At 40.3% G+C, this 128,444-nt stretch overlaps 3 protein-coding genes across 4 annotated transcripts; all 3 read right to left on the bottom strand.

Moving 5' to 3' along the window:
• Positions 1 to 10,526: 10,526 nt before the first annotated feature.
• LOC127420815 (uncharacterized protein DDB_G0271670-like) lies at positions 10,527 to 12,129 on the bottom strand. Its single transcript, XM_051663370.1, has 2 exons — positions 11,098 to 12,129; positions 10,527 to 10,859 (listed from the first exon to the last, which is right to left on the bottom strand). Exons 1-2 carry the CDS (start codon positions 12,127 to 12,129, stop codon positions 10,527 to 10,529), a joined length of 1,365 nt encoding a protein of 454 aa, XP_051519330.1.
• An 8,289-nt stretch (positions 12,130 to 20,418) lies between these two features.
• LOC127421059 (sororin-like) lies at positions 20,419 to 28,825 on the bottom strand. The gene is made up of 5 exons (XM_051663795.1): positions 28,500 to 28,825; positions 28,253 to 28,332; positions 25,193 to 25,255; positions 24,516 to 25,022; positions 20,419 to 22,847 (listed from the first exon to the last, which is right to left on the bottom strand). Exons 1-5 carry the CDS (start codon positions 28,564 to 28,566, stop codon positions 22,767 to 22,769), a joined length of 798 nt encoding a protein of 265 aa, XP_051519755.1. The 5' UTR covers positions 28,567 to 28,825; the 3' UTR covers positions 20,419 to 22,766.
• Positions 28,826 to 38,956: 10,131 nt separating this feature from the next.
• On the bottom strand, positions 38,957 to 126,428 carry LOC127417114 (serine/threonine-protein kinase PAK 3-like). Of its 2 annotated transcripts, XM_051656824.1 has the most exons (16): positions 126,241 to 126,428; positions 82,054 to 82,244; positions 76,269 to 76,369; positions 75,813 to 75,966; positions 71,913 to 71,950; positions 68,112 to 68,174; positions 56,097 to 56,249; positions 55,700 to 55,874; positions 53,177 to 53,240; positions 44,240 to 44,288; positions 44,038 to 44,150; positions 42,614 to 42,731; positions 42,416 to 42,515; positions 41,755 to 41,951; positions 40,103 to 40,240; positions 38,957 to 39,847 (listed from the first exon to the last, which is right to left on the bottom strand). In XM_051656824.1, exons 2-16 carry the CDS (start codon positions 82,220 to 82,222, stop codon positions 39,758 to 39,760), a joined length of 1,722 nt encoding a protein of 573 aa, XP_051512784.1. In that variant the 5' UTR covers positions 82,223 to 82,244; positions 126,241 to 126,428; the 3' UTR covers positions 38,957 to 39,757. The 2 variants fall into 2 exon arrangements, with proteins under 2 accessions (XP_051512784.1, XP_051512789.1); XM_051656829.1 differs by lacking the exon at positions 68,112 to 68,174.
• Between the last annotated feature and the right edge of the window lie 2,016 nt (positions 126,429 to 128,444).

Here is a 128,444-nt window from a genome sequence, read left to right as displayed (position 1 = left end):
GTTTTACACACAAATCTGTTCTACCCATGGTTCATGAATAAGGCCCATTGCTCTGTTTGTTTGAGCATCCCAACCAGGGGTGCATTTCCCAAAATCATCATTAGAAAAACCATGGTGCAAGTTCCATCGTTAACAACATAGTTAAATGATTTGATGTTTCATGAAGAAGTTTCAACAAACATTTCCAAACAGCATCGCAAAGTTCAGTGGTTAGAACTGCAGCTCTCCTCTTGTGGTTCGAAGAATAATTTGCTGTGTGGACAACATTTGACTTCTCTTAGGCCCTTTCATTCCATATGTATCTTTCATTCTGTCAAGACTTTGACCATGTTTACATGCACTTAGGAAAACTGCTTATTCCAGGGTTTTGCAGAAAGCTGCATTCTGAAACGTAATGTAAACACGAATGCAGACGTGTAAGGGATTAAAGGCTGTTAAGAAAAAGCGCTTTAACACACACGGGTTCTGCCATGTTAATGCATAAGTGAAGTTCTTATGTGTTTTTGAACAGTGCGCATGTGCTTATGCGCCCAAATGCGTCGGGGGAATCCTGAAGTCTGATGTAAAGGAAACCCCACTATTGCAGCGCAATGTTCTGTATCTGTCACATACACAGTTAATACACATTAAACAGCTTTCTGATGTACGTGTAAATAAGCTATTATAATTTTATATCTGCACAAATTATTACTCCACCCCCCGCTTAATGCCATTAACGACAGCTCTGTATTGTTGAACCAGTGTGGTTCGAACGATGGATGTGCAACATAGTTACTACGGTTTTGGAAAACAGTCATGTCTGGCTAGTTAATTTCTTCATTGATGCATCATACTATGGTGGTTAAGCAGTGATTTACATCGTTGTATGGGAAATGCACCCCAGCCTGGCAGCAGCAATGGGAAGAGGTTGGGTCGGGACTGTCTGTTTGAACAACAAATGGCTGGTTAGTGTTCTGGAAACCTGTTTAAAAACAGGCATTATTTTTTGCAGTTCCGGTTGGTGACACTAATTGCACAGAAATTACACAATTTTCACAGAGAACAAACATATTAAACAAAAGTTCTGCAAGTCAGGACAATCTCTTACATTAATGGTCTCGAGACTTTGGATTGTTGTATTTGCTGCACATAGCTGTTCTGTGAGCTCTGAGACGCGCTGGTTCAGTCGCTCACGCTCTCCATCCATGCTTTGTGCCTAAATTAAAATATAAGACGTATGAGACATATGTAATGATACACTGTACTTCACATCTCAATGGTTTGTTTTCTTCAAAATATGCAGATTCTTATAACTCTTATTGATATTGATTATGATATTGTAAATTATGATATTGTAAAAATGGATAATGACCTGTAAAATAAATTGTCTTAATTCTTTAGGGTGGAAAAAACTAAGAATGTAGTGAAATTGTGAGAAATTGGACTTTACCACACAATGCATTTTTTTCTCCAGAAGGTGGTTGGTTTGTTGAGTGCTGGAGTAGTTGTCCTGAAGTCTGAAGAAAGATACATTGAAGTGAATGGCATAAAAACAAATTCTAAATTGCTCAGTCGAAACCGACGGTGTTGCACTAATTAAGATTAAATTAAGAGTTTAATAAAAGATTTGTTGTTTTTTATTTCTTTTATTTTTAATTATTTTTAATTCTGTAACATAATTATTTATATTATTATTTATATAACATAATTATGTTTTTATTTATAATAAAAAAAAATTGTGCTTGTCTTTGACCCCAAACAGATACAATATCACTATCATACCTACTTTGAGAAAAAAAGAGGATTTAAGCTTCAATAACATATGTCCCCTCAGTTCTGATTTTATATATATATATATATATATATATATATATATATATATATATATATATATTAGGGGTGTAACGGTACAAAGAAGTCACGGTTCGGTACGCACCACGGTTTTGTGGTCACGATTCGATGCGAGTTCAGTACAACAGGAAAAAGCAACAAATCCCAAATGCTAGGTTTCTTTTCATTTATTTTGAACAGACAGTAGCGCAAATTACAGTTTGTTCCACCTAGTGGCATTTAGTCCCCCCTGAGGTAGTTGGTAAAGTACAGCCTACTTTAGTGTATTAAGCACTAAGCAGTAAACAGAATGCACTCTTGCATAGGCCATATTTTTTTGTAGGGTTGATAAAAAAAACAAAAGGTATTTGGTCACAATCAGCTACATCTTGTATAAAAAGCATATCGTGTGTTATAAAAGTACAAAATAAATAGAATAATGAAAAATAAAACTTGTGCATTAGGTGAAGCCATTCTTGTTTTGGGTTGGTGCATAGATGGTCTCTTCTTCATCTGCTCTTTTTCCTATTGTGGCGGTTAGCAAACAGCATTGCATTACTGCGTGCGCCCCCTTCTGGATTGGAGTGGATCGCCTGTGACTGACTCATCTGACTGCATGCACCGAACTGCGACGTCAGTACCGTGATGGCTCGGGACGAATACATGTACCATTACACCCCTAATATAATGTTTATATATATCATGGTATCATCTTTCCATGTCTGTCTTGTGTTTTGTTTCGTGGGCTGTCTTTGTGTGAGCACACGGGTCCAGTTGTGATTTCCCGCCGTGCGCTCTTCAGTCTGTCTTGTTTCATGTCCGGAACATGGTGTCTGGATCCTGACTTCCTGTCTGGTTCGGTTTCGGTCTGTGTCGGGATCCGGACACCCTTGCTCCATGTTCTGTCTGTCTTTGTTACAGCACACGACTTGGGGTTTGTATTTCTCTGCTGTGCGCCCTTCGGTCGGTCTCGTGTCGGGAGCATGGTGTCTGGATCCTAACCCTTCTGTCTGGTTCGATTTTGGTTTTGGGATCCGGACACTCACGTTCCATGTCTTGTCTTGTATTGGCGTGAGTGCATTGCGCTTATCATCTTGGTGGCATGCACTTGCATCAATAATCTATGTCTGTCTCTCGTGACCGCGGACACGAGCTGTCTTCACGTTGTGCTGAGGTTCGGTCACTTCGGTCTGAGGTGTCGGGTGTGTGTGTGGCCGAACTTTCGCACAGATATCCTGTCTTGTTTTTGTTGCTTGTTGTGTGCATCGCATGGCGTTTGCCTCGCTATGTACGCTCAGGTTTTGTTTAGTGTGAGAATGCATGGCATCACTTTGTTTGCCATTGCTATGCATTCTCTCATCTGTTCTGTCGGTTGGCATGAGCGTATGTTGCCTTATTGTCTTGGCGATGTGCGCTCATGCCATTTGGGTGTTTTGTTTTCTTGTGAGAGCACGTGGCTTTGTTTTGTTTGTGTATCGCCGCATGTCTCTCTGTCTTGCGTCATACCCCGCCTCCTTGTTTGCCCATTATTAGTTTATTAGTCACACCTGCCCTGTCTTGTTAACCTGTTGATTCCTCTCCCTATTTTAGTCTCAAATCAAGACAGGCCCCATTTCCAGCAGCCATCACTCCAACACCTCATCCTTGAGTAATCATGCTAAATTGCTAATTTGGTACTAGAAAATCACTTGCCATTACATCAAACACAGCTGAAAGCTATTTGGTTCATTAAATTAAGCTTAATATTGTCTTTGTGTTTGTTTTTGAGTTGCCACAATATGCAATAGACTGGCTTATCTTAAGGTCAATATTAGGTCAAAAATGGCAAAAAAAGAAACAGCTTTCTCTAGAAACTCGTCAGTCAATCAATGTTTTGAGGAATGAAGGCTATACAATGCTTGAAATTGCCAAAAAACTGAAGATTTCATACAAAGGTGTACACTACAGTCTTCAAAGACAAAGGACAACTGGCACTAACAAGGACAGAAAGAGATGTGGAAGGCCCAGATACAACTAAACAAGAGGATAAGTACATCAGAGTCTCTAGTTTGAGAAATAGATGCCTCACATGTCCTCAGCTGACAGCTTCATTGAATTCTACCCGCTCAACACCAGTTTCATGTACAACAGTAAAGAGAAGACTCAGGGGTGCAGGCCTTATGGGAAGAATTGCAAAGAAAAAGCCACTTTTGAAACAGAAAAACAAAAAGAAAATGTTAGAGTGGGCAAAGAAACACAGACATTGGACAACAGATAATTGGAAAAGAGTGTTATGGATCTTAACCCCATTGAGATTTTATGGGATCAGCTAGATTGTAAGGTGCGTGAGAAGTGCCCGACAAGACAGCCACATCTATGTCAAGTGCTACAGGAAGCGTGGGGTGAAATGTCACCTGAGTATCTGGACAAACTGACAGCTAGAATACAAAGGATCTGCAAAGCTGTCATTGTTGCACGTGGAGGATGTTTTTGATGAGAACTCTTTGAAGTAGTTTTTTTTTTTTTCTGAATTGTAATAGTACATTTTCACGTTATTAATGTCCTGACTATACATTGTGATCAGTTGAATGCCACTTTGGTGAATAAAAGTACCAATATCTTTCCATAAGAGCAAAATCTGTACACTATTCCAAACTTTTGACTGCCAGTGTGTGTATATATATATATATATATATATATATATATATATATATATATACAGTGTTTCCTGCACCGCTTTTCAGTAGAATTCAATGTGATTATAGGACTGAGAAAGAGTGTATGCCACGAAATAACACAAAAACAACACGTCTTTCTATTGCATTGTGTAAGGCTGAACGATCAGTCAAAATGAAGATATGATTTTGTGCGATTATTAAACCGGCAAGGGCTGCAATTTAGTTAAACAGTCTGTTCTGAGCACAATATATTTAAGGCTTGCTTTACAGTGGTTTCAGAGCATATCTGTCAGAGATTCTTTTATATAAGGAGATACCAACATCCGCAGATATAGACCTTTTTCACAGCAGCGCCATCTTTGATGGGAATGACAACAAGGCTGTAACGGATATAAAACAGTCTCTTCAATGGTTTGTACAGTTGTTTAAAGTGTTCTTGAATCATTCTGCCAATGAAACATTAAAAAATATCTTTCCAAAAAATTTCAGTAAACAAGAAAATTAGATGTGATCTAGGAGCTTTTTGATAGCTTTTTACAGTGCATATCATTAAAAAGGCTGTAAGTCTATCCCTCATAGTCTCGTTTTCATTCCCGTCTAATATCAAAGATGGTGCTTCTGTGAATAAGGTCTATACCATAGCAGAGAGCGTAACGGTCAACTTGGATCACATTAATCTTCTAAGCCAATCATATAATGGCCCTGACGTCAATGAACTGCATACAGAGTGTTACAACAGTAAATCACAGTTTGCGGATAAAATACAAAAGAATGGGCAGAGCCTCAAACTGACACCAACCTGTTGCAAAATTGTCTGTGGCTTCTCCTTGAAATGGCAATTTTATCATAGTAAACTCCACACATAGTGTCCTTAAGGATTGTTTAGTGTAAAATAAACAGGCGACAATTCATTAAAGGAATAGTTCACCCAAAAATTAAAATTCTCTCATTATTTACTCACCCGTATGCCATCTAAGATGTGTATGACTTTCTTTCTTCTGCAGAACACAAACAAAGATTTTTAGAAAAATATTTCAGCTCTGTACATCATCACAATGCAAGTGAATGGTGATCAATGTCTTCTGAAGTGATCCAGTTGGTTTTGGGTGAGAACAGACCAAAATATAACTCTTTTTTTCACTGTACATCTTGACAGTAGTCTCCTTGGCGATCATGATTTCAAGCCCGATTACACTTCATATAGCACCATCTAGCACTCTGCACATGCATCAAGCGCTAGGAAGTGTAATCAAGCTTAAAATCATGATTGTGCCTAGAGACTGAAATGACAAGATGTACAGTGAAAAAGGAATTATTTTTTGGTCTGTTCTCACCTGAAACCAACTTGGATCATTTCAGAAGACAACCACTGGAGCCTTATTGATTACTTTTATGCTGCCTTTATCTCCTTTTTGGAGCTTCAAAGGCCTGATCACCAGGGTGAGTAAATGGTGAGAGAATTGTATTTATTGGGTGAACTATCCCTTTAAATGATGAGCTGTTTCCTCACAAAAGCTCATTTATTCAGCATACTGAAGCATCTCCTCCATTGACATCCAGTCAAAATGAATGGTCTCATGTCTACTTGCCAGTATATCACTGTGTTACACTTTGTTTTGCTAACCTTGAAGGCTACCTCTGGGGTAGGGGCTGCGGTTCTGTGCTCGCTCCATGAATTCCATCTTGTGCTCAGAATAACAGATTTGCTGCCTTCGATTCGGTTTTGTCCGAGCGCCGTGCGTGTTATATTTACAGTGCTCCAAATTCACTTTAATCGGCACTTACAAGTTACTATTAAAAAAAAATAAAAAAATAAAAAATAACCCTATGACGCCAGAGCATCTGCGTCTGAATATCCGTAATTTCCAGTATGCAGTATGCAATAACAGTATGCCAATGGATTAGTATGTCCGAATCCTCAGTATTCATAAAACAGTAAGCGTAAATACCCGGATGACCTAATATTTCCGGCAAGATTCTGACATGCGGATTGACTGGACACTGGACACTGGACACTAGCTCAGGAGACATCACGCTCAAAACGCTGGATTTAAAAGAACGGCGGTGAACCGCGAGTCGGATGTCTCTTTTCAACTGATATACACTGTGTATATATATACAGTATATATGTATGTATATATATATATATATATATATATATATATATATATATATATATATATATATATATACATACATACACAAATAAAGTTGTTCATTGTGCTTAAATGGTGCTTGTTTAACAAAACCAGAGAAGATTATTTTCATGTTTGTTGTTATTATGTCATATATTTGGGTCACAAATCAATACCCATGTGAAGTATGTCTGAAATCTCTTTATAGTACTGCCACCATAATACCTAAGGTACCTACTGTTTTACCTGTGGAGAAGTGCGTCCTTTATCAAATACAGTACATACTGTACTTTGACAGTATGCGATTTCAGACACAGGGCAGGTTTTTTGAGGAGAAAAGACATCAGAGCATTTCACCATATTTGGAATGAGGCACTCATTCAAAGCCTGTTGAGAGCAGAAATGTCTTGTAGTTTTCTGCTAAAATAAAGGTTTGAGGTTTTAACTGGACCCCATAGCAATGCCGCATACAAGTTAAGAAATTATTACAGAAATATTTCAATTAAATTCAAGAACTTGATTTTTTCATTGGATCCTTCAAGTGTGAAGGTTGTCAGTGCATACTCTACATTCAGATAAAGAAACAGGTATCAACTCATTCGAACAGAATGAAAGGGCTTGTGCATCAGGCTCAGCATAATGAGTTTAGGAGACGGATAGATGTTGGAATAAAGCTGGCTGCAACATTTGTATCTATGACTTGTGGGGAGAAAGTTGTACAGGCTGTGTAGGATGTTCTATGGACCCTTTTTACACTTCCGCATTCACAAAGCGGAAGTCGTCAAGTTGGGTAAACTATGGTGGCAATTGGGAAGAACAGTAATAACCAGTACCACTACAGTGTTCCTATTTGCACAAATTCTAAACGAAAACTTCTGGATTTGTGTTTCCACGAATTTCCAAAAGATGCTGAACTTTGTACGAGCTCGGTGGGTTCAGGCAATTAAATGTGAAGGAGATAACTTTGTTATTAAACGAGGAAGCACTTTCATCTGTGGACGGTATTTTCAAGATGAGGACTTACAGAAATCTCACTCTGAAACGCTCTGAAGTCTAAGCTGTACCGTCACGGTTTCAATGGAATGATTACACATCACAACCGACACAAGAGTGTGTGTTTGACAGGGTTAGAAGTCGGATGGAGCGGAACATGGGCCTCTCCACTCCTTCACATCCTGCGTCACCCCCCAATCAGTACAACTCACAGATTTGTTAACTGTGCCCTCTTTTTTGCTTTTTTGCAGTTTATGGCGACAGAAATGTAGATCGTTCCTTTAATACATAAATATGTGCCTGCTGATTTAATGCACAACCTCTCAATAATAATTTATTTTTATGGACTTACCTTTGTATTCGTGCAGACCCTCGAAAAACAACTTGTAACCTTTGTTGAGTTTAGATTTAACCGTTGATGGACAATGCGATCAACATCTCCAAATGTAAATGCAGGCAAAACTTTTAAGGACTTACTTAAAAACATACACCTCGGCAGCGGCCATAGTTGGGTTCACCCAACTATGACGACTTCTGCTTTGCGAATGCGGACGTGTGAAAAGGGTCCATTAGGGTTCCTTTAATAACTGTTCACTTACTGTAAATGATGCTGAGGGGGTTCCTGGTCCAGACCAATGATTTAGCTACTCTTCTGATCTCACTATTATGATAACTTGTACAATAATAATAATAATTGTTTTTATAATAGAATTGTAATATATTTCTGTAATTTTGTTGGTGTATTGATAATAACTATTATTATTATTATTATTATTATTATTATTATCATTATTTAGTATTACATTACAATTATATTGTAATATTCAGATTGACTGGGTTCCAAAAAATAATTATGAAAAGTGGGCATTGCCATCACAAAGTGTACAGTCTGATGAATCCTTGACTTAATGAACTCACTTAAGAAGTGTATGTGTGTGTGTGTGTGTGTGTGTGTGTGTGTGTGTGTATATATATATATATATACTGCATGTGTATACAAATAAAGAATCTTATTAATATCTTATAGTTAGACATCAGAAACTGAAGGAAGAGATGCTTTGTTGAATTGGAACAAAATTCTTATAAAATTCAACAATAAATTTCCTTTATTTTCCTACAAGGAACCCTTTCAAATTCCTCAATCCAATAAACGCTGCCATTTTGGAAATGTGAACTTCCTCGTCTGCAAGTTTAAAAAAAAAAAGTACTATCTAAAATTTAAATTGAGCAACAGATACTAGAGTACAGGTACAGTCTAGTTCAAGGTTATAACATAAAACATCAGACTTTATCTTGTGTTTTACCTTGTGAACCGGTCCATTAGGCTGTTAAGCTCTAAGCGAGTTCTTTGTAACTCAGATTCAAGGAGCTGGTGACCGGTTTTGAACTCTGCTCCCATGCATTCCATTCGCACAGTGGTCTGGAGCAGGCTGTGGTGTAGAACCTCATTCTGCTCCTGTAACATTCTAGACAGGATTAACATAGAGACAATTCATCAAACAGGACACCATGAAAACAGTTCCACATAGACTAAGCTACACCACATTTTTGTGTGCATACCCAAAGTGGTCAAGTAATATTAAGTGTGGCAGGAAAGGGTTAAGGTTAGTGTAAAATTCACATAATAGATTTTGGAAAGCCATTTCTACACCTAAAGTTAAGGCATGTACTCAAAAAGAACTCACATCAGTCTTTCCAATTCTGCATCCTTTTCCTAGAGAAAGATAAAAGAAGATACAAATATCAAATATTACAAAAGAAAAACCAAAAAATGTTGAATTAATGTGATTAATTTTAAAAGCATTTTTATTTATTACAAATCAAAACTGCTAAATCACTCAACAAGGGTGACTTCTGCTTACACCTTTTAATGTCATCATACTGTACCAGTTACAAAGAATATTAACCAAACAATGTGAAGAGGACAGTTTATGCATATAGCTGCAAGTTTATCTGCAAGGGTCACTGAGAAACAGATATGGTCAAAGTAATAATTAAATAAGAATGTAAGTTGGTGGGGCCTCATGCATATAACATTTTGTAATATGACAAGATGATCTAAAGAAACTTTGAATACAACCTACTTTTGGTAATGGAGATGTTCCTTGGTGGCTCACTGTGGATTGGTCATCCTGGATAGTGGAGCTAGCAGATGAATCAGATTTATTGGAATGTGAAGAAGTAGACCGCTGGCCAACTGGAGAATGGCGAAGTGGGCTTGGGTGTTCATCATTGTGATGATGCTCTTTGAAGTGGGAAGGACAGTGGATCGATTCTGAATGGGAATACTGACTATGGGGTTTAGGATCATCATTGTGATAATGGTGATCTTGGGAATTATAATGGTGGGAATCTGGTTGGGAATGGTGATGGGATTCTGAATGAGAATGATGGTGGGAGTCTTGAGGCTTGTGGAGTTGGTGTTGATCAGATTCAAATTCTGAGTGGAAATGGTGAGATTCTGGAGGCTTGTGATCATGGTGGGGTCGGGATTCAACATGGGAGTGGTGATGGTGGCAGTGCTCTTTGGAATGTGGTTGGTAATGATCTTGGGTACTTTGAGATTGTGAGTTATGATGATTTTCATAATGAAGAGATGATCTGGAGTGAGCAAGACCTTTTGGATAAGTGTCAGACATGTGATGGTGGCGTTGATGATGATGATGGTGTGGGTCAGATTGAGAGGAATGATGATGGTATTCCGAAGTAGGGGATGAGTCATGAGAGGGTTGGTGAGTTTCAAAGTGGGAATCATTGTGGAAATGATGGTGCTCCTCTTCTGAAGTGTGATGGTGGTAATCAGGGTGGGATGAGTGATTGTGATGTGAGTCTGGATGAGGAGGTTGATGGTGAGGTTTCTCATGTTGGAATTCATTGTGCTGGTGGGATTTGGGTTGAGAGGAATCATAGTCAGAATGATGGTGTGGCGATTTCATATGGGATTGATGGTGGTGACCTCCGTGTTGATGATGGGATGGTGAGGATGAGTGATGATGGTGTGATTCTTCATGAAAAGGATACTGGATCGATTCTGAATGGGAAGGATGATGGTGAGTCCCTGAATTGGCAGAATGATGCTTTGGAGATGGGCTGTGGTGAGCTCCACGGTGGTGATCTGATGGAGAGGGTGAATGATGATGATAATTAGAGTGGGGGGAATGATGGTGTGGAGATGGGTTACGACGAGTTCCGTGGTGGCGATGGGATGAAGGTGAACGATGGTGATGAGATTCTGGATGGGAATGATGATGAAAGTTTTCTGATTCTGGGGAATGAGGACATGGAGGTGAGCTGTGATAATCTTCATTGTAATTGCAGTGTGATGAAGAGTGTGTGTGATGCGAATGTCGATGAGCAGAAGAATGTAATTGTTGCTCATTGGGTGCAATTTTGTGTTTCTGCTGGCCTTTGTGGTCATGTTCTGTCCCAAATGAAAGACCTTTCAAAGAGGAACTATTGCTTGTATCACTTCTTTCACTATTGCAGCGATGCCTGGGAACAGCCTTGTGCTGTTGTAGGTATTCAAGGTCTTTTTCAGAATAAGGAAGCTTGTTTGAATGGGAGTTCTTGCTGGAATGGGAGTGTCGTCTGGAATGGGATTGCTTATTGGAGTGGGACTGCTTGCTCGTGTGAGAGTGCTTGCTGGTATGGGAGTGGGCAGCTGATGTAACAGAGCTGGCACTGCTTCCTGGCCTGCTTGGGGTATTTTTTGACTTCTTGTCTCTTTTGTGTTCAGGCTTGGGAGACTTCACTGAGGTCTGGCCATGGCTAGTGGGCTTTTGAACATCTGTTACCCCAAGGGATGTAAGTCTTGATGGGCTAAGCACCTGCCTTGTGATTTCATTCAAAAAGGCAGAGAACTTCATCTTCTCCTTCACAAAGTTCTTATGGTCCACATGTTTTCTTTTCTCCAGACCTTTCTCATCCAAATCTCCCACACCAGAATGATCTGTCCGCCTGGACAGAACCTCCATAGACTTGCTCTTTCTTATGTTTGCAGCCACTGACGCCCCTTTAGCCCAATTCTGTTCTTGCCTGATATTGCCATTTTCATACTGTTGTTGAGAATAGTTTGCTTTCCTGGCAGTACCTCCACATTTTTCTCTGGCAGCCACATTCTTTTCCTTGCTTGTAGACTTATTTAGATTACCAGCAGTTTCTAATAGAGGCATAGTGTCTTCCTCATTCTCATCATCCTCAAAGGCTCTCCTTCCTCTAGTGATATCCATACATGATTGTGAGTGCTGTGGACGGCGAATACCTTGCTTGGACTGAGAAGCAAATGGGACATTTTCCAGACTGGCTTTAGATGACCAGGAAGAGCATGAACCAGAGGAAGAAGATGAAGAAAAGCTAGAATTGGAAAAATATGATTTGGAGGAAGAAGAGGAAGAGGTATTGGAGGATGAAGAGGAATCGGAGGAAGAAGAATCCGAACTGGATGAGCTTGATGAAGCTGATGACGAAGAACTAGAGGAAGACCCAGAAGAGTTTGAGGAAGTTACTGAAGCTTTAGAGTGGGATTTCTTTTTCATTGTGTAACGTTTATCCTGACATTGTCGGTGTGGATAACGATGATGATGATGGCTATCAGCTTGCAAGTGATGATGGTTATAATTCTCATGAATGTGATGGTGAACACTGCTGCCCTCTGAGGCACTATATGTCAAAGTGGAGACAACAAATTAGTGGTGCTTGCTAATTACTATTGCAAATTACTTCTGCTTATTCAAAACCATGTGCTTCCATGCATAAATTGTGTCATGCTTCCTTACATTGAAAGATGGACCCGAGACATATCTAGGGACAAGAATATCATAGAAACTTGGTGATGGGCTCTTTTAACTTGGGCCAGTTGGACTACTTAGTAACGCTCTAGCATAACCTAGGACACCCTAGCAACCACCCAGGGAACCCTGGCAACCATCCAGAACTCCTTCGGAATGACCGGAAAACCCCTAGCAACACGCTAACAACCACTCATAATACCCTAGCAACTGCATGACAACACCCTGGCAACCACCCTGAACAGCCTAGTGTTGATGTTGGGAGTTTTGCACGGGCAAGCACAACACACATTTTCTTCAGAAAATGTATAAATCTGTTTTTTAGAAATCATATTGAACTACTTTTACAGTAATATATCATGCATAAATACAAAGACAAAACTCACCAAACCTTATTTCATCAAATCTAATTTATATTCAAACAGCAATAAGATCATGAGCTTTTATGTAAGTGATTATAATAACTATACATATTTCAAGTAAAAAACATGTATTCACTTTGAATAAAATGGAAGATTTTTCTATACGTAATAGCTATTTTATCATGTAATAGAGCGCAACAGTGCCCGCCCACTTTTTCAGCCGTCTGGGTTCCAGAAGTATTTTTCCCATTCATTTCTTCCATAGACTTTAAATAAAATCCATCATAAAAGAGTTGTAAGCCATGAACCAAACTAACCAGCTCATAGGAGAATCACATCACAAACCTTGTTTTGAGACAAAAAAGTATTTGAAAATCAGACGAAAAAACAAAGGTACACGGCTGTGTACTTACCGTCTACAATGAGGGCACAAACTATAAATGCATTGCGAACAGGGGCACAAAAATGGGGTATGCAACATATGTAATGCATGGGGCGTCACATGTTATCTCCTATAATACCTTAAAAATAACCAATAGCACAATTTTAAAAAATAATGAAAGGATGTATTTTATTTAACTTTTATTTGATAAAATGTAATTTAACTTAATTTTCACAGCATTTTAAATGGGTTAAAATAAGTTTTTTTTTGTTGTTTTTTTTTAATCAAGAGGTACCTTCATAGCTACTGCTCTAACTAAGTTGCTCTGACTGTCACATGACAAAAATGGTCAGAGCGGGAATGCGTTCTGGCCTGGGGCACGGAACAGAAAAGACTAGATGGAAAATGAAAAACAGTGCATTAAAATGAAGAAAACAATGCTGTTGCAGAGGGGGCGCGGTCGAGCACCCGTCCGGAGAGAGAGCGGTAAGGGCGCTTACTCCTGAACTAAATTATGTCTAACACCCGTCTCTAATTCCAGTGAGCTTGGGGAGAGCGGCATATAAACAGCCATGCCACCGCCAAAAGAGAGAGAAAGTCTGACACGAGAGAGTCTACAGTGATGGTGGAGGCTGATTTGTTTATGTTTATGAAGCTAATGAGTTGAGTGCCTACGTGCCTCTGAGACTGAGTTTGTGAAGCTGTAAAGCATTGAAGTGGCCGATTAAAAGCCTTACCTGAGTCTGGAAAAACCAGCTTTCCTGTGTCCTCCTTCCCTTCTGCTTGTGGAGTCATTACACTGGTCTTGGTGAAGCTCAAGCAGGGATTGCTGGTTGGACTGGTGCAGGCCGGCGAGGGACTGGAGGATCTCGGCCACCTGGGAGGACTCCATGGGGTGTACTTCGAACTCCCAGGTTTCGCCACCAGTTTAACGACTCCACAAGCAGAATGGAAGGAGGACACAGGAAAGCTGGTTTTTCCAGACTCAGGTAAGGCTTTTAATCAGCCACTTCAATGCTTTACAGCTTCACAAACTCAGTCTCAGAAGCATGTAGGCACTCAACTCATTAGCTTCACATAGGTAAACACATTAGCTTCATAAACATAAACAAATAAGCCTCCACGATCACTGTAGGCTCTCTCGTGTCAGACTCTCTCTCTCTCTCTTGGCGGTGGCGTGGCTGTGTATATGCCGTTCTCCCCAAGCTCACTGGAATTAGAGACATGTGTTAGACATAATTTAGCTCAGGTGTAAACGCCCTTACCGCTCTCTCTCTCCGGACGGGCGCTCGACCACGCCCCCACTGCCACAAATGCCCAAGAGGATAAAGAGAGATTGGCAGGCTTAACACTTTGTAGGGCTTTACTGGTTGTTTAGATCAGAGTTACTATCAGAAATAATTATTTCTGTAGTTATTAATTAACGACTTTATCAATGAAACTCTTGAAGAAAGGCTTGAAGGTAATGGACATTTAACATTGCCGAGAGGTACAGATGGCCAGCTAACATAAATATCATTTCATTTCCGAATATCTTTATGTCACGGTTATGCGAAAAGTCGCCATATGTTTGGGAATGGGCGTTCAGTCGCTTTACATTTAAAGAGAAGAGCTTGTTAAAAAAGTTGTTAACTGACCCTCCACCATGTCCAACTTATTCTTGGGCTCCTCTCACTAACCATAACTAATGTTGCTGTGCTTTCCTACCTTCGCTTGTTGTTGTCTCGCTGTCAAACACGACGTGAGAAACCACTGGATGTGGTGTGAGAAAATTACCTCAGGAATTATTAAACAACACCTGGATCAATTATTGACTAAATCCAAAAAATTGGGCAAAGAAATGTGTGATGGAGAGGCATCAGAATCGATCATAATTAAGCTTCTTCTTTATTTTCTTTATTTTTCTATTTGGATGGAAAATAATGATGCAGATAAAATTAAAGTAATAATTTGTTTTTTTATAACTAAACGGTTTCATTGCTATGTACATGACTGTTCGAACTTTTACATTTAGAATTTGTATACGAATTAAACAACTGGCATCACATAAAGTTGTAACATTTTTTAAATAAAATAAAAATATTTTAATTTGATTTATTTATTATTGTGTTCCGAATTGTAATTTTGTTACATTTTGAAGCAGTTATTAATGGTTCCATTCTAGCAGTCAAATATTTTGTCACCTTCACATGACTATTTAATATAAAGTTAAAAGAGCTCCAAAAGGAGGGGGGACATTGATGTTGCATACCCCTCAACAACTGTGTAGTTGTGCCCCTGATTGCGAATGATGTCATTGAATAAAATAACGATGGGAATATATAAAACTATTGATTTTAGGTTGTTGATTATAAGTATAGAAGCAATATATTTTACGTTTATTGCAAAATGTTCAGATATGTACAAATATATAAGTAGTTTAAGGTTGAAGGGATACCGACTCAATTATGTCATTCACAGTGCGTCATGGGAGTGGGCGGTCACTCCTCGGCACGTTTTCGCGGTTCTCTGATTGGTGGACCTTTCTCTGCTGTACCATAGGTTATGTAGTTGTACCATGAATTCTGCTATCAAACATGATTTTTAAACAATGAAGTTGAAATAACGGAGACGGATGGCTTCAACGGAAGCATATAACATCGATGAATAACCTCGTAGGTCATGGTAGGTCTGTCTTTAAAGGTTTATAAGTTATCGCTGAAAATAAATGAATGGGATTTTTACTTTCGGAACCAGACTGTTGCGCTCTACACATTTTACAATTTCGATACACTTAAGCTGTTTTTCCACTATCAGGCCGAACAGTTCTGAGCACAGTGTGTAATGGTTCAAACAGCATTTCCACTTGAACATAGCTTGGTACGGTATGATTACAAACTGGCCTGGATTTCTCAGCACGGTTAGCGAGTTATACTTAGAACAGGAGAACCATGTTGGTGGAACACCTTTGGTGACGTGGCAACTCATGATTGGTCACTTGCTCAGTCAGTCCATTCTAATCCTTTTGCAGCACCACAATGGAAAAAGAAACCGTAACCGTGTTCATGAGCCCTGATCAAAAACCGTTTGGCCCAATGGTGAAAAATTGCCTTTAGTTTTCAACAGTGCTCTAAGCACTAACTGATTGGCTGCTATAGAATGACGTTTTAAAATGTTATGAATCTAAAAAAAATAAAAAATAAAAAAATTATTACATTCATATGTAACCCATTTTGAGTAAAACAGACCTGTGATCATCATGATCCTCTGGAAGGTGTGCTCGATGATGGTGGTGATGAGATGAGTGACGACGCTGAGGATTATGATGGTGTTGACTGGGGTGATGGGTCTGATGATGGGCCATTGCTTCCTATCAGAAAGACGATTTGAGATACCTCTTGATTTGTAAAAACTGTAGCAAATTACTGTCAATTTCCAAACAATAAACCGTCCACTGCAACTGTGAAATGGTCCAGATGGGTAGTGCTGTGGGAATATAGAGTAGAGAAAAAGTGGTATGGTTCAAAATGTGGCATTTTCCACAGACAAAAGAAACTCAATTAACTTAAGAAACTCAGATACAAAGCACATTTCATATTCTGTGCACCTGGTAAAGCATAGCTCACTTTTAAAACTAAATGAATACTGACCTTTTTAGGCACTGACATTGCAAATATGTTTAGTGAATTTAGTGAAATATATCAAGGACATAAACTGAGATAAAGAGATACACATTTAAAAAATAATTAAAGACAACAAAAAGTGAATACTTTAGGGTAAAATTTAATAAAAAAGAAAATTATAATTCATATCTCTAGTTAAAAAAAAAAAAAAAAAAAATCTAAGTTAACTGTTACCAGCATCCCATTGTGACATACAGTTAAAATCTAACAAGCAATATCATGTTGCAGTATCTTACCGTAAAATTATGAAAAATGTCAACAGGAAAAGAAATTCAGATGTTTTCAAAGGATCAAACACATGGTAATAATATGAATAATATTAATTAACAAGTAGAATTTTAATTCAAAATTCCAGACAAATTCACTAATGCCTATAATACGCTACATCAAACAAACGCATGTTTGAATGGTTCAAGAGAAGTGGAGAGAGTTCTGGTATCATCACAACTTTTCTATCCATGACTGTCCAGCCCCTTTATCTGACATGGCTGATTTTCCTACAGACATCACCAAAGTGTGAGCACCAAATATCAATAATTCCCATCTCACTGGCTGAAATGCCCATGGCAAATTTGTGGTGCAATGGCAACAACATCAATTTACAGCTTAAAGAACTCTTAAAAAGAGAGATTATTTTCCATGGTGGGTGCTGGTGTTGGCTGATAATGTTTTTCATTGAGGCATCAAATGAAATACATTACATACCTCATGATATATATTACATTTTTTTAGGTCCTAAGAAATCATTTATAATTATTGTAAAAGTAAAAATGTTTCACTAAATGACAGTCATTTTTACTATCCCATCCATATTAATTGTGCTCTCCTTATGATTTGACAACTTTGTTGTTTGAAAACATAAAATTCTAACCTGACGTGCAGATATTGATGCATAGTTTCCTTTGCTTCAGGCCTGGGGTTGTATTAATGCCTCATGTGTTATGTTAATGCAACAGGGCTGATGATGACGGTGGTATCATTCAGAATCAATTTGAATTTACAATAGTGGTATAATCCACATTCACGAGCATATGTTTGCCATCACAGTCCATCTTCTTCACTGGTGCACTTTTGTCATAAACATCAAAAACATCAATGAAGCCTTATGAAACAGCAACTAAACCATATTTGGCTTGAGTGCAAAGCTTATAACTACATAAATGATTTCTGAAATTCAGTTAGACTGAATGCTTCATATTACTGACTGACTATAATTAAAAATAGAAATTTTATATTGAAAATTTGCTCACAAAAACAAGGTGCATGTAAATATCATCAAATTCCATTTTGCACAAAATTCCATTTTGATGTCCAGGGTTTGATGATGTATTTCCTATATCAGTTCATTCCATTCCAAGCTAAAAACAATCAATGATAGATTATGTAACACTGTTCATGCATCCAACCATAATCAATGTCAAATTGCACTGAATTTTAACCTCTAGAAAAGAAAAAATGGAAGCAGGCTCGATCACAGTTGAGCCGTTAGTAAAAAATCAACTTCCTACTATTATATAACACTGGAAATGCATGCAAGGACATTTGTTGAATTCATTGCCAACTTTTTTTTAGAAACTATTGATTTTTTATTTTAATTTTTTTATGCTGTACTGTAATCATATATGTAATGTTTTCAGACTCCTGTAGAGGTAATTATTTGTAATGTCCAAATACAATATTGTATTTATTGTATTAAAGTATTGTAGTTTTGTACAGAATTATATTAAAAATAAAAATACATAATTATTAATCACCTTTAGCTATCTAAACTGTATGTGGTATTCTATATAGAGAGATCATACTAAATAATATTAAAGGGATAGTTCACCCAAAAATTAAAATTCTCTTATCATTTACTCACCCTCATGCCATCCCAGATGTGTATGACTTTCTTCTGCAGAACACAAATAAAGATTTTTAGAAGATTATCTCAGCTCTGTAGGTCCTTACAATGCAAGTAAATGGGTACCAAAATTTTGAAGCTCCAAAAAGCATATAAATGCAGTGTAAAAGAAATCCATACAACTCCAGTGGTTAAATCTATATTTTCACAAGCAATATGATAGGTGTGGGTGAGAAACAGATGAATATTTAAGTCCTTTTTCACTAGAAATTCATCTCCCTGCCCAGTAGGTGGTGATATGCACGAAGAATGCAAATTGCAAAAACAAAAGTAGAAGAATGTGAAAGAAGGGATTGATCGTAAAAAAATAACTTAAATATTGATCTGTTTTTCACCCACACCTATCATATCTCTTCTGAAGACAAGGAATAAACCACAGGAGTCGTATGGATTACTTTTATGCTGCCTTTATGTGCTTTTTGGATCTTCAGAATTTTGGGCACCATTCACTTACATTGTATGGACCTACAGAGCTGAAATATTCTTCTAAAAATCTTCATTTGTATTCTGCAGAAGAAAGAAAGCCATACACATCGGGGATTGCATGAGGGTGAATAAATAATGAATTTTCATTTTTGGGTGAACTATCCCTTTAACAAAAGTAGCCTACACCTTTTTTGATTTTGAATCTAATATATTGAATTGTTTGACTGCGCAATAAATATCACTGACGTTGTGTGGTTTGACAACTACAACAGCAGATAAGATCAGAATTGCTTTTATGAAACCAAGGAGCTACCAATGAAATTTTGAGAAAGGAGAAGTGGAAAATGTTATTAAAAGATTCTTAACTTTTATTGGACACCATAATGTCCTCTGTAAAATATGTATATCTACTGGAAAACTGTGGCACAATTTGCACTTACAAATTGCAGAGAAGTTAGCAAGAGGCTGGCTAACATTGCAGTTTCAAAGCTCTGGAATGGGATAAACTGTTCAGATATCAGAAATCTCTTCTGCATTTGGCTTCAGCATGGAAAGCAGACTAGACTTCTCTAGAAGGAAGACACTTCACATCCCAACACCCAGGTAACTCCATCCCTATTATATTTTACACTGATGCATTTGGCAGACACTTTGGTATCAGACAATGACTTTGGTGTTGTTAGTGCCATCGACCTAGAAGAAGCATGTTGGTGGCAGCATAATGATCTGGGATGTGGTTCAGCAGGAGGAACTGAAAAGCTTATTTGTTGTTGCAAATAAAGACCCGTTTAAATAACCTGTTTTAGTCAGCTAAAGAACTAATTTCCAGCAGAAAATTACCAAATATGAACAGCAACTATGAATAGCTTGGAAACAAAGGTTATTCCCTGAAATGGTCCAGATTTTAAATCAATTGAACTCAATAATTTGGAGCATTGGAGATCATTTACATTAGAGGAATATGCCATCATTTGAACCGTATATCCAACTAAACTTTTCCAGTCACAAAAGCGTAATGATTTTTAAAAATTCTTAAATTCAATTTAATAAAATACAGGCTAAACATGCAGCTAAACCTAGACTTATCCATTTCACCCAAATGCACAGGGTTCTGTTAGATTATAGATTGATGGATCATGTTGACATATTATATTAATATAGAGATCCCTGACATTTCAATGCAAAATAATGTAATCTGTAATCTTGTAGGAATATATGGAATAATAATAATAAAAAAGATCAAATGAGAACGTGAACATACAAGGACATTTATTATCAAGCACTCACTCTAGTGGTGTGACATGGCAATACCAGGACTTGCAGCAAATAATTTCTGACAGAAAACTCTACTCAGCATTTTCCACCTCTAACCATCTGCATCTACAGTTGTGCTCAAACGTTTGCATACCCTTGAAGAATTGGTAATATATGTACCATTTTTAAAGAAAACACGAGTGAGCAGGCAAAAAAACATATTCAACTGTTATAACAGAATGGCACAATCATAAAACAAATCATGGCAACAAAGAAAAAAATGAAATGACCCCAGTTCAAAAGTCTGCATACCCTTAGTTCTTAATACTGTGTATTGCCCCCTTTAGCATCAATGACAGTTTGCAGTCTTTTGTAATAGTTGTCTATGAGGCCCCAAATTCTTGCAGGTGGTATAGCTGCCCATTCGTCTTGGCAAAATGCCTCCAGGTCATGCAAAGTCTTTGGTCATCTTGCATGAACCGCACGTTTGAGATCTCCCCAGAGTGGCTCGATGATATTAAGGTCAGGAGACTGTGATGGCCACTCCAGAACCTTCACCTTTTTCTGCTGTAACCACTGGAGGGTCAACTTGGCCTTGTGCTTAGGGTCATTGTCGTGCTGGAAAGTCCAAGAGTGTCCCATGCGTAGCTTTCGTGCAGAAGAATGCAAATTGCCTGCCAGTATTTTCTGATAACATTCATCTTGCCATCAATTTTCACAAGATTCCCCATGCCTTTAGAGCTCACACACCCACAAAACATCAGTGAGCCACCACCATGCTTCACAGTGGGGATGGTATTCTTTTCACTATAGGCCTTGTTGATCCTTCTCCAAACATAGCACTTATGGTTGTAACCATAAAGCTCTATTTTGGTCTCGTCACTCTAAATTACAGTGTGCCAGAAGCTGAGGCATGTCAAGGTGTTGTCGGGCATATTGTAACCGGGCTTTTTTGTGGCACTGGCGCAGTAAAGGCTTCTTTCTGGCAACTCAACCATGCAGTTCATTTTTGTTCAAGTATCGCCGTATTATGCTCCTTGAAACAACCATACCGTCTTTTTCCAGAGCAGCCTGTATTTCTCCTGAGGTTACCTGTGGGTTTTTCTTTGTATCCTGAACAATTTTTCTGGCAGTTGTGGCTGAAAACTTTCTTGGTCTACCTGACCATGGCTTGGTATCAAGAGATCCCCAAATTTTCCACTTCTTAATAAGTGATTGAACAGTACTGACTGACATTTTCAAGGCTTTGGATATCTTTTTATATCCTTTTCCATCTTTATAAAGTTCCATTACCTTGTTACGCAGGTCTTTTGACAGTTCTTTTCTGCTCCCCATGGCTCAGTATCTAGCCTGCTCAGTGCATTCACGTGAGAGCTAACAAACTCATTGACTGTTTATACACAGACACTAATTCCAATTTAAAAAAGCACAGGTGTGGGAAATTAACCTATAATTGCCATTTAAACCTGTGTGTGTCACCTTGTGTGTCTGTAACAAGGCCAAATATTCAAGGGTATGTAAACTTTTGATCAGGGCCATTTGGGTGATTTCTGTTATCATTATGATTTAATAAGGAGCCAAACAACTATGTGATAATAAATGGCTTCATATATATTGATTTTCCAAAATCAATCCAAACTTTCTGCCAGGGTATGCAAATTTTGAGCACAACTGTATAGTCAAACCATTTTATCTTTTTAATGCCAATCTGTTAAAATATACACAAACAACTTATATCTGATAGATCATAAACTTGGAAAAAGACGTAATCAAACTTAACAGTTCCTTTAAGAGTTTTAATGTAACCTAGAGGAAACAGTATATACAACATTCTTTGCAACATAATGCACACTTGCACACTCAAAGTTAACTATCACTCAGCCTGTCAAAATGAAATTTATTAAAAATAAAATAAAAAAAGACCACTACAGAGATATTTTGGCGATAAAAATTTGTACAATTAATAAACAAAAGACAGAACATTTAAGAAACATTAGAAATACACAAAAAAAAAAAAAAAGAAAAGAAAAAAGAAAAACAAAAGAGTTGGGCTAAATAGATGTTAGCCAATCTGAACCATCAAATAAGATAAATGTCGAAATAATCTAATAGACAACATTCAACATAGATTTTTTGCTTTGGTGAAATTTCTGAATGCTATTCCGATTTATTAATAATTGTATTGTTGTAAAATTATCCAATTACATGCTCTAAAAACGATAAAACTGTTTAATCTCTTAAATGTGCTTGTAATAATTCAGTTTAAATGAATCAAGATTTTGAATACACGAAGAAATGGTGGGCAGTCTTTCAGAGAAATTAACACTAATTAAGCCATATGTTGACAATTATGATGTATATAAAATGTCCTGAACGCATGTAGACCTTTGCAAATGTCATTCAACGACCAGTTCAAAATGTTCAGCTTCTTCAAACTCTGCATTCATCTTTGCGGCAAGAACATCCAATTCCGACATCTGGAAGAAAAGAAAAAGGACATTAATTTTGAAAGATTTAAACTGATTCATCAGTAATCCGATTCATCCTCTCTCTTTACTCAATATGCAGAGGCAACTATAAGTGAGCCATTTGTTAATTCTCCCACCAAGTGTAAACCCTGTTGTACTATCAAAACATCCCAACAGGACAAAGCAACAGTGAGTGTTTACATGCACAATATTACACCAATTATTCTTAACACAATGTGTAAGGTCATGTAAATGTCTTAAACATTGTGTTTTTTTTTTTTTTTTAAGAGGAAGTTGATAGATAGGTTATCTAATGTTAGAGCGAGCGGCCATGCAAAGTGGCTAACGTTAGGTAACTTACATGTTTCAAATGATAAGCCATGTTTGAGGTCGATGAATGAATGTTTGCATGTCACCTTCTTGGGGTCATCCTTTACCCTCGAAATTATCCCACACTTTGGATTTCCTGTCCGACATTATTAATTACGGCATGGACCAGCCGTGTAAACGATCATGTCTGTCCGTCACTGACTGCGTGACTTCGCCACGACCAACCGACCAATCAAAACTTGGTCGACCAAGACTCATCTCAACGACTAATGTTTGGTCGACTATTAGGGGGCAGCCCTATTCATTGGATATTTTGTTTTTACTTATGTATTATTTCCTTTGTTACATTGCTTTGAGAAGATATCGAGTTTCTGGAGGAAAGTTTAAAATAACAATAATAGTAATACTCATCAACAACATCAGACTGAAATGTGGCATAATGTGAAATTTAGCATTATGGTAAAGTTGATTTAAAACCAAACTATGTTTTTCAAGTTTCAAATAAAGAGAAAAATACATAAAAGGAAGTTGTTTTCATAAGTATTTAATTCACAGACTGTTTTATTCAAAAATAGGCATTATAGTACGGTTATTTAATATATAAACCAAATCGTATTGATATATATATATATATATATATATATATATATACACACATTTATATTTTTTTTTTTAGAGAGAAATGTAATTATATTGGGTTATACTTTATATTGCTATTGGGAATTAAAATTACTCATATCATGATATAAGATTTTGGTCATATTGCCTACTCCCTAGGTTCCATTATTATTATTATTATAATTATTTAAATGAAACTGATTCCGAATTAGAACTGGTTCTCAGTTCCCAACCCTCCCTTCCTTTATTTTAGCGGTGGACCCTTTTCACAAGTCCTTGTGCCACGAACCGGAAGTCGTCATAGTTGGCTAAACTTGAATGGCAGTGAATGGGGGACCACAGCAAATGTAATTTTTGCTTACCCATTTGCTCCAACAGCAAAAGAAAAAAATAAACGATTATGCTTTCACAGCTTTGCAAAAGAAGATAAAATACAGCGCTGGATTACAGCAGTAAGAAGAGAGAAACAGACCAAATTTTCTGTCACTCCATCAGCAGCATGTTAGAAGCCTCATCGCAGCTATGGTAACTGATTTTTTTAAATGTATTCCAGGGTAATATAATACAAAGTACAATAAAATTGGAAATATAAAAAAGTTACATTTACATTGTTAAAGGCAGAAACACGTCTGTGAAAAGGGTCCATTACGTTTGGTGTGGCTAGTGGTGCAGAAATTACACTTAATGAGATGTTTTATATCTCCATGTCCATTCCTGACTCACTCTTACCTTGATCTGTTGCACACGCTTCCTCCTGGTGGTTTTCTTCACCAGGCACACACCAGGGATGTTTGGATCTACTTCAGGAGGGCAGGATGCGCCGTCATCAGCAGCCGAGATGTTAAAAGAACCCACACTGAATGATGAAGAGCCCTGAGGAGCTTTTCCAGACCGTTCTGTTTTACGCATCACCTCTGGTGTCTGAAGCCTCTCAAAACCAAACATGGTCTCCCGGTTGTTAGGAGAAGAAAAAGCAGCAGGCTGAGATTTGGGGCTTTCAAAGGACTTTTCCCCAAAACTCAGCCGACTGTAGGAGCGCCGCACTTTCTTGGACCAAAAGGGGTCCTGCTCAGGTTCTCTTGACTGAGATGATGGAGAAGAAGGGGGCAGGATGGGCGAGAGGACCGCAGTCTTGGGTACAGTTGCGACACCTGGGGATGATGTCATGACTTTGGACACTTTTACTGCCACTTCAGATAATCTTTCCACATTCTCCTTGTTACTGTCAGACAGGGCCTAGAAGACCATTTCCAAATTAGAAGATTATGTATTTGTGGTATACAGTGAAACATATACAACTTATACAAATGTGGTTACTCTGGTGTGGCTTGAGTGTCAATACTTTTTGAGGCCACTGTACAGTATGTGATCAATAAAATTGACATTGGGAAGTTTGTTAGACTTACCCGAGTTTTCCTGGGTGCTATTTTTCGAACAGTGATCGACCGTTTAACAGCCACTGGTGGAGCCTTGTAAAAAAAGATGTATTGTAATATTACACATCTATCGAAACTATAGAGAGTTAGAAACTAAACCACCATGTTTACTGTTGCATTGAGACATGGGCCAAAACATGTCCCAAAACAAATCTGACAAGATCCCTAGAATGTTCTTACCACAAATTTAGCGTTTGATTGTATTTTTTTGAGAGTGGGGAAAAAATTATTCTGTTACAAATCACAATCCTTCAGACAAACTATTTTTAAATCATCTCCCTGATGTATATATATTATGTATTTTAAATTACACATTTTGCTTAATATGCTAATAGAATGAAACTGTAATATAAAAAGCTATATTTGTGTTGAGTTCCACACCAGTAAGCTTGTAGTTATTAAGCCCATTTATTTGTTGAATATCCTTTAGTTACCTTGTTGAAGTGCCGAGCTTAGCATCCAAACATCCCTTTGAAATACGTCTGATTGGGCTCACATGGACATAAAGCAGCCTTATTATATATGGGTTGCTTAGCACAGACTAGTCGACTAATAACTCAGACAACGCATCAACTAGTCGATAATGAAAAATCGTAGTTTTGCTCATCCCTACCTTTTACCCGCAAATTCTGTATTATAGAGTAAAAAAAAAGTTATGTCAGACACGTGTTCTTCAATAAACCTTACTTTCTATAAAAAAAATAAAGAAAATGTTAAAAAAAATGTAAAAAAAAAAAAAAAAGGGGGGTGGGGTGTTAACAGAGCTCAATATATAACATCAAATCACAATACTTTAAAAAAAAACGCAACACATTTAGAATCGGCAACTAAATATCGAATCGTGATGTCTGTGGCTATTTTCAACCCTAGTGTTTTCTCTCTATCCTATCAAAATTCTGACATTATCATTCACTAACTGTAGATAAAACCCCAATCCTCAGACCATGAAACTCAATATTTCATAGACATTAAAATATATATTAAAGTTAGGATGTAAGGAAATAAATATGTATCTTTAAAGAAAAGAATTCAACTATCCTGACAGAAGGAGTTAAATGTCACACAGGCTTTGTGTAGTTGTCAAGATAGTGTTTATATTTTTTGTGTTACATTAGTTGCTAGTAACACCCAAAAAACAAAATGGCAACTGGATTTACACGTGTGATGAAAAATATGGTTATTTTTTCATATTTTATAACACTGAAGACACTTCAGCAGTTGAAGTCAGAAGTTTACGTACACTTAGGTAGAAGTCATTAAAACTAATTTTTTAACCACTCCACAGATTTCATATTAGCAAACTATAGTTTTAGCAAGTCGTTTAGGACATCTATTTTGTGCATGACAAGTAATTTTTCCAACAATTGTTTACAGACAGATTTTTTAACTTTTTATGACAATATCCCAGTTCCAGTGGGTCAGAAGTTTACATACACTAAGTTAACTGTGCCTTTAAGCAGCTTGGAAAATTCCAGAAAATGATGTCAAGCCTTAAGGCAATTAGACAATTAACTTCTGATAGGAGGTGTACTGAATTGGAGGTGTACCTGTGGATGTATTTTAAGGCCTACCTTCAAACGCTACCTCTTTGCTTGACATCATGGGAAAATCAAAAGAAATCAGCCAAGACCTCAGAAAAAAACATGTGGACCTCCACAAGTCTGGTTCGTCCTTGGGAGCAATTTCCAAATGCCTGAAGGTACCACATTCATCTGTACAAACAACAGTATGCAAGTATAAACCCCATGGGATCACGCAGCCATCATACCACTCAGGACGGAGGCGCATTCTGTCTCCTAGAGATGAACATAGTTTGGTGCAAAAAGTGCAAATCAATCCCAAAACAACAGCAAAGGACCTTGTGAAGATGCTGGAGAAAACAGGTAGACAAGTATCTATATCCACAGTAAAACGAGTCCTATATCGATATAACCTGAAAGGCTGGTCAGCAAGGAAGAAGCCACTGCTCCAAAACCGCCATAAAAAAGCTAGAATACCGTTTGCAAGTGCACTTGAGGACAGAGATCTTACTTTATGGAGAAATGTCCTCTGGTCTAATGAAACAAATATTGAACTGTTTGGCCATAATGACCATCATTATGTTTGGAAGAAAAAGGGTGAGGCTTGCAAGCCAAAGAACACCATCCCAACTGTGAAGCATGGGTGTGACAGCATCATGTTGTGGAGATGATTTTCTGCAGGAGGGACTGGTGCACTTCACAAAATAGATGACATCATGAGGAAGGAAAATTATGTGGATATATTAAAGCAACATCTCAAGACATCTGCCAGGAAGTTAAAGCTCGGTCGCAAATGGGTCTTCCAAATGGACAATGACTCCAAGCATACCCCCAAAGTTGTGGCAAAATGGCTTAAGGACAACAAAGTCAAGGTATTGGAGTGGCCATCACAAAGCCCTGACCTCAATCTGATAGAAAATTTGTGGGCAGAACTGAAAAAGCGTGTGCGAGTAAGGAGGCCTACAAACCTGACTCAGTTACACCAGTTCTGTCTGGAGGAATGGGCCAAAATTCCAGCAACTTATTGTGAGAAGCTTGTGGAAGGCTACCCAAAATGTTTGACCCAAGTAAAACAATTTAAAGGCAATGAGACCAAATACTAACAAAGTGTATGTAAACTTCTGACCCACTGGGAATGTGATGAAAGAAATAAAAGCTGACATAAATCATTCTCTCCACTATTATTCTGACATTTCACATTCTTAAAATAAATTAGTGATCCTAACTGACCTAATACAAGGAATGTTTTCTAAGATTAAATGTCAAGAATTGTGAAAACCTGAGTTTAAATGTATTTGGCTAAGATGTATGTAAACTTCTGACTTCAACTGTAGCTTACAATGAGCTTGAAACCATCTAGTTTTCAAAATTCATTCATTAATTAATTGATAGAAGTGAATGGCTGCTTATCACAAATATTTGACAAAATAGTACACATTTTAGCGGTTCTGTGGCCAATATGGCTCCGCGCTCAAGAATTAGTGACTGATTTTGTAAAGCTGTAACTCACCACAATTTTAGAGAGCAGGTTTTCATCGTTTGCAGACAACCTGGAAGACCTCCGTCTTGGAGGACTGGCTCCATTTGACTCTTTATATAAACAACAAAAAAGCGTTGACATTAGGTGTGAGATCCTTGAATGTTATTACAAAGTCAGCTAAGCATGCTGCGTTGTTACTACCTAAAACATGCCATATACTGTGGCTTTTTCAGTGCTATTTTGATCGAAGTGTGATTTTCAAAGTAAAAACACTTACTTCTGATTTGGTCGTTGCTCTTCCTCGACCGACCAGCCGACGCTGATCGAGGGGTTTTGTTGCTCATCTTGCAACAAAATACAGATCCAGGAACTATGGCAGATTGCTGATAGCCAGTGAGCTAACCCAATGACACATTGATTATACGCCAATTACAGTGGGGGGAAAACGCTGGAAGTATACTAACAGAGGCGTATCTTTGTTTTACGTACACCTGACTAAATTTGACAGTATTGTCTGGGATATTCTAAAAAGAAAAGTCCACAACTTTGTCCCGTAGATGCAAACGAATCTGCGCTGTTTTCAAATTCGCCCGCCTTCCCGTGTAGTTACATGACGGATGCGCGGGTGGAGCTTCACCAAGCACTTCCTGTGGAACAAAAGTGTCTTCCTCGAGGGGGCGCTGCAAGGCTCATCGAGCAGAGTCCTGCATTGAAATGCATTCAAATTCAGGGTGGAATTTGTCTCACTGTAGGCATTTATATGATTTATAATCGTTTGAATCTAGTAATTGTAATGTTTGCTTCTATATGAGAAAATTAAAATCCATAGTTAAAATGTTAAAATTATTAAATAAAAAGGGCTTGCTCATAGCCACTAATGACTGTGCTTGGTGCACCCTGACCAGCGCTGAGAAAATTACACACACTGTGACATTTCAACTCAATTCAACTCAGTTCAATTCAAATGTATTGTCCCTCGAGGGGAAATTAGTTTAGCAGCAAGGGTGTCAACACAGACTACAAACAGAATTTCCTATAATCAGAGTCAGAATGAGCTTTATTGCCAAGTATGCTGACACACACACACACACACACACACACACACACACACACACACACACACACACACATTTGTCATGGTGACAGAAGTTTCCAGTGCAAAGAGAATACAAAAAATATACATATACAATATATACATACAAACATTTGAAATATACATATAAATATATATACATAACCAGTGAAATAAGAATGAAAAATAAGATACAACAGATATATATATATATAGAGAGAGAGAGAGAGGGAAAGAGAGAGAGACAGAGAGAGAGAGAAAGAGAAAGAGAGAGAGAAAGAGAGAGAGAAAGAGGAAACTACAGGAGGGCAATAATGTTGTTCAAATATGTTATATACAGATATACAGTTATGTGCAAGGTAATTTACTGTATTGGGCAGAAGAGGTAGGATATGTCAAATAAATATAAATAGAATATAAATGTGAAAGAATAGTTAAATATGCACATGATTGTATTGCCACAATGGAGAGTATTGGGGGGCAGTTTAAATGTTCATAAGGTGAATGGCCTGAGGGAAGAAACTGTTCTTGTGCCTGACAGTTCTGGTGCTCAGTGCTCTGTAGTGCCGGCCAGAGGGTAACAGTTCAAAAAGGTAGTGTGCTGGGTGAATGGGGTCAAGAGTGATTTTATCAGCCCTTCGCATCACTCTGGATGTGTACAGTTCTAGCAGGGTGGGTAGGGGAGCGCCAGTAATCTTCTCAGCAGTCCGAACTATCCTTTTAAGTCTTCTGATGTCTGACTTGGTAGCTGAACCAAACCAGACAGTTACTGAAGTGCAGAGGACAGACTCAGTGGCTGCTGAGTAGAACTGGATCAGCAGCACCTGTGGCAGGTTTAACTTCCTCAGCTGGAGAAGGAAGTACAACCTCTGCTGGGACTTTTTCACAATGGAGTCAATGTGGGTCTCCCACTTCAGGTCCTGTGAGATGGTAGAGCCCAGGAACCTGAATGACTCCACTGCTGCCACAGTGCTGTTCAGAATGGTGAGTGGGGTCAGTGTTGGAGTGTTCCTCCTGAAGTCCACTATCATCTTCACTGTTTTAAGCGTGTTCAGCTCCAGGTTGTTTTGACTGCACCAGATGGCCAGCTGTACAACCTCCCTTCTGTAAGCAGACTCGTCGTCATCTTGGATGAGGCTAATGACTATAGTGTCATCTGCAAACTTCAGGAGCTTGACAGAGGGGTCCTTGGCGGTGCAGTCATTTGTGTACAGAAAGAAGAGTAGTGGGGAGAGCACACATCCCTTGGGGGCTCCAGTGCTGATTGTACATGGCTGGAAGTGAATTTCCCCATTCTCAATAACTGCTGCCTGTCTGTCAGAAAGCTGGTGACCCACTGACAGATAGAGGCAGGAACAGAGAGCTGGGTTAATTTAGCCTATAGGAGAGTGGGTTTGATGGTGTTGAAAACCGAACTGAAGTCCACAAATAAGATCCTTGCATAAGTCCCTGGTCTGTCTAGATGTGGCAGTATTTAAAGCAGTCCTATATTGACTGCATCATCCACAGACCTGTTAGCTCAATTGGCAAATTGCAGGGGATCCAGAAAGGGTCCAGTGATGTCCTTCAGGTGGGCTAACACCAGTCTCTCAAAAGACTTCATGACCACAGACATCAGGGCGTTGAGTCTGTAGTCATTAAGTCCTGTGATGTTGGGTTTCTTTGGGATGGGAATGATGGTGGAGTGTTTGAAGCAGCTGGGAACTTCACACTGCTCCAGTGATGTGTTGAAGATCTGTGTGAAGATGGGGGCCAGCTGGTTTGCACAGGCTTTTAGACAAGTGGATGAAACACCATCTGGGCCCTGTGCCCATCAACACCAACAAAATCAACACCACACCGCAACAACAGATCTATTTTCGGCGAGTCATGCAGGTTAATAATTTGCATCTAAATAATCGCACACTGAGAAACTTTGAAGCACACTGATTTCTGAGCCACTAAACCTCGATTATTTTTGGAGACACTATTCGTATTCATGCTAATTGCCACTCTAGCCACTCAAAGTCTTTCAGACAGAACTTTGACATGTTAATGTTTTCTTACTAACTGCAAAACGTAGGCAGTTGTTGAATATAATATAACATAATATAACTCTTACATAATAAGACTCTTGCATTTATTTCAATTTTTATTTATCCTTACCTTTATTTCTGTATTCTTTCATTTATTCAATTCAGCATTTGTTTATTTATTTCTTTGTCTAGAAAGAGGGGGCAAATAGTTTAATGCTCGCAGTGAGCATGTTTACATGCACACCAATCCTGATAACTCCCAAAAATCAGCTTATTTAAAAAATCCAACCAAGCAAGAAATCCCTGTTTAGATGACATTTGAAATAATTGCGTTTTTCTCTGCTTTTTACATCAAACAGTAAAGAGGCATGCATGCAAAATGTGCGCACACTGGTTAAGCCGGTAAGAACGCCGGTTAAGGTGTTTACATGCAACACGAAATCGGTGTAATGGGCAAAAATCTACCCATGACGATCGGCTTATTCTAATACCATCTATGACCTTAAACTGATAAAGGAAAAGCTGTTAATGCCTTTACATGACCACACATGTTGTCAGCTTATTAAGCATAAATGGTGTAAGAACGTACATGTAAAGGCGCCAATGTACTTCCGGAGAAGTTCTTCTGTATTCTTCGTTCAGGGGTAAAAAGAAGTTCTAAACAGCCAAACAATGGTATACTGTTTGCAAACATTCAGACACCTGCCACACCGCTGTGGGAGTCGATTAGAGGAGCATTTAAATATGAGGACGCTACATGTAAAACCTAAACTAAAGTGACGTTAAAATGTGATATCAGTGATCTCATGCCTCATTCTATGAGTAGAATTCACATAAAATCAGTAAATAAAATTGTTTTAACTACTCGATGATGATTTAAAGTAATATGTATGCAGTAGAAAATGTTTCATTTGTCTTGTTTAGATTCTGAATTTGTGACGTAGCCGATTAGAAGTTTTCCTAAAAGTTCGCTGGGGCAAACCACCAAAACGAATGCAAAAGCACCTTTTTTTTTTTTTGGCAAGATTTTGTTCTAAATGATGTCATACCCATTCGTTCTTTGATTTCGTGTGAAGTATATCTGGGCCTTAAATGCGCTGAGAATGCCCATGGGTGCTTTAGCAGCCTAAAAGAGTATATTCTTCCTCTAAAAGTGTATATTTCCCTTCTAAAAGAGTGGCATTCATGGAAAGCATCTTTTTAAAGATGACTTTCCGTTTGTGTTTAATTCCTGGTTGCGGTCGTTATCTTTCCACTTCCGAAGGCCACGATCGCTGTCTCACATGCTTGGGCGCTGCCCACGCAAAGACGGTGTTCGTGGACAGGTCATGTCCTCACTGCGAGAACATAACCATGGCAACGTTGCGGTCGTGGCTTTCCTTCTTCAGAGGGAAAGCCACCCCAGCGGCTCCCTGCCGCGGTCCTTCTACCTACGGGTTTGAGGCCGCATCGGTTAGCACTGGGGGTGATTTGGGGACCTCAGTGGGAGCTACCTCCCATTCCCCAGCACACTCATTTGCCCCAGTCAAGTTCTGGGATGGGACCGCCGGCTCATCTCACGGCGAGTCCGCAATCTCATTCGGCGCTCGCGAAGTGGATGAGCTCTCGATCGCAGCATCGGAGAGCGGGCTCGTCCAGTCTGACGCTGAGGACTCGACTGGAGGACCCGCCCCAGGAGGCCGGCCCCGGCGAGGAGCCACCCGTAGGAAGCAGACGCCACCCGTCTCACAGCCCGCCGCTAAGAACCCGAAAAAGGCTTTGAAGCGCCCCTGAGACGGGCGACCCAGGGAGACGGAGACCCGCTACAGCCCTGAAGCTGGTAAAGAGACCACTCCAACCTCCGGTGGAGGGCCAGGAGGAGAATTCTTGTTTTTCTTTTCTTATGATTTCGCCCCACGCCCAAAGGGCTGCGGTACCCACATTTTTAAGAAAAGAGCCTCAAAAAAAGTTTCCTCACTTCCTTGGTCACACATTCGGTGTTATCATGACCGCCGGGCACCGCACCTTTATGGCAGGCATGGCGCTCCGGAGGCGGGCCAGAAAAAGAGATGGTATCTCTCCTGTGTTGGGCTCTCTTCACTGGCTTCCTGTTCAATACAGGATCCAGTTCAAAGTTTAGTTAGTCATGAAATTACCAAAATATAAAAATAAATTAAGTAACTGGTCTGCCTTGTGTTAGCTGGGATGAGCGAGCCTACAAGGTAGGTATATTCACAACATTCCTCAACATTTTGGGTGTATAAAATGAATTAAAATATAACCTAATTGCAACTAAAATGTAACAGTAATGAGACTGATGGAAATTACGATGTCTAGGCATATTACAGTATTGAGAATTTGGGGGGAAATATACTTAGTTGTCATGAAAATAACATCACAAAGCAAAAAGGGTTTATTATTTTTTTAATGCAAAATATTGCATTTTGATTTTGGAGTGAAATGTGACCTGTACATGTTTTGTGAAACTCACCCATACAGTATATTGTGCCTTGGGCCACATCCACACTAATACATTTTCATTTTAAAAAGCATTGATTTTTATATATTTACGCCTCTCATCCATACTAGAATGGCTTTTTCCTGCACTGCAAAAGGAGACTTTCGAAAATACTTTCCATATTCACATACTTTGGAAAATGATGGTGTTAGGAAATGGAAAAAACTTGCCAGAAACATCTGATTGTGTCCAGGATTTTTTCCTTTTTTTTATTATAATTTTCATTAATTCAGTCCAGTTCCCAAACTGAAGCTTTTTTGTGTGTTTGTTTTACACTCAAGACACAGCCATGCACAATTTTAATTTCAAAAAGTCTATTGCTTCAACCACAATTTAAAATAGCTTATCCAAAACAATAGTTCTACCCCCTGCAAAACATTTTCCCATACGTCTCTCATCTTTTTATATTTCTTTCCAAGAGCAGGGGAGGGACTTGCTGAGATGTGCATGAGTCCACATCAACAGTTTTGTCATAATCAGAATAATTTAAAAGAAAAAAAAGTTTTGAGTTTGTAATCATGTACAGTCTTTGTTCCATTCTCATATTAGACACCAATAGAGGGATTTTGTCACAGCACATATACAGGGTTCACACATTCAGAAGAAAAGGGCATTTACAAGAGACAAGAGGGCTCCTGGAGAGAGTCATTGCGGTTTCCCCATCCGTTACATTTATCATGTTCGCATGTCATGTGCTCATAGTTCATGTGGTCCAAGCCCTGATTGAATACAAAGTGTATTTCAATAGGAAAGTCCAAGGGCTATAAATACATTTGCATTGTTTTCCTCCTTGAAATTAAGGGGTAGGCTGTAGTAGAAGGTTGCTTGGTTATTGTTCGGGATGGGTGCGTTCTGCAGTCTCTGTTACAGGCACAAGATGCTGCTCTTTGTAAGATATGCACCACGATCTCCATCATTTTGATTTGTTGTATTCCTTGGGACCAGGGTGCACAATATTATAATAAATACATATCAAAGATTAGCCTGAATATTACTGTTGTAAAGTTTTCATTTAAAAAAAGAAACAAACATAACAATGTACATTATATATCATCCTAAAATGTTTGTAATGCTAACTTATCAAAAGTTACCAGAGCTGGAGGAAAGTAATTCCGTTATGTCATGCATGAAACTGGTTCCTACCATAAAACAACTCTCTGATTAACCTGCATCGATGTTTACTGTAGGTGGGGTTATGACATCCACTGCGGTATAAACGGTGGCAGTAGCACTCTTTAGATATTGCTATCCACGCCTTTAGATGTTTATGGTTGTCTGCTAAACTACTGTACTATATCTACTCTTGTACACGTCTGCCTACCGTGGGGTAGTGTGGTGTCCTGAATTTTCACAGTGATTTGAGAGACAGACTATGCAGGCTGAGGTTATCCTATCTACGCAAATACATAGCACAACTCTCACACAAACACAAATTTTTGTAAAGAAAAATATCAAGTGGACACAATCTATCAGATAACTACATCCTCTACAAGGGCGTTCACTTAGGACTTTAACTCCTGTATTGTATGAATCAATATTCATAAACCAAAAATACAAGGATAACCTCAGCAAAAACCAAACTTTTGACCAATGTTAAAAAAGGCATCAGAAATAGCACCCCTATTGTTGTGTGTTGAAGTCCATGTAGTGTTAAAAATTATAGATGATCTACAGTTAGTGTTGGGGTTGGATTTACAGACTGTTCTCTTAGGGGCTGTTCACACAGGATGGATTCTTGCGTTCATAGCTAGACTGCAAAGCAATTGAATAGAAAGTAGGGGTCTCGAGACATTTTCTTAATAGATAAACTGTCGCACTGTGAATTCGGCAACTATAGGTCGAAAGTTCTGCTGCTAAAATCAATCTGTTCTTACTGAAATTTGAATCACTGCCCCAGTGGCTGAAACTGGAAGCGCTATTGCACATATGGGCGGTTGTAAACCACAGTGGCGCCAAAAGCGAGATGACACTTTGGCTGTCAATGTTGTAATAAAGTCCACAGGAATGCATATTTTATTAACTCTACACAAAAACCCAACCCTAAACCTAGTTGTCAGTGAAGAAAAAATGTTGTTTTAGGGTGAAAATACTACCTCAAAATCACACCATTCTTTATGTGAACGCGATTACTTCCTGGTTCCCATGAGACAAGAACTTGTGTCTCAGAGGTTGTCTGCGCAACGCGTTAACAGTAGCACCACTGGGAATGGTGATCACAGTTTAATTGGTACAGAAATGTCTGATGGGAAATGGCATTTTTACATGCACACCAATACGCTGATTACTCCCAAAAATCAGCTTATTTAAAAAATCTAACAAGAGCAAGAAAACTGTGTTTACATGAGATTTGAAATAATCGCATTATTCTCTGCTGTTGACGTCAGACCTGAAGAGATATGCACTCAACACCTGCGCACACTGGATAAGCCGGTGAGAACACCGGTAAAGGTGTTTAAATGACACACAAAATCGGCGTAATGGGCAAAAATCTACCCGTGTCGACTGGTATATTCTTACACCATTTATGACCTTAAATCCATAAAGGAACGCCATTTATTGCATTTATATGACCAAACGCATTGTCGGCTTATTAAGTGTAATCAGTGTAAGAATGTGCATGTAAACGCACTCAGTGATTCGGCTGAATAGTTAATTTCAGGGTACTGTATTTTCCGGAAATATACTCACACCTGGACAAAATCGCTTGAAATTTGAAATACATGAACTTTAAGAAGCAACATGTCAATTTCTCGTGTGATCATGTTGCAGAAACATATTTTCCTGAAGCACACAAATGCTTGGCCGCCATTAACGATTACAAGTTACCTTCAAATGTCTGTGCCATTAAAATGTAGAAGAAGACAGTGTAAACAAATGCCCACTATAGCGCCCCTTGTGGCAACGCTGAGAATGACGCAGAGAACAAAAAAAGAGACATGGCCAACAGCCAAAATCGTTCATCTAAATGCCAAGGGTTACTTAATTTTTATCTGCATACTGTAACATCTCATGAACTGGCAGGCATTCTAGCCTTTCAAAAGTGTGTTCTTTTGTCCACGAGCCCACATGGATGCACTATGACTGCTTTGTGATTCTCTTTAGTACAGACAACTACATCTATAGACAAAAACTACAAATAAATCTACAAAAACTGGGCTGCACAAGGACAGTCCACGCATACTGTACTGATGACGAAATTTGCGTCACACGCACTTTGTGCCAGACATAGCATGCAGTTAATCAAAGTGTACATCGGTCTTAACACGTGTACACTGACCAACAATTAAAAAAAAGTCGATGGAAGGCAGTGATGCATCCTGTGTGAAAGCTCATTAGCACATAAATGTTTTCAGCCAAACGCTGCTCTTCAATTGACTGTACAGATTCACACATTGTTTTCTGACAATGTGTAATTAGCAGACGTTGACACACCAGCGGTGATTTCCTACTCCATAATGCCCAAGATGTAACACATTAGCCCGCTCTACATTTGGCTCACAATGGCTTGGTTGGTTGGTTTTGCATTAGCTCTTAAAATGCAGAGAATATACCTATGTGTTCTTATATTCATGCCTAGAGGCTGTGCCCTACGGCAGAGATATTGCACAAGAAAACATGTTCTGCGAATCCATTATGGCAGAGAGTGAGAGAGACAGAAAGAGAGAGAGAGAACGGGTGCCTTCTAGCAAATGAAATATGCGCATAGCCTTCAAATGATTGTTTTTGTGTTCAGTAAAGTTGAGTAATTATACTTTACTTGAAATAAACGAAGACTAGGATTCACCTTCAAGCTTTAGGACCATTGAGAGCTTTTGCATTATTCTCCTGACAAATAACACCTTACACTCTGCTGCATCTTATGGCTACGGCCTGCAGTTTTTCACACCAAAATTAAAAAGCTTACACACATACAGTGGATTTATTGCAAAACATTGATCTCATTTTACAGAAATCCCCCCAAATAAAAAAAAAAAAAAAATGCAATGATTCCAATAATTCATAAATAAAACTGTATATGGTTACAATCTTAAAACAAACATTTCTTTATCTTGTCTTGCGATTTAGGCTCTGTTGGGTCTATTTCCCTGCAAAAAGTGTTAGTTCATTCCACTAGATGGCAGCAAGTACTGGGAAAAAGAAAATTTCCTCTTTTTTCACCATCCATCGCAATCTACAAATCTGACATGCAGGTGGCACTCAAATGCAACTGAGCACTCAAAAACGTGTTCATCCATAGGCATTCAGTCTATTTTATGATCCCACACATTTTCCACACTGTTTTGTTGAATATCTTGGCCTCTGAGAGGACTATAAACTTAATCTAGGCGTCATTTCAAAGCTGACATCGTCAGTGTCAAGAACATATTTTGCGTATGATTTTTCATGCCTTTTCTGCTGGACTGCATCTGTTGTTCTGGACATCTGAGACATAGATTATTCACCCAAGCAAGCTCACAGATGAGTAAAAATGGCTAATTTGGAAGAAAAAAGCCTAAGGTAAGAGCTGATATAGAGTTTGTGGCTACTTGAAAGAAGTGGCGTACAGAAGCAGTGATCGGAGCAAACATTAGACATTAGTCTTTGTTGTCTTACAGAGATCATAAGCAGTTGTAGAAAATGGATGTATGTATGGATAGATATTTCACTTTGTGATTATTTTGATAATTATTTAAACTGCGGTGTTATGGCTCATTCCTGAGAATGAGAGCTTTCGTTTGATATATAACTCTATTTTAGGTCTGTTTGAAAAACTTTTATATTTATATTGCTACATCATTTCCACAGGCTGGTGCTCATTTGCGACACAAAGGCTTTTAGGTCCTATATTGTTATTTTATGTAACACAAAAGTGATGGAGGTCTGTGAAAATTTCATATTCTAAGCTTTCAAATGGTACCACATACAGTATGACTATTTATGTATCCAGGGACTTCTTTTAATCTTAGCGTAAACGTATTACTCACTACTAGCCTTGCCGACTGGACCATTTACATTACCATAATGCAAAAAATCTAATTTTCATTAAAGCAATGTGAAAAAAAGCTCTATTATTTCAATTCTTAAGTACTTCCTTTATGATAATTTAAATAAATATATAATTGTATTATAGTATTTTTTATTACACAAATTGCATTATGGTAATGAGAATTGGGGGGGGGGGGGGGGTAAAATGTGCCATAAGAATAATGTCACAATGATAGCTTTTTATGCAAAATATCAGTTTTTATTTCTGTCTTTTGATTTCGTGGTGAAATTTCACCTGTTTTTGTGGGATTCCCCCTTGTACTTATATTTCTCTCGCTCTCCATGTCTCTCTCATACATACACACATATGCAGTCTGGTTTGAACGCTCATACAGTGTAGAAAGGAAGTGATTGCAGTGAATAGCTGTTGTAGACAGTCATGCAGATGTTTTGAGGAGATCCCGAGATTTGGAGGTACACATCGTCAGGCCTTTATCACAGGACATCCCTGTAAAACCCAAAGCAGGTCGCTAGTAATTCAAGACCACAGTTCAGAATAGATTAAATAACAGAATAAACAGGATGAGTGTAGAGGTCTACTGTAATCCACATCATCTTTCATTCCACAGAGAAGGAACAAAGGAGTTGTTTCTCGTCTTTCAGTTTGTTGGTCTCCTTTCCAGAGGTCTGGAGGTGGACACACACTGATGGACTGGTGCAACAGTTCCATACATAACAAGAGGTGTTTGAGGGCCAGGCAGCAGGGCCGATCCCATCCAAAAGGCATTGAAGAGCTGTCAGTCAGCCATATAAGAGGAAGTGAATGTGTCTGCGTGTGCTTATGTAAGGTTTTTATGTCCAGATTCAGATATTGTGTCATTGTGCCATCACACATCTACACACTGTACCTCTGTCGCTACGAGCATAGTGTATGCATGTAACTGTGTGAATGTGTATGTTTGTGAGTGTTGGGTATGGGGAATATCCTAGCGGCTGCTATTCTTGATAGCTTCCTTGGCGGCTACAATCAGTGGAGTCAAGCTGGAAAGAGGCTTGGCAAGCTTCAGGAATGAGTGCTGTAAAGAAAGAGAGAGATAGAAAGAAAGAACAAAATTGAATTGTGTACTTTCGATCTCGGCATCTCACAATCGTGTAGGCCTGGGCTCTGTTTAAAACACTAGTAAACTGCCTACATAAATTGCATTGTTAGACATACTGTAGTAGGAACCCTCCTGACTTGAAGGCTGTTCCAAAGAGTAGGCAGCAAAATATAAAAGTATAATCACTCAAATTTATACAGTTATACAGATGTTCAAAGTTTAGTTTGTTACCTGTAGCAATTCTTTAGCCGAGCCTCTCCGGTCCACATCCATCTCCAGACAACGGTTCAGGAAGTCTCGGAATACTGAGGACAGCCGCTCAGGATTTTGTAGTTCTGGAGTGCCATTGGTTGCGATTAAATACAGGGCCTAACGGAAGGGAAAACACATTTATGCACATGTAAAATGTGAGGGAGGTAAAACTTTTAAGATAAGCATACCGGATGGTTTAAAAATGAATTGTAAAGGATAGTAAATAACAACATTTTGTGTTTTGTCAAAATTATTCTTTTGAGGTGGGACTACTTTTCTAACCTGTAAGAGCATTACAGATGTCTAAGAGCAGCTAGATATGTGAATTTTCATTCATCCCTGTGACATTAAAAATTTGGCGACAAAAAAACATCTTGTGTGTTCTATGAGAAATCTGAGCTGAGGTTGACACACTGTGTCAGTCAGTGCATGAGTTTCATTGAAGTCATCCGGCATTGTCTCTCACTCTATGATCGCTAGGATTACTACTACACTTTAACTGAGAAATAGGGTTCAACTAACAGCTTCAGCATTACTGACGATGATCACCCTTACAAAAATCATGTCCTACGGGGAAAAAAATGGCAGCAAATTCACCACTGATTTTTTTCAAACTTGCGGCAAATTGTGCATTGTTGCAAAAGGTTTGCTGCAGGTTCACCACTACTGGTGAGGAGCTGGCAAACATTTGTGGCGAATCACAAGCTCATTTGCATGTGAAAATAATGAGTGCCAAATTGTATTTTTGTAGCAAGTTTGTAGCAAGTTTGCGGCTTGTTTGCCCGAACTCTAGATTTGTTGTAAGGGCACAGCTGAAGAGAAGACATAAACTTTCAACATGGTGGGGGAGAGAACACTTTCTGTGTCGTGTCAAAATAAGAGTTCCCCAAGAAATATACAAGATTGAAACTGCCATACTACATGTTTTCTTTCCGACAACAAAACACTTGAATGTAAGTGAAATACTCAAAAGATTATTCCGATAGCAAGTATGGCAGCATCACTCCATGATCGGAGTGGTCTATTATCACACTACAGCTGAGGAATAGAGTTAAACTAACAGCTCCAGCATGTTCATCACTGCAACAGATGCAGGTAATCACACGTCTTTCTCTTTCTCTCTCTCTCTCTCTCTCTCTCTCTCTCTCATACACACACACACAGACATTCTTGTTTCTCCAATAACTTGTTAGAAACAGCCGAGGCTGTCTTTACTATTTCTAAAATGTGGTTTTCAAATTAGTAACAGAGGCCTCGGTGCATCTTTCTAGCTAGCAATGGCAGATCCTGAATCCCTAGCATAAGAAAGTAGTTCCTCACACAGGACACACATTTCAGCTGTCAAAAAACGCAAACAGATGTACATATTAACATAATTCATGTTTTAAATGTATTATATATATATATATATATATATATATATATATATATATATATATATATATATATTTTAAATACGTGTAACCCAAGTAAAGTAACTTAATTGAAAGCCAATAACTGTAATCGGATTACAAGAGTTTAAAATGTAATGCGCTACACTTCTTGTGGTACTATAAAGTAATTCAATTACAGTAATCAATAACTTTGTATTTGCATTACAACCAACACTGTACAGTTCTGAAGGGTCTTACCCTGAGTGGGTTCTCATTCAGGTATGGTGGTTCTCCCTCCACCATCTCGATGGCCATGATGCCCAAGGACCAGATGTCCACTTTGGGGCCATAGGCCTTCCGGGTTACGACCTCTGGGGCCATCCAGTAGGGTGTGCCCACCATGGTGCTACGCTTGTTCTGCTCGGGTGTGATCTGAGCACAGAAGCCAAAATCCGCTAAAGAGAGAGAAAGAGAGAGGGTTATGATTTGGACTATGTTTGTGATGCTTGCCCTTGTGTTCTGAGAGTTTTTTTTAGAGCATTACTAAGTGGATGCAAGGGGGTTGCTTACTACCTCAAGTAAAAAGAGCCTACTCTAAAGTCCCTAGATATAGCTCTTGTCCTTTTTTACATTTATTTTTCAACGTTTTATCATCTACCTGCCGAAAACCCAAAGAATGATAGCTTAGAAAAGTAACAGCATAACTATTCTAAATGAGTCATACCATTTTAGGTAGCACTCATGTCCATAGCACAAATGGTGCAGGACAAGTTATGTACGAAAATGTAATAATAAGTCATATTTAGGGTTTGTTCAAATCCCCAAGTATGAGGAATAGTAATAGTGATGCTTGACAACAGTATTAATGAGTAAAAGTTTTTAAAAGTTGAATAAGCTTGATTTGGAGTGAATAACTCACTGAGTTTCACCGATCCGTCCAAGCCCAGCAGGATATTGTCACTCTTGATATCTCTGTGTATAACCTGATTTAAATGCAGGAAGTCCAGAGCCTGTAGACACTGTGAAGACATGCACACCCTAAAAGTTAGTATGCGAGTCAGACTGTGTGTATCCGAGTCTGTAAGTGTGTGTGTGATCTATATAAATTGTGTGTTACCTCTCGGCATACAGCAGCGATCTGTCCTTCATCCATGCAGGTCTCTGTTACCACATCAGTAAGTGAACCACCTGCCAAATATTCCATCACCACCCACAACTCATCTCCTACCAGATAACTGAAAGAGAAAGATGAAAACAATACATACCAACAATCTATTCAGGTTTTTGGAGGTTTCAGGTTTTTATGATTTGCTAAAGACTTTTTAGTGGCATTTAGATTTATTGAGAAGTATTGCACATGCTTATGAGAATAATACAAGCAGAAGCAATAAAATTATCCTAACAGTTCTATCCTATCAAATTTAAAGTAAATAAATACATGTATGTAAATTGTTAGTAATTTGTTTGTAATTTTTTTTAAATATATTATATTAATATTAGGGCAGTCAGTATATTAACCCTTTAAGCTCTGAAGGTGTTTTTAAAGATTTCCTGTTTCAGTGGCATACCCAAAATTAAAGGCTTATAACTCGACAAAAAACAAACAAACAAACAAACAAACAAAAAAAAAACAAAAAAAAAACAAGGAGGGTCAAGTGTTTGGTATCATTGTAAAGAAAACTTTTCACATTTTTTTAATTATATAGATTATGAAACATTCTGAGACTATCAGCCTAAGAAACTACTGAAACAAATAAAACGTAATAATTGTTCATAAAAACTATTTACACATGCAAACAAAACAATGACAAATGGTTTGCATAGCATGCCGGTTTCACAGAATGAGTGCCTTTTGACTCACTTTACTTGGCGCCACCTACTGGTGGCCATAGGTAACATTGTGCTTCATGTGGATCATCTAATGATTTATGCATCAGATTACCTTGTGTGTGTGCTCGTTTGAAAGATAATCACCTCCTCTAAGTAATGATATGTGATATTTGTTCAGTTTATTTTACGTGAAGTTATAAGCGAAAATGCGGCATAGATGCAACACCAACATAATTGTCAAAGACATATACTTAGCTATTACTCACTATATTTTTGTCTGTGAGTAAAACAAATATTGTATACTGATTGTATTCTACTCTTTGAGAGCTTTCCAATGACATATGACACATGGGTATTTGATCAGTTTGATGTTTTTAGTGATTACAGTAATATGTGCAGTGCAATTTTGTTTGAATAAATTATCAAAATGGAACACTTCTGATTTGTCTGAAAATTTCCGAGCACTTGTTTAGTTTTGGTCATATTGCCTGCATGCATTGGAAATTAGAGCTTCTAAGCTTTAAAACGATACCTGTTTTGTGTTGGTCAAGAATGTAGTTATTCATATTTTGAATTTTTTTTTTTAATTAAAACTGAATTTGAACTGAAATTTTCCAATTAAAATTTTATCTGTGTTAAATATTTAATGCTGTTAAACATCTTGAATTAATCTAAGAGGTTAACTGTAAATATAAATGCTGAAGGTTGTACCTGTCCAGGTAGTTGACTATATTTGGGTTTTTGTTTTCCCTCATCACTAGAATCTCATTAATAATGAGCTCTTTCTTTGGCTGCTGCTGCAGGTTCATCTGTTTGATTGCCACCTGAATACATGAGAGAGAGACAGAGAGAGATATAAAACTGGATGGAAAACATGCTAACATGTCAGTGCTGGAGATATTAACTAGCTCACCTCTTGTCCAGTGGCAATGTCAATAGCGGTGTATACTGTCCCAGATGCCCTGAAAACAGAGAAGCAGGTGAGAACTGTACTAAATTACATTAGTTAATTTTCAGCACTACCACATGAGAGCAATAGGGGGCAGCACAGAATTTGCCATTGGAATTTCTCAATGCCCTTAGAGATCACATCTCAAGCATTATGAGAACTTCTATGTATATGATTTAAAAAAAAAACTTAAATAGTGCAGATATAAAATGGAATGGAAAATCAAATGTAAAAAAAGAAGAATATTGACTGTAGAGTAAAATAAGCTTTCTGTTGATGTTGATCAGTCTGTGTTGCAGGTTTAATTAAATCAGACACAAATACAAAAGGATACAAAATGGCCAGACTCTAAACAACTTACCACACGACATTAAAAGCAGAATACTGTGTGATTTACACAAGGTTGAACACTAAAATCAATCTGATACATACAGTAAAGATTAACATAATAACCGTCTACATCACTGTATAACTCCTCACTCTCTCAGACATTTTAGTTATAATTCGCTACAGGGGTCACCTTTACACCAGCATCATCTGGGCATTTTCCTGGGCACAGCTCATTAACATGTCTATTTGTTTGCACTCATTCTGCTTTACATCAGTACTAAAGCTGGGATGCTGTACACACACACACACACACACACACACACACACACGCGCACGCACGCACTCTCTCTCTCTCTCTCTCTCTCTCTCTCTCTCTCTCTCTCTCTCGCTCTCTCTTTCTCTCTCTTTTTGTCAGGGCACCAGGCCATAGACTGTTATCAGGGTGCATATCATGTATAATAGAGCAAGTCTGCAACTGGATCAAGTGCATTCAGGTTAAAGCCACACGGAAGCATTCTGATCCTGGTGCAGTTTGTCTGCTCAGTATACATGGACTGCCAGCAACTGACAAAAATATGCACAGGCCTGAAATCAGTTATGAAGGAGCACAAGGATGCAGTATTTTCAGTTTCAGCTTGACAACTGCTTTTTTTTTTTTTTTTAAAGGGCAGGTATATTAAGAGATAATTAACCCAAACGTATTTACATTTTGCCATATTCTACTCACTCTCATGTTGCTCGAAACACACATATGTCTATTTCATTGGAACACAAAAGGAGATATGTAGCAAAATGTCCAGACTGCTCTTTTTCATACAACTAACAAGGACTAGGGATAGTTCACCCCAAAATTCTCTCATCATTTACTTGCCCTCATGCCATCCTAGATGTGTATGACTTTCTTTCTTCTGATGAACACAAAGATTTTTAGAAGAATATCTCAGCTCTGTAGGTCCACACAATGCAAGTAAACAGGGTCCAAACTTTGAAGCTCAAAAAAGAAAATAAAGGCAGCATAAAAGTAATCCATAAGACTTCAGTGGTTAAATCCATATCTTCAGAAGTGTTACGATAGGTGTGAGTGAGAAACAGATAAATATTGAAATCCTTTTTTACTATAAATTCTCCTCCCTGCCCAGTAGGTGACAATATGCATGAAGAATGCGAATCGCCAAAAACTAAAAAAGAACTGTTAGGAAAGAAGAGCGCTTAGGAGGATTGTTTGAAAGTGGATATTTATAGTAAAACAAAACACTTAAACATTGAGCTGTTTCTCAGCCAAACCTATTATATCACTTCTGAAGACATGGATTTAACCACTGGAGTCTTATGGATTACTTTTATGCTGACTTTATGTGCTTTTTGGAGCTTCAAAGTTCTGGTCACCATTCATTTGCATTGTATGGACCTACAGAGCTGAAATATTCTTCTAAAAATCGTTGTTTGTATTTAGCAGAAGAAAGAAAGTTATACACTTCTGGGATGGCATGAGGGTGAGTGAATGATCAGAGAATTTTCATTTTAGGGTGAACTATCCCTTTAAATTTTCCTCTGATCCTCACACAAAGTTGTTGTATGGCTTCAGAACACATGTAATATAGCGAACAACTCATATGGTCTACTAGGGCTGAACGATTAATCAAAATAAAATCGAAATTGAGAATTGACCCATTATCAAACCGCAAGGGCTGCGAATTAATTAAATTAGTGCAGCGCTGCCTGCTGTGCTGCACTAATGTAAGCAGCTCTGTTTTGTCTGTAGTATGTAGTGCTTTCCTAAATACATATAAACAGGCTCAGTGTATTTCACATACTCTGAGCTCGCATGAGGCTTATTATTTTCAGTGTTTTTTTGTGGTTTCAGAGCAGTTCTGTGCTCAAATTCTATCTATCTATCTGGTCTCCTGAGTGACAGATGTGCTCTGAGTTTGGTTCGGAGTGCTAACGTGCGCCATGGACATAATACTTAATATGCACATTTGTGTAATTTCACACATGTTTGGCCAATACAATTTACTATACAAATCTAAAATAACCCCATGACACCAGGTTTTTGTAGACAGAAGGGAAGATGAGAGCTGTTCACTGCATTAAAAAGCTGTTGTCAACTTCACTTCTTTGCCAAAATAAAAGCTTCTGCCAAAATAAAGGCTTGAGGTTTTAACCGGACAGCATAGCAATACCACAAGCAAGTTAAGAAACTATTAATAAATAAATGACCATTTAATAATAATAATAATAATAATAAAACGTAATAAATAAAATATTTATTATTATAATAAAATTATATAATATTAAAGTTGACTGGGTTTAAAAAAAATAACGATGAAAAGTGGGATGACCCTTTGACAAATTGGACAAAATGTATGTAGCGAACAGTTGCAATGTAAATGTAATGATTTTTTGCTCTGTGTTTCACTGTTTTATGTATTTATTTAGTTTGGTTCTGTTTAAGAGGACTCAAGTGTTAATACTCTTTTTAGAACAGTATTTCTATCGGCTGTAGAGGATGGGCTAAACATTGTGTAATTTTGGTCAAATGGAATCACTAACACTGTTTCCCTATCTGTCACTCACTAGACGTTGTGTCAATGTAGTGACACTAGGGGTCACTCTTGGAAGCCCGAGACACCTCTGGTCTTTGATAAGGTCAAAGACCTTTGATAAGGTCTCCCCGCCTCGGTCCTTCTACCAATGGTTATGAGGCCAGCGCGGCTAGCACTGGGGCGATTTGGGGACCCCAATGGGACCACCTCCGCCGGGTATCACCCACGGACCTCCCATTCCCCAGCACACTTGTCTGCCCTGATCGGGCTTCCGGATGAGTCCGCTGGCTCGTCTCATGGCGAGTTCGACCTCTTGTTCGGAGCCCGCAATGCTGATGAGCTCTCGAGCATAGCATCGGAGAGCGGGCTCGTCCAGTCAGACGCGGAAACCTCAGCTGGGCTCCCCCCCTTGGGTACGGTCGCCCAGTCACAGGCTGACACAGAAATGATGGACATGCTTTCCCGGGCAGCCGCAAGCGTCGGGCTAGAGTGGAACCCTCTGCTCTCCCCTGAACCCTCGCGGCTCGATGATTGGTTCCTGGGCTCGCGGCGCTGCTCACAGCCACGCCCCGCTCCAGTTCCTTTCTTCCCAGAAGTGCACGAGGAGCTGACAAGGTCGTGGGAGGCACCCTTTTACTGCCCGGTCCTGATCTTTCAGCTCCCCCGCCCTCACTACCCTCGATGGTGGGGCGGCCAGGGGCTATTTGGCGATTCCCTCGGTGGATAAGGTGCTCACAGTGCACCTATGCCTGCAGAGCGCCGCCACCTGGCGTGGGCACCCAAAGCTCCCGTCCAAGGCCTGTAGGTTTACGTCATCCCTGATGGCCATAGCCTACAGTGCTGCTGGACAAGCTGCCTCCGCCCTGCACGCCATGGCTCTCCTGCAAGTTCACCAAGCCAAGGAGCTAAAGGAACTGCACGAGGATAGTTCCACCCCAGGATTGATGCAGGAGCTGCGCTCGGCGACCGACCTCGCTCTCCAGGTGACGAAGGTCACGGCGCGGTCTCTCGGGTGGGCGATGTCCACCTTGGTGGTCCAGGAGCGCCACCTTTGGCTCAACCTGGTCGAGATGGGAGAGGCCGACAAGGCACGGTTCCTTGATGCCCCCATTTCCCAGGTTGGCCTATTCGGCGACACCGTCGAAGACTTTGCCCAACAGTTCTCGATGGTGAAGCAGCAGACAGAGGCTATCCGGCACATCCTGCCCCGGCGCGGCTCAAGATCCCGCACACTGCCTGCTCGTCCCAAGGGCGTACCCCTGCGGTGACTGCACCGGCTCCACCGCATCCCGCCCCTTCGGCCCAGCCCCGGCGTGGAGCACACCGCAGGAAGCAGACGCCACCTGTCTCACGGCCGGCCGCCAAGAACCCGCGAAAGGCTTCGAAGCGCCCCTGAGATGGGCGACCCAGGGATGACGAAACCCCACTGCCTTGGAGCTGGTAAGCAGTCCACTCCATCCCCCGGTGGAGGGCTGGGAGGAGAATCTTTTGTTGCCTTTTCATTTAATTTCGCCGCATGCCCAAGTGGCTGCGGTACCCAACAGTTCAGCAAAAGAGCAGTTTCCTCGTTCCCTGGGTCACATACCCGGTGCGCATGGCCATCATCACAACCACCGTCCACCATTCCATTTTGGCAAATTTGGTGCTCCAGCGGCGGTCTCCCCGCCCCTGCGTGCCCAGCTGTGGCACACATCCGCACCCAATGTGACAGTCTCCACGGGTCACAAGGACAGGCCTCTTCCTCCCCCATCCCAGGCTGTTCCGGGGTGGTCACAAGGAGCCAGGTAAGTGCTTCGATGTCCCTGAACTCAGCACGGCCACAACATGGCATGGCACCTCAGGCTCCGTCTCGCCGTGAGGCCCCAGCTGCCGGTACACCTGACGAGATTGTCCCCTTGGTCCCCCTTGCCCGGAGCTTGGACGCGTGTGCTTTCCAACCCGTCGCGATGGCTGATCTGGACCGTCCGACTCGGCTACGTGATTCAGTTTGCCAGACATCTGCGCAGGTTCAGCGGTATCCACTTCACCTTGGTGAAGGGCGGGAAAGCTGCTATCTTGCGCGCGGAGATCGCTACCCTCCTACGGAAGGATGCGATAGAACCTGTTCCTCCAGCCGAGATGAAGAAGGGGTTTTACAGCCCCTACTTCATTGTACCAAAAAAAGGCGGTGGGTTGGGGCCAATCTTGGACCTGCAAGTACTGAACTGGGCTTTACACAGACTCCCGTTCAAGATGCTGACGCAAAAACGCATTCTAGCGAGCGTCCGGCATCAAGACTGGTTCGCGGCGATAGACCTGAAGGACACGTACTTCCACATCTCGATTCTACCTCAACACAGACCCTTCCTGCGATTTGCATTTGAGGATCGGGTGTATCAGTACAAGGTCCTACCTTTTGGCCCGTCCTTGTCCCCTCGCGTCTTCACGAAGTTCGCAGAGGCAGCCCTTGCCCCGCTAAGGGAAGTGGGCATTCACATCCTCAACTATCTCGACGATTGGCTAATCCTAGCTCACTCTTGGGATGTGTTGTGTACACACAGGAACCTGGTGCTCTCGCACCTCAGCCGACTAGGGCTTCGGGTCAACTGGGAAAAGAGCAAGCTCCTCCCGGTTCAGAGCATCTCTTTTCTCGGCTTGGAGTTGGACTCAGTTTCACTGATGGCGCGCCAGACGAACGAGCGTGCACAGTCGGTGCTGACCTGTTTGAAAGCATTCAGACAGAAGACAGCGGTTCCACTGAAACTATTTCAGAAGCTCCTGGAGCATATGGCATCCTCAGCAGTGGCCACTCTGCTTGGGTTGATGCAAATGAGACCGCTTCAGCACTGGATTCAGACTCGAGTCCCGAGAATGACATGGCACCACGGGACACATCGCGTGGCCATCACACCGATCTGTCACCGCCTCTTCAGCCCTTGGACCGACCTCATGTTTCTACGGGCAGGTGTTCCCCTAGAGCAGGTGTCCAGGCGTGTCGTGTTTACGACAGACGCCTCCAAAATGGGCTGGGGTGCTGTATGCAACGGGCATGTGACTGTGTTGGCACATCAACTGCCTCGAATTGCTGGCAATTCTGCTCACCCTGCGGAGGTTTCGGCCATTGATCCAGGGAAAGTGTGTGTTAGTTCGGACAGACCTCAAGTCGCTGCGAGCCACTCACATCCCGGGCGACTGCAGAGGATGCGCTGTCACGGCAGGTTACCCTCAGGGGAGAGTGGAGACTCCACCCTCAGGTGGTCCAGCTGATTTGGAGTCGATTCGGGCAGGCACAGGTAGACCTGTTCGCCTCCCAAGAATCCTCCCACTGCCCACTTTGGTACGCCCTGACCGAGGCACCTCTCAGTATAAACATGCTGGCACACAGCTGGCCCCCTGGACTTTGGAAATATGCATTTCCCCCAGTGAGCCTACAGTGAGACCCTGTGCAAGGTCAGGGAGGATGAGAAGCAGGTCATCCTGCTAGCACCCTACTGGCCCACCCAGACATGGTTCTCAGACCTCACGCTCCTCGTGACAGCCCCCCCATGGTGAATTCCCCTGAGGAAGGACCTTCTTTCTCAGGGATGGGGCACCATCTGGCACCTGCGTCCAGACCTCTGGAATCTCCATGTCTGGCCCCTGGACGGGACGCAGAAGACTTAAGCAGCCTACCACCCGCGGTGGTAGACACGATCACTCAGGCTAGGGCCCCCTCTACGAGGCGCCTGTATGCCTTTAAGTGGCATCTGTTCACTAAGTGGTGTTCTTCCCGATGAGAAGACCCCCAGAGATGTGCAGTCAGATCGGTGTTTTCCTTCCTGCAGGAGAGATTGGAGGGCGGCTGTCCCCCTCCACCTTGAAGGTGTATGTAGCCACTATAGCGGCACACCACGACACAGTGGATGGTAAGTCCTTATGGAAGCACGACCTGATCATCAGGTTCCTGAGAGGTGCCAGGAGGTTGAATCCCTTCAGACTGCGCCTCGTTCCCTCATGGGACCTCTCTGTAGTTCTTCAGGATCAACGGAGAGCCCCCTTTGAGCCCTTGCAGTCAGCTGAGCTTAAGACACTCTCTTTGAAGACTACCCTCCTGACTGCGCTCACTTCAGTCAATAGGGTAGGAGAACTGCAAGCATTCTCTGTCAGCAAAATGTGCCTGGAGTTCAGTCCGGGCTACTCTCAAGTGATCCTGAGACCCCGACCGGGTTATGTGCCCAAGGTTCCCACGAGCCTTTTAGGGACCAGGTGGTGAACCTGCAAGCGCTGCCCCAGGAGGAGGCAGACTCAGCCCTGACTTTGCTGTGTCCGGTGCACGCTTTACGCATCTATTTGGATCGCACGCAGAGCTTTAGAGTCTCTGAGCAGCTCTTTGTCTGCTTTGGTGGACAGCGGAAAGGAAGCGCTGTCTCCAAGCAGAGGATTGCCCACTGGCTCATTGACACGCATGCACAAGTAGGTAAATCCGGGACAGCTGGCCGGGTGTATTGCTTGCGCATAGCACCTTTCACCTCCCCTGAGCTGAAGACGTGCACTGTTGACTCCCAGTAGTTTTCACAAATTGTGTTCCCTGGATGATTTCCTCCGAGCCCTGAGGCAAACGAGTTTGCGGAGAAACTCGCTGCCGGCTCAGTACACGTGCTACTAAGCCCTGTACTTGGGTAGGTACTCCGCATGTGGTGGTTCCCCGTAGGTAACCCCATGCGACGTATATCTTCCGCTAATTCATTTCCCTGTTGGTAAACTGCATCTTCCTTGGGCAGAGGCCCCTCTGCCCCAGTCACCATGCTCATAGAAACTCCTCCCCCGTAGGGTAGGACCTACCATGGGACTTCTCCACATGATATACTTCCTTGTACTTGGCTACGAGGTACACAGTGGTCTGCCCGTCACACACCGCCAGTTCATGTAACACAGTTCAGCCAGTTGCGGCATTTCGTATAGGGACCCCTAGTGTCACTACATCGACACAACGTCGAGTGAGTGACAGATAGGGAACGTCCTGGTTACTTGCGTAACCTCCGTTCTCTGATGGAGGAAACGATACCACAATGCTGAACTACCCGCTGAAATGGCCGGGACCTTGTCTCGGCTCCTCAGCACAAAACCTGAATGAGTGGTTGCATACCAGCTCCTTTTATACCCGTATGTCCTGGGGAGTGGTATGCAAATACCACTCGCCAATTTTCATTGGCCTTTTATCAAAGACCAGAGGTGTCTCGGGCTCCCAAGAGTGACCCCTAGTGTCACTACATCAACACAACGTCTCGTTCCCTCCATCAGGGAATGGAGGTTACGCAAGTAACGAGGACGTTTTTTGTTTTTTTTTATGTTTATCATATCACATTTTAAATCGCAATTGCAATATTTTTTTAATAAATCACAATTAGATTTTTTGTCCAGATCGTTCAGCCCTATGAACTACTTTAATGTGTCTTTTTTTCCCTTTTGGAGCTTGACAGACACTGGTCACCATTCACTTTCATTGTATGGAAAAGAGCAGCCAGAACCATTCTGCTAAACATCATCTTTTGTGTTTCTCAGAAAAAGGAAAATGTGCTATGAATACATGGGCACTTTTATAAACTTTTATGGTGCTTTTTTGTTATTTTGGACCCCCAGCAACAGCCCTTGTTCACATTCACTTTCACTGAATGGAAGCAGGCAGCATTTCAACATTCTTCAAAGTTTCTCGATTTGTGTTTCATGGAAGAAAGAAAATCATACAGGTTTGTAATTTGTATTTTTAACTATTCCTTTAAGAGGTGGTCAGCTGCCAAACTCAAAGCAGACTCCCACTCTCTCTCTTTCTCTTTGGCCTCTAACCACATCTGGATTAAATTTTTATGTTTTTCTTTGACACATCTCTTTTTCTTCTCTATATGACTCTTGGGCACATCTTCACCCTGTGACCCAGCCCTACTTTCTCCCTTCTCTGTACAAGCATCTCTCCCTTCTTGATTTTCTTGTATTCTTTAGTTTTTGTGGTGTGAAATGAGAGGCTGGGTATTCAGCTGAGTGGGAAGGTGTGTGTATAGGATAGACTTACCCTTGCCCTATTTTCTCAAAACGTGTGTATTTCTTCTTGGGATCGCCAACACTAACAATGCTTCCTGGAAGAAAGCAGAGAGCTCTGTAAGATTATATACACACAGGAGCAAATGTATGTGGAGTGATGCATGCTGGGAGTTTGGCTCACAGTCCATGTAATCGTTGATGTTTGTGAATGACACAGACAAGGATGCGCATCTGTTTGTGTGTCACTGGCAGAGTAAGAACATTAATCTCTGTCAGTTGTAAGGACTGTAATCTCTGTTTTAGGATTTAGTACTGTTAGTAATCTGAATCATGTGTGGGGTTAAAAGGAACCACATGCGCCACTGTGAATCAGCTCCTCTCATAGCGCTCATAGAGACGTCAAGGTTTTCAAAACATTTTCAACAAAACCTATCGTAGTCCTTCAGAAGACTTGGAATATGATGCATGAGTCGCATGGACATCTTTTATGATGGATCCTTTTTAAGCTTTAAAGTACAGAGCCTTATAGAGGACAAGGCAGGATTTTTTTTTCTGAAATAGTTTTGCGTGCCCTCGCAATAAATTTACCATGGTTTTACTATGATATTCGTAGTGAAACCAAAGTGATAAAACAGGAAAATGAAAATTATGGTAATAAAAATAATAATTTTGTGGTTATTATGGTTTTACTATACGAAAACAATAGTTTAACTATTGTTTTATTATAATAATATTGTAGACTGTAGTAAACATAGTTTTTGGTGTAAATATTTTTCTATAGTAATACTGTGTGCACACAAAACTTATTGCGAGGTAACGCAAAACTTATTACCAGGGATGCAAACTATTGCGAGGGAATGCGAAATTATTGCCAGGGAATGCAAACTATTGCGGGGAACACAAAACTGATAGCGAGGTCACGCAAAACTATTGCGAGGGAACGCAAACTATTGCAAGGGAACACAAAACTAACTGCGAGAGCACTTAAAACTTTTGCGAGAGAACGCAAAACTTATTGCGAGGGAATGCAGACTATTGTTATGGAACGCAAAACTGATTGCGAGAGAATGCAAAACTATTGCAAGGACACACAAAACTTATTGCGTGGGAACGAAAACCTGATTGCGAGGGTAAACGAAACTTACTGCAAGGGAACGCAAACTATTGCGAGGGCACACAAAACTGATTTAGAGGGCACACAAAACTATTGCAAGGGCACGCAAAACTATTGCGAGGGCACACAAAAATTATTGCGAGGGAACGCAAAACTATTGCAAGGGCTCGCAAAACGGATTGCTAGGGCACGCAAAACTATTGCGAGGGCACACAAAACTTAAAGCGAGGGAACGCAAACTATTGCGAGGAAACACAAAACCATTGCAAGGGCACGCAAAACGGATTGCTGGGGCACGCAAAACTGTTGCGAGGGCACGCAAAACGTATTGCGAGGGAATGTAAACTATTGCGATGCTACACAAAACTTATTGCGAGTGAATGTAAACTATTGCGAGGGCAAATAAATTCCCACCGTTTCCTATAAGGGGCTTTGTATTCAATTGAGTCAGTATCCACTGCCATTGTGTTGAACAGGTGGTCTGAGATATTCATTAAAACATCTAACTTTGTGTTTTGAATATAAAATCATACGGGTTTGAAATAACATGAGGGTGAGTAAATGATGACAGAATTTTTATTTTTGGGTGAACTATTCCTTTTAGAATCACATAAGCTCCTACTAGATAAACTGAAATTCCTACAGGATTTTTGCTCCTTAGAGGCTGTTGTATAATCACAGGAGGAGCTACAAGAGCTTTAAAAACCTGAAAGATTACTTAATGTCCTCCTGGGGCCTTTTATCATATTGATAGTTATAATAATACTATTGGGAACTATGTGTTCTGAAAGATCTACTTTCAGTTTTGTGTTATATGTTGTGTCATTTATGAAATCCCACAGGAATATTCCCCTTTGAATCCTTTAGGATTACTTCAAAACTATGAGAGAAATTTCAAAAGGAATCCTCTACACATTTCTTAAGGACTTTTTTAACAAGATATCTTCACGTTTCAAATAACTAGTGTAACTGAGCAGAGCACCTTAAAAGAGCATCTTGGCAAGAGGAAGAATGTATCTAATATGAAAGATTTGTTGGATTTCTATGTAGCGAGGTGGAGGAAAAAATTATGAATTCATATTTATTATAAACACCCTCCATTGTTCATTTAAACAATAGAAATCGTAATTTTTAAAAAAAAGAAATGGTTCACCAAAAATGAAAATTCTGCCATCATTTACTCCCCCCAATGTTGCTCTAAACCCACATGAAACGGTAAAGAAAAAAGGGAAAGGAAAAAGTATATAAATATAAAACAAGAGATGCAATGAAAGTGAATGGTGACTGAGGCTAACATTCTTACTAACATCGCTTTTTGTGTTCCACAGAAGAAAGAAAATCATAAGAATTTGGAACCACGTGAGGGTGAGCAAATAATGGCAGAATTTTCATTTTTGGGTAAACTGTTCCCTTTAAGTCTATAACACAAGGCCCACATACTGAGTTTTTCCAGTATTTCCTCATCAGTCATCTTGGATTTCTTCCTCTGCCGGTCAGTGTGACGGTACAGCGTACTGGACGTGTTCTCCGGTTGGACCTGGGACTCTGGAGGGGTTGTGACCTCTTTGACAGGAGCAAGAGTTGCAGCCGGCTCAATGACAGAGCGTGTGTAGATCTACAGACATACAGTGACAAAGTGACAGAGGGAAGGATGAGATCTCAATTGTTTATCGAATAGATATGATTGATAATTATATTATTATAGGCCATTTTACTTCTCTTGCAGCCTTGCAAGCAATGGTATTTCCTCGTTTTATTCCATTCTGTTTACAGAAAACAAATGGCTGATGTATAGTTATATGTGTCTGACACCTACAAAATAAGCATGTGTACTAACAGATTTGGTGTGCTCTGGTCGTGGAGCGATGATGGGCGGGACCTCATCCTCATCATCCTCATCATCTTCTTCATCTTCCTCCTCCTCTTCCTCCTCTTCTTCATCAGACACCGGAGGCGCAATCGGAGGTTCAGACGCTGTCTTAGCACCTTGCTGCGTTCACAAACATAGACATACACATATGCACAAAATATAAACAGGATTAAGTGTTCAGATGCATCATCGTACTGCTCATTGTGTAGCATTCATAACCGCAACATTTCACATTTAAACAAGACCACATCTTCTTAATGTATAATTGAAGTTGCTCCAGCCACAATTCATTTCAACCTCTAGAGGGCAACATCATAAACACAGCCGAGCTGAGTGGAGCCCAAAAGCGAAGTGAACTACTTTTTTAAAAACTTTAAATGAAACAGTAGGAATTACTTGACAATAAACATTTCAAACAGTAGTATGCTTTGTTTTTGTCACATGAATGACCTTGTCACAATGCATTTTGCATTCAATAATAATAATTACTGTATCTTTAAAAATAAAAAAAACTGCTATTTTGTACTTTTAATCCAATTTTCTGTACAACTATCTGAACTTTTAGCAATCTGAACAAATAATGATGTTAAAAATTGTAACTGCTTCCGGTTCGTTCATCACACATCACACAAAACAAAGGTATTCAGTGCAGTGTGCTCTGTTGCACATTGCACATTTTGGCAAATGTGGTAGGTCATCTGAGTATGCATACTGAAAATATGCAGACTATACACAGTATACATACAGTATGCAGCAGGAGTAGTAAGAGCAGTATGTTAGTATCAGCTTTCGTTTCACAGCCAATGTTTTCTGTCCATGTACATTCATGTTTTGAATTATAACTTTTATGGACAGGATCCTGCTGCTTATATTATAGCATTTATGGACAATGGTCTGTTAAAGAACTGCTGTTATCTCTGCTATGTATCTCCCTATATAATTTTGTGAAAGTTCATACTGTAACTGGAATTTTATTTTACAAAACTTTAATCCAATTATATTGACAGCACTGAAATTAATAAAAACAGAAGCATAGCTAATCATATTAGGCCAGGAGAAAGAGCGTGTGATGCAATACAATCATTGTTCATAAAAATTATGTAGGCTAGAAGTTTTATTTACACTGAAAAAAGGGGAAAGCAGCTCTATTGAAAATACTAAACTAGTACATTTGAAATGAACTAAATACATTTATGTTTGAGATGAGAACATAATTATATAGCGTAAAGTCCAAGTGATTTTCAACAGTCATCAAAAAGTGATATCATCAAATTGCTATGAAATATTAAAATGGATTCAGACTTCTAACGTATGGTGTTCACTTAACAAGATTTTTACTGCTTACTTTATTAACTTATTTAACCCTTAAACGCATACCTCAGGTCTTTATAGATGTGGGACCTCATTCCACCCCCTGTACCTCATCCATTTTTTGGAGTTGTGCCAAAACCTCTTTAGTATTCCTCAATCTATCTCTTATAAATAGTGTAACACAATATATATATATATATATATACAGGTGCATCTCAATAAATTAGAATGTCGTGGAAAAGTTCATTTATTTCAGTAATTCAACTCAAATTGTGAAACTCGTGTATTAAATAAATTCAATGCACACAGACTGAAGTAGTTTAAGTCTTTGGTTCTTTTAATTGTGATGATTTTGGCTCACATTTAACAAAAACCCACCAATTCACTATCTCAAAAAATTAGAATATGGTGACATGCCAATCAGCTAATCAACTCAAAACACCTGCAAAGGTTTCCTGAGCCTTCAAAATGGTCTCTCAGTTTGGTTCACTAGGCTACACAATCATGGGGAAGACTGCTGATCTGACAGTTGTCCAGAAGACAATCATTGACACCCTTCACAAGGAGGGTGAGCCACAAACATTCATTGCCAAAGAAGCTGGCTGTTCACAGAGTGCTGTATCCAAGCATGTTAACAGAAAGTTGAGTGGAAGGAAAAAGTGTGGAAGAAAAAGATGCACAACCAACCGAGAGAACCGCAGCCTTATGATTGTCAAGCAAAATCGATTCAAGAATTTGGGTGAACTTCACAAGGAATGGACTGAGGCTGGGGTCAAGGCATCAAGAGCCACCACACACAGACATGTCAAGGAATTTGGCTACAGTTGTCGTATTCCTCTTGTTAAGCCACTCCTGAACCACAGACAACGTCAGAGGCGTCTTACCTGGGCTAAGGAGAAGAAGAACTGGACTGTTGCCCAGTGGTCCAAAGTCCTCTTTTCAGATGAGAGCAAGTTTTGTATTTCATTTGGAAACCAAGGTCCTAGAGTCTGGAGGAAGGATGGAGAAGCTCATAGCCCAAGTTGCTTGAAGTCCAGTGTTAAGTTTCCACAGTCTGTGATGATTTGGGGTGCAATGTCATCTGCTGGTGTTGGTCCATTGTGTTTTTTGAAAACCAAAGTCACTGCACCTGTTTACCAAGAAATTTTGGAGCACTTCATGCTTCCTTCTGCTGACCAGCTTTTTAAAGATGCTGATTTCATTTTCCAGCAGGATTTGTCACCTGCCCACACTGCCAAAAGCACCAAAAGTTGGTTAAATGACCATGGTGTTGGTGTGCTTGACTGGCCAGCAAACTCACCAGACCTAAACCCCATAGAGAATCTATGGGATATTGTCAAGAGGAAAATGAGAAACAAGAGACCAAAAAATGCAGATGAGCTGAAGGCCACTGTCAAAGAAACCTGGGCTTCCATACCACCTCAGCAGTGCCACAAACTGATCACCTCCATGCCACGCCGAATTGAGGCAGTAATTAAAGCAAAAGGAGCCCCTACCAAGTATTGAGTACATATACAGTAAATGAACATACTTTCCAGAAGGCCAACAATTCACTAAAAATGTTTTTTTTTATTGGTCTTATGATGTATTCTAATTTTTTGAGATAGTGAATTGGTGGGTTTTTGTTAAATGTGAGCCAAAATCATCACAATTAAAAGAACCAAAGACTTAAACTACTTCAGTCTGTGTGCATTGAATTTATTTAATACACAAGTTTCACAATTTGAGTTGAATTACTGAAATAAATGAACTTTTCCACGACATTCTAATTTATTGAGATGCACCTGTATATATATATATATATATATATATATATATTTTTTTTTATGGTTACCAAAAGTGATTAGGGTCTTTAGAGACCTGAGGTATGTAAGTGTCTGTTTTTCTTTTTCTTTTTTTTTTTTTTTTGTGCATATATTATATTTTTTATGATTATTACATATTTATTTATGTTTACTATCATAGGATATCTATTTCTTTGTTTACTACAAGAGAAATGAGTACAAAACTGGCCAAAAAAAAAAAAAAAAAAATCGCCATTTGGATTTAAATAAGCAGATACTTAAGAGCCCATGATTGGATCATTATTGCAGTGATTAATATGTTTCAGCTGGCAACAATTCTTTTAACCCTAACTGATGCGGTGTGTAACTTCTCATTTCTTAAACAACCATATCGAAAGACGTATCCTGTGGTCGTGGAAAAGATGTTACTGTGTTTCAGAAGGGGCAAATTATCGGCCTGCATCAAGCAAAGAAAACAACTGAGGAGATTGTTGAAATCACTGGAATTGGGTTAAGAACTGACCAACGCATTATTAAAACCTGGAAGAATAGTGGTGAACCGTCAGCTTCGTGGAAGAAATGTGGTCATAAAAAAATCTTGAATGATCGTGATCGGAGATCACTAAAACGCTTGAAGTCACATCGTAAAAAATCGACAGTAGAACTCGTGACTATGTTTAATAGTGAAAGTAAGAGCATTTCCACATGTACAATGCAACGAGAACTTACAAGATTGGGACTATACAGCTGTGTGGCCACTAGAAAGCCACTTGTTAGTGACGCTAATCGAAAAAAGACTACTTCAATTTGCTAGGGAGCATAAAGATTGGACTGTGGAGCAATGGAAAAAGGTCATGTGGTCTGATGAGTCCAGATTTACCCAATTCCAAAGCGATGGGCACGTCATGGTAAGAAGGGAAGTGCATGAAGCGATGCACCCGTCATGCATAGTGCCCACTGTACAAACCTCTGGAGGCAGTGTTTTGATCTGGGGTTGCTTCAATTGGTCAGATCTAGGCTCAGCAAAGTTATGCAGCAATAAAATGAAGTCAGCTGACTACCTGAATGTACTGAATGACCAGGTTATCCCATCAATCTTCCCTGACGGCACGGGCATATTCCAGGATGACAATGACAAGATTCATCGGGCTCAAATTGTGAAAGATTGGTTCAGGGACCATGAAGAATCATTTTCACACATGAATTGGCCACCACAGATTTCTGACCTTAACCCCATTGAAAGTTTTTGGGATGTGCTGAACAAGACTTTACGGATTGGTTTGACTCTCCCGGCATCAATACAAGATCTCGTCCAAACATTCATGCAAATCTGGATGGAAATAAATGTTGTGACGTTGCATAAGGTTATCGAAACAATGCCACGACAAATGCGCGCCGTAATCAAAGCTACAGGCGGTCCAATGAAATATTAGAGTATGATACTTTTTTTTTTGGCCAGGCAGTGTATATTCGTACATACTATTCATTCATATTTATAATTAATACTATATCACGTTGCTTTCCTGTGCAACAATAAATTATCAACAATGGTGAATTATCAGTATCCCATATGTGTGTACATATTATACTTGTTATTTCTTAATCAAGGTGGCGCTGATGTTTCAGTGATTGATTTGATTTACATTTGACATTGCTAGCTGACGTAGAAATAATACTGAAGTAAACTACTGTATACGTAGCAAGTGTAACACATGAACAGTATGATATGATTATTGTCACTTGGGTGTACTACTGAAATTATATAAGTTGTTCATCTATTTAGACTCAATAGATGCCTGAGAAAATACATATGTCTAACGTATGTGTAACTTAGGTGTAGCTGATGTGTATCTTATGTGTAGATTTTGTGTTATGTGTAGCTCAATATGTGTTTGACAGCCAGTTGCTTCTCATGGAATTTCTGTGTGAAAATAATTAATCCTGTTCTAGATTTGTCCTGGTTTGTTGCATTATCTCTTTGATTTATGAAAAATAAAACATCAAAATATATTTTATTGTATTATTTTCTAATTGTCTTGAACATATATTACAAATTTGACACTATCTGGGCATTTTGTACATCCATTTGTGATAGATATAACAGCCTGGTCTCTAAAGACCTGAATATGAAAGAGTGTTTGGGGAAATTATCATGTATTTAAGAGTTAAAATGAGCTAATGCAACACAATTCTTTATCTTTTGGTCTCTTAAAGCCATAGTTCACCCAAAAAGGAAAATTCAGTCATTGTTTACTCATACCTGTGTTGTTATAACCCTATATGACTTTCTTTCTTTTTCTTAACACAAAGGGAGAAATTGTGAAAAAATATTGTGCTCGGTGATGTCATACAGTGGCAGTTTATGGTGACCACCTCTTCTAGCTCCAAAAGAATGCAAAAGTATAATTCAGAAGTCTAATAAATTATTCCATGAGACTCATGGTTGTTATGAAAGCATACGATAAGGTTTGGTGTGAAACAAACCGAAATCTAATGTATTATTTAGTAAAATATTCACTGACCATTGATCTCCTGTGTGCGTTCATGATAGGGCACACGACGGCAACCTGACGGCAAATGACACGCGATAAAAGGTATATTTTCTATGGTAATCAGAGTTTTTGTCCTAACCAGCAGTGATGAGCAACGGTACATTATATTGATTGCTTGTTTTCTATTTTCGGTATTGCGCCAGATAACTCCGTCCGCTGTGAACTGGCACCGGTCCAAAAACGTTCTCATCACAGTATATTAAAGCCAGCATCTCATGAGCCAGTTAAAAACTACTTGATTTTGGCCGAGAATGTTACACCTACCAAATGTTTTTGTGGAGGTCTCACTCCCCTCATCTCTGCCACAAATACTCACCGGTTCAGAATGGAGAAGAGGTGACAGACATTCTTGCCTACTCCATCTCTCTCTTTGATTGAGGACACCATTTAAAAAAAAAATAAGGCTGGGCATAGAAATGCATAAATTCTTTGACTACAAACTCTTCAGACATGTTTAGTAAGTTCTGTTCTCTGGTTTTTGTGCAGCTGTGTTGTGTTCTGTTGTCACTATCACTGTGTTAGAACTGTTTTTAGATAAACAAAACAAGTTTTCACTAGAATGCCCCAATGTCGCGAGGGGGCTGCGTGAACTGTTGCTCTTGTGCCCTATCACAGAAAGGTCGGTGAACAGTTTCACTAAATAATACATTAGATTTCAGTTTGTTTCTCACCAAAACTTATCATATGCTTACATAACAATCATGAGTCTCATGGAATAATTTATTAGACTTCTGAATTATACTTTTGTGTTCTTGAAGCTTGAAGAGGTGGTCACCATAAACTGCCATTGTATGACATCACTGAGCACAACATTTCTTCACACTTTCTCCCTTTGTGTTAAAAAAAAGAAAGAAAGTCATATAGGGTTATAACAACACAAGGATGAGGAAACAATTACTGAATTTTCCTTTTTGGTTGAACTAATCCTTTAATTTCATTGTGTACAATCCGTTTATGTTCACTTAATCCAATTGTGTTAGTACAATGTAAATAATATTTGTTGCTGGACAGGGAATTTCCAGTTCCCAGTATGCTTTGCATGGGACTGGATTAGGTGACTACATTTTAAAATGAAATGTTAATGTATTTTTTTGCAAAATGAAACACGTGGGAGACTTATTAGTGTTTAATGTTATGTCATGTTGAATTTTTTGGAGGTTACCATGGTGGAGAAGAGTGGAGCTAATGGTTCAAGCTTGGGTACATAACTACTGTAAAGTCAGTGTGAATTTCTTTTCTCATGATGCAGATATTGAGGGATCATCCGTATAATGACAGATTGGGGATCTGTAGACTCTCAACAGCACCATACTTGTTATACAGAACAAAAAGATATATAATATGCTAATATGTTTGTTGCTGGTTAGCAACAGCTGCAAGGACCAGAGATAATTGAACAGATCAAATTAAAGTTAGGTTAACTCAATTAATTTAAGTTTCTGCTACACAAAGTATTGGGTCTATCATCCAATCAGGTGACTCTCTCGTCTCCTTTTAAAACATGACAATTACATTCTTCCGTCATACATAACATACTCTTTCCACTTCAAATCATGCTTTGGGACTCTATGGATAGGTTTAGATATGGGGTTTGGGTGAGGGCATAAAATTAAGAAGCATGTACACAACGCATTACACATCTGGGGATTTGCACGTCTACAATTTGTACAAATGCATATGAACAAACTGGTATAATTTCATGGTACGAATAAGCCATCTTTTATGAATTTGTACGACTTCTGATGAGATCGGGTTGGTAGAGTTTACATTTTAATTTGATATAAAAAAATAAATAAATAAAATAAACATATTTTTATTGTGGGGAACCAATTTCCACAATTGAATTAAGTTAAACCAAAAATATATGTTTTTATTCAAGAAAACATACAGAATCATAAATAGCCTTTTGTTACTTTGATTTTTTTTTTTTTAACACACAGCTAACCTACCCCTTACAGACACCTTTTTGCATTTGTTATTTTTATATATATTTTAATGTAATAATTGTATTTTTATACAATATTTGCATTATATACAATTATTTTTATTTTTTGTGTTTTATTTTTTATGTTTTACATTTTAGCTTAATTACAACATGTTTAAGCCCCTTTTTAAGCTTTTTTCATCGTGGGGATCATTGGAAGGTCCCTACAATGTTGGTGATTTCAGGATTTACAATATCACTGTGAGGGACATTTGATCCACACAAAGACAGCAAAACCTGAAACACATGCACACACACATTTGCAAAACAAGTCAGTGAGGTTTTAGATCAATGTCCTTTAAAAAATGTTATGTTGACCAAATTGTGAGAAGACTTTACAATTGTGCAGCTAAAAAAAAAAAAAAAACTTGTATGACTTTCATCTGCAGAACACAAAAAAGGAGATGCTAGGCAGAATGTTAGGGACTGACAACCTCAGTCGCTATTCACTTTCAATGTATAGAAAAGAGATGCAATGAAGGTTCTGCTTAACATCTCATTGTGTGCTCCACAGACGATAGAAAGTCATATGGGTTTGAAACAGCATGTGGGTGAGTAAATGAAAACAACATTTTCATTTTTGGTTGAACCTTTTAAAAGAAGCAATTCAGAACACTTGTTTAATTAAAATGCATTGCAATTAAATCAAAGAATATTGCTTCCTAAACTTTGCACATTGGTAAGAGTTAAAAGAACCTCTATGCTCTACAAGGAAACCTGAGCCAAAACCAGTTTGAAATCAGCAGCCTTATTTGTGTAAAGGTCAGACTCACAAGATTAAGCATCACATGCATTTTCATATTAGTATCTGCCAATTAGAAACTGGCATTTGGCCTAAAAATGACTCAAACGTGAAATATAAGGAAGAGATTGAGTATCAGGAGGCCTCCAGCACCTTGAGGTATGAGATGGATGGCGGATGATAACAGACAAACATACACACACTTGCATGCATGTAGCACTGTCGGTGTGGCTATGTATGTTGTTTTAATGACCTGCAGTAAAGGAAGTACTATCTTTGATAAGGCAAGCAAGCTAGCAAGCAATTTAAACAAAACACTAGGGCGAAGCCCTCAAAATATGGGTGGAAAAATTTGGAAAGTACCTAAATATCTTCCTTTTAAAGACCCCATGAAATCAAACTTTGGGTTTTATGCAGTGTGGTCTTATAGAATCACGTTTCTACACCTATATTTTTGGGAAATCATTTTTATGTGGCTCGTTGTATGTATAGCAGTACTTTCCTGGTGAAATGAACACTAGAGGTGCTAAAACACAACTTTTATTCCCTTACACACAAATCACAAGTAAAAAGGCAGTTTGACCGTTCATAAACACTTTCGCCCTCACACAATGCTATCTGATAACATCTAAACATTTTTACTATAGCACATGACTTGTAGGGTGCACATTTTAATGTTTGTATTACATAAACAACATACAACATTGACAAGCTTATTCAAGCATGATCAAATTGCGCAGTTGCACTTAAGTAGCAAAGGACCGGAGTACGAATCCTGAAGAGCTTGCAAGTCGACACGTGAGCCAAAAGTGTCATCGAAGCACTATTAATTGATGTGGTTGCTTTAGCAATTGTGTTTTTCATCTTACATTAGCTTTTTATGATTATGTAGGTAAGGTTTAGGTTAAAGGTATAGGGTAAGGAGGTCGGTTTTGTTGATTTAAAACTCAATAGAGCGTTAACTTTATGAACTTTTAACTCGCTTTTAGCGCCACTTAGTGGACATTTCATCAGAAATGCCGCGATAAGTGTAAGGAGCCACGTAATTTTATTTTCTTAAAATGTCACCACGGCCACGTTATTTTCATGAGATCAGGCTGGTTTTGTGGCTTTTAGTCCATATCTGTTAGCTTTAAGGCCATCTGTATGAGAGTGCACAGCAAAAAATCATAATCTTAATTAGTATTTTTTATCATGTTTTCCAGTAAAAATATCTAAATATTCTTGAAACAAGAAAATTTACTTGAGGCGCAACATTGCATAAGATATTAAGACTTGTTTATAGTTTGCTTTAGTTAATTATCTATAAAAAAATAAAAAAAATCCAAATTTGTCTATTTTTAACATTTACACATACATTTTTTTTGACAAATTTACATCAGACTGAACTGAGTAATCACTAAATAAAATCATTAAATTTACATTATACCATGGTCTGTTTGAATACTCGATTCTGATTGGCTGGAATGCATGCGGTTCAAACCGTTGAATGCACAGGTTGTTCTGGTCAGTTTTAATCACCGTTCGATATTAATGTGCTCTTTGTAACCCTAGCAACATAACATTACAGAGCAAGCAGAGTGAGCTTTAGCAATTGAAAACATTTCCTAACCACTTTCATCAGCATAGCTAATAGAAGGAAACCAGGACCTATTAAATACGTCTTTTGCTGTCCGGCAAGGCAATGCAAGATGATTTAAACTGTAATGTGTTGTGTATGTTATGTTGCTGTGCTGAAGTGCTGCCACTAGAGCCCAAATGCAGGCAGCATTTTGCAGTGAAGTGCTACCATTCAAGGACAAATTGCAATTTCATTCTTAATTCATTCAATCGTGCAGCATTGATGGATACCATACCGATGTCTCAGAGGTCCAAATCTATAGAATGTTTTGAATGGGTTTCCCCTTATCATACAGTAAGTGCTACTTTTACTGTCACTGCCACGTTTGTAACATCGGTTTTTCCACATTATTGTGAAAATGAAAAATTAAATAATACATTTTCTCTGGAGTGCCAACCCCTCTACTTTCTGTATATATGATTATTTCTGGATTGTTTATTAAATTTTTAATTTAATTTTTTTTTTTATCCCCTTTTCTCCTCATTTGGAATGCCCAATTCCCACTACTTAGTAGGTCCTCGTGGTGGCACGGTTACTCACCTCAATCTGGGTGGCGGAGGGCAGTTCTCAGTTGCCTCCAATTCTGAGAACGCCAATCCGTGCATCTTATCACGTGGCTCATTGTGCATGACACCGCGGAGACTCATAGCATGTGGAGGCTCATGCTACTCTCCGCGATCCACGCACAACTTACCAGGCGCCCCATTGAGAGCGAGAACCACTAATCGCGACCACGAGGAGGTTACCCCATGTGACTCTACCCTCCCTAGCAACCGGGTCAATTTAGTTGCTTAGGAGGCCTGGCTGGAGTCACTCAGCACACCTGGATTCAGACTCGCAACTCGAGGGGTGTTAATCATCGTCAATACTCGCTGAGCTACCCAGGCCCCCTTATTATTTCTGGATTGTGCATTGTGCACCAAGTGTGTGGTCGCACTACATTTTCGCTGTGTCTGAATAGGCGGATCTGTAGATCTAACAACACTTAGATAAAATTAACCATTATTTTTTGTTCTTCCAGTCAAAATGTGCACTGCAAAAAATCTATGACAGCTGTAACTAATCAATTCTGGCATGTGACCATGGTATAAGCAGGATAATCCACGGCTAGGTGTGCGTTAAACGATTTTAAATGCACTTCGCATCAGGTGGTTCTTCGCCTCCACGTCGTGCATTAAAAATAGTTTAACACTCACATAGCCGTGGATTATCCCTTACTTATTATTATACATTTTGCAATTTGTAATCTGTACATTTTGTCAGATTACCGATAATTCAGTTTGATGGAAAATTGTCATACAATTGAAATGCATAAATCCTAAACATAGACTGAATTTAGACACTATCAACAGACTGATAATTATAGAAAAAATCAATTATTTTCCTTACCCCTTAATTTTTGTTAGATTTATTCTTAAAACAAGAAAAAGTGATTTGCCGGTGTGGTAAAATAAATAAATAAACATAATTCAAGATATTTTTTTTGTCATGCCTCAACTTCTTCCACTTTCCAAAAAAAATAAAAATAAAATAAATACATCAGCACATGGAAATAACACTGCATTCGTCAAACCATTTCATGGCGTCTTTAAGTTAACATGTTGGTGTTTTTTAGACTAGCTTTGGTGTGCATCCAAACAACATAAACTATAGTGACAAAAATGTTCATTGTGGTTCAGCTTCAGGTGAGAAATCCAGCATCAATTCAGGGACAGCACTGAGATGAGCTCAGTCGAGCCTCTTACATATAAAACCAAGCTTCTATTAGTACACTTTTAATCAAAAAGGGTTTCCAATTAAATCTAAAAGAGTGTTTGCAGTGTGATGTGCAGCATTGCAGAACTCCTAATGTTTTAAAGCTCCCTGCAGTAGCCAAAGTACAGTGAGCATCATGCCAAATAATGTTCTAGACCAGCTTTAGAGGCTTAAGCTTTGCCAAATAATATGCTGCTTCTTAAGTGGCGTACAGTATAAAGGTGAAGTTTTACCTTGTCAAATAACGCGCTGCAGGTTCTAAGGCTGACAGGTGGCCCAGAAGACAGGAGGCGGTTCTGAATGATGACAAGGTTGAGAACGGGAGGATATTTTACTTGACACAAAAATAGAACCACAAAGTATTCAAACACTACAAATGGACTGCAGAGGACAGAAGGGAAGGTGTGAGGGTGCAGACAGAGGGAAAGGGTGGTTTGGGGGGCTTCTATATGTGAGGGGAATGGACAAGGGTAACATACAACTAAGAAAAGGCGTAAAAACATGGACATCCATTATCCAACATTTTACTGCTCGATTGTTTGGAAAATATGTTGCAAAAATCATATTTATGAAGCTTAGATCTTTTGCCCCAGCAAAACAGGTTGTGTCAGATAAAAGGCTGTTCATGAAGATCTACAGTAGGTGTTATTTAACTATGTCACTGGTATTGTATTAGAGAGCAAAATGTGACATAAAATAGTGCATTACATCCCACAATATATTCTTTATAATTTGAATATTCTTAATCAGTATACTGTATTGTTTTCCAGTAAAAAAAATCTAAACATCCTTAAAATGAAATACAGTACAGTTACCAGAGAAGCAAAACTGCCTAAGATATTAAGACTTTGTCTAGCATTTATCTTGAACAAAAGTGTATGTTTTTCTCGTTGCATTGACGGGTTTTAGTTTTCCATTTGTTTTAACCCAATAAAAGGTTAAGAACATAAAAGGTACCTTAGAAAATATATTAATTGCCATTTTCCAACACATTAGGGCCCAAACTACATCATCATGTTTCATTTTTCTTCACAATAATAATTTTATTTTTAATTTTCTATGTTACATTTTATGGTATAGTATGGTATCTTACTGTCGCAGTTTCTTTAATTTCATGCGTCTAGTTAAATTGAGCTTTTATTTTGGCGGAAGCTTTTATTTTGGAGTGAAGCCCTTTCAGTTTCTGTTTGACAATAGTTTCTCACTTCCGGATACAGTTCACTATATTGTTTAATGTGCTTAATAAACCATGAAAGGCTGCAATTTAATTATAGAAATATATAGTCTGCATGTGCTGCACACAAGGTTAATGAGTGCTCAGCTGTCTGTAATTTGCTACACACAGAGCACACATGATGCTAATGATTAGTGGCTATTTAGCCTTGAAAGGGACAAATGCAGTGTTATCAGTGTATGAGCAGACTGATTCACGCATTAATTTTGAAGCGTGCAGCATATGCAGATTTATTTCATTAAATCACAGCCTTTTGGCGTTTAATCATTTTGCAAGGACATATCACAATTTTAATTTGATTATTTTTGCATTCATACATTAATTTCATCCCAAATATGTCAAATTCTGTAATTCTGCATTTTATAGTTAATTCCATTTTTATGAATGGTATCCGCGATTCTGTCCATGTTTGATTTCTTCATCACGGAAATCAAAAACCTTTTTTAGGATTAAGCAAAAGTCTAAGTTTGAGTAAACGTTTCTTGTTTTTAAGAATGTTTATATATTTGTGCTGGAAATCAAGACAACAACACTGATAAAGAATAACATTGTATATTGGAAAAAGATAACAAAAGCACAAGAAATCTATAACTTATTTTCTATGTCATAAATAATGTCAGTTTGGGGAGACTCTATTTAAAGGAATATTCCAGGTTCGATACAAGTTAAGCTCAATCAACAGTATTTGTGGCATAATGTTGATTACCACAAAAATTTATTTTAACTTGTCCGTCCTTTTCTTTAAAAAAATAAAAAAACAAGAAGCAAAAATCGCAGTTACATTGAGGCACTTTCAGTGGAAGTGAATGGGGCCAATCCATAAACGTTTAAATACTCACTATTTCAAAAGTATATACAAGACGTAAACAATATGCGTGTTAACATGATTTTATTGTAATTTAGGGTAAAACCCTAAAACGACAATTTAAACAACTTTACAGCTCAAATAATACACGTATTACCAGTAGAATTAATTTAAGTGTTTTTACAAAATTATAAGCTTCACATTTCTGCCTTTTAAACCCTACAAAAATTGTCCCCATTTACCTCCATTGTAAGTGCCTCACTGTAACTAATTTTTGCTTTTCTTTAAAGAAAAGGATGGGCCTGGGGGGCCTGGGTAGCTCAGCGAGTATTGACGCTGACTACCACCCCTGGAGTCATGATTTTGAATCCAGGGTGTGCTGAGTGACTCCAGCCAGGTCTCCTAAGCAACCAAATTGGCCCGGTTGCTAGGGAGGGTAGAGTCACATGGGGTAACCTCCTCGTGGTCACGATTAGTGATTCTCGCTCTCAATGGGGCGCGCGGTAATTTGTGCGTGGATCGCGGAGAGTAGCATAAGCCTCCACATTCTGTGAGTCTCCGCGGTGCCATGCACAACGAGCCATGTGATAAGATGCGCAGACTGAAATATGAATTAAAAATGTGTTGATATTACTGTGTGGGAAAAACTGCAGCGTGTATAAATCTATGTGTGAGATGATGAGTACAAACACAGACACATTCCCACTTATTAACCAACCAGTTTACACCAAAATGACGGCAGGGTCAAATTAAAGAACCGTCCTAAAAGTTTAAAGGCTAAGCACTTGCAACCTCAATCTTTCCACTCATTTCAAGGTCAGTCAGCCCTGTGATAACAGACAACCTGATTCTCACACATTCTGATGTGGGATTCCAGCCCTTAACCTAACGCATGGTGTTAAGTTTCTGGAGAGTCCACATGAGGGAAAAATGAGATGTCCAGGTTTACAGAGATACAACAGTGAACCCGAGTCAGCTGCTGAACTCGATGGAAAATGTAATTGTTGTTAAAAAAGGTGAAAATGTAAAAGGTTTGCCTCCTTATAAGCAGTATATTGCCTGCTCACACCATCTTTGTTTATGAGAGTTACTATACTGGTTTTGACCATAACTACACTAGCCACCCTGCTGGAAAATCCAACTAAAACCAGCTTAATGTGGTGGCTGGTTTAACGTGGTTTCTAGCTGGTCATTTATGCTCATTAGCTGGTCGAAGTTGGTCAAGATGGTTGATCAGCTGGACGGACTAGCTGTTGGAGCGACGTTGACCATCTTAGACCAGCAACAAACCAGCTACCATGTTCTAAAACCAGCTTAACCACTTTAAAGGAAAAGTTCACCCTAAAATTCTGCCTAACAACTACTGTATTGTGTTCCACCAAAGAAAGAAAGTCATACGGGTTTGGAACAACACGAGAGTAAATTATGGTAGAATTTTAATTTTTGGGTGAACTTTTGGGTCCCTATAAGCTGGAATGACCTGGTTTTTCTAGCAGTGGTATTTGAGAAAACACAATCAGTGGGTGGCGTATCAAAGTCAGCAACCGTTACTTAGGCAAGAGCTGTAAAGGAAAAAGCATGAGGCTGTTGATACTAAAAAGCTCATTTAGTTGATCTCTGTGGTGTCAAGTCACTACTGAGCCTGAGGCTAGTTGAAAAAGGTGAACAAGTTGAGCCAAACACAGCTTGACTTATGTCATGGTCATCTGGCCATGATGGAGGATACGCCAATAGCAGCAACGTCAAAAACACATGCAGCTGATGGGAGAAAACATACTGTGAAAAGCTAATGATATAACCACACGCAAACCATTGAGCCTCTCAAATTATTTCATTTTATAGGATCTTTTGTATCTGCAAGTAACGGGTTTACTTGTGAAATGGCAATACTGGAAGGTGCTTGAATCATGAATCCTTTGATTCATGAAGATGAATTGGCAAATTAGAATCAAACGTCAAATTGGGAAACAAAATAAGAAATATAAAGTAACTCACCAGAGTATTGGCTGCAATGTAACCATGAGCGGATTTATCTGGAAGCATAAAAACAATTCCATTAGTTATAGAGAAATTTATTAAAAGAAAACATATAAACTATGATTCTTTGAGACTCTCTAAATGTAGAAGTACAAAAGAAGTACATAAAATGTATTCTAGCAAGTCAATTATGGAAGTATATTAATGACAAATGTCTTTGAAACAAAAAGCTCACTTAATTGGACTAATTAAAAAATAAAACCATTGCATTAACAGTACATGCATATTTTGGGAATGCAATTTCATATGGTTGTATATTTAAGCTGTGAATATTTCAATTAAAAATATTTCACACAAATTTTTTATCATTAAAAAAATTCAATAATAAATATTCACCTTCCAAAGTTCAGTTCCAAAATATATATATATTTTTTGTCTTTAGTATTCGACAGGTAATATTTGATCCATTATATTTCGCTTTGCAAATTCGCCTCTAAAATTTAAATGGTTCAAATTCAGTTGGAAATTTAAACTTGGGGGCCTGGGAAGCTCAGCGAGTAAAGATGCTGACTACTGGGGGCCTGGGTAGCTTAGTGGTAAAGACGTTGGCTACCACCCCTGGAGTTCGCTAGTTTGAATCCCAGGGTGTGCTGAGTGACTCCAGCCAGGTCTACTAAGCAACCAAATTGGCCCGTTTGCTAGGGAGGGTAGAGTCACATAGGGTAACCTCCTCATGGTCACTATAATGTGGTTTGTTCTCAGTGGGGCGTGTGGTGAGTTGAGCGTGGCTGCCGGGGTGGATGGTGTGAAGCCTCCACACACGCTATGTGTCTGTGGCAACGCACTCAACAAGCCACATGATAATGCACGGGTTGACGGTCTCAGACGCGAAGTCAACTGGGATTCGTCCTCCGCCACCCAGACTGAGGCGAAATCACTATGCGACCACGAGGACTTAAAAAGCACATTGGGAATTGGGCATTCCAAATTGGGGAGAAAAGGGGAGAAAAAAAAAAACCTTGAACATCCTGTCATTCCTGGAAGGTTGAATTCCCAACTGAATTTAAAACATTGATATTTAAGAGGCGAATATGTAAAGTGAAATATAACAACGAGTGTAGCCTGTTGAATAATGAAGAGGAAATTTTAATTATTATTATTACTTATATAACTTATAAGGTTATAATTTAATTTTTAATGGTGAAATTTTGTATGAAATGTTTTCAGTTGAAATATTCAAAGCTTAAATGTACAACCATATAAAACTGCATCCCCCCAAAATGCAAGCACTGTTAATGCAATGAGTTTATTTTTCAATTTGTACAATTCAGCATGCTTTTTTTTCAAAGACAGTACAGCTACTTTTGTATTTGATAATGATTTGGTTTTATATCTGTATTAAATTGTAAACTGGATTAAAAACCCTGTAAATAATAGTTCAATTAATTGATTTAAAAGAAAGTTCTGTGTTCAATACAAGTTAAGCTAGATCGGCAGAATTTGGGGCATAATGTTGATTATCACAAAACATAATTTTGACTTGTTCCTCGTTTATTTAAAAAAGCAAAAATCACAGTTACAATCAAAGTTTCTGGAATGCCCCTGAAAATAAATTCAAGGGGTAAAAGATTGCTTGTTAATAAAATACTTAATTTAAACTACTGGCTTCTGTAATCACCATTAAGATTAGTTAATGTGCCTTGTAGCTGTATATGGGTCATTCTCAAATAACAGTGCGATTCCTGGCTGAAAAATTAAGGATTTTATTTTTTCATGTATTTCAACTAAAATGGTTACTGCTGAGATTTTAAGAAATTATATTTTTCCTATTATTTTACATGAATACTTTTTATGGTTTATGATGTAACATCAATGAAACTGTGCAGGAGATTCTTTGCATGGGACTTGATAGAGAGAGTAAATGTGTGATGTGAATGTTTTTTTGTGCAAGCTGAAAATAAAGGAGGGTACTTGTTAGTGTTTAGTGTTTTATTATGTTAGGATTTAGACGTTTCTGTTATGTTGGAGTTTTGGGGGTTACCATTATGGTGAAGAGTGGAGCTTGAGATGTCACATATGCAACTGATTTCTCACTTCATTGAGCAAATGCTGTGCTGACCATAACATAGCTACTAAATTACCCTCTTTAGTACTTCCAACCACAATATATATAGCATGCTAACATTCACTTTCATTAGTTACTATATTTAGAAATAAAAGAGATTTATTTGAGTTACACTGACACACCTAATTTTGTTGGGTTTACCCAATTCAACTAGTTTCATTCTACGCAAAGTGTTTGTGTTGAGATGATATAGTAATTTTAAGTTAGAAGAACTAATTTCAAACACGTGGAACCACTGTCCACAATTTAATCAAGTTCAGTCAAAGAGCTATTTTTTGTGCGTAGATGCATTACTCTTTGAAAACATATTTTGAGTTGCCTCTATTACATACAAAATATTTCAGCATTGAAAGTAAAAGGTCAGAGGAAAAGCTGCTAATTAAAAGCCTTAACTAACGATATCAATTCACTACACCTCATTATTAACAGTCAGTATCATAAAAAAAAAAAAATTTCTTCCCAGTTTGGAATGCCCAGTTCCCAACGCGCTCTAAGTCCTCGTGGTGGCGTAGTGACTCGCCTCAATCCAGGTGGCAGAGGACGAATCTCAGTTGCCTCCGTGTCTGAGACCGTCAATCTGCACACCTTTCACGTGGCTTGTTGAGCACGTTACCGCGGAGACATAGCGGGTGTGGAGGCTTCACGCTATTCTCCGCGGCATCCATGCACAACTCACCACACGCCCCACTGAGAGCGAGAACCACATTATAGCGACCACGAGGAGGTTACTCCATGTGACTCTACCCTCCCTAGCAACTGGGCCAATTTGGTTGCTTAGGAGACCTGGCTCACTCAGCATGCCCTGGATTCGAACTCGTGATTCCAGGGGTGGTAGTCAGCGTCTTTACTTGCTGAGCTATCCAGGCTCCCAGTCAGTATCATTATTAAGAACAGTATTTTTTTCTGTAAAACATTGATCACTTGCCAAGGGCAATACTTGATAACATAATGAAATCTTAAATGTTATTTTAAATCTCTTTTGCATTACACATTAAAAAGTCAAATGTATCAAATAACGTAACTTCAGTTTTTTCAGTTTTTTAATTGTATGAGTAGTAAGTCATGGTGGGACCAATGTGTGTGTATGTGTTTGTGTTAGGGATGTGTGGAACGACAGTGGCTGTTGTCGTAGAGAGGGCGCCCCCCCATCAGACGATGTAACACTCCACTCTGCCCGGCCCCACCTGTGAAAAATTCAGGCACTTCCCCTGCAGACTGACTAATTTCACTACTGTTTAAATTAAAATTTTGAAGTCGACTAGTCTGAAAAGAAACCAACCTTCAGAAAACAGTAAAAAAAAAAAAAAAGTGTTTATGCGACCCATAAAATACTTAATCTATTCCAAATGTAAAAACATCCATAGGGACTTTCAAACATTTGGAAATCCGATTCCCGCACGACCACGAAGTGATTTCATAACTACTTTACTGAGTTTGCTTGCTAGCGAGAGGACATTTTCCTGAGAGAGAGAGAGAGAGAGCGAGAAGAAGCCTGTGGTGAAATGAAACTTTGTATCTGCTCCAGATATCCTCTTTTTTAAATAATATTTGTATTATTAATTCTATTTAAAATGTGTAACATTAATATGACAGTAATTTAAGCACAGCCTTTGTAAAAAATATAAAGCCAAACCTAAATGTGTAAAAATGTTGATCAGTTTAATGGATGGACATATTAAGTGACTAGTGATTCCAGTGTCGACTAGCCACATCAGTACCATTTAGTCGACTAATCTCGCACATACCTAGTTTGTGTGTGTTTGTGTATTTGAGTGTTCGTGGGCGTGCCTCACCTCCTGATGTAAAACTCATGTATTTCTGGTTATTGACGGTCTCTTTGGAGTCATAGAACTTGAGAACATCTATAACAGCCTGAGGGTTCTTCTTCTGTTCCAGCTTAGTAATATTAGATGTTTGCAATAGCCGGGCCCATTGCTCTGGAATACCCTGTGTATGTGACCATTGGAGACAGACAAAAAAGGACAGACAGGTAAATGATTAATGTCTTTTGCATGCCTCAAACATAAAGTCTAATGCATCATAATGTTATCACTAAAACGTGGAAGGTTTTGGCTGGTTCTGCAAATCCTCCATATGGTCTCTGATATTTATTACTAATGCTAATATCTAACACATGTCCATACAATCACCAACTGTCATAATAGGACACCATTGGCAGATCCACACATCACTGATACCAGTCCCTCTCCACACACACACTACAGTCTATTGAGATTGGGTGAACTCACGGTGAACTCTCCCGTTACTGCGTCAAAGCCTACATGGATGGTGTGCTCAAAATCAGAGGGCAGGGAAATCTCAGGACGCTCTTTCTCCTTCTTCTTATTGGCTGTGGAATGGAGAAACAAACATACTTTTGACACCCTTACAACAGCTCATCAAAAACATCCCTAGTCTAGTTGGACTGGTAGAGCACTTTTACATCCCTGTTGGTTATCTTAGACCAGCATCAATTCTCAACAGCAAGGATTCTTTCTGCTGATTTTTACTTGACCTGCCAACATGTTCACTGGTTGCACTATAAGAAATTATGCATTTTGTGCATTTTTATATGTGCCAGAAAAAAAAATATTTTAATGTTTTTTTAAAGGTTAAGTTTTCTTTACAAAACAAAAAACGTCCTGGTTACTTTCGTAACCTCCGTTCCCTCATGGAGGGAACGAGACATTGTGTCGATGTAGTGACACTAGGGGTCACTCTTGGGAGCCCCGAACACCTCTGCTTTTTGAAAAAAGGCCAATGGGAAATTTCACTTGCCAATTCCCATTGGCCTTTTTTCAAAAAGCAGAGGTGTTCGGGGCTCCCAAGAGTGACCCCTAGTGTCACTACATCGACACAACGTCGAGTGATTGACAAATAGGGAACAAAAGAACACACACATACAAACACACATTTGCTGGAAAAAGATGGCATACAACTTTAAAAACTTACTGATCGCCTATTTTACAGTCCATTTTTGTTGATGGTTTCAAGACTCACATGTCAGCCAGCTACATATTTCATCTTGGTTATGAGCTTAACCATTCCTTGGCCTTGCGGAACTTTCGGACCCGTTTAGAACCATTTTAAAAAATGGGTCAAAATGTCCCACAAGACCAAGGGAGGGTTAAATCAGCAGAATTTGCAACAATAATCTTCAATACATCACGGAAAACCATAGGCATAAAAACACATGTACAAGATCAATGAATGTAAGATTTAGTCACAAAGCAGCACTGGCCTTACTATAGAAAACAACAGTCTGGTTCCGCAAGTAAGAAAATCCCATTTATTTTCTCCATAGAGGAATAGATTTTTAACAATTGCTAACAAACCTTTAAAGGCAGACCTACCATGAGCTACTATGTTGCTAATCGATGGTATATGCTTTTGTTAAAGCCATCAGTCCACATTGTTTCAACTCCATTTAAAAAAAAAACAAGTTTAATAGAAGAATTTTTGGTGAAGAACTACACTACCCATGATCCTGAAGGAAAATGAATCACCAATCAGAGAATCATGGCTAACAAAGCACACCAAACAAGTTCAAGTCTGTCTTCCTACACTCTAAAATATATATTATACTTACATATTTTTATTTATCTGAATATTTTGCTAAAATAATTTACATTTATTGATTCAACACTTATAATCAACAACTTTCAAAATGATGATAAATTTAAAACTATTGATTTAATTCAGTTACGTCAAGCACAATGCTTCATGGTGCATTGTACCTTTGTCTTTTTGTCTGATTTTCAAATACTTTTTTACTTTAAATCAAAGTTTGTAATTGTTATTATTCAGCTCAAAGCTGGATCAAACAAATTTACAGCTCAAATAACACATTTGTTATTTGGGAGAGTTAATATAAGTGCTTTAACAAAAATACGAGCTGCACATTTATTTTAAACTCTCCATTTCACTTGCCCCATAGACTTCCATTGTAAGTGCACTACTGTCAACACAATTTTAGTTTAGTTTAACTGAGGGATGAGTCGAAATTATTGTCTGCTGTAATCAACAGCATGCCACAGATGCTGTTGATAGAGCTGAACCTAAATTGAACTGGGAAAATTCTTTAATGGAAGAACATGTGGTCATAATATTTTGAGGAATGTGCTGATTTTGTCGTGAGGTAGATGGTTGAGAAAAGAGTGTGCACTGAAATGTTTTGTTCCTTGCACCCTTTGGCAGAATCTTAATTAGCAGGCTCATGTTACATGACTCAGAGTCAGGGATGGGTACTAGTGTGCAAGTGTGTGTCTGTGTGTGTAGTGTTTTTAAAGTTGTAGTGATAACTGCACATCTTTGAGTTTGTATCTGCTACAATGTGTATCTGTAAGTGCAAGTTTCCATATTCAAGAGTGGGTTGCCAGGTAAAAGATTAAGCTTAGTCTTAAACTAACTAAGGTTATTTTAGATTTGATGATCTGTGTGTCCCAAATCTCACACTTCTGCACTATTCTACACCATTTTCATGGGTGGCGCTAGGGGTAGGCTACCGGGGCTTAAGCTCTGAATATTTTAAGTAAAGCCCTGAATGTATTTATCATCTTGTAGTGATGTCAAAAGTACCAGTGCCTCAGTATCAAGTTGATACTAAATATAAATGTTTAATATTAAGTAATACATATATATAAGTTAAAGATACCAGTCTTTCAACACAAGATTGAATATACCAAATACAGACTCAATTCAGTACCCACATGCTGTCTTGTTGGGCGGCTGTTTTCCAGCACTTGTGTGAATGTGCACGCATACAAGCGGCTGTGTCAATACAGTCTAAACATCAAAATCTTGGTGAGATATTAGAAACTGTGTTAAGGGTTGGTCCTTCCAGATGCAGTAAGTTCCAAATATTAAGATATATAACCTTGAAAACAAAGAGTAATATATATATATAAATGTGCTCAATGAATTTACTAAATTTAAGTCATGAGCCAGGACATTTGCATTTTTTTGCAAAACTCTTTTATTAAGTCAAGGCGCCATGAACCTCACAAACTTTAGCAAATCTAGCAATAATCACCTATTTTAACCTATTTACAGCATGCTATCTTCTAAACTAACTTAAAACACCCGATAAATCAATATTGGCTTCAAAACTGTCGATTGTACACAATGTGTGTCAAACTATGGAAAATCACGTTTTACAGTACATAGTGTTAAAAGCATACAACTTCTGATCTTTGCGTATCTGAAGCTGAGACAAAATTTTGTGGGACCTTTCAGTTTAATTTCAGTCAGGCCCATAACCACAATATACATTGAGGAGGATAAGTCCCCCCCAGTAATCAGATATGGCACGATTGTCAGTCCCCCAATAATTGATATCCTTGTTGTTGTTCTGCTGCAGTTCATTATGCACTGCTCTTTAATTGTCATTAAGTTGTTGCAGGAATAACATAATGGTTTAAAAAAGTTACATTTTAAGTGTGCACAGTAGTCTAACACAGCTCGTCAATGTCATTTGAGAGAGAGAGCCAATAAAACCGATGAAGGCAGGACTCAAATTTAAAAAGCTGAGCGGGAACCTCGTGTATTATTCCAGTGCCAAGCAGCACGCATGTGCATCAGTGTCAGCAGTTCAGGTTAAGAGAGTTAGTATCATGTAAGATGTTAGTATGTAACTAAACATGCAATATTTGCCCACTGTTTTATGACTGAAATGTTGTACAGACCGACAGTAATTTCCAAGGGTGCAAACTATTCACCGTTTGGTGAAATTTGCCGTTTTGAATTAAAAATATTTCATATACATGATTCGTATGTCATTAATAGTTTTGAATGTGAAAACATTAACAAAGCCATTTTCAGCATATCAGGCTTAAGACAAAGAGTGAATGTGTGTTGTAAAGGAATTGAAAAAAATATTGTGTTAAGATTCTGCTGGGGGAAAAAAAACACTATGACGGCAACTTGAGGGCAGTACATAATTTTGTGTATTTTCTTTTTGCTAGCCAGCTGACACAGTAATGTCATTTTACAGATACATCAGTGATAAAGTAACTCAAACTATATAAACCTACAACCACCCCTGCCATTTTGTAGTGTAAGTATTGTGAGTAGTATGTTCACACTGAAAATTCAACAACAAGAAGTGTACTACGAGTACCTGGATGAAAATAAAAACTTTTGAGTGTGGAACACTTCATGCACTCAACAGTCGCGGCTTGCTCTATGTAGTGGAAGGGGCGGAGTTACGGGTCTGAGATGTTGGCCTGACAATATTTTTTTTATTAATGGTGAATGTGGCTGTGACGAGGAGGAGAGCATGGCCGGGCCGTGATGGAGCACGACCGGTACTGAATCAGCTGATCAGCGGGAGAGCGAGATAAGTGGCAGCCGGAGACGCCGATTCGAGAGAGAGATGCACGTGGCCGCGTTGTGTGTGTCTGTTTGTCTTATGTTTTATGTTTTAAGTTTTACATTAAACCTTTATGTTGACTGTTCAGCTGGTTCCCGCCTCCTCCTTGCCCATCTGTTATACTGTTACAGTGGTGCTGAAACCCGGGAGGGAGGAGGGATGCGCTGTCGCAGAGTCCTCGCCGCTGCCATCTGCCAGGGGAGCAGCCGTGGCCATCTGCCTGGGGACAGAGGGGTCGCTGCTGGCCGTCGAGTGCCAGAGGAACCGCGGCCGTCTGCCGAGAAGGGGAGGAGCAGTTCCATCCGCCAGGGGCCAGAGGACTCGCTGCTGTCCGCCGGGGGAGGAGCGAGCTGGCGTCCGTCAGAGGGCGGAGGAGCGGTTGAGGACCGGGCGACAGCGCGTCCAGGAGCCAGCGAGCAAGTTCTTCTCTCCTCTCTCTCTCTCTCTCTCTCTGTGTGTCTCTGCTCGCCCTTTCCCTCTCCACACGCCTCCCCTCGTCTCTCCCCCAGGTTCTCAGGAGGCGGGGTGAACCACCGGCTGACAGAATGGCCGGAAAGGCAGCGTCTCCCCTCCAGAGATGGGGGGAGTTAGTCAGACCGGTGGAGCCCCGGACTGAATCGGGCGGGGGAGGAGTGTGACGAGGAGGAGGGCATGGCTGAATCAGCTGATCAGTGGGAGAGCGAGATAAGGGGCAACTGGAGAAGCTGGTTCGACAGAGAGATGCACATGGCAGCATTGTGTGTGTCTGTTTGTCTTATGTTGTTTTAAGTTGAGTTTTACATTAAACCTTACGTTTACTGTTCAGCTGGTTCCAGCCTTCTCCTTGCCCACCCTTGAACTGTTACAGTGGCAACTAGCAAAACTTCTGTGAAGACAGTATCTTACAGATGCGAGTTGAATGATTTCCCTCACAAAAATCGAGGAAATTCGCCACTGACTGTTTTCAAATGCAAATGAGCTTTGTGGCAAACTTGCAGCAAATTGTCCATTGTCGTCAAAGGTTTGCTGCAGGTTCACTACTACCAGTGAAGAGCTGCAAACTTATGGCAAAAATTTGGGGTGAATCACAAGCTCATTTTCACCGAGTTTTGCTAACATGCCAAAGATCACTTTGGTCAGCTGAAAAACTGCTAAAAAGTAAAGAAAGACATTAGTGTTCCATTTGAAGCAATACTACACTTTGAAAATTCATACAATACATAGCTGAGTGCATAGTGTTTAGTGCATCATTTGGGACAAAGAATTTGCCTGCAGAATTTGGCAGGAAGTACCGCAGATTTCCTCTGAACTCAGATGCCTGTCATTCACAAAGTTCTACACATCCCTGTGTTTGTTTCTTAAAAGTGAAGTGTGTAATTTTTAACCAATTGGGACTACGGTAGGCACATCAATTCATTCACCTTTAAATATTTTGGCTTTGAGCTTCACTTGATGTTTGATAAGTGCTATGCACATTTTTATTATTATTTATTATTATTATATAATTTTATTTGTACCACATTTTACCATAATTAAATTTTCCCTAACAATAAGTGCATAAAACGTGAAAAATGTGTATACATTCTGTGTAAGCTAATAGATCACCAAGAAATGTATTAGTACATTTCCAGTAAAAATAGCACTGGCTCATGCAATACTGGAATCATTTGGATGGCTGCACTTACTCTTGTCTCCTCCGGGAAAAATGGACCTGAGACGGGCTTTCTTATTCTTCTCTTCTGGAGCCATTGGAAGCGGTTTGGAACTGTGCACTGAGGAAGGGTCGCGGGAACTACTGTTCATTCTCAAGGGGGGGGCAGGTGGCTTCTCTTCAATATCGACACTATCGGACATCTTTAGCTGCACTCACTATGGCCTGTAGTGAGAGAGAGAAACAGAGATTCCTTGTAAAGTGTGTTTTCAGATTGGAAATGGAACCATGAACAGTTAGAGAGAAGCTCATAGGCTTTATTGATCCCAAAAGGAAAATTAAGACTATGTGCATCAAAATTGCTGTGTCTGTATGATACTCATAGTTGGTATTATATCAGAGACTGTGCTATAAGAGATCTGCAGATACACTGGACACATGGGGTGCACTCGGAACTGCATACTTCCACACTACTCATACTATTTTTGCAGTATGTATAATGTGCACAGTTTGTGAAGTTTTCGTTTCAGAAAAATTCCTGAGTGACACATTATACTTGCTGAATTTTGCAGTATACAACCAGAGTACAAAGTAAGGGATATTCAATTTTCTGTCTAACGAATGAACTGGAAAGAATATCAACCATAATTCTTAACACCTCAATAACTGTTAATTAACACAAAATAACTTGTTATTGTGCTTTAATATATTGTAACTATTCTTGATATATTATTATTATTGCTACTACTACTACTACATTGAATATTACATTTTACATTACAGTAGTAAGATATTTCTGTAGCATTTTTTCAATTTCACGCATCTAGTTAAATTGGGCTTCTATTTTGGCAGAAAACCAAATGAACTCTTCTCAGTTTGTATGTTTGATGACAGCTTCTCACCTCCGGAAAAGCAGTTCGCTATGGCCTAATGTGCTTATTAAACCGCAAATAGCCCCAATTAATGCTATAGTTATATAGTCTGCATATGCTTGGCACTACACAGTGAATAAGGGCTTTGCTCTATGTCATTTATTACACACACAGCTAGGGCTGCAACAACTAATGGATAAAATCTATAATTATCGATAATGAAAATCATCGACAACAAATTTCGTTATCGATTAATAGGATATTTGTAGCGAGCACGGAGTGACGTCACTTTACAGCCCAGTGAAAAATGTGTTGCATGATAACTCGTTTGAAAAATGAGGGAGACAAGTTGAAGCGGAAAGAACATGACCCTAGTTGCCCATCGCACGAGAGCACTTTATAAACACTTTTTTTTATGAAGGAGATCATAATAAGCATACAGTTTATAGTGGAGCGTTTGCTGCAACAGATGCATTGAAAGAGGGCATATGCTGTTTGATGCGCTTAAGAGTTGTTTCTCTCCAGCGCATAACTTACATTTTACTGCTATTTTCTATGTTTTGTAATGTATACATGCTATAAATTCAAAATCAGGCTAGTATTTCCATTTCGCAAAACCGTTTGTCTTTACCACAAGTGAGTCTACGTTAAACTTTACCGAGCACGCGAGCGCGCATCCAAGCCAATCAAACCGATTGCAACAGAAAAAAGGAGCGCAATCATTTTGATTTCCCACATGCAACATCACACCGCAATTTCAGTTTCAATGTAACCAATTATGCAGCTTTCATGGATGCCACAATGTCTAAGAGGTCCAAGTGTGTCGGCTTTTAAAGTGTTTTAGATGGTTTCTTCTCATCATGTAAGCGCATGTAATACCATAAACTTACGATGTCTAGACAAAAAGTCTAGGATGAGACTTTTCAGCACGAGAGGGAATCTGATGATTGTACTATATAAACTGTATGCTGAATATAATGTATAATAATGCTGAGGGTCCAGATATTTGATAGTCCTGATAATGCCAAATCTGATTTCACCAATGAATTTATATGGCAAACATTATTTTACTGGATAAGAATACACTACCATTAAAAGTGTTTTTTCGAAAAGAATAGTTTAGAACCATGAGCGACTATACTGTTTTAAAACTTACAATATAAATTTGAAATACTTGTATGTAATGTAATTTATGCAATCAGTAAAATAATTTTGCCTTTCTCAGCTGGGCAGAAATATTAATATTTTTATTCTTGTGTCATTTTGCCCTCTGCTGGGCTGAGTTTTTGCCCCACTCCATCCCTGATCAATCATTTTACTCTTTAATGAATAGTACTTTTTGTTAACCTTTACAATAAAAGGAAAGGAACTGTTTTGCATATGTCCTGAAAGTAATAATAATATTAATAAATTCAAACTTAACGTTTCATGATTCAGGCTTTGTTCAAAGTTTTGTGATATTATAGAATTGTGTAGTAGAATTCAGTACTGTAAATCGAACCAAACACTCATGCCCTTTATAAATTCATCTAAAAAAAAAAAAAAAAAATGTAAATAAAATACAGGAAATAAAAATCTAGTTTTTTTATACAATTAATCGAAAAAAATTAATAATCGCAGTTTAATCGATTATCAAAATAATCATTAGCTGCAGCCCTACACACAATGCACTTGATGCTCATGATGTGTGTGTTTGTGTATGAGCGGCCAGCTTCACACATTCACTTTGAAGCTGCAGCACATGCATACTGAATATTTATTTTATTAAACTGCAGCCTTTTGTGGCTTTTTTTTTCAAGATTCATCTGGATCAAATTGTGAAAGAGTGGTTCAGGGAGCACAAAGAATCATTTTCACACATGAATTGGCCATCACAGAGTCCTGACCTTAACCCCATTGAAAGTCTTTGGGATGTGCTGGAGAAGACTTTACGGATTGGTTCGACTCTCCCGTCATCAATACAAGATCTCGGCCTAAAATTAATGCAACTCTGGACAGAAATAAATGTTGTGACATTACATAAGGTTGTTGAAACTATGCCACGACAAATGTGCGCCGTAATCAAAGCTAAAGGCGGTCCAACGAAATATTAGCGTATGCAACTTTTTTTTCTTTTTTTTTGGCCACTTTTCTAAGGTTATTTTTTTGTAGCCGAAATGAATCACTTGTGTATCTATCTTCAATAACAATACTAATAAAATAAAAAATGTCAGCCAGATAAATTTCTGAAATTTGGTTAATCTGACACAGAATAACCCAGCAGTGCGCTAGTATTCCATTCTGAACATAGCCAGAGTGTTTACTATGAGGCCTATAACACATTTGGGCTCTTTCCATGGTCTATCTTTGGATATCAGTTACAAATAAATGCAAGTGAACACACACATACACACACACACACACACACACACACACACGTTGGTGCGGCTATCCTTATGAGGACTATCCAAAGACATAATGATTTTTATACTGTACGAACTATAGATTCTATTCCCTAACCCTAACACTACTCCTAAACCTAACCCTCACAAAAAACTTTCAGCATTTTTACATTTTCAAAAAAACACAGATAAGTATGTTTTTTTAAGCTATTTGAATTATGGGGACACTAGAATTGTCCTCATAAACCACATTTATAGCATAATATCCTTGTAATTACCAGTTTCTAACCTTAAAAAAAATGTCCTCGTAAACCACCCAACCCGCCCCACACACACACACACACACACACAAACCCACACACACACACACACACACACACACACACACACACACACACACACACACACACACACACACACACACTCACATTCACATTTCCTCAAAGCATCAGTTCAGGGAAACGTCCGGGTTACTTGCGTAACCTCAGTACCTTGATGGAGGGAACGAGACATTGCGTCGATAAAGTGACACTAGGGGTCACACTTGGGAGCCCGAAACACCTCTGGTCTTTGAAAAAAGGCCAATGAAAATTGGCGAGGTATTTGCATACCACTCCCCTGAACATACGGGTATAAAAGGAGCTGGTATGCAACCACTTGTTCAGGTTTTGTGCTGAGGAGCCGAGACAAGGTCCCGGCCATTTCAGTGGGTAGTCCAGCGTTGTGGCAGGAGGGACACAACGTCTCATTCCCTCCATCAGGGAACGGAGGTTATGCAAGTAACCAGCACGTTCCCTGTCTGTCACTCACTTGACATTGTGCTGGTGAAGTGACACCAGGGGTCCCTATAAGAAACGCAACAACTAGCTGAACTGTGTTACGTGAACTGGCGGTGTGTGACGGGCAGACCACTGTGTGCCTCGTAGCCAGTGCACCAGGCTGAACCGTAACCTCCCCCAACGCTGTTATGAGTGTCGAACGGCCCTTCGGGAACAAGTCGACTGCCCAAAAGATAGAGACAGGCTAGCCCAGTCGTGGCCTCTTATCCTCTCTTTTTTTCTCTCCCCAAAAAAAGAGTGAAATTTGTTAACCGACTGGGGCCACCAGGTCGGGGGGGTGTCACTCCCAAGGGGAAGACACAGCGGAGACCACACCCCACCCAGAGAAGGGGGGGGTGGTATTTTGAGTGGAAATATGTCACATGGTCTTGCCGAGCTTGTCGGAAGTATGTCATGTGGAGAAGTCCCATGGTAGGTCCTACCCTACAGGGGAGGAGTTTCTACAAACATGGTGACTGGGGCAGAGGGGCCTCTGCCCAAGGAAGACGCAGTTTACCAACAGGGAAACTAATTAGCAGAAGATATATGTCGCATGGGGTTACCTATGGGGAACCAACACATGCGGAGCGCCTACCCCAGTACAGGGCTTAGTTAGCACATGTACTGAGCTGGCAGTGAGTTTTTCTGCAAACTCATCTGCCACAGGGCTTGGAAGAAGTCATCCAGGGAACACAGTTTGTGAACACTACTGGGAGTCAACGGCGCACATCTTCAGCTCAAGGGAGGTGAAAGGCACTATGCGCAAGCGATACACCCGGCCAGCTGTCCCAGACTTACCTGCTTGTGCCTGCCACAACACGGGATGAAACCTGTTCCACCCGGAGATTGTAGAACCTCGCAAAGGTGTTGGGTGTTGCCCAGCCTGCTGCTCTGCAAATGTCTGTTAGAGAGGCGCCACTGGTCAAGACCCAGGAGGCCGCCACACTATGGTAGAATGGGCTTGTAGCCCTGCCGGGAGCAGCACGCCCTGAGTGTGATATGCCATTGCTATGGCATCAATGACCCAGTGGGCAATCCTCTGCTCGGAGACAGTGCTTCCTTTCCGCTGTCCACCAAAGCAGACAAAGAGCTGCTCAGAGACTCTAAAACTCTTCTCCAAAAAGATGCGTAAAGTGCGCACCGGACACAGCAACGTCAGGGCTGGGTCTGCCTCCTCCTGGGGCAGCGCTTGCAGGTTCACCACCTGATCCCTAAATGGGGTCGTGGGTACCTTGGGCACATAGCCCGGTCAGGGTCTCAGGATCACGTGAGAGTAGCCCAGACCGAACTCCAGGCACGTTTTGCTGACAGAGAACGCTTGCAGGTCTCCTACCCTCTTGATGGAAGTAAGCGCAGTCAGGAGGTCAGTCTTTAAAGAGAGTACCTTAAGCTCAGCTGACTGCAGGGGCTCAAAGGGGGCTCCCCGTAGACCCTGAAGAATTACAGAGAGGTCCCATGAGGGAATGAGGTGCAGTCTGAAGGGATTCAACCTCATGGCGCCTCTCAGGAACCTGATGATCAGGTCATGCTTCCCTAAGGACTTACCGTCCACTGTGACGTGGTGTGCCGATATAGCGGCTACATACATCTTCAAGGTGGAGGGGGACAGCCGCCCCTCCAACCTCTCCTGCAGGAAGGAAAGCACCGACCTGACCTTCAGGAAGAACACCACTTAGTGAACAGACGCCACTTCAAGGCATACAGGCGCCTCGTAGAGGGGGCCCTAGCCTGAGTGATCATGTCTACCACTGCGGGTGGTAGGCCACTTAAGTCTTCCGTGTCCCATCCAGGAGCCAGACATGGACATTCCAGAGGTCTGGTTGCGGGTGCCAGATGGTGCCCTGTCCCTGAGAAAGATGGTTCTTCCTCAGGGGAATTCACCGGGGGGGGGCTGTTGCGAGGAACGTGAGGTCTGAGAACCACGTCAGGGTGGGCCAGTAGGGTGCTACCAGGATGACCTGCTCCTCGTCCTCCCTGACCTTGCACAGGGTCTGTGCAAGTAGGCTCACTGGGGGAAACGCATATTTGCATAGTCCAGGGGGCCAGCTGTGTGCCAGCGCATCTATACCGAGAGGTGCCTCGGTCAGGGCGTACCAGAGCGGGCAGTGGGAGGATTCTCAGGAAGCGAACAGGTCTACCTGTGCCTGCCCGAATCGACTCCAAATTAGCTGGACCACCTGAGGGTGGAGTCTCCACTCTCCCCTGAGGGTAACCTGTTGTGACAGCACGTCCGCTGCAGAGTTGAGGTCGCCCAGGATGTGAGTGGCTCACAGCGACTTGAGGTGCTGCTGACTCCAGAGGAGGAGACGGCGGGCAAGTTGTGACATACAGCGGGAGTGTAAACCACCTTGATGGTTGATGTATGCCACTGTTGCCATGTTGTCTGTCCGAACTAACACATGCTTGCCCTGGATCAATGGCCGAAACCTCTGCAGGGCGAGCAGAATTGCCAACAACTCAAGGCAGTTGATGTGCCAACATAGCCGTGTGCCCGTCCGGGAGCCGGCGGCTGCGTGCCCATTGCATACAGCACCCCAGCCCGTTTTGGAGGCATCTGTCATAACCATGACGTGCCTGGAGACCTGGCTGAAAAGGCAGCGCCATGCCCATCTCGGGACTCGGGTCTGGAGCCAGTGCTGAAGCGGTCTCATATGCATCAACCCGAGCGGAGTGGCCACCGCTGAGGATGCCATATGCCCCAGGAGCCTCTGAAACAGTTTCAGTGGAACTGCTGTCTTCTGTCTGAACGCCTTCAAACAGGTCAGCACCGACTGTGTGCACTCATTCATGAGGCGTGTTGTCATCGAGACTGAGTCCAACTCCAAGCCGAGAAAAGAAATGCTCTGAACCGGGAGGAGCTTGCTCTTTTCCCAGTTGACCCGAAGCCCTAGTTGGCTACGGAGCGAGAGCACCAGGTCCCTGTGCGCACACAACACATCCCAAGAGTGAGCTAGGATTAGCCAGTCGTCGAGATAGTTGAGGATGCGAATGCCCACTTCCCTTAACGGGGCAAGGGCTGCCTCTGCAACCTTCGTGAAGACGCGAGGGCCAAGGACAGGCCGAAAGGGAGGACCTTGTACTGATACGCCCGACCCTCGAATGCAAACCGCAGGAAGGGTCTGTGTCGAGGTAGAATCGAGACATGGAAGTATGCGTCCTTAAGGTCTACTGCCGCGAACCAATCTTGATGCCGGACGCTTGCTAGAATGTGTTTTTGCATCAGCATCTTGAACAGGAGTCTGTGTAAAGCCTGGTTCAATACTCGCAGGTCCAAGATTGGCCGCAACCCACCGCCTTTTTTCGGTACAATGAAGTAGGGGCTGTAAAACCCCTTCTTCATCTCAGCTGGAGGGACAGGCTCTATCGCACCCCTCCGTAGGAGGGTAGCGATTTCCATGCGCAAGATAGCGGCGTTCTCGCCCTTCACCGAGGTGAAGTGGACGCCGCTGAACCTGGGCAGATGCCCGGTGAACTGAATCGCGTAGCCGAGTCGGACGGTCCGGACCAGCCATCGTGACGGGTTGGAAAACGCCCCCGGAAAAGCCTGAAGAGGCTTATTCTCATGACCCGTGGAGACGTCACATCGGGTTGCGCAGGGGCGGGGAGACCGCCGCTGGAGCGCCAAACCTGCCAAAATGGAATGGTGGATGGTGGTCGTGATGTCAGCCGTGCGCACCGGGTATGTGACCCAGGGAATAAGGAAACCGCTCTTTTGCTGAAATCTTGGGTACTGCAGCCACTTGGGAATGCGGTGAAATTAAATGAAAAGGTAACAAAAGATTCTCCTCCTGGCCCTCCACCGGGGGATGGAGTGGTCTGCTTACCAGCTCCAGAGCAGCGGGTTTCCTCATCCCTGGGTTACCCATCTCAGGGGCACTTCGAAGCCTTTCTCGGGTTCTTGGCGGCCAGCCGTGAGACGGTTGGCGTCTGCTTCCTGCGGTGGGCTCCACACCGGGGCCAGGCTGCAGCGGTGCCGGTGCAGTCACCACAGGAGGATACCCTTGGCGACGAGCAGACGGGGTGCGGGATCTTAAGCCAGGGTGCGGATAGCTTCCGTCTGCTGCTTCACCGCCGAGAACTGCTGGGCAAAGTCCTCGACGGTGTCACCGAACAGGCCATCCTGGGAAATGGGGGTGCCAAGGAACCGTGCCTTGTCGGCCTCTCCCATCTCGACCAGGTTGAGCCAAAGGTGGCGCTCCTGGACCACCAAGGTGGACATCGCCCTCCCGAGAGACCGCACCGTGACCTTCGTCACCCGGAGAGCAGCTCCTGCATCAATCCCGGGGCGGAACTACCCTCGTGCAGTTCCTTTAGTGCCTTGGCTTGGTGGACTTGCAGGAGAGCCATGGTGTGCAGGGCGGAGGCGGCTTGTCCAGCGGCACCGTAGGCCTTGGCCATCAGGGACGACATAAACCTACAGGCCTTGGATGGGAGCTTTGGGCGCCTGCGCCAGGTGGCGGCGCTCTGCGGGCATAGGTGCACCGCGAGCGCCTTATCCACCGGCCCTTGGCCGCCCCACCATCGAGGGTAGTGAGGGCAGGGGAGCTGAAAGATCAGGACCGGGCAGTAAAAGGTGCCTCCCACGACCTTGTCAGCTCCACGTGCACTTCCGGGAAGAAAGGAACTGGGGCGGGGTGTGGCTGTGAGCGGCACCGCGAGCCCAGGAACCAATCATCGAGCCGCGAGGGTTCAGGGGAGAGTGGAGGGTTCCACTCTAGCCCGATGCTCGTGGCTTCCCGGGAAAGCATGTCCGTCATCTCCACGTCAGCCTGTGACTGGGCGACCGTACCTGAGGGGGGGAGCCCAGCTGAGGCTTCTGCGTCCGACTGGACGAGCCCGCTCTGCGATGTTGCGCTCAAGAGCTCATCACCTTCACAGGCTCCGAACAAGAGGTCGAACTCGCCGTGAGACGAGCCAGCGGACTCATCCGGAAGCCTGATCGGGGCAGATGAGCATGCTGGGGAATGGGAGGTCCGTGGGGGGATACCCGGCGGAGGTGGTCCCATTGGGGTCCCCAAATCGCCCCCAGTGCTAGCTGCGCTGGCCTCATACCCGTAGGTAGAAAGACCGGGACGGGGAGCCGCTGGGGTGGCTTGCTTTCTTACGAAGGCAAGCTGCGACTGCATCATTGCCATGGACATGTTGTCACAATGAGTACATGACCCATCCACGAATGCTGTCTCCGTGTGGGCAGCGCCCAGACACGAAAGACAGCAATCGTGACCATCAGAAGGCGAGAGATAACGACCGCAACCAGGAATAACACACAAATGGAAGGGCATCTTTAAAAAGACGTTCCGTGTGTGCTGCTCTTTTAGAGAAATATACTCTTTTTTAGAATATACTCTTTTATTTCTGCTGAAGCGCCCAGGGGGGTTCTCTGCAGTGCACCAGTGCAGAGGGGGGAGTAGCCACTGAAATGCGCCATCAGATCCAGCAGAGGTCAATTCAGCTCAGTGATCTTCGACCGTTCGGCTCCGAAGAGAAAATCTGAATGAGTGGTTGCATACCAGCTCCTTTTATACACGTATGTTCAGGGGAGTGGTATGCAAATACTACTAGCCAATTTTCATTGGCCTTTTTTTCAAAGACCAGAGGTGTTTCGGGCTCACAAGAGTGACCCCTAGTGTCACTTCATTGACACAACGTCGAGTGAGTGACAGATAGGGAACTCTAGCTCTCTCACTCCATGATTCAACCCATAATCCCATTCAAATTCACAGGTTCATATTTATATCTCCATCAAAAGCTGATTTATCATAGATGGGATCTCTTCTGCAGAAAGGAGCACTATGTATCGTTTTAAAAAAGGTTAAAAAAAAATCCTTTAAAGCACTCAATCATTTTTCCTTTATTAAAAAGTTTTACACATAAGAATTTTTTAATATATGATATGATCTGATATGAAGACTGCAGTCATATCAGTAAAATCTATAAATTACTTTTAATTTTATTTTACATGGAGCAGATCATATGACTGGCCGAATGCTCCTCGCTTTCTCTCGGAACCCCCCTATTATCAGACACTTTTGCTCACAAAATAAATTCATCATGGCTGATCACATATAATGCTTTTCTAAAATGGCATCAGAACCAATTATTTGCCAGATGCATTCTGCAAGTTGTCAGTATAAGACCAATATGACCGCCATATCGGCTTGCACAACAAAAAATTGCTGAGTGCACCTTCAACATAATCATACACACAGCTAATAGCATCTATTGTGTGGTGTGTACATTATCAAGAAAACAATAGTCCTCAAAAACCTTTTAAACTGTATATATCTACTGCACAATGATTAAATAAAGATTTTTTTATATGTTCAGGAACCATTGAACAGTCATAACAACATTGCCAACATTCACTGAGAGGTGAATACACGCTCATACACACCCACACAAACAAACATAGATGCTGTTTCATCTTTCAGTAGCAATCAATTGTAATTAGCTTGTCACTCTGTGGATGTCCTAGAATTTTGCCATTATAAAAGCATATATACCAACAGGATGTTAGCACAGGCTAGTAACAAACAGGCTAGTAACAAACAGAAAACACATCACACACACACGCATATCAACAGATGTCCCCAAATGGAGCTTTTGTCAGATTTAAGTCACTTCTGGAACTTTTTTGTCCCCAAAGAAAAGCACACATTGTCCCTATGTAGGGAATTTCCCTATTACTTTCCCCAAGGTTTTTTTTATTTATTTTTATTTCCCCATTCCACATATGGCATATATGTACAGCAATTTAGATAATGAGCAAACCAAACCCAACCATAAATACTCTATAACAAACAATCTGTATGCACATTACCCTTAGGTAAAAGTACCAAAGTATCATGGTTTTTAAGACATGGTAGATGGTATCATGGTATTCTTTGAATATATTGTAATCAAACAGTAACATGGTAGCAAATTAACATGGTATGACCATCTGATCCCGCCACTGTACCTGTAAGGGTACTGAAGTGCCTTGAACTCTTGTAACCAGCAACTGCTTTGCATACAGCCAGTAGCTCACATGTTAACTTGATATGCATAAGTGACCTCAAGCGTAAACAGACTACAGTGTGTGTGTGATTGTGTTCTCCTCTTTGATACAGGTGAATCCGTCATAATATTCCTTCATTATGAAACAGGAAAAAAGAAGCAACATGTTTGAAGTGGGTGAGATTGTCCAGCATATATATTACATTTAAATATTTATTAAAATATTTAATAATTTATTAATTACATTTGTAATATGTATTATAAAATTGTATATATATATTTTAAAAGAAAATAAATACTTTTATCTGAGAGGAAAGGTTCAGTAAAATTGAAAATGTAAGTTTTCTATGATTATTATTCTGTGTGTGTCTATGTGTGCATATATGTATTGATTTATTAGAAATTGATTGGTTTGAAAAATGTTTTGGGTACAGCTGACAACAATAACGATGCATTCATTCATGCAGTCAGTTTGCGGGTTTTTCCTCTGCTGTGCAGTTCTAGGTGTGGCACAGATTCTTTAACTGTAGTTTTTCTGGCCCAACCAGAACTCTCAAAGAATGAGAATTCCCTGTGTAAGAGAGCCATAATCCACCCACAACACACACAAATACACACACAACCAAACCTTCAAAAGTTTCTACTTCCCATCTACACACCTATGCATGTCTAATGATTCCAAATACACAAAGAAACACACACACAAGTATGCCTGTGTATGAATACAATATAGCAGTTATACCAGTTATAGCCGTTAGGATTCAAACTCATTCATCAAAGCTAATGACTTCTTTGGACCTCAGGCCACATCCACACTAATACGTTTTCGTTTGAAAACAATACGTTTTCGTTTGAAAACATGTTTATCTATATATGTAATGTATGAAAATGATGAAGTATTTGTTGTCATGTGATGCAGTCATGTGATCCATTCAACCCAAAACAATCAAGATGGCGGCCTATGTTTTAGCGGCATTGTTGTGCCTGCTGTACACTTTGTGTTGTTAAGGATAAATGTTACTTTGTACAACCTTCACATCCCTTACAAAAAATCTAGAGTTCTGGCAAACTAGGCACAAACTTCCCACAAATTTGCTATAAATTTGCCACTCATTATTTTGACATGCAGATGAGCTTGTGATTCGCCGCACATGTTCACCAGAAGTTTGCAGCTCTTCAGCGGTAATGGTGAACCTGCAGAAAACCTTTGGCAACAATGGACAATTTGCCGCAAGTTTGCCGTAAAGCTCATCTGCATGTCAGAATTATCAGAAAGAATGAAATCTCTTACAAAAATCGAGAGTTCATGGCAAATTTGCCGCAAGTTTGTGGCAAATTTGCCATGAACTCTCGATTTTTGTAAGAGATTTCATTCTTTCTGATAATTCTGACATGCAGATGAGCTTTACGGCAAACTTGCGGCAAATTGTCCATTGGGACAATTTGCCGCAATTAGGGATGGGTAGATATATAGATGGATTTCAATTAGTCGTGATCTCAATCCCGAGATCAATCTTTCACCATAAATTCTCGATTTTTGTAAGGGATTTCATTCCTTCAAAGGCGATGGGAAGTTTACTCAGAATTGCTGTCCGGCGACAGAACAGGAGGACAAGTGCGTTTCAGACCGTACAAGGAACGGCTATTTTTCACATGCCCAGTAAGGGGATTTAAGCACTTACATATGTTTCAGTGTGGACGAGAAACCTTTAGAAAACGTCTGAAAACAGCAGTGGAAGGCGAGAATTTCGAAAATGAAAATGCAGTTTTCAAATGTATCCGGATTAATGTGGACATAGCCTCAGAGCTCCAACTCATTTTAAATAACACATGATCACATTACATGAACACCTCTCTTCACCCACAAAGTGATTTTTAATGTACACATCAATAAGATTAAAATACTTTGTCAAACAAGAAATGTCATTAAGTATTAATAAAATGCACTGTGCCTTCGCAAGCTAAATTAATAAATATTATTAATATATGTCAGTTTCTGTTGATGCTAACAGGGTGGACATTTTTACAGTTCAGTTAAATATTTTTATTCCCAACTGGTGGTATGCATACCCCAGGGGGTCCGTAAGCAGGTTCCAGTGGGTATGTGAAAATAATTTGATGAACCTAACAAAATCACATGTATGGCTTAAATACAAATAATAAAATTAGGGATGGGTAGATATATAGATGGATTTCAATTAGTCGTGATCTCAATCCCGAGATCAATCTTTTATGATTGCTAAAAAGGTTCATGATGAAATTCTACGTCATGACACTACTAGGTGTTTAGATTTTAAAGCTGATACATATGAACTTTTCAATAATCAGTTGTTTACCCTATAAAATCATGGTAACAGGGTTGACATTTTAAGCTGCCCTACTGACAAACGTGACAAAACATAAGATTAAATTATAAAAATACAAGAGAGATTTACTTGTCCTAGCAGAGTTCACTCTCTAAAAGTGAAGTCCTTTAATAAATAACATTGGGGACAAGCCTTTTTTTTCTTATTAATGCATTGTCCACCTAAACCACAATATATATATATATATATATATGTGTATGTGTGTGTGTGTGTGTGTGTGTAGCTATTTGCTAACATAGCATTATTTTAAAAAAATAGTATTGGAAACACAGGCCAAAAAATGGGACCATTCACTGTTTGAAAAAATGTTTTGTCCCAGAGAAACAAAAAAAATATAAATGTACCTTTAAAGATACACAATAGGTCCTTAGGGTACAATTATGTGCCAAAAACAAGTAACAAACATTCTTTATAAACAATCTATAAACTAGTAATATTCTAACTAGAGGTTCAGAAAAGATCCCCTTCAGGGTATCACCCCAGTGACGGCCCTTGTATCTTAAAAAGTAGAGTTAAAGTCATTTTTTTACACAATGAGGGTCACAGAAGGGCAAAAACATCTGTGTTGTATAATGACCCAGGTGAGTAGCTGGTGAGGATACTGTATGCACTGGGGCTCACTTTTCCATACACTGATCAACAAACCCAAACATCCTCTTAAAAATGAATTATTCAATTCAATCAGAGATGCCCATGCAGTCAATTTAGTCATAAAACACCATATTACAGTATGGACAAAGGGATTCAAAAACAAATGTTAGACCATATGTGTGTGTGTGTGTGTGTGTGTGTGTGTGTGTGTGTGTGTGTGTGTGTGTGTGGTTATATCAGTAGATTCCTTTACAATCTTTAATTGACTGAATTTAGTCTTCCAGATAACCCAAACAATTCATTTAAAAAAACTATTTTGTTATATGTGTGAATCATGTTGTGTGTTCCATCCATTTCCATTTAAAATGCTGACTGAATTCCAGATGTTAAATATAACTCATATCGGATGAGTCTGATGGACTGACATCACCTCTCCTGAGGCAGACATGCATAATCGTTTCTGTTTGCCTCATAATTATAAGTCAGCAGTACAGAGACTAGTAAAGATATATTTAAACTTGTGTTACCTGAAATCACCTGTAAAAGTATGGCACCGCCATGGTATTTTGGATATGTACCATGGCAATACCACATTTTTTGCACATATGCCATTCGTATACCATGGTACATGTATCAATATAGAAGTGTACCATGGTAATACCATGGTATTATTGGAATACCATGCAAATACCATGGTACTATTGTAATCATTCAATACGATATGTCAATGTACCATAGTATTACCATGTTATACCATTATTGTACCTCCATAGTACAGTGAATGGCTTTTGAAGTGATATGTTATCTTCAAGTATATGAACTCCATTTAAACCCCATCTGTTTGCACTATAGTAGTTTTGTGATGTTAGTAGCATTAGACAGGGTCGGCTCATCTTTTATCATTAGTAATAGATGGTCATTACTGCTCAGTGCACTGGACTAGTGGCCTAAATCTGTGTACAGTCCATATGGAGCAGCATTAGTCTTTTCTGTGAGGAGGGTTTAAGATGGCCGCAGTAGTGTTTCCTTATGCCTCACTGTAGCATTAAAACTCTGACCTATTTAGAGCTGAGCGCAGACCAGCGAAGAGAGAGAGAGATAGAGAGAGAGAGAGAGAGAATATGAGAGTGATTCCCTGAATCTCTTATCTTTCCCCTCATCCATTAGTCTCTCTTCTCCGTAATGTCCTTTTGAGCAAAATAAGCTACACGGAGACCACAGTGATGGCCTAGATCTAACAAGAAACATATTAAACTATCCAAAACTGCTCAGAATATCCTCACTGGTATATACTGTACATTAGCTGTGCTCCAAAGTTGTGCTGCCTAGTTATCTTGCACCTACACAGGCAGTTACCTCCTAAGACAGCATCCTAACTGACATGGAATCTCATAAGTGACTGATCTGGGACTCTCTATATAGGCAACAGCTGCGTTTCACCACACAAATATTGCTCATCACATGAGGTGTGCAGGAGACTTGGCAGACTCAAATGTTAGCATGTTGCTAAGCTAACAATATGATACTCTAATAAGCAAGCAAGGCCCGAGACTATTTAGCCAGAGATGGAGCACTTCTATTAAAACTAATGGGAGTTCCCACCTTGCAGGTAAAAGAGCTAATAACCTTTTAAATAAGGACATCATGCATGCGCATGAACTGGACTGGCCTGAAAAATAGGGAAGTATGTCTAATGTATGTACTGTTTCTTTCTAGTTGCTAAGCCAGTTTATGTCTGAGTCTAGAGAACAGGTTATACCCGCTATGGATAATGTGTCATGCTATTCAGTGCACAAGCATCAGCATTGAAAATGGACACAACTGGTCTCTTTAATTCATAATGCATTTAATGGTTTATTACATTGATTACTATCTAAAAATGTATTAGATGATAACTATTGGACTTCTATTTAATATACTGTATTTAGCAACTTCCCAGCTCCATGGTTTGTCGTTTCTCAATATTGCCGATCATCGTCTATCAATAACTGTTGCAATCAGCATCGGGGTATTTGTCAGATATTGTCAACATCCGATTACATCGTCCTATTGCCCAGCCTTAGTCAAGAGCTGTATCCCAAATGGCGCACTATACACTATGCACTTATCCAACTAGTGTATGAATTTCCAAATTGTAGGTATCATCCCAAATGGAAAAGTTCTTTGCTACACAGAAGCATTCACAGTTTTTCAGCTGAGTAATATCCTTTTATTAAGATCTCTCTCTCTCTCTCCCTCTGATCAAAGATTAATGCTCTCTTTAGTGTCCAGCTGAATTTGAATGACTAATGCAGCAGCGGCCTTCTAATCTCCCCTTGTATTACTCCCTCATGTCTCACTCTCTCTCTCTCTCTCTCTCTCTCTCTCTCTCCCTCTCTCTCTCTCTCTCTCTCCTCTCTTCCTTGGTGTCATTCTATCTGTTCACTCCTCTCACCTGCTGTAACACTTTCATATGTCTGCTGCAGGCATACAATGTTTCACTAATCTTGTACACCTTCCCTTGCACTAATTTGCATAATAACTAACCTCAAAACTCTGAAATATAATCCTCTCTTTCTTTCTTTCACTCACACACACACACACACACATACACACACACACACACACTCAGAAAGAGAGAGAGAGAGAGAGAGAGAGAGAGAGAGAGAGATGCCTTTCTTATATGCATCTCATACAACGTGTGGTGTGACAGAGAGCAGACAGGGATTAATGTTTGGGGCGCTAATCACCATCTCACTCCAGCTGATCTCTGATCTGCTACTAGAGATGATGAGTTATATTAAAGCAGAGTGTGGTAATGTTATAAGCATGGTTCGTAATGTTTGTGATGGTTCTCTTTTAATATTTTCATTTGTACAAAAATGGTAAGAAAAGTGAAATGCATGGACCTAAAAGTTAAACAATATATTAAAGGAAATGAATGCTAGAATAGATAAAGGGGTTCTGGTGTTTATTTACATTTTAGTCGTAGTATGTAGTATGCCCCAACCCTGGCTTATACTGTCTTGGATGCACAAAATTATGTTCTTTCCTATCATCAGCTAAGTGCATACTTTCAGTGCATAGTATACAGACTGATCACACCGTGAATTCGGCAACAGGAGGTAAAGTGTTCTGCTGCTGAAATTGGTTAATACTTACTGAAATTTGAACCACTGCCCCCAGTGGCCAAAAGCAGAAATGTTGCTGAGGTGAAATGCCCACAGGGTAGTGCAAAAAGCGAGTTGTATTTTTAGTAAATTAGGTACTACTGTCAATATGAATGCATATTTTATTCCAGTTCCAGTGTCTGGAAGTGAATGCAATTACTTCCTAAATCTCCATGGCATCAGAACCCATGTCTCAGAGTAGTACATCAGTAGTACATAGGTACATGAACATTCGGAAGCAACATGTCGATTTCCTTTGTTCTCATGTTGTGGCATAAGCATACGAATTGGGACACAGACATATTTTCTTTTGCTTGCTTTCCATTTCTGTCATGCCTTGCCCAGAGTGAAATCTCATTAGTCCAAAATCCCACTCTACATAGCTGGAGGGTGAATACAGGTAAATTGGGACACTTTTTTCTAATAATTTGTCATTTGTGTTGTTCTCAACATATGATCCAAATGACTACATCAGTAACCCTTTTCACACATGCATCCTGGTAAATTGCAGTAAAATTGTTGGATTGCCTTTACTGGTAAATGTACCACATCTGCTTTTTTTCACAGCTCCAAAATGCCATTAAACTCTGAGATGTAGTTAGTTATTTTATCAGTCGACAAATTTCTTCATTCACATCCAACATGAAGAGAAGCGCTTTAAAGCTGGATTACACTAAACAAATTCTATATGAACGGAATCTAAAAATATTAGGTATATCACATTCACCAACCATGTAAATGGCTACAGACAAAAACGGGGCATCACACACTAAACGACTGAGGATCACTCCAACTGTCAATTGAATACAATCACTAACTCATGTGGAAACACACACCCCCGTTATAAGAGACGCATGACCGATGTAAAAAACATGGACGGGAGAGCTGCTTCTCTGTCCCAAGTCTCAAAAGAAACGGCCAGAACTCATTTGAGTGTGGTCTTGGGTGGAAAGACGGAGACTGCAGCATGAAGCATTTACCCATGTTTCCATTGATCATGATATAAATAATGGGGGGGGGGGGGGGGGTGTTCTTGCTTGTTTTCAGAATCTATGCCCCTGGACAGCAGAGGAAAATGAAAGGCTGGTCTTATACCATATATGTGCCAGTTTACTATTCTCTTGACTATTAACATACAGCCTGCAAAATCTCACCAGACTGCTCGCCCATTATGATGCCTCAAACTCCATTATCCTTTCTCTCAAGGTCAGTAAGGAAGTGAGGAACCACCCCGCCTCTCATCTCTCACTTTCTCTCTCATTTATTTGAGAAAAGGAAATAGTTTCATATTCTCTTCTTTTTATAGAGGGAGACAAAATGCCCTTTGTCAGTTAGTGCAATGCTTAAACAGTCCATCAGTCCATCGTAAGACATGTTGCAAATTTAGAAAAGATATAAACATATAAAAGACTCATGTGGTCAGATCCAGTCCAGTCCAATTTCAGAAGCACCTTGGGTTTCATTCACTAACCGTGTGTTCGCATGTATCTGTACATAAAGCTTGTGTGTGAACATTTCATGCAGAAAACATGATTCATCAATATTTTTGCACTTATATTTATATGCAGTATTATTTTAAGAAATTGAATAACTAATTGATCTTACACTGTAAACACAAATGTTGCCATTACTGGAAATATCAAGTTGTCTTAATTAAACATTACTTGAAATGTCAAGTTTTGGTCTCATAACTCAAATATCTATGTTCCTTCATTGACTATATTGAATATTCCAAGTTCAATAAAAGTTAAGCTCAATTGACAGCATTTGTGGCAAATACTGATTACCACACACACACACACAAAAAATAAAAAAATAAAAATAAAAAAATAAATATTATTTAAAAAAAAAAAGCACAAATCTGGGTTCCAGTGAGGCACTTACAATGGAAGTGAATGGAGGCCAATCTGTCAACATTAAAATACTCTCCGTTTCAAAAATATAGCCACAAGACGTAAACAATATGCGTGGTAACATGATTTTAGTGTGATAAAATTGCTTACTAAACTTTTCTGTGTAAAGTTATATCCAATTTTAAAAGTCTTCATTTTTATTTGTATAGTGCTTTTTACAACACACATCATTTCATACCAGCTTTACAGAAAATTATGCTTTAACAGAAAAAGAAGCTGTAATATAGTAATGTCTTAGAGTCACAATAGTGTGGTTTAATAAATAACATGATTGCAAATTGTGCCTTAAAATTTGGCACAATGGTTCAGTGGGTTGCACTGTGACCTCACAGCAAGAAACTCCCTGGTTCTAGTCCCAGCTCACCCAGGGCCTTTATTTGTGGAGTCTGCATGTTCTCCCTGTGTTCACGTGGGTTTCCTCCAGGTGCTCTGGTTTCCCCCACAGTCCAAAAACATGCAGGTTAAGTAAATTGGAAACTTTAAATTGTCCGTAGGTGAGAGTGAGAGTGTGTATGTCTGTGTGTGTTGCCCTGTGATGGACTGGCCACCTGTCCAGGGTGTTTCCCTGCCTTTGGCCCAAGACAGCTGGGATAGGCTAAAGCACTAACCATGACCCTATTTAGGACAATGGAAAAAAATGAGCAAATCTGAGTTCAGTCTTCTTGCATCTAGTTACCTTAACTTAAATAGTTAAGTTCATCCTATATGATCAACAAGTTAAGTAAACATAATTACACAAGCTTTGGAGATGCATTACTCAATTCAACTGAGGGAACGAGTTTACTCAATAGATTGAGTAGAGTCAACTTATTAGGGTTTTCAGTGTACAATAAGTCAGAGGTATAACTTGATCTGGGAAAGGTTCCCCAAAAAAATTAAACCGATCATCATGGTGTAAGGGGGTTAGAGGGAAAGGAGGAGGCGAGAACCGGCTTGTGAATAAAAATAATAGTTTAATGATCAACTTAACCAAAAACACACAAACATAACCACACACAGGGCAGCTGCCTGTAATTCTCTCTCTCTCAAACTGTTGTCCCCGGCCGCCTTTATCTCTCACGTGCCCCATCAGGCTGATTGGGGACCGGGCGTGCATCATTCCAGCCCGGACCCACCCTCCTCCGCTCTACACATGGTTACTTTCGTAACCTCCATTCCCTGATGGAGGGAACGAGATGTTGTGTTGATGTAGTGACACTAGGGGTCACTCTTGGGAGCCCCAAACACCTCTGCTTTTTTGAAAAAAGGCCAATGGGAATTGGATAGTGGAATTTGCATGCCACTCCCCTGGACATACAGGTATAAAAGGAGCTGGTATGCAACCACTCATTCAGGTTTTGTGCTGAGGAGCCGAAACCAGGTCCCGGCCATTTCAGCGGGTAGTTCAGCATTGTGGCAAGAGGGACACGACGTCTCATTCACTCCATCAGGGAACGGAGGTTACGAAAGTAACCATGATGTTCCCTATCTGTCACTCACTCGATGTTGTGTCAATGTAGTGACACTAGGGGTCCCTATACAAAACACCGCAACTATCCGAACTGTGTTACGTGGACTGGCGGTGCGAGACGGGCAGATCGCTGTGTGCCTCGTAGCCAGCGCACCAGGCCGTAACGCAACCTCCCCCAATGCTCTTATGAGCGTCGAACGGTCCTTCAGGAACAAGTCGACTGCCCAAAAATAGGGACAGGCTAGCCCAGCTGAGGCATCTTTTCCTCTTTTTTCTCCCCAAAAAGAGTGGAATTTGTTAACCGACTGGGAGCCATAAGTGTCTACGTCGGGGGTGTGTCCCTCCCAAGGGGAAGACACCGCAGAGACCACACCCCACCCAAGAGGAAGGGGGTATTTTGAGTGGAATACGTCACATGGTCTTACCGAGTCTTGTCGGAAGTATGTCATGTGGAGAGGTCCCATGGTAGGTCCTACCCAAAGGGGGAGGAGTTTATACAAAGCATGGCGACCAGGGGCAGTGGGGCCTCTGCCCAAGGAAGACAAAGTTTACCGACAGGGAAACGATTTTGTGGAAGATATCACATGGGGTCGCCTTTGGGGAACCAGCAGATGTGGAGCACCTACCTCAGTACAGGGCCTCATTAGCGCACGTACTGGGTCGGCAGCATGTTTATCCGCAAACTCAACTGCCAGAGGGCTAAGGAGGAAAGTCATCCAGGGATCACAGTCTGTGAATCGACTGGGAGTCAAAAGCACACGTCTTCACCTCAAAAGAGGGGAAAGGCACTATGCGCAAGCGGTACACCTGGCCAGCTGTCCTGGAACTTACCTTCTCGTGCCTGCCAATACACAGGACGAGACCGGCTCAACCCGGAGACTGTAGAACCTTGCAAAGGTGTTGGGTGCTGCCCAGCCAACTGCTCTGCAGATGTCTGCCAAAGAAGCGCCACTGGCCAGGACCCAGGAGGCCACCACACTCCTGGTAGAGTGGGTTCGTAACCCCGCAGGGGTTGGCACGTCCTGAGCCTGATATGCCATCGCGATGGCGTCAATGACCCAGTGGGCGATCCTCTGTTTGGAGACAGTGCTTCCTTTCCGCTGTCCACCAAAGAAGACAAAGAGCTGCTCAGAGCTTCTAAAGCTCTGCGTGCGATCCAAATAGATGTGTAAAGCTCAAACTGGACACAGCAATGCCAAGGCTGGGTCTGCCTCCTCCTGGGGCAGCGCTTGCGGGTTCACCACCTGATCCCTAAAAGGGGTCGTGGGAACCTTGGGCACATAGCCTAGTTGGGGTCTCAGGATCACATGAGAGTAACCCGGACCGAACTCCAGGCACGATTCGCTGACAGAGAACTCCTGTAGGTCCCCTACCCTCTTGATGGAAGTGAGCGCAGTCAGGAGGGCAGTCTTCAAAGAGAGTGCCTTAAGCTCAGCTGACTCCAAGACTCAAAGGGAGCTCCCCGTAGACCCCAAAGGACTACAGAGAGGTCCCACAAAGAGATGAGGCACGGTCTGGAGGGATTCAACCTCCTAGCATCTCTCAGGAACCTGAGGATCAAGTCATGCTTCCCCAAGTACTTACCATATACTGCATCGTGATGAGCTGAAATAGCAGCTACATACACCTTCAAGGTGGACAGCCGCCCCTCCAGCCTCTCCTGTAGGAAAGAAAGCACCAATCTGACTGCGCATCTTTGGTGATCTTCACGTTGGGAAGAACACCACTTAGCAAACAGACACCACTTCAAGGCATACAGGCACCTCATAGGGGGAGCCCTAGCCTGAGTGATCGTGTCTACCACCACGGGTGGTAGGCCACTTAGGTCTTCCGTGTTCCGTCCAAGGGCCAGATGTAGAGATTCCAGAGGTCTGGTCACGGGTGCCAGATGGTGCCCTGTCCCTGAGAAAGAGGTCCTTCCTCAGGGGAATTCTCCAGGGAGGTGCTTTCGCGAGGAGCGTGAGATCCGAGAACCACGTCTGGGTGGGCCAGTAGGGTGCTACTAGGATGATCTGCTCCTCATCCTCTCTGACCTTGCACAGGGTCTGTGCAAGTAGGCTCACTGGGGGAAACACGTATTTGATAGTCCAGGGGGCCAGCTGTGTGCCAGTGCATCTATACCGAGGGGTGCCTCGGTCAGGGCGTACCAAAGCGGTTAGTGGGAGGATTCCTGGGAAGCAAACAGGTCTACCTGTGCTCGACCGAATCGACTCCAAATCAGCTGGACCACCTGGGGGTGGAGTCTCCAATCTCCCCTGAGGGTAACCTGTCATGACAGCGCATCCGCTGCGGTGTTGAGGTCACCTGGGATGTGCGTGGCTCGTAGCGACTTGAGGCGCTGCTGACTCCAGTGGAGGAGATGGCGGGCAAGTTGTGACATGCAACGGGAGCGTAGACCACCTTTACGGTTGATGTATGCTACTGTCGCTGTGTTGTCCATCCGGACCAACACGTGCTTGCCCTGGATCAATGGCTGAAACCTCCGCAGGGCGAGCAGTACTGCCAGCAACTCTAAGCAGTTGATGTGCCAATGCAGCCGCGGGCCAGTCCAGGAGCTGGCGGCTGTGTGCCCATTGCATATGGTGCCCCAGCCTGTCTTTGAGGCATCTGTTGTAACCATGACATGCCTGAAGACCTGCTCTAGGGAAACCCCTGCCCATAGAAATGCAAGGTCAGTCCAAGGACTGAAGAGGCGGCAACAGATCGGCTAGATGGCCACGCGATGTGTCTCACGGCGCCATGCCCTTCTCTGGACTCGAGTCTGAAGCCAGTGTTGAAGCGGTCTCATATGCATCAACCTGAGTGGTGTAGCCACTGTTGAGGATGCCATATGCCCCAGGAGCCTCTGAAAAAATTTTAGTGGAACCACTGTCCTCCATCTGAACACCTTCAGACAGTTCAGCACTGACTGTGTGCACTCGTTCATGAGGCGCACCGTCATTGAGACTGAGTCCAACTCCAAACCGAGAAAAGAGATGCTCTGAACCGGGGAGAGCTTGCTCTTTGCCCAGTTGACCCGAAGCCCCAGTCGGCTGAGGTGCTGGAGCATGAGGTCACTGTGTTTGCACAGCAACTCTCGAGAGTGAGCTAGGATTAGCCAGTCATCGAGATAATTGAGGATGCGGATGGCCACTTCCCTTAGCAGGGCAAGGGCTGCCTCTGAGACCTTTGTGAAGACGCGAGGGGACAAGGACAGGCCGAAGAGGAGGACCTTGTACTGGAATGCCTGGCCTTCGAAGGCAAACCGCAGGAAGGGTCTGTGTCGAGGTAAGACCGAGATGTGGAAGTACACGTTCTTCAGGTCTACCGCCGCGAACCAATCTTGATGCCAGACGCTCATTAGAATGCGTTTTTGCATCGGCATCTTGAACGGGAGTCTGTGCAAAGCCCGGTTCAGTACTAACAGGTCCAGGATTGGTCACAACCTACTGCCTTTCTTCAGTATGATGAAGCAAGGGCTGTAGAACCCTTTCTTCATCTCGGCTGGAGGGTCAGGCTCTATCGCGCCCTTGTGCACAAGGGTAGCGATCTCCGCATGCAAGGTAGCGGCATTCTCGCCCTTCACCGAGGTGAAGCGGACGCGTAGCCGAGTCGGACGGCCTGGGTCAGCCATCGCGACGGGTTGGAAAGCGCAAGCCACGTGCCCAAACTCCAGGCGAGGGTGACCTAGGGAATGATCACGTCAGATGTACCGGCGGGTGGGACCTCGTGGTGGGGCGGAGCTCAAGGTGCCACGTCGAGGGGACTCAAGCCCCGTGGCCGTTCTGAGTCCAAGGACATCGAAGCACTTACCTGGCTCCTGCCACCCACCATAATATTGGCCGAGGAGGGGGGAGGAGGAATCTCGTCCCCGTAGTCCACCGGAACCAGTCCCATGTGGGCATGTTTGTGCCACAACTGGGCGCACAGGGGCGGGGGGTCCGCCAATGGAGCGCCATACCTGCAAAAATGGAACGGTGTATGGTGGTCGTGACGACGGCCGTGCGCACCAGACATGTGACCCAGGAAACAAGAAAACCACTCTTTTGTCTAACTTTTGGGTACCGCAGCCTCTTGGGCATGCGGCAAAAAATTTAACAAAAGAATCTCCTCCCGGCCCTCCACCGGGGTTTGGAGTGGTCTGTTCACCAGCTCCAGAGAAGCAGGTCTCCTCGCCCGTGGGTCGACCGTCTCAGGGGGCTTCGAAGCCTTTCTCGGGTTCTTAGCAGCTGGCCGTGAGACGGGTAGCGTCTGCTTCCTGCGTTGGGGTCCGTGGCGGGCCGGGCCACGGGGCGGGCTGCGGCGGAGCCGGTGTTGTTGCTGCAGGAGGACACCCTTGGTGACGAGCAGAAGGGTTGTGGGATTTTGAGACGCGCCATGGCAGGATGTGTTGTATGGCCTCCTTCTGCTTCTTCACTGCCGAGAAATGCAGGGCAAAGTCCTCGATGGTGTTGCTGAACAGGCCAACCTGGGAGATGGGGGCATTAAGGAACCGTGCCTTGTCAGCCTCTCGCATCTCAACCACGTTGAGCCAAAGGTGGCGCTCCAGGACCACCAAGGTGGACATCGCCTGCCTGAGAGACCGCGCCATGACCTTCGTCGCCCGGAGAGCGCCTTGTGCCTTGGCTTGGTGTACTTGCAGTAGAGCCGTGGCGTGCAGGGTGGAGGCGGCTTGTCCAGCTGCACCATAGGCTCTGGTCATCAGGGACAACGTAAACCTACAGGCCCTGGACAGAAGCTTCGGGCACCCGTGCCTTATCCACCTGGGGGATCACCGAATACCCCCTGGCCGCTCCACCATTGAGGGTAGTGACAGTGGGGGAGCTGAAAGACCAGGACCGGGCAGTAAAAGGTGCCTTCCATGACCTTGTCAGGTCCTCATGCACTTCTGGAAAGAAAGGAAAGGGGGCGGGGCGTGGCCGTGGGCAGCACCCCGAGCCCAGGAACCTATCGTTGAGCCACGAGGATTCAGGGGAGAGTGGAGGGTTCCACTCTGGCCCGACGCTCGCGGCCACCCGGGAAAGCATGTCCATCATTTCCGCATCGATCTGAGACTTGGCGACCATTCCCGAAGGAGGAAGCCCAGTTGAAGCCTCTGCGTCCGACTGGACGAGCCTGCTCTCCGATGCTGCGCTCGATAACTCATCATCTTCAAGAGGTCGAACTCGCCCTGAGACGAGCCGGCGGTCTCGTCCGAGCGCCCGACCGGGGCAAGCAAGCGTGTTGAGGAGTTGGAGGTCCGTGGGGGGGATACCCGGTGGAGGTGGTCCCATTGATGTCCCCAAATCGCCCCCAGTGTTAACCAACGCGGCCTCAAACCCGTAGGTAGAATGACCGGTGTGGGGAGCCGCTGAGGTGACCGCAACGTTGCCATGGTCATGTTCTCACAATGAGGACATGACCCATCTGCAAACGATGTCTCCGTGTGGGCAGCGCCCAGACATGTAAGACAGCGATCGTGGCCATCAGAAGCGGAGAGATAACGACCGCAACCAGGAATAACACACAAACGGAAAGGCATCTTTAAAAAGACGTTCCGTGTGTGCCGCTCTTTTTGTGAATGAAAATATACTCTTTTAGAATATACTCTCTTTTTTCACTCTGCCGAAGCACCCAGGGGCTTTCTCTACACTCCACGGGTGCAGAGGGGGAGAAGCCACTGAAATGCGCTGTAAATCCAGCAATTTTGAGGTGTGTCTTTGGAGGGAAATTGAATTCAGTGCACTGAATACAACCGCTCGGCTCCGAAGAGAAAATCTGAATGAGTGGTTGCATACCAGCTCCTTTTATACCCGTATGTCCGCGGGAGTGGCATTCAAATTCCACTCACCAATTCCCATTGGCCTTTTTTCAAAAAGGTGTTTAGGGCTTCCAAGATTGACCCCTTGTGTCACTACATCGACACAACATCGAGTGCGTGACAGATAGGGAACTCATTGTTTTGGCCTACATAGGTGTTTCTTGCAGTTCAGATATTTCAGAATGGCACACATGGCTTTTTTTGAAAATCTGATGCACATGCTCTCAAATGATACCCCTGGTCTGCCACTAATCACATTACAACTGCACACAATTTGTTGTTTAAACCATATTCCGTTATTCTGTTATTCCTATTCTGTTAGGTGAAACTAGTGGTGCAGAAGCACACTTCAGCTGTATTTTGAATGTAGCCTTTGTGGATTCAGTTGACAGGTTGAAATTTAAACCCACTTATCTACTTGCCTCTAGGTGTATTCCCTCTCTAAATAGCCTATAAAGTAACATAGATATCCTGAAAGTGCTTTGACTTAAAGCTAACATTGTAATCTTTTGCATGGACGATGTAACAAATAGCCACTGTTAGCCCTAATACAGTAAATAATTTTTGCTGAGAACCCTCTTTAGAAAGTATGAAATGAGAATAAAGTTATGGATCTATTCTCTGCTGCCACAGTTTAATTGTCCATTTATGGGTATAATTCTGTAAGTCATTAGGGGCCATTACATTACTATACAAATGTAACCAAATATTTTTTTATATTTTTCTCCCCAATTTGGAATGCCCAATTCCCAATGTGCTCTAAGTCCTCGTGGTGGCGTAGTGACTCGCCTCAATCCGGGTGGAGGAGGATGAATCTCAGTTGCCTCCGTGTCTGAGACAGTCAACCCGCGCATCTTATCACGTGACTTGTTGAGCGCGTTACCGCGGATACATAGCACGTGTGGAGGCTTCACGCTATTCTCAGCTGCATCCACGCACAACTCACCACGCGCCCCACTGAGAGAGAGAACCACATTATAGTCACCATGAGGAGGTTAACCCAACGTGACTCTACCCACCCTAGCAACCGGGCCAATTTGGTTGCTTAGGAGACCTGGCTGGAGTCACTCAGCACACCCTGGATTCGAACTTGTGACTCCAGGGGTGGTAGTCAGCATATTTATTCACAGATTATTTATGTAAACATCTGTGTTTGTTCACATGCATTTTTACTTTTTTGTTTTAATTATTATTATTTATTTATTTCCTTCACCTGTACTTCTTGTCTTCATGACTCAGTGATTGTATTCATGCATTGTTAGATCTGTGTAATTTTGTACATCTTACTGGACATTTATATTGAACCTTCTGATTTTTAATAAAAAATCCATAGTTTTAGTTTTATGTGTGGACTTTTCAGATGGTCCCTAATTTTCTAACTTATATCAGTGTTATATTAACGATCTGGAACGATTTCACCGTGATGCCATCTAATCAGCTTACAGACAAATATTGATTTAATACAGGAAGCATCATTTCATATTTAAATACAGGACAATCCCATATTTTATGGGACAGGTGGCAACCCTACATACTGGTATAATACATTCTCATGAGCAAAGTGTGGATGCGGAAAATCATGAGTTTAAAGGGAGAAATTGTAAATTGGGAGTACAGCAGGAGGAGAGGTGGAAAAATGGTAGAAACACGGTAAAATCGGGAGTGTTGGCAGGTATGGCTACCTTAAATCGTGCAGCTTATTGAGGAGAGGTAAAGAGGAGAACCAAGAGAATTTTTGCTTGGCGGACGTTAAAATTAGACAAACAAAAAATTTCATAGACATATCTTAGGAACCGAGTCATATTTAAGAATCAGGGGCCTGCCTGGTACAGCACAGAGTTTATTCCATATAAATATATTTATATGTCTTATAAATAAACGTATATTTAAAATATAATTTTAAGTAGTCTATAATTATAGATCTTTATTGCTTTTGTGCCACATAATTAATAAAAAAAGAAGAAAAGAATCATCTAAAAATATAATCACTTAAAAAAAGCGAAGTGACTTCTGCGCAGGGACTCATTTCAAGTTCATTTAAAAACCGTCCGAATGATTCACTAAATTTAACTGGAGTTCCCTATGCTACATTTAGAGAGAGAGGACGGTTTAGGTGAGTATGTTTGATTACATTTCTACATGCGCAATTAAATTTGACAAATGAAGTGTTTTGTGAAGCTGCACCAGTTTGTTGGAAAAAGTAGACTGTCACAGGAAAAGCAACATTATTGTGAAAAAGCTGAGCTATTGTCACATTACTGAAAAAATTTGGAATAATGTAAAAGTGGAATTATGATTACAAGTGTTTATTTAAACCACTTCAAAACCCATGCCAAACAGGGTACATATTTAAAGCGCAAATTATGAGCAGAAAAATCAAAGGTAGTCTACTGGGAAATAGCAGACAATATTGATGGCTGAGGGTCAGTTCTGTGTGTGTGTGATTCCCTGCTGAGACGGCTGTAATACTGACAATCACTACAGCAGTAAATGGGTTTTCTGCAGCTACAGCAGCCTTAGGCTCATGAAAATCTTCCTCACTAAAGATGCTCTCATTAACCTAGTTTCCATCCACTTTTCACACTGTTTTTTTATCGATAAAGTGAAAATGCCTAAAAAAGTTTGCGAAATTTGCTGTTCTCTGCCTGTTTCCATTCAAATGGCCTAAAACTCTGTTGCATAAGTTTTGGTTTATAGCAAATATATAAGCCCTTAAGCCGTTTCCATACAGACATGTGTGTATATCGCTAACTGTGTACCTTTCACCTCCCAGATGTCCCTAATTCCCCAATTCATTGAAATCAGCCAGCTTACTGTCATTTTAATTTCACAAATTCTTGCAATCAAAAGGGAGCAGTTGCCCTTCTGATAGGACTGTAATATTGGTCCTGATGTTGCGCCTATCGCAGGTTGCCACCGGTTCTGACCCGAAAGCGAATCATCATGGCCCTGTTCAAGCTGGCAACCTGCACCAAGTAGTGGGGAAACTTTCAGTCTTAGTATAAGGATCATCCATCGATGTGTATATGCTGTGTGAACAGCTATTAAAGAAAAATCGATGCGGTGTAATATCAGGGTTTACATATATGATACATTCCTGATATTCAATAGACTATTTCGAACAATCATCTAATCTAAAGCATCGCCATCACAACTGCATTATGTCCCGCACATTTGTCCAGCAACTTTTAACAACCAACTGAACTTGATTGTCATCTCAAATTAATTTTAGCATCATAATGCAATTTACATTTTCTGAAGAAGCTCGGCAAATGCGATCCGAGGTAAAGAGGGTGAGATTTAAAATATTTAAAAGTTTTAAAATGTTCAAAAGCTCGTTTTCTGAAAGTGAAGTCAGCATTGGACAAATAGTTCTGATAGTTTATAGTCTTGAAAAAAAGTGTAGAACATTCTGAGAATGTCATTCAGCTGACTTGATATAGGCCTAACAATATAATTCTTTCATTTGGTAATTTATTTTTTTAATTGAATGCTTTATTAGTTTGGTAATTTATTTAATTTAATACAGGGAATTTTGCCAGCATTTTTTCAGAAGTAAGCTAAACAATAATTTTATTGAATTGTGCTATATGTTAGTGTTCCAAAAAAGCACACTGATGCTTTTTTCCTAATATTGTGTATTTATTTTTAATTTAAAACATCTTTGTGCATAGAAATTATATGCTTTTTGTACTATGTGCTAATTCCATGACTGCCGTCTATTATTTTAAATGGTGTGGAAAAGCAACTTTAATAAATAAATGTATGGTTACCGCGATTAAATTAATCACAAACAGTGGCCATTCATTTGTTCTCCGTGCACTTGTCGATGACAGGTGCATGATACGAGATATTTGTGTTGGCACACCTGGAAGTATCATGATGCAGATGTGTTTGCAGCATTGGATCTGTGCAGATATGCCATTAAGACCAATCCATAACAGTGTGAGTAATGCTACATGTACAATAAATTGGCTTTCAAGGATGTATACCTTGTCGTCATGATTAACACATGCTAACGACTGGGGTAAATTCTGTCATGTGACACTACATTTTTGCGTTAATGCCAATTTTCTTGACAAAAAGTGTTTCCAAACCAGTTTTTCATGACATCTGAAGTATCGACATAGAGTTTATGCACTAGAGACACTGGCTAATCTAACATTACTCATCTCACTGAACATTTCACAAGAAGCGACCCAACAGACTTCACATTACACACTCACACACTTACACACTATTATTTTATATTTTTTTCAGTTTCAGTTTCTCAGTTCACACAAAAATGTAAATTCTGTCATCATTCATTCACACTCATGTTGTTCTGATCACATATGACTTTCTTTCTTCTGTGGAACATAAAACTAAACTAAAAGTGTGCAAAACAATTTATGTAAAATAAGGACAAATAACAGTAGTCAAGCTATAAAACGGATTGTTCCGGTCCCTAATTAGTCAATACAGCATCCAGCCATGCTAAAATACTCAATATAATATGACGCTAAACATCTGTTTACAAAGCAACACCCATAGTCCAATGTTTTGTTGCTTTTTTTCTTTTTTTACTGATGTCAAGGACTATCTTGGACTATCTATAGCACTTAATGGATGATAAAAAAAAATGTGTCCATTACATATTTATTATGCAGTAACTGTTTTATAAAAACAATAAGGCATTTAAGGCCAAGGGAAGACAATGGGAAGTCCCCACCAAAATGTAAAAATAAACATTTGTGTATGTGCTTGTGTGTGTGTGTGTATATATATATATACACTATATTGCCAAAAGTATTCGCTCACCTGCCTTTAGACGCATATGAACTTAAGTGACATCCCATTCTTAATCCATAAGGTTTAATATGACGTCGGCCCACCCTTTGCAGCTATAACAGCTTCAACTCTTCTGGGAAGGCTTTCCACAAGGTTTAGGAGTGTGTTTATGGGAATTTTTGACCATTCTTCCAGAAGCGCATTTGTGAGGTCAGACACTGATGTTGGATGAGAAGGCCTGGCTTGCAGTCTTCGCTCTAATTCATCCCAAAGGTGCTCTATCGGGTTGAGGTCAGGACTCTGTGCAGGCCAGTCAAGTTCTTCCACACCAAACTCGCTCATCCATGTCTTTATGGACCTTGCTTTGTGCACTGGTGCGCAGTCATGTTGGAACAGGAAGGGGCCATCCCCAAACTGTTCCCACAAAGTTAGGAGCATGGAATTGTCCAAAATCTCCTGGTATGCTGAAGCATTCAGAGTTCCTTTCACTGGAACTAAGGGGCCAAGCCCAGCTCCTGAAAAACAACCCCACACCATAATCCCCCCTCCACCAAAATTCACAGTTGGCACAATGCAGTCAGACAAGTACCGTTCTCCTGGCAACCGCCAAACCCAGACTCGTCCATCAGATTGCCAGATGGAGAAGCGTGATTTGTCACTCCAGAGAACGCGTCTCCACTGCTCTAGAGTCCAGTGGCGGCGTGCTTTACACCACTGCATCCGATGCTTTGCATTGCACTTGGTGATGTATGGCTTGGATGCAGCTGCTCGGCCATGGAAACCCATTCCATGAAGCTCTCTACGCACTGTTCTTGAGCTAATCTGAAGGCCACATGAACTTTGGAGGTCTGTAGCGATCGACTCTGCAGAAAGTTGGCGACCTCTGCGCACTATGCGCCTCAGCATCCGCTGACCCCGCTCTGTCATTTTACGTGGCCTACCACTTCGTGGCTGAGTTGCTGTCATTCCCAATCGCTTCCACTTTGTTATAATACCACTGACAGTTGACTGTGGAATATTTAGTAGCGAGGAAATTTCACGACTGGACTTGTTGCACAGGTGGCATCCTATCACAGTACCACGCTGGAATTCACTGAGCTCCTGAGAGCGGCCCATTCTTTCACAAATGTTTGTAGAAGCAGTCTGCATGCCTAGGTGCTTCATTTTATACACCTGTGGCCATGGAAGTGATTGGAACACCTGAATTCAATTATTTGGATGGGTGAGCGAATACTTTTGGCAATATAGTGTATGTCATGACATAATAGCACACGTACAAACAGTGGCGGGTCTGGCTTAGTGCCCTAGGCGAGCCCCCTTACATCAAAAACAACAACATGAGAAACAGATCAATATTAAAGTCCTTTTTATACTCTAAATCTCCACTTTCACATCTGAAAGTCACATTTGATGCTTGTTTAGTTTCACTTTCATGTCTGAAAGTGTAAGTAGAGATTTAGAGTAAAAAGGGACTCAAATATTCATCTGTTTCTCACCCACATCTATCATGTCGCTTCTGAAGACACGGATTTAACAACTGGATTACTTTTATGCTGCCTTTATGTGCTTTTTGGAGCTTCAAAGTTCTGGCCAACATTCATTTGCATTTTATGGACCTACAGAGCTAAAATATTCTTCTAAAAATATTAATTTGTATTCTGCAAAAGAAAGAAAGCCATTTTTCTGGAATGGCATGAGGGTAAATAAAAATATCTAGACAATAAATATAGAAATGAAGTATCTATCTATCTATCTATCTATCTATCTATCTAATATATATATATATATATATATATATATATATATATATATATATATATATATGTTGATCATGATTATTTTATGTTTGTTCCGAATGTAAGAATACATTATGAACATTCATAATCTTAACCATATAGAGCCTTTAAGGCTGAGTAGCCTGTCAGGAACAACTCGGGGCACCTTTCCCCCATCGCAATCTTGCGAGCTCTCTGCAGGGGTGGCTCGATTTAGGGCACCTTTCTCACATCGCAATCTTCTGGGGGCGGGGTGGCATGATTTGGGGCACCTTTCTCCCATAGCGAGCCAGGGCAGCACAGTTCGAGGCACCTTTTCCCCATCACAACATTGCGAGCTCTGTCGGGGGGTGGCCGATCAGGTACCCTGTGGTGCCACCCCAGAGAGCGTTGCCGCCCTAGGTGGCTGCCTATATCACCTATGCCAGGATCCGCTACTGCATACAAACTGATAGAGAGGGATCACTCACATAACCTACTTCATTTGCTCTTTCACTGTCACACACACACAAGGTTAGGGTTAGAAACTGACTAAAGGATGAATAAATCAATAGTACAGAAAGCCATAGTATACTCTATTAGGAGTAGAGTATGATATGTTGAGTATGTGGGGGTTTGTGAGTAAGTGCCTGTCTCTCTCTCTGCAGGTGGTTGCCAGATGGCACTCAATCCTCTATGCTAATCCAGTATAGCGACCAGGGCCCTCCTAGCACCTTACAGAGGCACACAGGCGCACACATTAAATGTGACAATGCGGCCATAGAAGTGAGGCCGAGGATAATTTATGTTTGCATGTGTGTGGCTGAGTATATCATATTTCCTGTAACGCTGGTGCTAATTCTATCCAGACCCTTGTGTGTTTTTTTAAGCAATTGTTAACACTTACCTTAGGTGATTTCATCTGTGAAGAGATTAAGGCTGGGCAAAATACTGAGTATTGACAACATTTATTAATTCATATAAATTCATTTATTTATAATTTTATTTATACAAAAATCTATCTATACACACACACACACACACACACACACACACATATACAGTATATACTGTATATACACAAATGAGTCAAAACGTTACGACCACTCAGTGGAAGAAGGTCACCTGGTCCGATGAGTCCAGTTTTCTTTTACATCACATGGACGGCCGTGTACACGTGCACCGTTTACCTGGGGAAGTGTTGGCACCAGGATGTACCGTGGGAAGAAGACAAGCCGGTGGAGTGAGTGTGATGCTCTGGGCAATGTTCTGCTGGGAAACCGTGGGTCTGGTCATTCATTTGGATGTCAATTTGACACATGCCACCAACCTAAACATTGTTGCAGACCAGGTACACACCTTCATGGCAATGGTATACCCTGATGGCAGTGGCCACTTTCTGCAGGATAATGCGCCCTGCCACACTGCACACCAAATTTCCCGGATCTCAATCCGATTGAGCATCTGTGGGATGTGCTAGACCAACAAGTTCACTACACGGCTGCTCCACCTCACAACTTACAGGACTTGAAGGATCTGCTGCTAATATCTTGGTGCCAGATACCACAGGACACCTTCAGGGGTCTTGTAGAGTCCAAGCCTTGGCGTGTCAACGCTGTTTTGGCGGCACACGGAGAACCAACAGCATCATAGGCAGGTGGTCATTATGTTTTGGCTCATCAGTGTATATAAATATGTGTATATATACAGTATATGAGTATAAATATTAGGGATGGGCATTTTGAATAATTTTGTAGTAGAGTACTCTAACACAAAAAAACGAGTAATCAATTACTTGAAATTTAGAATGTTCAGTCTTCAATCTTTGAACCTGTTATTGTTATTAAGACAGTTAGCGCTATGCATAAACAACAACATCTAGATTTAAAAAAAAAAAAAAAAATAAAAAAAAAAAGATAATAAAAAAAAGAATTGCACTTACACATAAAAACATACACTGAAGTCTTCTGAAGTGATATAATCCAATAATTCAAATGTTCTTTTTGGGTAAACAATTCCTTTAACAAGGTCATGCATTCACAGCACCAACCAATTCAATGAGTTCTAACTGCAAGATTTAGATGAGAAAAGCAGTTTCATTGTGGTCCATGGCAGGCAAAAACACTAAGGAAAATCAAACTGCGATATTTCAGTAGTGTTTTTACTAGTCGAATATTTAAAGCTAAACTAGTACTTGATTAATTGATTACTCCTGCACATCCCTAATAGATATTTATTAATGTAAATAGGCTATATGTTCAATAATTCATAAATTCATTCATTTATACATGAAATATATACATTTTAAATGGTGATATTCAATTAAGCAACTTTGAGAACGATCAGAATGATTTTGATGCATCATTAAGTTTCCAAGATTAAACTGCATTACATTTTCTAAAGACTGTCATTAGACTAATTTCTCGAGAGCATCAAGACAGAGATGTTTTAATAGCATCTCTGGTTTCAAACTGTATAGCAAAAAGAGCGTTAATTTTATTAGTAAATGGTCTGATTCAATTAACTGATTCAAAATTCTGATTCAATGATTTGTTCATGTCTTCACACAAAAACATTCACTGAAGTCTTCATGTAGCATTTTTCAAATATTAGTACATTTTATTCAAATATAGGTAGGTAAATACTGATTTTTATGACTATGTATTGTTATATTTGTCTGTATAGACTAAATGAAAATTATTAAATATTATTTTTCCTTATGTTCATTTAATGTAAACATGTCTTGATTATTTTTTAAGCTCAATTTACATTTAAAATTTTGAATGTAATTGCTACAATGGCTGAAATAATGGTTCCTGTGATTGCAAAAAATAAATAAATAAATGAAAAAGAAGAAGAATTATCTTTTTAAAGACATTTCAGGGCAAATACATTAATATTTAGATGTATATTGAATATCACTAAAAGTTTGAATTCTTTTATTTAATAATTTTTTTGCTATATCACCCAGCCCTAGAAGATATACACCATTTTTCCCTGTGTATTTAATATACAGAAACTCATGCACACTCTCTAAAAACATGTCTGTAACTAGAATGTGCAACCTCTGTTTACCCCTCTCTTTTTCTCTCTTGCAGTCCTTAAACTCAATCTGAAAATCTAATCAACATCACAACACTATAGAAAAAGCAATGAGAGCAATTTAAGCCAATGTGCATTCCATAATTACATTTGCTCTTGGCACTCTGACTGTCTCAATCATGCCAAAGGACTCTCAACTTCCTAATAATATTCTCCAGTTCCTTCAAACCTTACAGGGGCAAATTCACTTAACAGTTGCACAACGTTTGCATGCTTTATTTCAAATGATGGTCAAATGATGGAGAAGAAGTATCTAATGCACTTTCTGCATTTTAAACAGCCAATTCAGGTGCCTGGATCGCAGTGGTGGAGCTATACAGTCCCAATAAAGTATGCCAGATGGTGGTAGTCTGCTGCATCCTTCCCAACTTTGAACCCATAGGATCGGGAACTGTGCCCTGCAAATTGCCTTAAACACTACATTTTGGTTGTGTTTGTGCCATTACGTGATTTATTTCCTTTAGTGAATCAGGTGCTAAAACAACGCAGACAGCGCATGTAAATAAATGATTCTTTGATGTATAACAATTCATGCTTCTTAGTGAATTTCCCCCTCAGTGAGGATATTAGAGGAGGGGAGAAAGATAAAAATGAACAGAATAAAAATAAAAAAGAAGATTATTATAACGATGTTGGCAACAGGCAGACAAAGAGACTATGGTGTGAAGATGAACCCAAGAGCAGTTTATTTTTCAGACATGTAATTCCAAAACCCTAACTAAAAATGTGAACATAAACATGAACTAGACTTGACAAAAACTAGACCTGACATGACATGACTTGACTATAGACTTAACATAACATAACATAACATAACATAACATAACATAACATAACATAACATAACATAACATAACATAACATAACATAACATAACATAACATAAGCTTGACTAGAACAAAACAACTAAGTTACATACACAATACCTCACACCAGACAATGGCAAACATAAGGGCTTAAATACAAGGACATGGGTAACAAGTAAACAAGACAACCAATCACAAGACTAAACTAATAAAGAAGATAACAAGACTAAATGAACTTAAACCAATGAAAAGACAAGACTAATAACAAAGTAATCAAACAAAGAACCAATGAAAACAAGACACAGGGAAACACATGACAAGATCACATGAGGGAACAGGAAATCACATGACATGAACAGGAACTAAACTTGAAAATAAAAGACATGAAAAACATGAACCAAAACACATAAATGTGACAATTGTGAGGCCACACAGTCCATTTACAAAGCTATGAATAGCAGATAATCTTAACAGTTGTAGTCAGCATGCAAACGTTTAGGGCAAAATATTAGACTACATTAGAAAGGCTTACATTTACAATGCCTTTTGAATGCCTTTTGAATGTGTACAAAGGAAGCACTAAAGGGCAAGTCCAAGTTCTAAAAGAGTTACTCAAAGGCAAATTTTTTGATAAAACATTTAGGTGTATTATGTGTTCATCTGAAAACCCCTTTTCTTATTTTTTTATGTTCTTGTGTCTGGCTGTAAAGAACTGAAAAGGTCCTAAAACAGAGCCTTGTGGAACACCCAGGCCTAGTCGCCACAGTGATTAAATGTTCAGTCCTTCTGTTCATTTTAAGCCTTAGTGAGACATTTAGCATACATTCACAAGCATGCAAAGGCACAAAAACAAACAACATACTTTTCATTAAAGTCCATAACAGATGCCCCCCTCCTCTCCCATCCCTGCCAATCCTCACACACTTTAGACATAGAATTATATATGCAAACGCACACATTCACCAGCTGCTGAAATATTCAGCCTGTCGCACCCCCTAAAATCATCCTGCCATTTGGAAAAATCCCCCATCACACTTAACACACTTACACACCCACTTTTACTCCCATCACTCACTCACATTCCATATATTTGCTTCTGGTATCCAAAGACACTCCAATCCCAAATATCCCCAGAATAATAAACCCTTAACCTTTGCTAATTTACAGAAGACACATACAGACACTGCTGGGTTCTTCATCTACATCTGTAGACCTCCAATAAAGATCAAGTTGATCAAAATTGCTGATTTGGTCACTCATTCACTGTTCACCATAGGCTATAGTGAATATCATATAGTTTACTGAATTGGGAAACAGTGAGCAAAATGTATTGTTTTCGGACACAGCTAGAAACATTATAGTGCACTTTGATGTTTCAAACACATCATGTCCAGAATGACAGAAAATTATGTGAAATCTGATCAGACAGAAACATTTCCAAACTCAAGCTTTTGATTTCAAATCCCCTATGAATGTGGTATGGATTGTGTTAGTAAAAACGTAATTTTCACTGCTCACACTTCAAATAATGAAACCGATTTTAGTATGAGACACCAAAAAAATAAATAAATAAATAAATAAAAATAAATACAAAATAATCTGATTTTTGCTGCTTCTCTGAACAAGGCATTTGATAATTGGCTATTTCCTTGTAAATGCGTAGTGTGTATGAGGGCTATTTACTGTGGTTGCAGCATTTATAAACCATGTCAGAGTTTTTTTTTTTTTGTTTGTTTTTTTTTATTAATGATCAGGATCAGTCTAATTACATCAATATTAGACATAATTTTACATATGTATAGTAAGTGAAGAGTAATACTGTACAAATGAAGGGAAAATCTAATAATTTTATGGAACTGTTTGTATTTACATTTTATATTGTTAATACTAAATTTATTAAAAATAGCAACATGTAATATGTCTAACAATGTAAAGTGTTACCATGATGTCTGATAAATGCAGACGTCTACCTTTCAAAGTCATCTGGCAGCATGTTGGAAATAAAATGTATTTTCAATTCAGGAAGGTGAGGTCAAATATCAAAATATGAAGGTATACAATAGTCAGTATGAACAGGGTTGGGGAGTAACGAAATACATGTAACGGGATTATGCATTTAAAATACATAATATAAGTAACTGTATTCCACTACAGTTACAATTTAAATCATTGGTAATTAGAATACAGTTACATTCAAAAAGTATTTTGATTACTGAAGAGATTACTTTGCATTTTATTGTCATTTGTTTCATTTAATATTTAGTCCTTTAAATGATGGAAAACCTTTATACATATAAATGATGCAATCCAAAGTGCATTTGAACAGCGGTGAAACACTTTCTTATGATGTGTTACATTCATACGAGCAGACAGAGAAGTAAGTTTGAAGTAAGTTTGGAGCAGAAGAAATAGAAATAAACCTTGTGTAATTGTCAGCTTTACGCTAAGCTAATATGCTATTTCTAGCCATTTTACATGCACAAGTTACCAGGCACGATCATATTTTTTTATCAAGAAAATTCACGTTGGATCATAATTAATTTTTTTCTAGTAAGACCTTTGATATTAGGGCAAAAATCATATTCTTGATAATAATTTTTGTATTGTTTTCTTGTAAAAATATCTAAAAATCCTTAAAACAAGATCAGTTTGATTTATCTTGTTTTAGAAACAACACTGCATAAGATATTTAGGTTTTTCAGAGAATGTATTTTTAACGTGTATTTTGTCTTACTCTACTGGCAGAGTTTTTATAGTCAAAACAAGTGAAAAAATCTACCAGTGCTGAAGAAGAAATCCAAAGTATTTAGAATACGTTACTGACCTTGAGTAATCTAACGGAATACGTTACAAATGACATTTTACAGCATGTATTCTGTAATCCGTAGTGGAATACATTTAAAAAGTTACCCTCACAACCCTGAGTATGAATGGGTCTATAAAGGATCAACATGTTAACGTCAACTGTGTGGACAAACCTTATCAGAAACACACACACACACACACACACACACACACACACACAGAGAGAGAGAGAGAGAGAGAGAGAGAGAGAGAGAGAGAGAGAGAGAGAGAGAGAGAGAGAGAGAGAGAGAGAGACATACACAGGAACCTCAGCTTCATGTATTTTAGCTGTGCTGACCTGGCTTACTTTGCTCATTAGATGCTCATACCTCAGTGGAATGAAACAGAGGAAAAGAGAGATTGCAATTGTTGTTTTAAAGAAGAATGCATACCAACACACACACCTTGAAAAAGACACAACAAAAAAGCACCTTGATATTTTCTGCTTCCAATATTGGAATAAAAAGACAAATGGCCATGATGAAAAAATTTAAATAATATACACTGGCTGCCAAAAGTTTGGAATAATGTACAGATTTTGCTGTTTCGTAAGGAAATTGGTACTTCAATTCACCAAAGTGGCATTCAACTGATCACAAAGTATAGTCAGGACATTACTGATATAAAAAACAGCACCATCTCTATTTGAAAAAAGTCATTTTTAATCAAACCTAGACAGGCCCCATTTCCAGCAGCTGTCACTCCAACACCTTATCCTTGAGTAATCATGTTAAATTGCTAATTTGGTACTAGAAAATCACTTGCCATTATATCAAACACAGTTGAAAGCTATTTGGTTCGTTAAATGAAGCTTAATATTGTCTTTGTGTTTGTTTTTGAGTTGCCACAGTATGCAATAGACTGGCATGTCTTAAGGTCAATATTAGATCAAAAATGACAAAAAAGAAACAGCTTTCTCTAGAAACTCATCAGTCAATCATTGTTTTGAGGAATGAAGGCTATACAATGCTTGAAACTGCCAAAATACTGAAGATTTCATACAAAGGTGTACACTACAGTCTTCAAAGACAAAGGACAACTGGCTCTAACAAGGACAGAAAGAGATGTGGAAGGCCAGATCTACAACTAAACAAGAGGATAAGTACATCAGAGTCTCTAGTTTGAGAAATAGACACCTCACATGTCCTCAGATGACAGCTTCATTGAATTCTACCCGCTCAACACCAGTTTCATGTACAATAGTAAAGAGAAGACTCAGTGGTGCAGGCCTTCTGGGAAGAATTGCAAAGAAAAAGCCACTTTTGAAACAGAAAACAAAAAGAAAAGGTTAGAGTGGGCAAAGAAACACAGACATTGGACGACAGATAATTGGAAAAGAGTGTTATGGATCTTAAACCCATTGAGCTTTTGTGGGATCAGCTAGACTGTAAGGTGTGTGAGAAGTGCCCGACAAGACAGCCACATCTATGGCAAGTGCTACAGGAAGTGTGGGGTGAAATGTCATCTGAGTATCCGGACAAACTGACAGCTAGAATGCCAAGGATCTGCAAAGCTGTCATTGCTGCACGTGGAAGATTTTTTGATGAGAACTCTTTGAAGTAGTTTAAGAAGTTCTGAATTTTTTTTTCAAAATGTAATAGTAATTTTTCACATTATTAATGTCCTGACTATACATTGTGATCAGTTGAATGCCACTTTGGTGAATAAAAGTACCAATTTCTTAACATAAGCGCAAAATCTGTACATTATTCCAAACTTTTGGCCACCAGTGTGTATATACTGTATATACATATATATATATATATATATATATATATATATATATATATATATATATATATATATATATATATATATATATATATATATATATATACACAACGATCAGCTACAACATTTAAATCACCTGCCTAATATTGTGTAGGTCCCCCTCATGCCACCAAAACAGCGCCAACCCGCATCACAGAATAGCATTCTAAGATGTTATTCTTCTCACCACAGTTGTACAGAGCAGTTATCGTAGACTTTGTCAGTTCAAACCAGTCTGGCCATTCTCTGTTGACCTCTCTCATTAACAAGGCATTTCTGTCCACCAAACTGCCGCTCACTGGATGTTTTTTGTTTTTGTCACCATTCTGAATAAATTCTAGAGACTGTTGTGCGTTAAAATCCCCGGAGATCAGCAGTTACAGAAAAACTCAAACCAGCCCATCTGGAGGAGCCTGGGTAGCTCAGTGAGAAAAGACGCTGACTACCACCCCTGGAGTCGCGAGTTTGAATCCAGGGCGTGCTGAGTGACTCCAGCCAGGTCTCCTAAGCAACCAAATTGGCCCGGTTGCTAGGGAGGGTAGAGTCACATGGGATAACATCCTCATGGTCGCTATAATGTGGTTTGCTCTCAGTGGGGCGTGTGGTGAGTTGTGCGTGGATGCCGCGGAGAATAGCATGAAGCCTCCACACGCGCTATGTCTCCGCGGTAACACACTCAACAAGCCATGTGATAAGATGCAAGGATTGATGGTCTCAGATGCAGAGGCAACTGATATTCGTCCTCCGCAACCCCGATTGAGGCGAGTCACTATGCTACCACAAAGACTTAGAGCGCACTGGGAATTGGGCATTCCAAATTGGGGAGAAAAAGGGGAGAAAATAAAAAAAATTAAAAAAATTAGCCCGTCTGGCATCAACAATCATCCATGCGATTATCTAGTCAGCCAATCATGTGGCAGCAGTGCAGTGCATAAAATCTTGCAGATATGGGTCAGACTTCAGTTAATGTTCATATCAACCATCAGAATGGAGAAATAATGTGATCTCAGTGATTTGGACCGTGGCATGATTGTTGGTGCCAGATGATTGCCCTGTACAATTGTGGTGAGAAGAATAGCATCTCAGAATGCTATTCTGAGATGCGGGTTGGCACTATTTTGGTGGCACAAGGGGGACCTGCACAATATTAGGCAGGTGGTTTTAATGTTGTGAATGATCGGTGTATATATACTGTATATATATATATATATATATATATATATATATATATATATATATATATATATATTGCCAGTATTGGCAAAAATCATAATTGTCCATTATTCCCCTTAAAATTGTAATGAACAGAATTTACATTACAGTTATTTATTTGTGTGGGGCAACTACATGCCATATTATTTATGTTGCCTACACATCCAAAACAAGCTGATGTTACGCCGTAAATCTTTTAATCCCGGTAAACAACAATTTAAACAACTTTACAGCTCAAAGAATACACAAGTTTTCACAGAATTAATTTAGGTGCTTTTATCAAATTGAAAGTTTAAAATGTTTGACCTAAACCCTCCAAAAAATGTTCATGTTTACTTCCATTGTAAGTGCCTGTAACATCGATGTTTTTTTTTTTTGTGTGTGTTTTTTTAAGGGAGTTTTCCTTTAAGAGTTTTAAGGGAGTTTTCATTGGGAATCGGGCATTCCAAATTGGGGAGAAAAAGGGGAGAGAAAAAAAAAGAAAGAAAAAAACTGTGTATTTTTATTGTAAAAGATTTAAGCTTTCATTATCTATCTTTTCTACTATGTAATATTTGATTATATTTAAATATCTTAGATTGGAGCTTGAAAAAGAAAAAAGCAGGGAAAGCAGTATAGGTATAACATCGGCCATCATATAATTATTGGTATCAGACATAACTCCTAATTTCCTATACTGGTGCTGTAGTTTAGCTGTCAGTTATTTATAGTGTACCCCTCATACATATACACATACAAAAACTCCATGAACACCCCTGTCCCACAGGACACATATTTTAATTAATCAAATCCCCGATGCACAATGCAATCCTCCACCCAGTCAGGAACTACACCGATCACTTGTCCTTGCTCTTTGTTTCCACCGTCTCTAATAACACTTCCATAAAGAGACGGGCCTTGGCAATTTCTCAGACTCCTGAAGTGTGTGTGTGTGTTCATGTGTGCATGGCCTCTTGTGAGTCTGCGCAGGCTTGGCAGAGGTAAAAATCAATCATTCTGAAGCGTCCCAATAAAAGGCACAAATATTGACATGGGGAGCCTGAAAGAAGGCCATATCCAAACACCAATGACATGAACCTGTCCATCTAACCATCCAACCATCCTTTTCTGCATCTACCCAGCTGTAGCACCAATAGAACAGGATTCTTTGGTTGAAATGGAGACATTCACACAGACACAAATGCAGCCTTGAATCTCAATGCCCCCAAAATACCAGTGCTTTTAGTTACTGTGTTTGCTCTGCAGCTGCTTCTATTCTGCAATCACACACCCCCACAGTGTTCATTTTTGTGACATCAACAGAGATGCATTTTGTGGATGTGGCGTTGGAATGGGGCAGGGGCAGCTGACAGCAGCAACAGCACCCAGAATGCAACTGCATCTCCTCCGTAAACACAATGCACCAACACAACAGCTATCACTTTCTCTTTCCTCTGCCATCTTCCTTTTCCTCTCCTCCTAAGAAGGTCCGAATTCTGAGAGCCAAGGAAAAAGGCAACCTCCTCCTCCCTCCCTCTTTCTACCTCCATCCACCTCCCTCCCTCTGTCTGTCTGTCTCTCTCTCTCTCTCTCTCTCTCTCTCTCTCTCTCTCCCTCATCCATATTCGTGTCATCGCAGACAGAAAAAGAGCCCTTTGAAACAACTCACCTGAAACATGTCTTGACATTCCCTGGCTGTATCCGTGGAAGCCTCTGTGTGTTTCCCTTGTACATCCTCCACAGCATAAATTCCTGAAAGCTAATGCACACACAGGCTCTCCATTCTGTGGTCAGACCGGTTCCTGACCCCCAAGCCTGGACTCACTGGCTTTAGTCGGCAGCCTGCCTGCTTCACTGCCTGCCTACTGTTCCCTAGCCAGTGATGTCACAAAGTCCTTACAGCCTTATTGGCTAAGAGACTGCATGTTAATAAAGGCAGCTGCTCGGAGAGAGGGGGAGGGCGGAAGCCAGACAAACTGGATCTGCTGTTTCACAGACTGGTGGATTCACAGTAGATAGGGAGGTTTTTTTTATTCCATGCAGTTTCATTCAGAGTATAAACCCCATAAACGTTGTATCGCTTTCATTCCATGTCTATTAGCTTTTGAATCCATCTATATGCTAGTGTTCTTTTAAAAGGTGATAAAATTATGGCAAAATTATCTTTTAGCAGAAAAACACATTTAAAATTTACCATTTTTCTCATCTGGGAAAACAGAACAAAAGTATTGATAACTCATCTTGCACTACATGTTTTGTCCAATCAAGCTCTCTAGTATGATGATGTCTCTCCCCCTACAACTGACTAGCAAGTAGGAAATCATGGTTCATGGCTGTGATGTAACTAAAGCCTATTGCTATTTACAGCCTATTTTATATATCCTGCCCAAACTTTGTGTTGCAATAGAGCACAACAGTCTGGTTCCAGAAGTAAAAATCCCCTTTAGGCAATTGAACTTTAACAAAACTTACAAACCTTTAAAGACAGACCTACCATGAGCTCTGAGGTTGTTAATCAATAGTTTATGCTTCTGTTGAAGCCATCATGCTGCATTATTTCAACTTATTTCTTTTTACAAATTGTGTTTAATAGCAGAATTTCTGGTGAAGAACTACAATGCCCCTAATCCTAAGAGGGAAAATCAGCCAATCAGAGTATCATAGCAAACAAAGCACACCAAAAGAGCTCTGCAGCGAACGCCCACTTACACGACGTACTGTGAAAGGTTACACTTTATTTTACAGTGTACTTCTTACAGTGTAATTAAGTACTGAGTAATATTAATTAACAACATGTACACCGGTGAGCCAAAACATTATGACCTCTCACTGGTGATACGAATAATGTTGATCATCTCCTAAAAAGGCCACATGTCAAGGTCTGGGTAGATTAGATGGTAAGCGAACAATCAGTTCTCGTAATCAAAGTGTTGAATGCAGGAGAAATGGGCAGGAGTAAAGACCTGAGTAACTTTGACATGAACCAAACCGGCGACAGGGTGTTGGGCGCCCAAGGCTAATCAATGTGCGAGGGCAACGAAGGCTGTCACGTCTGGTCCGAACCGACAGAATATCTACTGTTGCATAAGTCACAGAAAATTTGAATGATGGTTACGAGTAGGGATGTGCCCGAAGCTGAATACCTTATTTGGAAAGGCACAAATAATGACTTCAAAACGGAAAACGGATTCATCCAAATAATATAAAAAAATATGCATATGACTGATTATCCAAGAGGCACAAGCACAACCACTTCTTGAAATGTCTATGTTAATGTATCACACGATTCACACGTGATTTCCATGTATTCATTTATAGCCTTAACCTGAGCATGATGTTAAATTCCTGACCTGATGTGATGATTTCACGTCGGAGCTTGTCTATCCATCTCTTAAAGTTGAACACATGTCCACATTAGCGATTAAGGAAATTATCTGGTTAAAGTTAAAATGCTCCATAAAGGTTTAAATGCTCCATAGAGTATTCATCTATTAGGAATATTCCTCTTTATGTAAAATGAAGAAACTGAAACATGCTCTGACTTTTTTTCTTCTTTTTCTTTATACTGTGCTACCTCTGGTAAGGAGCTATATAAATGTAACATTATTATTATTACTATTATTATTATTATTATTATTATTATTTATTTTTACTAAATAATGGTGTCTTATCATAAAAATTCCTTTCACTTGTTTGTAGGCTATATTGATTTTATTTTCATTTATTTTAATGTTTCAATTTGTATTTATTATTCACTGAAAAATGTGTGCTTGACATTTCACATTTTGCTTGACACCTACCTTCAGAATAATGTTGTTCCCTATCTGTCACTCACTCGAAGTTGTGTCGATGTAGTGACACTAGGGGTCACTC

This window comes from Myxocyprinus asiaticus, chromosome 3 (assembly GCF_019703515.2).
Source record: "Myxocyprinus asiaticus isolate MX2 ecotype Aquarium Trade chromosome 3, UBuf_Myxa_2, whole genome shotgun sequence".
NCBI lineage: Eukaryota > Metazoa > Chordata > Actinopteri > Cypriniformes > Catostomidae > Myxocyprinus > Myxocyprinus asiaticus.
The sequence above is the reverse complement of the archived record's forward strand: the minus strand, read 5'-3'. Positions and strand labels throughout refer to the sequence as shown.

What these genes read in the sequence shown, in the direction of transcription:
- LOC127420815 (XM_051663370.1), bottom strand. Translation starts at nt 12,129, where the DNA reads ATGAAAAAGAAATCCCACTCTAAAGCTTCAGTAACTTCCTCAAACTCT. An exon ending in AATACCTACAACAGCACAAG is followed by an intron (nt 10,860 to 11,097) that starts GCTGTTCCCAGG and finishes CTCATTCCCCAG; the next exon opens with AATCAGAAAACTTTCATCAT.
- LOC127421059 (XM_051663795.1), bottom strand. Translation starts at nt 28,566, where the DNA reads ATGAGCAACAAAACCCCTCGATCAGCGTCGGCTGGTCGGTCGAGGAAG. An exon ending in GAGCAACGACCAAATCAGAA is followed by an intron (nt 28,333 to 28,499) that starts GTAAGTGTTTTT and finishes GTTTATATAAAG; the next exon opens with AGTCAAATGGAGCCAGTCCT. An exon ending in TAGCACCCAGGAAAACTCGG is followed by an intron (nt 25,023 to 25,192) that starts GTAAGTCTAACA and finishes ATGGTCTTCTAG; the next exon opens with GCCCTGTCTGACAGTAACAA.
- LOC127417114 (XM_051656824.1), bottom strand. Translation starts at nt 82,222, where the DNA reads ATGTCCGATAGTGTCGATATTGAAGAGAAGCCACCTGCCCCCCCCTTG. An exon ending in TTTTCCCGGAGGAGACAAGA is followed by an intron (nt 76,370 to 82,053) that starts GTAAGTGCAGCC and finishes TCCATTCCACAG; the next exon opens with CCAATAAGAAGAAGGAGAAA. An exon ending in CGGCTAAAGAATTGCTACAG is followed by an intron (nt 39,848 to 40,102) that starts GTAACAAACTAA and finishes CTTTCTTTACAG; the next exon opens with CACTCATTCCTGAAGCTTGC.